This window comes from Heloderma suspectum, chromosome 5 (genome assembly GCF_057233095.1).
Source record: "Heloderma suspectum isolate Gila_16-S chromosome 5, 16-S_ref, whole genome shotgun sequence".
Taxonomy (NCBI): Eukaryota; Metazoa; Chordata; class Lepidosauria; order Squamata; family Helodermatidae; genus Heloderma; species Heloderma suspectum.
The window spans coordinates 108,811,395-108,955,573 of NC_139462.1; the positions used below are offsets into that span (position 1 = coordinate 108,811,395).

General features: G+C 46.3%; 1 protein-coding gene across 2 annotated transcripts; it reads left to right on the forward strand.

Moving 5' to 3' along the window:
* Positions 1 to 9,060: 9,060 nt before the first annotated feature.
* LOC146344252 (uncharacterized) lies at positions 9,061 to 93,957 on the forward strand. 2 transcript variants are annotated; one of them, XM_084860340.1, is made up of 7 exons: positions 9,061 to 9,987; positions 11,741 to 11,925; positions 54,592 to 54,688; positions 57,062 to 57,231; positions 62,539 to 62,597; positions 82,314 to 82,404; positions 93,226 to 93,402. In XM_084860340.1, exons 2-7 carry the CDS (start codon positions 11,890 to 11,892, stop codon positions 93,253 to 93,255), a joined length of 483 nt encoding a protein of 160 aa, XP_084716466.1. In that variant the 5' UTR covers positions 9,061 to 9,987; positions 11,741 to 11,889; the 3' UTR covers positions 93,256 to 93,402. The 2 variants fall into 2 exon arrangements, 1 of the variants encoding a protein (XP_084716466.1); XR_014792599.1 differs by lacking the exons at positions 9,061 to 9,987; positions 11,741 to 11,925; positions 54,592 to 54,688; positions 57,062 to 57,231 and adding exons at positions 33,407 to 33,550; positions 71,279 to 71,423 and having other exon boundaries at positions 93,229 to 93,957.
* Positions 93,958 to 144,179: the final 50,222 nt, after the last annotated feature.

Sequence of the window (144,179 nt, forward strand, 5' to 3'; positions counted from 1 at the left end):
AGAAGATATTTTTTTCAGAAAAATCTGGAGATTTTTCTTTTCTTATCCCCTATTAATAAAAGGGAACTTCGTGGAATTTTCCCAAAATTTTATTCCCCCCCTTGGGGGGGGGGTGCCTTCACTCTCCCCCTCCTCCACAATGCCCAAGCATGATGCTAGGTATGGGGCATTGTGTGGGATGCAAAACAGGGGCTAGGCTGCCAACACAGTTGCTGCGGTCATCAATTGTGGTGGCAGCACAGAAAGAAAAAAACCCTTAGGAAAAGAAAGAAGCTGAGCTACAACCTGGGCCGATGGTGAGCCCTACCTGTGAGAAACTGTTGGAAAATTTATCCTCACACTGGAGAAATTCAGTGAAATTGTCACCCCAAATTTCTCTGCCCACAAATAGGGTGGAAAATTTCAAGTGGCCATATGTGTACAGCACTAATTAAAAACAGTGCCGGAGAGAGCTGGTTTCCAGTCTCCCTCCTTCGTATGTATCTGACAGGATGGCAGAAATCCATGTAACTGGAAACTGAGCTTTCCAACCAGGGCACACATTGCACCAGTTACTATTACACTTTCAGTAGAAAGACAAAACCTTTAAAGATTAGAGAACAAAAGTTCTAGTGGCACTAATGCCACCCCCGTCCCTCTCTTGCCTGGTTGCCATGGTCTACCATAAACAAGAATAATGAACCCTCCAGTTCTCACTCTCCAGTGCTCTGAAGCCTCGTGGCCAAGGAATCTGTGTTTTATAACAACCCTGTCCTCTCTCTAACCACCCCTGGAGGAGAGGAGAATTGATTCACGCCTCCTATCATACTGGCTGAGTCTGAGTGAAGGCCAGCCAGCCAGCCAGCCAGCATTTTCCTCCTTGGTGGTCTGCTCAGCTTTTCCCTTCAACTCCTCCTCTAGCATTTTCCCCTTTCTGCCTCCCTAGTCTTCTCCTCCTCCAATTGACCTTGGTTCCCCACCCCTCAGGTTTTTTTTTCTCTTTTTGTCTGCCCACCTGGGGTTGCATGTACAGCTGCTACTCCCCTCGCAACATGAACATTAGGTCACTTGCAGTGACACAACCCTGATGCTACATGGTCAGAGAGACAGCCCCCCACCCAGGCCAGCCCTCACAGTACTGCGAGCAACCCAGGAGGAGCACAGAGGCTCACCTTGGGGCGGGGAGGCAGCACGGCAACACTGCTTGCTTCACGAGTAGGCGAGTGAGTGACTAAGGGGGCTGGGAACAGGCTGGTGGGAGCCCAACAAAATGGGAAACCCCACAAAGGATGCCAAAAACAAGGGGATAAGCAAAGGAGGTGTTTTATTTCCCGAAGAAGAACCTACCCAAACATTTGGGAACCAGGATTCCAGTTCTATGTATGGCCCTGTCCCACAGAGGCATATCAGATTGCTAGTGAGCCCATAAAGGCACCCTTTGTGTGAACTGACACCTCCATGTGAGGACTGTATATGTTCTTTCTGTCATTTGTGTGATTGGGTTAGCTTGAAAAAGGGCAGCTGTCATTATCTGGAGCTACATGCTTTTGCTAAAGTTAAGGAGGTCCTTCATGTCCTGAAGGACCTCCTTAACTTTAGTTAACTCCTTAACTTCATGAACCCCGCCCCCTAGAAAGCTCTGCTTTGCTCAGTCTCTCTGAAACTTTCTTTTTAGGCATGCATCAGTCTGCCTGGCCATTTAGTTTAGCTCTATTAGCTCAAACCCTTCATTCTAAGGTATTTTATTTGCTGGCTCTGTGTCACTATTAAAAAATTATTACTAATTAATTATGGAACTTTCAAATCATATTTTAATGTTCTGTTGTGAGCTACATTGAACTAAATACACACACACACATATGTATATACACACACACAGTATATGTGTGTGTGTGTATATACACAAAAAAACACACACACACACAGATCACACCTCTGTGGTAAAAGTCTGCCAACCACTGCCTCCCTTCTTGTGCAATGTAAGAATAGAAAATGCAGAATTGGGACAAAAGAGCCAATCAAAATATTGGGGTTTCTGGAGAATGACATATACATGTATTGTGAGCTGAATCATAACCAATACCCAATAAGTGGACGCAAACCCTTCAATCCTGTTACTCAAGACTGGAAGACAAACTAATCCAAAGTTGCTCTAATGTTTTATTGCATAGAATGACAAGCAATGATTATTATCTACAGGTTACAGGATGAATCGCAGCAGACCCAAATTACTAATACACCACTGGGAAATTATTATGAAGCCAAAAGGCATATTTTAATAACAGACGTTTTCTCCCACCCCAGAGGTAATTTATGGAAAGACAGCATAACCTTTTTGAAGCGTAGAACTCATACACTTTTAAAGTGAATTCAGGTGTGTTTTTCTATGCTCATTTGATGCTCTGATGCGTTTCTGCTTCTTGAGCTTTAAAAGTGACCCAAGGATTGACTGAATTTTACTACCTGCATTACTATATCCCTGTATACAATAATTTCAGTGCAAGAATAAAACAATACTCTGTAAAATACAGACTGCATTTAATCCAATTGGACGATGGAACAAAATGCTGAGGTGAGGAAAAATGGATACACCTTGGAAAAGGGTGACAGGAGCAGAAGAACTAGAAGCCACTCTACACCATTGGAAGCAGTGGAACTGGGGAACCGTTTCCTGGCACTTGCAGATGAGAATGGAGGACAGCCTGCAGAGGAAGAATTACAGGGGAACCTTCATGAGAGCAAGCAAGAGGCTGAAGGTCAGTCAAGGAGAGGTGATGAAACCAAGGCCTACAACAAGAAGAGAAGAGTAGTAGTAGGAGGAGGCTCCTTGCTGTGTGGAATTGATACCCAAGTATGTCACGAAGACCCGTGGACTCGCTAGGTATGCTGTCTCCTGGGAGGATGGATTAGAGACATGACTAAAGGGTTGCCTGTACTCATAAAGCCCACTGACAGGTATCCCTTTCTTCTAATCTAAGTATGAACAAATGATACCACCAAGTGGAGCTACGAAGAAATCACATCAGACTTTGAAGCTTTGGGAAGGAAACTCAAGAATGTCGGGGCCCAGGTAGTTTTCTCATCCATCCTTCCAGTAGTTAGAAGATGGATAGAAAGTGACAGAAAAATACTCCGGGTGAATGACTGGCTACGAAGGTGGTGCCGACAAGAGAGATTTGGATTCTGAAATTCTGGCCGGGGGGGGGGGGTGCCCCGTCCCTCTGGCCGTGAATCCTCCTTGCTGGCCGGGACGCAAATGATGGCTGCCATAGCTGTGAAATCCTTACGTAGCCTATCACGGCTGACTTTGGGGGGGGAAGTGTGTACTCAAATAGCGTTGCCCTTATTTTCGCCGTAGTCTGCGTAAATGTTTACATAGACTACACGTGCCCAAATAAGGAATGCAAATGGCGGCGCCCATGGGCGCCGCCATTTGCATATGCACTTTTTTTTTCCCCCCCTGAAGTCAGCCGTGATAGGCTACGTGAGGATTTACGTAGCCTATCACTGTGTTTTTTGAAAATCTAGCCATGATAGGCTACGTAAATCTTTACGTAGCCTATCACGTTTGCTGGTGTGTTGTTTTTTTTTTACTTGGAAATGGCGGCAGCGGCAGCCGGTCGGAAGACCGGCCGCCGCTGCACCGCTGCCACACCGCCACTGGGAGCCACCAGCGCCAGGGACATTCGCCAAAAGTAAGTCCCATCCTGGGGGGGGGTGACGGGGGGGTGGCGGACCATTTCTCCACTAATTTCGGGGGGCCGAATGCGTTGGCATTCGGCCTCCCAGAGATTCGTGGAGAAATTCTCTGCCATCCCTAGTTGCACCTCACAAAGGCTGGGAAGAATGTGTTTGGCCATAGCATGAAGAACTTCATCAGGCGGGCTTTAAACCGAATTCTACAGGGGAGGGAGATGTAAAGCTGGGGGTAACAATGGATGAAGGCTCATGCACCGCAACGGAGAGAACAGCTCTAATAGTGCCCAATAATAGTCTTCACAAACATGTCATAGGAAGAAAGACAGACATGGTCTTCAATGTCTATATACTAATGCCCAGAGTATGGGAAACAAACAGAACGAACTTGAACTCTTAATACAGGAGGGAAATTATGACTAGACAGGTGTAACTAAAACTTGGTGGGATGACTCCCATGAGTGGAATACAGCAATTGAAGGATATAACTTGTTCAAAAATAATAGGAGTAACAGAAAGGGAGGTGGAGTTGTGCTATATGTTAAAAAATACTTATCTCTGCACAGAAATACAGGAGGATGAGCTTGGTAGCCCCATTGGGAGCATCTGGGTTAAAATAAATGGAGCAAGGAATCAAAGGAATCTGGTCGTCAGAGTCTACTACCGGCCACCCAATCAAGGAGAAGACAAGGATGACTCTTTTGAAAAGCAAATAGCCAAGGTTTCAAGGAAGCATAATGTAGGAGTAATGGGGGACTTCAATTTCCCCAATATTTGTTGGGAGACAAATTCTGCAAAACATGGCCCCTCCAAGAGATTCCTGACTGGTGTGGTGGATAACTTCCTCCTACAGAAAGTAGAGGAAGGAACTAGAGGATTGGCTATACTTGACTTGATTCTAACCAACAGGGATGACTTAGTGGATAAAGTAGCAGTTACAGGAACTCTGGGGGAAAGCGACCATGCTATACTTGAGTTCTTGGTTTCAAGAGAAGCAAAACCCGAGTGTAGTCAAATGAGTGTAGCCCTGGATTTTAGGAAAGCTGATTTTAATAAACTCAGAACAATGATCAGTAAGGTTCCATGGCAAGTGACTCTAAGGAGAAAAGGAGTCCAAGATGGGTGGGAGTTTTTTAAAAAGGGAATTCTAAAGGCACAATTACAAACAATTCCAACAAGAAATAAAGGCAGACAACAACAGAAGAAGCCAATGTGGCTTCACAGAAAGCTTAGAGATGACCTGAATACAAAAAAGCACACATACAGGAAGTGGAAAGAAGGCCAAGCTACAAAGGAAGAGTGCAGGCAGGTAGCACAGAATTGCAGGGATGGCATCAGGAAGACTAAAGCTGAGAACGAGCTGAGAACGAGCTGAGGTTAGTGAGGGATGCTAAAAGCAACAGAAAGGCTTTCTTCAGATATGTGCATAGTAAAAGACAGAGGAAAGAAATGGTTGTTCAGCTATTAAATACGGATGGCAAAATGATAATAGATGACAAGCAAAGGCAGAGGTGCTCAATTCCTACTTTGTCTCAATTTCCTCCTGAAAGAGGGTCTATGACCCCCCTGGCAAAGGCGAAGTACAGGCTGAAGGGGCAGGAATGCAGCTTGAGATTGATAGGCATATGGTCAAGGAACACCTCATTACTTTGAATGAGTTCAAATCTCCAGGGCCAGATGAATTGCATCCTAGAGTAATAAAGGACCTGGTAGAAGAACTCTCAGAACCGCTGTCTATACTCTTTGAGAAATCATGGAGGACAGGTGAAGTGCCAGATGACTGGAGGAAGGCTAATGTTGTCCGTATCTTCAAAAAGGGCAAAAAGGAGGAACCTGGGAACTACAGACCAGTCAGTCTGACATCAATCCCTGGGGAAATTCTGAAGCAGATTATCAAGCAATCCATCTGTAAGCACCTTGAAAATAATGCTGTGATTACTCAAAACCAACATGAATTTGTCAAGAACAAATCCTACCAGACAAATCTGATCTGATTTTTTGATCAAGTAACCTCCCTTGTGGACTGTAGGAATGCTGTAGACATATTATACCTCAACTTAAGCAAAGCTTTCGACAAAGTGCCCCATGATATCCTGATGAGCAAACTAGCTAAAAGTGGGTTAGATGAAACAACTATCAGGTGGATCCACAGTTGGCTACAGAATTGGACTCAAAGGGTGCTTATCAATGGGATCTTCTCAAACTGGGGAGAGGTAGTGAGCGGGGTACTGCAAGGCTCAGTGCTGGGCCCAGCACTCTTCAACATTTTCATTAATGACTTGGATGACGAGGTGCAGGGAATGCTGATCAAATTTGCAGATGACACAAAATTGGGCGGGATAGGGAATACCCTGGAAGACAGAAACAAAATTCAAAGTGATCTCGATAGGCTGGAGAGCTGGGCAGAAAACAACAGAATGACATTTAATAGGATAAATGCCAAGTTCTGCACCTAGGAAAAAGAAACCAAATGCACAGTTACAAGATTGGCGATACTTGCCTCAACAATACTACAAGCGAGAAGGATCTTGGAATTGTTGTCGATCACAAGCTGAATATGAGCCAGCAATATGATGTGGCTGCATAAGAGGCAAATGCTATTTTGGTCTACATTAATAGAAGTATAGCTTCCAAATAACGGGAAGTACTAGTTCCCTTCTACTCAGCACTGGTTAGGCCTCATCTTGAGTACTGTGTCCAGTTCTGGGTGCCACACTTTAAGAAGGATGAAGACAAACTGGAGAGGGTTCAAAGGAGAGCAAAGAAGATGATCAGGGGACTGGAAACAAAGCCCTATGAAGACAGACTGAAAGAACTGGGCATGTTTAGCCTTGAGAAGAGAAGACTGGGGGGAGATATGATAGCACTCCTCAAGTACTTGAAAGGTTGTCACAGAGAGGAAGGCCAGGATCTCTTCTCCATCATCCCAGAATGCAGGACATGAAATAATGGGCTCAAGTTACAGGAAGCCAGATGCTGGCTGAACATCAGGAAAAGCTTCCTGACTGTTAGAGAAATACGATGATGGAACCAATGACCTAGGGAGGTAGTGGGCTGTCCCATACTGGAGGCATTCAAGATGAGGCTGGACAGCCATCCGTCAGGGATGCTTTGACCTGGATGCCAGCACTGAGCAGGGGGTTGGACCTGATGGTCTTATAAGCCCCTTCCAACCCTGCTATTCTATGATTCTAAGGTGCTTGACAATCTGCGATACACAGATAGAGTGGATTTTACACAGTCCGTACATCCCTAGCTGCACAGGGAGGTGATCTGGATTGGGGCTGAGTCTGGGGGTAGCAGGCTTTTAAGATCCATATCAGGCTCCCTCTGCTTACTCTAGATGAAAAATGAAAAAATGGAGCTGCTAGATATGTATTTAAATTAATATTTTGGCCCTAGCTTCTTCAGATTTGTGAAATGCTTAAAAATGCATTTTGTAAAAGCATTTTCTTCAGATCCCAAGAAGCTAGATATGTTATGTACTTTCTACATAACATCAGAAAATAGTTCAGTAATCTTTAGAACAGTGTATGGCTTTGATTGCTACAAGACAGGAACAAGGAAACAAGCAGCACTGAAACAGACAGAGCTACAAAAGCAGAATTTTTGCTGTGGAGAACACATTTAAACAATTACCCTCCTGACTCCAGCTCTTCCCATCTTTCTTTATCCTCAGGAGACAGATTGTACATCTTTATGGTCAATAGAACCAGATAAATTATTCATTATGAAAATCATTGATTGGATTTACATCAGTGTACGGTTTCTGTTTTACTGAATGTTTATGAGGAGGCACCAATAAAAAGAAAATGCCCCATTCACATTTACTTTATTAACTTTTTTTGTTTGTTCTGCACTCATACCAATCTATGTGGTTGGATTGGGTATGTTTCCCGGCCATCATTTGGGATTTCAAATGAGAAACCTGAGTGCCCTGGTTTCCATGCCAAATCGGAAGTTATTGTTTGAGTGTCTTGATTGCTCTTGTTCTGTAGCCAGGATATGGGCAGGCCAGCCATTAACTGAATCTGGCAGCCTATCAGGGATGCAGGTTGCTGTGGATCAGCCACCCAGTACACTGCATTTGGAAAGCTGATTCTGTTCCGAGAAAAAGGTGCCACTCGGGTTATTACAGTCAACTGAGCTTCATATTGCCCTGGATTATAATAAATCTGAAAGCTAGAAGAAAACTCTCAGTGCAATGTTGTTGATCTCTTGAATGCAAGAGCAATCTCGAGCTTCAGATGCTTTTGTGTAAGTAGGCATAGTTTGCATGATTTGTAGTATATAGCCTTTAAGGCAGGAGTGGGGACCCTCTGGCCTGCAGGACAAAACTAGCCCTCCTGGGGTCCCAGTCTGGCCCTCTGGGGTTCCCAAGAAGGCCATGCTCCATTCCCCTTGACCGACCCCCTTTCACCACCACCCCACATTGTTTAATGGTTTGGTTTCCCAGCTTTTGTGCAGATTTGTCCCATTCTAAAACATTGAAATGCCTCTCCTAAGGCTTAGTTACTGGCAGAAAGTGATTTAAGCTAAAATAAGCTGGTATTTTGGTATTTTAGCTCCTACCCCTTTTACCTTTGGCTCCTCCCTTTTGTCTTTGGCCCTGCCCACCACTGGAATGAGGCCCCTCAGAACTTCTGTAAAATAGAATTTTGCACTTAGCCTGAAAGTGGTTCCCCACCCCTCTTTAGGGCTGCTTCCAGGGTAAGGTTGAAAACTGAGCAGGTGCTCTGGTGGAACCAAAGTAGGAACATAAGAAAAGTCATGATGGATCACACCAAGGATCCATCCAGTCTGGCATTCTGTTCACACAGTGGCTAACCAGCCCACAAGCAGGACATGAGAGCATCCTGTCCATGTTTTCCAGCAACTGGTTTACATAGGCATAGTGTCTCTGATTATGGAGGTAGCATAAGGCCATCTGGACTAGAAGCCATTGATGGCATTATCCTCCATGAATCTGTCTTATCCCTTTAAAGCCACCCTCCACAAGATAGGAACAAGACTTCCTTTTCCAGGCAGTAACATTAGTGTTGATGAGGCCTGCACAATATGAACCCTGGGGAGCATTCCACTACTAGTCTGTCAGACTGTGCCCATTATTGTTTGCAGCCATTTCCCACTGTTTTGTAGGAGTATCTAAGGCATCCTTCCTCAACCTGGTGGCCTACAGATGTTTTGGACATCAAATCCCACAAGCCTCAGCCAGCATGGCCAATGGTCAAGAATCCTGGGAATTGTAGTCTAGAACATCTGGAGGACCTTTCTCAGGCCTCCACAGAGCTGCTAACAGGATGAAGATGTAAAGAATGTTGCTCCTCTCCTCCTAATACAGAGGGACTCGGAGTTGTTGATGCCACTTTTTCCATTTCATTTCAGCCAGCCAGCCACACTGCATGGCCCACCTGCATCTGAGCCTGTGAACCGCTGGGAGAGTGAAAATCTTGTGTGCTCTGACTATGGACTTCATCAAGGAGGAGTAGAGATAAGAGTGGGGGAGAAACAGAACAAAAAAGAAAGAGCAGGAAGAAAGAACGCTAACAGATTTGAGATGGATAGATGCTTTTGTCTTTTTCCTGTTTGTGTCAACTTTGCATGTGTTCATTCATGAAGCTGCCTATAAGACCCCTTCCTGTGTACACACACACACACACACACACACTCATACAGAATAGGATAGGATAGAGATTTCAGCAAGTGTAGCTTGCATGACAAGCTATGCTTGCTGAAGTTTCTGCTACCTGATACATACATTTAGCATGTGAAGACTTTCTCATCATATCTGCTACATGTCTTCATATGAGACACTGCTAAAGGCATATAAGCCTCACCCCTGAAAAAGGTTGGCACCCTTTCCCCAGAGTTTCTTCCTTCCATTACATTATGCCTTGCCCAGGAGTTGCTACCCTTTCTTCTTCTTCTTAATGACATTCCATTGGATGTTGTTTTAAATGAAAAGGCAAGGTGGGAATGCTCCTCTCTTCATGCATTCATACAACACAGTAGGTAGAATGCCTGAATAGAGCTTAGAATGACTGGATTTTTAAATAGGGTTGTCTTTCAAAAGATAGTAGCAAGTCTATTTGTTACCCTTAGCCCTGGCCACCCTCACTTTTAATAATATGGATGCTAATCCTATTGATTTCCATGGAACTTTCTACTGAAACTTTGCTTAGCTTCACAGCCTTAGATAGATATTTTAGCACTATTGAAAACAGATAGACATACACTTACAAACACTTCTGCTCTGAGAAAGCTATGCGTAACCAAGTCCGGGATAAGGATCTTGTTTCAGCTTTGCAGATGGTAAGCATTTATCGATGTTTTTAAGTTAGTGTTAAGCTTATTGACCTGGGGTTTTAATATTTACAGTATTTTGCCAGAATCAATGCTGTGACCTTAAGGTAAAGAAAAGAAAAACGTTTGAGTCAACAAAAATCACTTTTAGTTGATGCCAAGGGTTCCTTATAATCCTTCAAGACTTGTTGTCACTTTCTTTCTCATAACCCTATCTGGAAAAGTAAGAGGCACAACACGTTTGCACAAAATCTCCTGGGTTGTGCCAGTACATGCACCACATATACTTATAAAGTACAATTGTGCAGCCAGATGTCAAGGAGGAGAGGGCTCCTTTTGGGTAGAGGAGATAATTTGGCTTGGTGGAACTTTCTTTGATTTGCTACATTTATATCCCACCTTTCCTCCATCATGAAACTGGAGGTGTTATATAAAAGTAAAACCAGAATTTCCAGGCAGTCTCTCATCCAGCCAGTCACAGAACAGACCCAGACCTGCTTAGCTTCATCATGCCTGCAGCATCAGACCCCCAACCATGCACTTTGCTTAGCTGTGCATGGCAAGCTACTATATCTACAGTCAGAACATCTGCATAAGAACAGGCTAATCTGTTGTTGTTGTTGTTGCTGTTGTTACTTCCAATCATCTTATTATTCTACATATCCCAATAGGATGGGGAGTTTCAAAACTGACACTGTTTCTTTTTGCAAAGACTGAGCTCACCATCTAGCCCAACCCAGGATTCTGTTCCATAGCCATGGTGTAAAAATACAACAACAACAACCCCACACCAGATCCTCCCTGTTAGAAGCTGAAGCAGACCTCCATTCTCCACATTTCCTCCACAAAATGCCCCTGGAATTATGTTAAATAAGCCAGTTATTTAGCATCATTCCAGGGGTACTTTGCGGAAGAAATCTGGAGACCAGAGCTCCACTTCGGCTTCTAACAGAGAGGAAGGATTTTAAACCTTTTAATAAAAGCATGGAAAAAAGGCCTCTGTCATGGTAACTGGCCCTCCATCCAAAACTGTTTCAGATGTCCTAAATCATCTGAAACATTTGAATTCTCCACCCAAATAATCACTGCAATGGCAAATGGGGTGGTGATTTGGGTGGCGAATTCAGGATTTTCACTTCAGCCTCAGCATATATGTGATCATTACAGTATAATTTATGGATTTGTGAACCAACTTGTATTTCCTTTTGTGGGGATGGGGGTGGGGTGGGGGCTAGGATCAAATTCCAGGATGGATGGATGGATGCATTGACTGATGCAAGGGACTCTTGCTCTCATCTACAGAAATTATTTGAGACCTATACTGTGGAGAAACCACAGGGCATTTGATGATGCACTATTCTGCAATGCAGTTAGTTCAAAAGCAGATGAATGATAATAGGTAGAGCTGTGCCTGAATGACCTCTCAAAATTCTCAAGCCTATTGTGGGCAGAGAAATTGGGTGGACAATTTCACCAAATTTCTCCTAGGGGAGGAGAGAGTCTCCAACAGTTTCTCGCCAATAGGGCTCACTATTGGCAGGGGTTGTAGCCCAGGTTCATTCTTTATTTCCCAAGGGTTGTTGGTTTATTGCACTGCTTCTGTAGGTGGCAACACCATCAACTGTAGGGAGGCTTCCACTTTTCTGAGGCAGAATTTTGAATTTATTTTGGTGGCATTTTTGAGCTTACCTAATCACCATGAGGTGGCCGAGGGCGCTGTGTGTTTCCTTTCTCTATTACACATATTGCCATTCCTCTGCAGCTTCCCAGGCCACCTGCAGTTCCTGGACTGAAAAAGCCCCATGCGAGGAATTACCTCATGATGCCTTCCTCGTGGTGGCTTTAACTGAAGTGCGGGAAGCTGAGGAGGCTACAGGCTGCCACAGAGATTATTGTACGACGACAGACAGGATGCTCATGCACACTCCTCTGCCACCTCTAAATGAGGTAAGTACATGAGCCCCAAACTTAACCCATGAGAATTTCTCCGAAATTTCTCCTCCTTCGAATGTCTTTTCGAAAGCTATTTCATTTCTATCAAATTGAATGAGAATGGTAAAAAAAAAAATTGTGGGAGAAATCTTTGGCAAAGCACTAATAATAAGGCTTTATTGTAGCTTATTTTGCCTCAGTTTAAGAAACCCAGCTTCATTGCCAGTCATCCCTAATATTCCAAGAATTGGAGCTTTCTTCAAGGCAGTAGCTCATATATTATGATGACTGCCTGATGGAGATTACTCTGTATCTTAGATCTGCCACAGAATTGGAGATGAGACAACCATGGCTTCTCCCACATGATCTTCTTTCACTCCTCTTGTCTGGACTCTCAGCCACCCACTGTGTAGCACCACTGAAGTTCTGCTCATTAAACAGGTGGAGGAAATGGTGGATATGAAGACAGGGGCAGGGCAGGCAGAGGAAGGGGATCTATTCAGGAAAGCCATGACTGCTTCACCAGCCAATGTGGTAGTGGATCCAAAGGTGCAGATGGCTTTTCTGGGTTGCCACCTGGCAATCATATATTATATCCATCTCAGAAAAGCAGACCTGGCTTCAACTATAAGGAGAGAGTTGCATGTTCTCTATCACCAGAAGAAATAAAACTTCCCAACAGTCCAATTAAAAGTATTGTGGAGACAGAGATCCACTTCTATTTCGGTTTTACTATGTGCCTGATATGGACATATAAGAAATTCATTTTAGTTTTATTTTTACCAGAATTTGCCCAGTTTGTACCCCCCCCCCATAATCAAATCTGGACCTAAAAGCCATCTGAAGTCAAAGTCCATGGATTTCTGCCTTGAGAAGGTTTTACCCTCAAAGGCAGACTAAAAATAATTTTAAATACAAATAAAATAAGCTTTCCAAGACTGCAGAGTTATTTGTGCCACAAAAACAAATACATTTGAAAAATGCATACATCTGAAAAATGTGCATAAAATGTGTATATTTCAAAAATGCTGACAAGTGTTGCATACATCTGAGTAGGGATGTATGGATTTTGTTAAATCATTTCTGTCAGCGTTTCACAGATTGCCTGGCATCTTTCATTTCCTCATCTGTTCATTGATGGAATTGGATTTTTTTAGGGATGTACCAGAATGTTATTCCACTTATCCTAATGTGTACTTTCACTAATTTACACTTGCACTAAAGCATACTTGTGCTAATGTGCATTAGTATAAGTGCACGTTGGCACAAGTGTGTATTTGCACAAATCCCTCCCAAAGTTGTTTTTTAAAATTTATTTAAACAGTCCACAAATCTGCAGAATCCAAGCAAAAGCCACTCCATTGCAAAACTTGCAGGTTGGATTCATAGAAATCCAAACTCATTTGAATCCACTGCAGATTTCCCTGACATCCCTCATTTGGGATTATGTGCATGAAAATATGCATAACAATTAATCTGAAAAACAAAACAAAGCTCACAGTCTGATATGGACAGCAGTCAGGCCAAGTTTTGAAATGGAACTCGGAGAACCTTGATGCGTTCAAGTTTTCTGATTTGTACATCCCTCGATGGTATTCTGGGATGATAAGGGAATAAAATGATCTGGAGGAAGTGGTGCTTATTTATTCTGAATAAAAATGGGAAAACAGAGGAAGGAGAAAGCAGCTTCAGCAGACCCCAGTGCACGGGCTGTTGCTGAGCTACTGGCTACATTATAAGAACAAGGCATTTGCTGTGTTTTAGTGTACAAAAAATAGGGTATACAGCAAAAGGATATTCTTTCTTTTTTGTCTCTGAAGAAGCAGTGCTGCATTCAAAGTGTACAGGCCAACCCATAAATCTAAGTTGACCAGCTTGACTTTGGGCCTGAGTTAATAGAGGACTCAGCCTGGTATCTACCTCGGAAGCCAACAGAGCTGCAACTCCCCAGTCTGATTTTCCCCAACAGCTGTTGCCTTTTGGCCACTAGGTGGCAACAAACATTAGAATGATTACTGCTGACTGTTGAAGAGTAACTGAGAAGAGCGAAAGGTCATTAAGTTGCTTTCATTTTCTATCTAAGGTGTTGTCCATTTGTTTGTTCATTTGTTCTTCTGAGGAATACCTGGGGAACTCTGGTGTTCCTAGTCAGAAGCCTATCTGGAGTTCCCCAGTGAGAAGATGAATATTAGGAACAAACAAAATTCGCTGAAGGATAGTTGGCCTACGGCTGCTGATTTTCCTACACACCAGCATCTGCGGAAAGGCATTAGGTACATTGTCACTCTATGTTCATACAGGGTGATGTGGAGCCAAGAGTCCTGGCCAGCTTCCTGTAGGAAATGAGCACAGTATGAGTGGGATCTGTAGCAGGGCACAGGCAGTATGGCCATGTGTTTTTCTTTACAGAGGACAGTCCTCTATTTGAAGGGCTGTCAGAGTCCCATCTTTATTTGAGGGTGTCGTGTCCTCCATTTGAAAGGCTGTTCAGTCCAACAACCATAAGAAGGGAGAGCAGGGGCCTTCAAGTTGCCCATCAACAGTAAGCACCTGATCAGAAGACTGAGCAGGCACACAGCTCACCTCTCACTGTCCTTACATACTAATTATTTCTAAATTTAGAATTATCTCTAAATTCTATTTAAATTATAGACACCTGCCTGCTCACCCTGAAAAGGAACTGAGGTCTTCAAAGTTTCCATTCAAACACCTGAAAACCCTGGAGGGATGGTGTGTTTTTTTGGGGTGGTGGTGGTCTGAAGACCACTTGAGGGCCTCAGTCCTGTTCACTACCTGCTACCTCATCTCTTCCTCAAGGGAAAAATGCATTGGGGGCCAGTAGGGGATAGCAGGTGTTGAGAGCTCCTTCAAAGATGAGAGAAACCTGCTAGGCCTCTCTCATTCTTTTACCAGGGATGTTTCTGAAATGAAACACAATGCTGGTGGTGCTGTGGGGGTGCTGCTGGAGATCATGGAGACTACAGCCTCCATGATACCCAGCCAAAAATGTCGCAATCAGAAAAAGATGCCAGCAGCATCACTATGCTAGCAGCATCTCCTTCATTTTACAAAGCCAAGAGGGAAGGAGGAGAGCTGGTGGGCCTCTGCAATCTTCAAAAGTTCCACCCCACCTCCTGCTACCTTGTCCTGGTCCCCAAGGTAAACTTTTCCCTTGGGAAAGTGGCAGGGTAGCAGGCAGCAGGTGGGTGGGGAAGTGTCAACAGAAGTGAAGCAGGGGTCAAGAAATTCATTTTCTGTTTGTGTTCTAGCTAGGGATGTCAGAGAATTCCGCCACGAATCTTGGGGAGGCCGAATGCCAGTGCATTCGGCCGCCAGAAATTGGTGGTGGAACGGTCTGAACCCCGCCCCCTCGGGACGGGACTTACCTTGGGCGGATCTTCCTGGCGGTGGCGGCTCCGGTGGCGGTTTGGTGGCGGTTTGGCGGCAGCGGCGGCTGGTCTTCCGACCAGCTGCCGCCACCATTTCCAGTTAAAACAAAACAAAACAAAAAAACATGATAGGCTACGTAAAGATTTACGTAGCCTATCATGGCTAGATTTTTAAAAAACACCATGATAGGCTATGTAAATGTTTACGTAGCCTATCACTGCTGATTTAAAAGGAAAAAAAATGTGCATACGCAAATGGCGGCGCCCATGGGCGCCACCATTTGCATTCCTTATTTTGGCATGTCTTAGTCTATGTAAACATTTACGTAGACTAAGATGGCGAAAATAAGGGGAACGCAAATAGCGCAGATGCTACGCTATTTGCGTTCCCCTTATTTTCGCCGTCTTAGTCTACATAAATGTTTATGTAGACTAAGACGTGCCAAAATAAGGAACACAAATGGCAGCGCCCACTGGGCACCGCCATTTGCATACGCGCGTGTTTTTTTAAAAAAATTAGCCGTGATAGGCTACGTAAACATTTACGTAGCCTATCACGGCTGACTGCAGGGACGCAAACGGCGGCGGCTATGCCCGCCGCCATTTGCGGAGCCAGCCGGCCAGGATTCGGGGGGGAGGGACGGAGCGCCTCCCCCCCAGCCAGAATTTCAGGGGAGAGGGACGGAGCGCCTCCTCCCCAGCCAGAATTTCGGGGGGAGGGACGGAGTGCCTCCCCCCCACTACGAATGTCACCCTTCGAAAAGGTAAGTGACTTTCATACATCCCTCGTTCTAGCTGTCTGTAGAAACCCCATTTCATCAAGATGAGCCTGTGCACATTTGTTAAACCACCTGCATGTGTTATCTTGAGCTATTCTGGCTTCAAGGTTTTCAAGTCTGGAGCAGGACTCTGGTCAATTAGACTGAATGTTTTCAGCTGGGCTTCTGTGAGAATTTCTACCCCTCCTTCCCCCAAGGCCTAGGGAAACTTTTCAGCCAGCAAATGATTGGCTAATGAGACTCACATTTTGTCAAAGGCTCTTGAGTATAAACTCAGGGGGGCTACTGTTGCCCTTTGTCTTTGTTTGGTTTTGTCTGTTTTTGTTTCTGTCCTGGTTTTGGCTTGTGACTCTCAGTGCCACAGTTTGGGTCCTGTTCTATGTGAAGACCCATACTTAGGTATGTATTGGACAGTTGTAGGTAGTTTTTGTTATTTTCTCCCTGAAGTATTGTTTCTACATGTTACTCTGGTTCTTGTATGCCTTTTATTCCCCTCCCTGCCCTTCCCAATGTAAATAAACTTAACACCTGTATGTGTGCTTCCTTCCAAGTAAGTCTTAGTACTAAATCCAGAGCCGTCTGTTTTGTTATTGCTACTGTTTAAGGTTTCAGGTTCAAGACTTTGAGATAGAGGGTGCTGGCTTGGGTCCTTATTTCTAAGCCCTGGAGGTGATCTGTAAGGTCTGAGAGTCCCCTGTCTCAGGCTGAGGTGGACCTAAGAGGCGGTGGCAGCCTGTTTTAGTAATGCGCTGTCCCTGCTTACGCTGCCAGGAGCTGGAGCAAACCTTCCCTTCCTTCAGAGTACATGGCAGTAGGCCCGTCTTGACTCTGCTTGCAAGATTTTGAGCATGGGAACTTACTGTATCTTTCTTCACTATATCTTTACTGATACCTTACTGTATCATTTCTTACTTTCTTCAGCAAAGGGGATCGTTACCTTGTCGTGGTGCTGGAGCTTGAGCACCTCAATGACATCATGAGCTAAACCGTGAAGGGACACCTAAGATGGGAAGGTCATGGCAGAGAGGTCAGACTAAATATGATCCCTGGAGAAGGAAATGGCAACCCACCCCAGTATTCTTGCCATGAAAACTAAATGGATCAGTACAACCAGAGATATGTTGGTATACTATCGGAAGATGGGACTCCCAGGTCGGAAGATGGTCAAAATGCTACTGGGGAGGAACAGAGGATAAGTTCAAGTAGCCCCAGATTTGATGACACAGCTAGCTCAAAGCCGAAAGGACGGCTAGCAGCCAATGGTGCTGGTGGTGAACAACGAATTCGATGTTCTAAAGATCAACACACTATAGGAACCTGGAATGTAAGATCTATGAGCCAGGGCAAATTGGATGTGGTTATTGGGGAGATGTCAAGATTAAATATAGACATTTTGGGTGTCAGTGAACTGAAATGGACTGGAATGGGCCACTTCACATCAAATGACCACCAGATCTACTACTGTGGACAAGAGGACCACAGAAGAAATGGAGTAGCCTTCATAATTAATAATAAAGTGGCTAAAGCAGTGCTTGGATACAATCCAAAAAATGACAGAATGATCTCAATTTGAATTCAGGGTAAGCCATTTAACATCACAGTGATCCAAATATACGCCCCAACCACAGATGCTGAAGAAGCAGAAGTAGATCAGTTCTATGAGGATCTGCAGCACCTACTGGATAGTATGCCCAAAAAAGATGTTATTTTCATTACAGGAGACTGGAATGCTAAGGTGGATAGTCAAACGACACCTGGAATTACAGGCAAGCATGGTCTGGGAGAACAAAATGAAGCAGGACATAGGCTGATAGAATTTTGCCAAAACAACTCACTGTGCATAACAAACACTCTCTTCCAACAACCTAAGAGACGACTTTATACATGGACCTTACCAGATGGTCGACACCGAAATCAGATTGACTGCATCCTTTGTAGCCAAAGGTGGTGGACATCTATGCAGTTGGTAAAAACAAGACCTGGAGCTGATTGTAGTTCAGATCACGAACTTCTTATTGCACAATTTAGAATCAGACTCAAGAGAATAGGGAAGACCCACAGATCAGTTAGATATGAGCTCCCTAATATTCCTCATGAATATGCAGTGGAGGTGAAGAATAGATTTAAGGGACTAGATTTAGTAGATAGGGTCGCGGAGGAACTATGGACAGAAGTATGCAACATTGTTCAGGAGGTGGCAACAAAAAAACGTCCCAAAGAAAAAGAAAACCAAGAAGGCAAGATGGCTGTCTGCTGAGACACTGGAAGCAGCCCAAGAATGAAGGCAAGCAAAAGGCAACAGTGAAAGGGGGAGATATGCCCAATTAAATGCAACATTCCAGAGGTTAGCCAGAAGAGATAAGGAATTATTTTTAAACAAGCGATGTGTGGAAGTGGAAGAAGTTAATACAATAGGAAGGACAAGAGACCTCTTCCAGAAAATTAGAAACATCGGAGGTAAATTCCAGGCAAAAATGGGTATGATCAAAAACAAAGATGGCAAGGTCCTAACAGAAGCAGAAGAGATCAAGAAAAGGTGGCAAGAATATACAGAAAGTCTGTATAGGTAGGATAACAACATCGGGGATACATTTGACGGTGTGGTCAGTGAGCTAGAGCCAGACATCCTGAAGACTGAGGTTGAATGGGCCTTAAGAAGCATTGCTAATAACAAGGCAGCAGGAGATGATGGTATCCCATCTGATCTGTTTAAAATCTTGCAAGATGATGCGGTCAAGGTGATGCATGCCATATGCCAGCAAATTTGGAAAACACAAGAATGGCCAACAGATTGGAAAAGATCAACCTATATCCCCATACCAAAAAAGGGAAACACCAAAGAATGTTGAAACTATCAAACAGTGGCACTTATTTTACATGCCAGTAAGGTGATACTCAAGATTTTGCAAGGTAGACTCCAGCAATTCATGGAATGAGAATTGCCAGATGTACAAGCTGGGTTTAGAAAAGGCAGAGGAACTAGATACCAAATTGCCAATATCCACTGGGTAATGGAGAAAGCCAGAGAGTTTCAGAAAAACATCTATTTCTGTTTTATTGACTATTCTAAAGCCTTTGACTGTGTGGATCATAACAAATTACAGCAAGTTCTTGGTGGTATGGGGATACCAAGTCATCTTGTCTGCCTGAGAAATCTGTATAACAACCAAGTAGCAACGGTAAGAACACACCACGGAACAACAGACTGGTTTAAGATTGGGAAAGGAGTATGGCAGGGTTGTATACTCTCACCCTACCTATTCAACCTGTACACAGAACACATCATACGATGTGCTGGACTTGATGAAGCCGAGGCTGGAGTTAAAATCACTGGAAGAAACATTAACAATCTCAGATATGCAGATGATACTAGGGATGTACGAAAGTCACTTACCTTTTCGCAGCTTGGCTTCGCGGTGGGGGGGAGGTGCTTCACTTCTCCCCCTGAAGTTCAGGCCGGGGGGGGAGGCGCCCCGCCTCGCCCGGCTGAAATTCAGGCCGGGGGGAGAAGCGCCCCGTCTCCCCGGCTGCGAAACAAAAAGTGAAAAAAAACACCCTGTGATAGGCTACGTAACGATTAATGTAGCCTATCACGACTAGATTTCCAAAGTCAGCCGTGATAGGCTACGTAAATCGTCACATAGCCTATCACGGGTGACTTTGGGGGAAAAAAAGCGCATACGCAAATGGCGGCGGCCCATGGGGACCGCCATTTGCGTTCCTTATTTTGGCACGTCTAGTCTACGTAAAGATTTACATAGACTACGGCGAAAATAATTGAACGCTATTTGCATTGCCCTTATTTTCGCCGTAGTCTACGTAAATCTTTACGTAGACTAGACGTGCCAAAATAAGGAACGCAAATGGCAGCGCCCATGGGCCGCCGCCATTTGCGTACGTGCTTTTTTTCCCCCCCAAAGTCACCCGTGATAGGCTACGTGATGATTTACGTAGCCTATCATGGCTGACTTTGGAAATCTAGCCGTGATAGGCTACGTAAATCGTCACGTAGCCTATCACGGGTGTGTGTGTGTGTGTGGTTTTTTTACTTACTTTTTTATTTTGTAATGGCGGTGGCAGCAGCCGGTCGGGAGACCGGCCGCCGCCCCCGCCCCCCACGAAACGTCGCCGCACAGCCACTGGGACCCGCCGCCGAGAGGGAAATTTGCTGAAGGTAAGTCCCATCCCGGGGGGGATTGGGGCTGGCGGAGAATTTCCCCAACACTTTCAGGGGCCGAATGCCTCGGCACTCAGCCTCCCGAAGATTCGGGGAGAAATTCTCCACCATCCCTAGATGATACCACTTTGATGGCTGAAAGCGTGAAGGAACTGAAGAACCTCATGACGAAGGTTAAAGAAGAAAGTGCAAAAGCTGAGTTGCACTTAAACTTCAAAAAGACCAAGATTATGGCAACCAGCTTGACTGGTAACTGGCAAATAGAAGGAGAAAACATGGAGGCAGTGACAGACTTTGTCTTTCTAGGCACAAAGATTACTGCAGACGCTGACTGCAGCCAGGAAATCAGAAGACGTTTACTTCTTGGGAGGGCACTAATGACAAATCTTGATAAAATAGTGAAGAGCAGAGAGACCTCACACTGACAACAAAGGTCCACATAGTTAAAGCAATGGTATTCCCCGTAGTAACCTATGGCTGCGAGAGCTGGACCATAAGGAAGGCTGAGCAAAGGAAGATAGATGCTTTTGAACTGTGGTGCTGGAGGAAAATTCTGAGAGTGCCTTGGACTGCAAGAAGATCAAACCAGTCCATACTCCAAGAAAGAAAGCCAGACTGCTCACTTGAGGGAATGATATTAAAGGCAAAACTGAAGTACTTTGGTCACATCATGAGAAGACAGGATACCCTGGAGAAGTTGCTGATGCAAGGGAAAGTGGAAGGCAAAAGGAAGAGGGGCCGCCCAAGGGCAAGGTGGATGGATGATATTCTGGAGGTGATGGACTCGACCTTGGGGGAGCTGGGAGTGGCGACGGCTGACAGGAAGGTCTGGCATGGGCTGGTCCATGAAGTCACGAAGAGTCAGAAGCGACTGACCGAATAAACAACAAAACTTACTGTATGCCCACTCAAATTCTCAAGACATCCCTAGAAAAGCTCTCTCTTGGCTGTCGATGCCTGGATGGTCTTTGTCACCTCCACCTTTGTAGCTTGTTGTCTGATCACCATCTACTGTCCACCATGCTGCTTTTCTGCTGTTTCCCTCCACCCTCTCTTTCCCCCACAAGGGAGTGGCTTAAATGTGTAGTGTGTGCTGGGACCTCTTTAGTTTGGTAGTGCCATGTCTCTCTGAACGTAGCTTTTTAAGTATGTGGGGTGGTTATGTTGTAGAGCTGCAAGGAGTTCATTAGCACTGTGACTCCTAACAAAGTCTAGGCTATCAATGGCTGCTAGTCCTAATGGCTATATGCCACCTCCAGCATCAGAGGCAGTATGCACAGATATAGGCCTGTGCACTGCTTTGGTCTGAATCCCAAAGCAGATAGGGGTGATTTGGTCCAAATCCAAAGTGGGTCCGGAGCGGTCTGAAGCAGGTCGGAGAGATCTGAACTGCTTAGGATTGCTTCAGACTGTTCTGAAACCAAGACAGCCTGTCTGAGCAAATGTAAAAACTTGCCAGATAAAGGAGGGGGAGAGGAGGAGTTGGGGGGGGGGGTAACTGAGCCTCAGAAAGTGACATCTCCAGGTGCTAATACGGCTGAACTTCTAACCCAGCAGTTTGTTTTCTTGCCTTGTATTGCTTGTTCTTTGGCTCCCCCCAACCTTTTCAGTTACTATCCCTTACCTTCCATATTTCAAATCTCTATGTTCTTATAAAAAACCCAAAAGAATACCAAAAAAACAACAACCCCCGCACACCCTTTTCTCTTCCGTTAAGCTTTAGTGTTAAGCTCACCCCTTAGCTTGTAGGTAGTTTCTTTCTTTCTTTCTTTCTTTTGTCTGCATCAGCTTTTCTTTTGGTCTTGTGTGTGTCTGTCTGTGTGCTGTGTGACTACACCACTTATTGTACACGAACAAAAAGTGTGTGGCCAAAGCAGTACACTAATACACAGTCCAATATATACTGTGGGACAAAGCACTGCACAACACATAATATAAAGCATCAGCACTTTTGCTGATTTTTCAAGACACTTTGCCTGTTGCTTGTTTTCCCTTGTGTACATCAAACGACTATAAGAAGGATACGATCAGGCTAGGATATATGTATTTTTTTAATGTTTGCTTCATCTTACCCTTCCTGGGGAAAAGGGCTGCCAAAATAAGAAGGGGGCTGGAACAACTCCTCTATAAAAGGCTTCAATGTTTGGGCTAGTTAATTTAGAAGAAAGGCAAATAAAGTAAGAGGTTTATAAAATTATATGGAGTAGAGAGAGTACAGCAATGCAATTAATAAATAAAGCCCAGTGAGTTCAGTCAGTGTGACTTTTCCAGGTAATGTGTTTTGCAATTTGCAGCCAAAGAGAAGTTTCACTTTTCTTTCTTCCCTTAATGAGAGCCTCAAGTCAGTGGCAGATTCAGGGCAGATCAAAGGAGAGTACTTTTGCCCTTCAAAAAAAATAAAAGAAACCCCTACACCAGACATTAGGAATACTGACCTCCCTAACTATTACCTTAATGCCTTCTTCAGATCTCTAATCCCCTGTGTGTCTGACAGTTTTTTAGTTTCTTTTGTTTCAGTTTCTGAGAAAAGGCAAATTTACGCATGGGTAGCGCAAAAACTACTGGACCAAACTGTCTGAAATTTGGCTGGTTCAGTTACCTCCATTGGGGGAGCCAGGTGCCCAGTTTTATGCACATCTTTGGAAGCACTGAAGAATTATAGGTCTTTGCTTTGAGAGATTTCCCTGAAAAAAGCAACTTTTATGTGCGCCTAGCACAAAAACTGCAGGGCCAAACTCTATGCAATTTGGCTGGTTCAGTCACCACCATTGTGGCTACCCAAATTTAATGTATTTCTCATAAAAATGGGAAAATGTATGGTCATTTCTGTCTTCCAATGCAAGTCAATGGGAAAATGTAAACTCTGAATAATTTCGATATCCGAATCTTGATTTGGATCTGAAACTGAAGCGAATCGGGTCCAAATCGGTCTGAAGTGAATCAGGGCTGATTCAGAAGTCCTGAATCTGCCTCTGGAGTGATTGGGGGTGGGGGTGTCTGTGCACAGCTCTACGTATATACACTAGTTGCTGGGAAATGCAACTGGGAAGATGCTATTGCACTCATGTCCTACTTGTGGGTTTCCCACAGGCAGCTGGTTGGCCACTGTGTGCACAGATTGCTGGACTAGATGGATCCTTCAGCATGGTTCTCCTTATGTTCTTAAAGTCAGATACATTTAGGGTTGGCGGAGAATTTCTCCCCGAAAATTCGGGGGGCCGAGCGCCAACGTGTTCGGCCCCCCGAACAAGTTTTGGGGAGAAATTCTCTGCACCCCCCCGCCCCCCGCACCACCCCCCGGGACGGGACTTACCTTTGCCGAATGTCCCTCCCGGCGGCAGGTCCCGGCGGCGGTTCGTCGGGTCTTCGTCAGGGGCGGGGGCGGCAGCCGATCTTTCGACCGGCTGCCGCCGCCGCCATTCCAATAAAACTAAAAAAACAACAACGCCCCCGTGATAGGCTACGTGATGATTAACGTAGCCTATCACGGCTAGATTTGCAAAGTCAGCAAATTACGTAGGACTATTACGTAAGATTACGTAGACTACGGCAAAAATAAGGGCAACGCTTTTTGTGTTGCCCTTATTTTCGCCGTAGTCTACATAAAGATTTACATAGATTACAGCGACCAAATAAGGAACGCAAATGGCGGCTCCCTATGGGGGCCGCCATTTGCGTACGTGCTTTTTTTTTTTTTTTAAGTCACCCGTGATAGGCTATGTGACGATTGACGTAGCCTATCACGGCTGACTTTGCAGATCTAGCCGTGATAGGCTACGTTAATCGTCACGTAGCCTATCACAGGGGCTTTTTTTTAAAAAAAACTTTTGAGTTTGCGGCCGGGCGAGGCGAGGCGCCTCCTCCCCGGCCTGAATTTCGGCTGGGCGAGGCGGGAAGCCTCCCCCCCTGGCCTGAATTTCGGCCAGGCAAGGCGGGAAGCCTCCCCCCCCCCGGCCTGAACTTCGCGGGGAGAGCAGCGAAGCGCCTCCCCCCCACCGCGAAAAGCTGCGAGACCAGGTAAGTGACTTTCGTGCACCCCTAGATACATTATTATTATCAGAGACAGTAGGACTTTAATACCAATTGCTGGAGAAGATGGCTGGGAGAATACTATTTCTCTCATGTCCTGCTTGTGGGCTTCTCATAGAAATCTGGTTGGCCATTGTGGGAATGGAATCCTGGACCAGATCCAGCACAGCTCTTCTTATTTCTTATATTCAAAGTTCCCAAAAGTTAAGTGGGAAATTTGTTACAAAGCTAGTTTTATCTAATGGCTAACATTTCTTCATTATGGGCCCCATACATTTTCAAACCATTGTGCCAAACACCTGGTCTGCCTTTTCCCTTAAACATGCTTGGGCTAATTTTGTCAGCAAGATTGTCCCCCATTCAGTTGTTCATGTAGGCTTTTCTGTATTGCCATTTAGATTAAAGAGGACAGATAATGATTGTGATTTATCTAATATCATTTCATTTCTAATATTTCTCCACATTGTTTTACAATAGGGTCTCATCCCAGGACACAATAAGTGTGTGCTTTATAGAAGAAGAAAAGAATGAAAAACAAAATGAATGAGCCCCATTTGTTTCATTCATTTTAGTTATTTAAAAAGGACTGGAATTCAAACAAATGCGTTCTGAAAGAAACCTCCATTTGTTTCTCATTTCATTTGTTTCATTCTTTTCTCATTCATTTCTATTGGAATGTACACACATTCAGAAAAGTTACAGAGACAGCCCTGTTAGGCTGTGTTTGTGTGCCTCTTAAAGTTTCCTATCTACCTTAAAATATGGCAGATCAGATCCTCTGGGCAGGTCGTAGAATGCTTGAAAACGTCATGCCAACTGGACATAAAACAGATAAGTTACAAACAGCAGAAGAGTATCCCAATTGCTGAGTCTCCCATTAAAAGCAATAAGAAGCATATATAATGTGCACCTTTTAAAATTGTCTGTAGAATGGATACCCTTTCCTGAACCATCTGAAATATGGAAAATGAGACACTTTGACAGAGGAGAAGGATGGTAGAAAATATTTTAATCGGATGAAAAACACAGAAGTTACAGGCAGCAAGAGACTGTCTCGGTCTCCCACTGAAAGAAAAAGGAAATAAAAACAAATGGGAATAATGAAAACGAATGGAGTAACTCTGAATCAATTATGAAAATGGATGGAAAGCAAGTGAATTAATATTAAAAAAAGGAAAAGAATGACTTTTGTGGGTTGCATTCAATGTTAGTCTTACTTAAAGAAGACCCACTGAAATTAATGGGACTTAAGTTAGACCAGCATTGGATAAAACCAATTGGATACATCTCTTAATAAGGAAGATGAGTGGAGTATCTAAGAACATCTTTTTCCCTTGCAGAGCACTACAAGAGATCTATATCTAAAGCTCTCTTTAGTGTGCAGAACCAGTTGTGTGGTACGTGGGATCCAAGCCTCAGTATGGTTTAATTTATCATTTTCAGCTTTTCATCTATCCACTTTATGCAGCTTATTCTACTAATATAATTGGATGTCATGCACCATAGTGATATTTTGCAACTGATGGATGACTTTAAAGGTAGGCTTTTATAAAGAACATGCTAATTAAAAATCAGCTTACAACCCAAGCCATTTCTACTTACTTATACCATAATATGTTCAGAAAATGCATCCAAACAGTCTCTCAAAAATATTTGCTGCTTAGGTTTTTGTTTGACTCATTTGCCACTTTTTGACATCCTGAAATTGGTACACCCATATGCCTCTAACTGGGTGTGTTTTCATTAAAATAGAAACCAGCAACCCATGTCACATTCATGTTCAAATAACGTTAAAGTTTTGACCTGGGGGAAGAAAATACGCTAAAAAATAATGTAAATAATGTAGTAATACTATAATAGAAAGGAAGTTATTGGACTTTCCCCTTGTATTTTGTCTGGTACGGCAACAAAATGTAAAAGATATTTCAACTTTCTGTGGTTAAACTAGGAAATTCTGTTGCATGAAGGAATTCTAGTAGGTCAGGAAGACATGACAGCACTCAAATTTAGTATAGGTTTTTAAGGGATGTACAGATCCTCCTTGAGAAATGCTGGTACTTTTATTGAAATTAAGGCTGAGCTGAAATGACTTGTCTCATTTCATTTTCATTTTTGTGAGTGTTGAAAAAAGTACAGAAGGGCTAATCTGCATTTCTGGTCTGTGCTTTTCTTTCATGCTTCCACCCATAATTCCTTTCCATTCTGTTTCTGGTCTACTCTGCATTACAAAACCCCCTTCAAATATATAATTAAAAGTGTATTTTTCTCCCAGTATTTGTATTTAAATGCTTACGTTGATTAATTTAAACCACTGAGAACTCTGTTGCAACATCCAGAGAAGTTTGATATCCCTTGGACAGCCAAGTTCCAATCCATGCATTAGTCTGAGAGATGCAGATCAGGTTATTTTGTACAGGAATTCACAAAGAGTGAAAGCCTCAAACATCCTTTTTCAAAAGTACCTCCTCTTTTTGGCAGATATATCATAGAATAGCAGGGTTGGAAGGGGCCTATAAGACCATTGAGTCTAACCCCCTGTGTTTGAACATAAATGGGCTCTTTTCATGCTGTTCTTTAATCTCCAGCACTTTCCTCTCTCTCCTTTGCCTTCAATGTCCTTGGCCTCGTTTGCCATCACTGCCATTTAATCCTGTCAGCTGTGGCAATCCACATGATGTTATCACTGGTATCAAATTGTTACAAATGATGATGTCAGGGACCCTCATCAACAAAATCACATGAGTTGCCACAGCCAACTGAATTAAATGCCAGCTGGTAGGACAAAAATCTGAGAACAGTAAAGAAGGGGAAGAATAGACATGAAAATGCAGCAACCAAGGAAAATAAAAGCTGTTGAGTGTCTACTTGAATAGACCAAAATATCACAGATATTCTTTCCTCAAGATCTCTGTATTTCTTATTTCCCTACCTGAGAGAGAAGTGGTTTCTTTGGAAACCTTTAACTAGCCTACAGGCCTGTTCATCCTAGAGAAATAATCCACAATTGCATAGCAAATGAAGATGTAAAAACAAAACAAAACCCTCTTGGATTTAGGCTTGTGGTAGCTGAGAATGTCATGTCATATTTAAATGATGATCTAAATATTTAAAGAACCAAGTTTGTCCAGTATTGTCAAGACAATGGAGACAATACCTATTCAGCATAGATAATACTACTTTACAGAAGTATGTGAAACTTCCTAGTTTGTTTACATCCTACTCTTTGTCAAGGGGAACTAGAAAAACAATTTCCAAATATATAATTCAACACAATGCCATAATCTAAAAGATGGAGACTATATACAATCACATTTGTATATAGACCATTTGTACTGCTTCCTGTAACTAAATAATTATTTCCTAGCACCTTTTTGAGGCTTAACTCTGTTTGTTGCTCATAGGGATGTACGAAACCACTTACCTGTTTCGTAAGTGGCATCTGCGGTGGGGGAGGGGAGGCGCTCCATCCCTCTCACCGGAATCCTTGCCGGCTGGCTCCGCTCCGTGGCGACACCTGCGGTGCAGCTCTGCGGATGCAAATGGCGGCTGGCGTAGTGGCTGCCATTTGCATCCCTTCACTGAGCCATGATAGGCTACGTAAATATTTACATAGCCTATCACGGCAAAGAGTGGGGACGCAAATGGCATCCGCTGCGCCATTTGCGTCCCTGCTTTTGCCGTGATAGGCATGTAAATATTTTTTACAGTGGAGCCACCACCGGAGCCACTGCCGCTACCGGAGCCATCGCTGAAGGAGCCGCAGCCAGGTAGGCTTCGTTCCGGGAGGCTTCCGCGGGGTGGTGGGGCGGGTTGCTCCATTCCGCCACAGATTCTGGGGGGCTGAATTCACTGGAATTCGGCCTCCCTGGGATTTGTGGTGGAATTCTCTGACATCCCTAGGCCCAGGAGTAAAAAAAAAAAAGAAGCCCCCTTATATGGAGGGAAGCAATCACATGCTATTTTGGATCCAAAGTTTGGAAGATATTATTGTACTCTAATTTAAAGAGCCAATAAACTCAAACCATCAGAAAATAATAATAATAATATATATTTGTTGAAATAAACTTTAAAATGCTAAATACCATAGTATCTTCTGCTGCTCTATAGCATTAAAAGTGTGGGTGTGTGCACATGCACATGTGCATGCAAATGCACGTGTGCATGTCTTCAGAGGCTATTCCACATGCAGAACAAAAAACAACTGGACTGGTAGTTAATCTTACTTCAGCAATGGCAATAGGACAGCATCCTCTACCATACCTGATGGCAGCAGGCTAGTTTATGAGGTGCAGCTCTGTCTTCCATTGCCTCCCCACCACTCCCCGCCCACCAGTATCTGCTATCTGAGCATCCACCTCACTCTGCCTAATGATAGGGCTGGCCCTGTGTCTTCATCACTTCATTATATTGTAATGCTGCTAAGAACAAGCACCAACCCAGGATGTGAGTTTTCTCCATCAATTAAGATAACAAATGCAGAGATGTTTGCAAATGTCAAATTACGTTTCAGAGGGTTAATTTGGGGTGGGGTGCAAAGGATTTCTTTAGTAACCTTTTAACCTCTCTGTGCTCAAGCACGACCTTTACGGGATTAAAATTTGGAATGTCGAAAGGCTGCAGAGGCCCAAACATTGTGATGCACAACGTAATGAGACAGTAAGGTTTCAGCTGGTATCAATGGCAGAATTTTCACACACCGAGTGAGAAACCTCACACAGGAATGTTAAATCAATGAAATAACAAAGGCACCATAAAAAGCAGGATATGCCACAATATTTCCACAAACAAGCTATATTTATTAGAGCAGACTGCAGCCAACGTTGTTAATATTCTAGGAAAACAGACAAATTGCTGCAATTTGTTTGTCCTCTTGCAAATTTGAAAGTAATGATGGCTGAGAAGGTTTGTAATGTTGTATTTCTTGATTTAGCATAGATAGTGCAATAACTCTCACTATTAGAAATAATGGAGTTGATGACCTCCCTTTTGAAACTGACATGGACCCAAATTCACTGCTGAATTATTTTCATACCTCAGTCACAAATCATGCTCCCAACTGGAACCAATTCTATGTTTTTTATGTTTTTTGGGGGGTTGTTGTTGTTATTGTTATGAATAGGAAGAAGCAACTTACAAACTGAATAAATCAAGAATATCACACAAATTTTTCACATCTGCTTTTAGAGTTCCCTTTCATAGTGCCTATTCCACAATAGCGGTTCTCTGGCTATTGTTATTGGTATTATCTATAACACTTTTCATTATACAAAATTATTTACTATTCTTATTTCTTCTACTTTCACAACAACTTGTAGACGACAATGAGTCAAGAGAACAGGGTTCCCAACTCCCAAAAGACATAAAGGGGGCAATATTACAAAACATATGTTCATCTAAGGTGTACAGCCATTTCATGTGCATTCCAGTTCCCTGCTGCCAAGTAATACATTCACACATGATACCAGCCAATACCATCCATAAGCAATACAGGTGCCAACAGTTTGTAAACACAAATTGAGAATTAAAACTGCATAACTGAAGCTAGTGAGCCCAAACACATACATATGCAGGGTATTATGAAGCATTTAGGAGTAGGGCTGTGTAGGGACCCCTCAATCTGATGTGGAAGCCACTTTGTGGCTTCAGAAGCAGGCCCGATTTGGCTCAGGCTGATTCGCCCACCCCAACCTGACTTGGACCCAAACTTGAAGCAGGATTTGGATGGCCAAATCCTGCTTCAGGCCCCCACATGAACCCCAGATCCTTACCTTGCCTCTGCCTTCTCCTCCTCTGCCTCCGCCTTCTCCTCTGCCACCTCCTCCTCCACCACTGCTGCCACCTCCTCCTCCATTACCACCACTGCCTGCACCAGCTCATGAGGCCTGGATGCACACTGGCTCTTATTGCAGGGAGTCACCATTTTTAAAATGGCAACTTCCTGAGTTGTCATTTTAAAAATGGCAATTCCCTGCGATAAGAACCGGTGCATGTCCAGGCCTCAGGATCTGGTGGTGGCGATGACAGCTCCGGCAATGGCAGCAGCATGGCAGTGGAGGCAACGACAGTGATGACGCTGGTGGAGACAGCAGCAATGGAGGCCATGAAGGTGGTGGCAATGGTGGTGGCAGTTATGGTTGGCTCTCAGGTAAGGACCTGGAGGCACCAGTGCAGCTGGGCTGGAGGTGCCCAAGCTGCGAAGCACACCAAGGCTCTTTGGAGAGCCCCCGACTTGCTTCAGGTCACTTCAGGCCCCCTCCACTCCACCTCAGAAGGGGCTTAAAGTGACCCAAAGCAGCCCACTTCGACTCAGGCTTTGGACCTTGGGGCAAAGCAGTGCACAGCCCTATTTAGAAGACACTCAAGAAGACATCTACTCATTTTATAGATGGAGGAACAGTAAAGTGGGGAGTTTCAAGGCAGAAAGAGAGTAAGTGATTCTGCGGCAGAGAACTTGAAACCCATCCCAGAGTAAGTCAGCTAAGCCATGGCTTCAGATCAAGTGAATCCATGGCCAAGAATTAAAACAAATAATTCTTAAATAATAATTAAAATAAAACAGGGAAAGCAGGTCTCTGGTAGTGAACCACTTTAGCCACATACTACAGATTAAGCAAAAAAAGTATGTGTTAAGGTTTTGAACATACATTTATTCATCCATCTCTCTCTCCCTCTCTCTCCCTCACTCTTTCTCTCTCTCTCTCTCTCTCTCTCTCCAGCAATCTCTCCTTCTCATTATGGTGACTCGCCCAAGACCATCCAGTGAGTTTCATTGCTGGGTGGGAATATGAACTTAGAACTTCATTACATTCCAATGAATGTATCTGGGTCCTCAGTTTATGTCTCATTCAGCCCCAAACTATGATCACCAAAGAAATCTTTCCAGCCAACAATTGCTGGGAAGGAAATGTGGATTTATCTTTGTGTTTGACCTTGCTGTCATTACAAAGACATACATTTCTGGCATTAATGCATTTTCTGAATGCTTCTGTAAACATATTTTCAAAATGTAAGCAAGGAAATGCAATGCCCAAAGCAGCTAGCATCCCAGGGGCATTCTTGTTCCATGGCCTACATTCTAAAAAAGCACTGTGACAGAGGGAAATTTACCCATCACCCACTGGGCTGTGATTTATTAACATCTACCTGCTTCCTATTTTCTACTCCAGTTTCTTTAATGCTGAAGCAATTTTGAGGCTGATGGACAATTTGACTGCCCGGTTTTCTCCAAAATCCTGGTTTGAAATGAAGAAAGGGAGGAGAATGATGCCTTTTTGAGCGATATAGTATGTGGAGTGGTTTTGATGTATGGATTATGCTACTTTATTATGATTTGAAGCCTTAAGCAACAGTCCTAGTCATGAGAGCCACTCATTGGGGGGCATAGGATTCAGCAGAAACCCTGCTGTGCCCGTGGAACACCTGGTATGCCACCACTATGACAGATACACTGGCAGAACATGTGTCAGGTGCAGATACACCAGAGAAATATCTGAAATGGTATAGAGTTATGGCCAGGACCTGGGCAGCAAGGGAGATGAGCATGTGTACACTTTATCCTATGTGCCTTTAAACCAGGGATGTCGCAGGGGTCCAGCTGGGGCTCGAGGCCTGGTGAGAAATTGCCAGCTCAGCCCCCTAGATGCCGGTCTGCAGATCCCCAAAGCTTGCCTGGCTTGGGCAAGATGCAAAATGGCAGCCTGGCCCATTTCATAAAGGCTGATTTTGTGCAATTGGCAGCCATAAAGCAGCCACTTACACAAGATTACAGGTGTAATCTTGCATAAATGGCCGCTTTACAGCAGCCATCCATGTAAAATTGGCCTTTACAAAAAAGGTCGAGCTGACATTTTTATACAAAATGGTGGCTTGGTGAGGGATTAGGTCACTGCTTGCCACTTGCTGGGTGCTCATGGACCACCGGGCAACTTGCTATGCATGGCAAGCAGGGGTGGCCAGCTGGTGGGGGTCCAGCAAACACCATGCGACCCAGATCATGGTGCGTTCACCCATCCCTACTTCAAACCATGGCCTACCCCCATTAATGATGCAACTTTATACCAGCCGTTGATGACAGCACAAAGAATTTCCCTCCCACTGACTTTGATGGGAGGTGGGAAATTGTTGCCCCCACATCAACAACTGCCCTGGCTGCATTGTCATGACAGAGCATAGGATATGGTATAACTCCCATCCAGTCACAGCACATCATCTTCAGGATATCAACCCCACACAGGGAAACCGCAACTCAAATGATAGGGTGCATGGTGAGGCTATCTCTCTCTGACCTTGTTTTATGAATGCTGAGAGCTCACAAGGGGGGACCGTGGTGTTGGGAAACCAGGAGGAAGGAGACTTTGCATAAAACACCCTGGCCTCACAACTCATATGGGAACACATTGCTAATGCTTCTCAGCCTAGAACTCTAACCAATACCTAACCTTGGGGTTTCAAACACAAACACCCAAAGGCCAAGCCTTCCACTCCATCAGCACTCTTGCATCAGCCACAGTTCAGTAATTCAGAAAACAGCCAAATTCATCTTGGACTAGTTCAGAGACTGCCTACTTTGACTCAGGTCCAAATCTGAATCTTGATTCAGAAATCCAAATCTTCATACTCCCCATTGACTATCATTGGAAATCAACAAATGGTGAAACTTTTTTCTCTCTTAGACCTGGATAAGATTTGCAGGCAAAATAGCTCTTTATGAGGGGAATAACCCTGCAAAATCTCAGATGAATATATGCAGATGGATTTTGTGCTATGTGACTTTAAAGTATTATTATTATTATTATTATTATTATTATTGTTGTTGTTGTTATTTTAAGAGAAGTGCTGGTAACTTTTATTCCTTGGCAGAACTGGGTAAAATTTGACCTTGCTTCTGGCACTACACCTGCCTTAGTCTACTCCACAGTATTTGCCACTGGCTTTGCCTGAAAACCCTGCTTTTTCTGGGCTGCCTCGATTCCCGAGTCCTGACTAGTATCATTAATCTCCAGGACTTGGCCACCCTGCGATCTGGTGTCATAGTTTCCCCTTGACTTTGGGCTAGGGGCCAAGTTCAGACTTGGCCCAGGCAGAACAAACAGGAATAAGAAGTGCTGCAGCCAGAGAAAGCTGCTCAAGAGGTCCTGGTATAGCGAGCCTGTCAGGAAGTCCTTGACTGGAGTGGGCCACACTCCACTTGGAGCCCCGGTGTATCATACTGCCTATCTCTGGATGGGGGTTTAGCAGAAGCGGATGATGAGGTTTCCTGCCTTAAGGTAATATGAATCTGACTGTTGTCCTTTCCCTCCTCAGAGGAATAATGACAGACAAAGAGAGAACAAGAGTAGTCTAATAAACTAAGCATGATTCCAATAATATGAATAGTAAGCAGACAACCATGAATACACCTGCCAGTACTTGTGGAACAAAAGTCTACTTGCCTGTTGATCTTGTACTGTGTTTTATTGTCCAGAGGATAATAAAACAAGGTAAAAGAACACAAGGGAACATGCAGATCTGGTCCTTGCAATAATTTCATCTCTCAACCCAGAAAGGAATGTCTGAATGAAGTTGTTTCTTAAGGCAAGGGTGGGCAGAAAGTAGATCTCCAGACATTTTGGACTTCAATTCCCAGGATTCTTGACCATTGCCTATGCTGCCCAGGGCTTCTGTGAGTTGAAATCCAAAATGTCTAGAGATCTACCTTCTCTCCATCCCTGTTGTAAGGTATGTTGAGCCCAGGCCATCTTAGCCTTTACAGAGGTTAAAGATGATGTCACCAAGACTTACATCACTGAACTTAGAAAAGACAACCACTGTGAGCTAATGCTTGCCTCAGATAAGAGGCAAATATTTACAACCCCTGAACTCTTGTCTGGCTTGGATTCTACAGAAGTTATTTCTTTAAATATCCTTGCCATTCCTGTTTTAAATGCAGGGACAGGTGCTTAGCTGGAGACAGGAAATATAAATAAATCACACAGTTTCATGACTTTCTGCTTGCTTAACCATAACAATAAACTTGATGCCATTCACTAATTACAATAAATCCCAAAGAAAGACAGTCTACTGCAGCTCTACCTGTGCTGAACGAACTGTCGAAGCCATGTCTGCCTGAGTAGAAATTTTAAAGGAAAGAAAGACAAGGGAATGCTCGGAGTGTCCTTAGAACTCCAAAACAAAATAAAGGGTCTCTGCTAACATTTTTTTCCAGTGGAATCCGCAATTTCAAATCACTCATTCGAATACATTAACTGGCAAATTGCACCATCTTGGAAATGCACTCATCATTTAATTGTGTAGCATGATTACTATTCATCACCATTACACTATCCCACAAAGTGCATGGATGCCTAGAGAGGAGGGGCCCACTTCTCACAAAAGTGGTAAGCTTGTGTCAGGGTGGTACCACTTTAGCCTCCAGATGGGGGCACAGGTGACAAAATGCTTTTTCATACAATGCCACCTGAACAAAAGAAATTAACAACTGAAGGAAAAAGGTTCCAGCTTAGTCTTTCCTGACATTTGGGGCCAAATTATGCATGGGCTAATTGTCACAATTGTTTGTTTATTTGTTTAAAATGCAAATATCAGGTGTGGGTGGTGGGTGGGATCAAGATAGTTTCCAGAGCAGGTAGAGATGGAGCTTTGACCCTCTCCTTCCATGCTGTGTTTCTGATGAAAAACTCCCCATCTATCAAGGGAAGAGCCATAGTTCATTGGTTTTGCACATATTTTGCATACAGAGTTAGGGATGGGAGAACCAGTGATTTTTCCTGGAGAAGATGCTGATGCTAAGGAAAGTGGAATGCAAAAGGAAGAGGGGCTGACCAAGGGCAAGATGGATGGATGATATTCTGGAGGTGACGGACTCGACCTTGGGGGAGCTGGGGGTGGTGACTGCCGACAGGAAGCTCTGGCGTGGGCTGGTCCATGAAGTCACGAAGAGTCGGAAGCGACTGACCGAATAAACAACACAAATTCTCCAAAAAATCATTTTGAAGCTCATTTTGGCTCACTCCCATTTTTTCATTTGAATAGAAAAAATCTGTACTTTGAATGGAAAAAATGCACATTTCTGTGCATTTTTTTTCAAAATTGTGTCCTTTTCCCCACTGACTAAAGCATGAAAATGCATATTTTTGAAAGCAAAACGTGTGTGCGTTTCTAAAAATGAATGCATTTTTTTTCACACAATCGCAAATTTGAGAATTTGGGGACATTTTTGGAAAAAAAGGGCTTCTGCTTTGCATTTGGAATTGCAAACATGACATGTTCACATGCTTTGCAAACAGAAACAAAATTCTCATACATCGCTATGCAAACGTTCCCAGGTTCAATTGCCAGGCATCTTCAGGTAGGAGTGGGAAGAACTCTCTAAAACCTTGGAAAGTTACTACCACTCAAGATAGACCAGTCGTAGGCACATAGTGCCCTCCAGATGTTTCGGACTATAACTTCTATCAGCCCTAGCCAGCATGGCTAATGGTAACAGATTATCTGAATCATAGTTCAAAACTTCTAAAAGGTACCAGGTTGCCTTCTGAGTGTCAACGACACTGAGGCAGATGGATGCCTGCTATGTCACAGTGCAATACAGCTGCCAAAGTTCCTACCCTAAGCATCCTTAGATGTAGCAATGTATGAGAAATATTTTTCGGTTCAGTTTTGATCAGGATTTACCTAGTTTGCACTTTCCAAGCTGATCATGAACTCGAATGCAATCCTTGATCAAAGTCCGTATGAGCTAGCAATATGATTTGTGCCCCAAAATAAGGTGTTCAACAGCATGCATACATTCGAAAAATGTGTATGAAAAAATGTGTATTTTTGAGAAATGTGCACAAACATGCGCCAGTCAATGGGAGAAGAATGCATAAATTTCCAAGATGCACACAATTGATACACACATTTGGGAAAATATGCATGAATTTTCATGAGAAAATCTGATATGGACATGGGATGGAACAAGTTTAGAAGTGGAAGTTGGAGAACTCTGATGAACTCAAGTTTTGCTTGTATGCACATCCCTACTTACATGAACATTAACATCATCACAATCAATTGGATTTTTGTCAGCGAAAGAGTGTATAGGATGGGAGTGTTAATGTGAAATACACTCCTATTTCTCTTTGAGAAGTCTGATCAAGATGAGTATGTTAAAAAAGGGGAACATTCAGATATTTGATGCCCCACATGCAGTGTGAAGTGATATAGTCCAGCAACAGACACATCATGTGAGACTGCTCATCATGTGTGTTAGCTTTTAAGTGTGATTACATAACTTATCTGCATTTGAAACAACAACCATATGCAACCACACCACAATCCACCATTCTTACCACATCTGGATGAACATCTCCACCTGCATCATAATGGTCATTCAGGTCCAACTGAGCTGTTTGGATGCATCTTTTGATATTCATGAGGCCACTAATCATTACACGTAACTAGTTGCTTTTGTTTACAGTTGGACTGATTTTATGTTTTCCTTATGGGAATGTGTGAAAGAGAGTAGAAGAAAGTGGTGGTATACACCTAGGATGTTTTAGATGTATGTCCCTCCCTCCCCCAGTCTGTATTTGGATACACATGTATCATACAGGAACAGTCTTATTTTTTATTTTTTTTATTTTTTTATTTCATTTCTATACCGCCCAATAGCCAAAGCCCCCTGGGCAGTTCACAAAAATTAAAACCAAAAAGTGCAGGATAAATCAATATAAAATATAAAGCATTAAAACCACAATATAACAATATAACCAGAATAAAACCAGAATAAAACCTAGCAGCAATGCAGAGATTTAAAATACAGTTTTAAAACACCAAAGCTAAAAGACTAGGAAGCTAAAATGCTTGTGAGAATAAAAAGGTCTTCACCTGACACCAGAAGGAATACACCATAGGTGCCAGGTGAACCTCTCTAGGGAGCTCATTCCACAGCCGGGGTGCCACAGCAGAAAAGGCCCTCTTCCTGGTAGCCACCCGCCTCACTTCCTTTGGCAGGGGTTCATGGAGAAGGACCACTGTGGATGATCTTAGGGTCTGGGCAGGCACATATGGGAGAAGGCGATATTTCAGATAACCTGGCCCCAAGCTGTTAAGGGCTTTGAATGTTAAGGGCTTTGGATGGGGTTGCCTATGGGTCCAATGAGTATACACTGTGGCAAGCTTCAGTTTGCTGCTGTGTGATATGTGAAAAGGTCCCAAATCTCATGAATCTCATTGAATAAAATGGAGTCATAATGAAGCAATGCAGAGGAGGTAAAGGAGGGAAGCAGGAGTCATAGATTGAGCTGCCTGGCCCAAGAAGCCCAAGGCAGGTGGCAATGCTGGTGGAATATGCCAGGACACCAGCTGTTGACATTGGCTGTGCTAAATACCATGTCAGTTGGTGAGTTATGTTTTAGCAGCCTTTCTCTTTATCCCTGGGTTCAAAGTGCATCCCCACTCCTGCTTAGTACTGGGCATCTTGTGTTGATAAAATGCTTTCTTCTTATACATAAAACTACACGAAAGCCCCTCATTCCATGTGGCAAGTCAATGAGAATATTTCCTATGACTTCAACTGAAAGACTTGAGTCTCAGTTATTCTTGACTTGACCTGGCTGTGTTTAGTCTTTATCTTTAGGTCCCAAACCTACATTGAATAATAAAAGCAAAGTCATTAACGAGTTGCAAATGCTGGAGATATATATCCCCCCCTTCCATTATGCTTCACAATGGAGGAACCAAGGATATACTGAGGGTGGTTTTAGCTTAGAATCTTTCCTGTTTGATCATAAGAGAGAAAAATGCCTTCAGGTGATGGAGGTATGGTGAAAGCAGGCAGGAGTTAATGATGTTGTTAGTACACTGATGGATATTTGCCCTCTAAGGAACTTGAATGACAGGTTATACAATAGGCTTAGCTATTCCTGAGGTACTTCAGGGCTGTCTGTAGGAAGCAAAAGCCACTTAGGCAGCAAGCCAGAGCTCTGGCGTACCTCATCATTACCCTTTCCTGCAGATGAAGCTCAGAGGAACTGACAAAAGGAGCATGTTTCGAGTTGAACAATGGGTTATTATTCAACCCCTGAATGACTGCTAGGTGTGTGTGTGTGTGTCTCGTGTGTGTTTTCTCCCAAAGACACTGTAGCAGCAACCATCTTCTTCAATACATTTCAAGTTCTCAGCAATTGTTCTTGATCTTCAGCTACCCCATAACATGGGAACAACCTCCTCCCTTCCCTCCTGTGCTTCTGTCTGTTTCTGTATGGCGTGGAAAGAGATAACGCCGTTTTGACTCATCTTTCAATGCAGAGGTTGGATCCATTAAGACATTTCAGAAATGCTTTCTCATGCATGCCTTCAAACCATTAGGAAGAGCAGATTCTTCCTGCGAAGTGAAGCTTTATCAATGCATCCAGTGGAACAAACTGAGGAAGAATTAGAAAATTCTGGGGTCTTGCCCTCACACCTGAAAAAGATATGGCCAAACGGGGAGAGGTTAAGGGTTCTACCCTTAAAGGCAGCCTAAAACATAATTTAAAATAAATAAATGAATACATAAGCAAGCAAGCAGTCACACCTGATTCAGGGCCCAGGCTGGCTTGCCCTAACTTAAGACAAGAATGGTTGCAAAGTGGTGTCTGCATGATAGTCCCACACAGTCAAAATCCATTGCACATCTCTGTTATGTTAATCTTATGATTAGGACTGTGCATGGACCCCCCAATCTGACTTGAAGGCCGCTTCGGGGCTTCCGAGATGGGCCCAATTCAGCTTGGGCTGATTCCCCCCCCCCGGACTCACTTCGGCCTACAAGGCCAAAGCGGGATTTGGACAGCAGAATCCCGCTTCCTCCCCCCATCACGTGCCCAGCCCCCAGCTCCTTACTTGGGCCCTTGTTCCATGGAGGGGGAGCCGCTGCTCCTGCTGCTGCCAGTGTTGCCAAGGGAGCTCTCCCTGTGCTGCTGGGGAGCGGCTGGTGGTACTGCCAGGGGGAGCCACCACTGCCAATGCTGCCACCAGGGGAACCACTGCCAGCACTTCTGGGGGAGCCACTGGTGTCCCTGGGGAGCCGCTGCTGTTGCCAGTTCCTAGGCCCTCTGGAAGCATGCTGGCAGCCATCTTGTTGTTCACAATTAGTCCACAACTAGGGATGTGTGAACCAACCCCAGCTCAGGTTCTCCGGGCACCTGCTGAAGCACCACACCCGCTCGCCCCCCTGGACCCATGCTCGAGCCCCCATGAGCTCCACAAGTCACCGGCACTCACCCCGGGCCCATCCGGTGAGCACCCACCATTTTGCTGCCTTTTTCTTTTATAGAAAAAGGAAGCTTAAAAATGTGCACATTTAAATATGCATAGTTTGGGGCTGGGAAAGCACAATGGGTGCAATATTAGAGGCATAATCATGCATATTAAGCTTTCCCAGCCCTGAACTGTGCTTATTTTAATATGCATAGTTTTGAAGCTCCCTTTTTTCTGTAAAAAAAAAAAAAAGCAGCAAAATGATGGGTGGTTGCTGGATGGGTCGTGGGGAGGCCTTGGAGGGCGTGAGCAAGCGTGAGCGAGGACAAGGGCTCAGTGGTTGTGGCCTGGGGATTGTAGTTGGGCAACTGCGACATCCCTAAGAACAAGATGGCTGACAGCACACATCCATAGGACCCAGGTAAGGAGCTGGAGACCAGGCAGCAGCAGTGGTGGTGGTGTGGTGACTGGGCTTCTGGATTGCTCCTAAGGGCAGCGAAGCGCTTCAGAGAGACCCACTTCACCTTGGGCAGTTTTGTGCCTCCTCTGCTTCACCTCAGAGGCAGCCAAAAGAACCCTGCCTCAACTCAGAGCTTGGGCTTCGGGCTGAAGTGGTACACAGCCCTACTTATTATAAGGTTGTGGCCCTAGTTAACCCAATGACAAGTGTCTCACTCTCATCTCTTTATTCTGAATGTGGCCACAGAGAGGTTTTTCGCCACTATCAAAATCCTTTGCAAAAGATGAATCATTTTATTGCAGCCCCAGCTGTAAGTAAACTAGGTTTATGTTTTTTTGTTTTTTCCTTTGAACTTCAATATTACAATATTCTTCAACAAAGAGTGTATCCCAGATCTGGTTTAGGGCCTTGCTTCAAATAGCACATGGCCAACAAATCATGCCATCTTAGCTAGACACAGCCTGACAACTTTTAAGACTGAACATGGTTCAGGTCTTTTGAATGGTAATACCAGAACTCAAAAAGTCATTTATCTATGGATTTCTTAACACACTCTGACATTTTCTATTTCTCAATGTCTCTTTATAAGATTTCAGTTGAAACTGTGAGTTCACTGCTGTTTTACAGAGTAAAGAATTCTTGTAACATTTGTACAAACCAAAGAGCTTGTGGGCAACAAAGAGTTCATAAACCAATAAATATAGTAGAAGTATGCTCGTATAAAGAATTCAGTGGGAGCTAGCTAAGCAAAATATAAATCAGTAACTTGTGAAAATACATAAAAAGATATTTTCCAGACAAACAGTGGTACAATGTTTTTCCCCCTTTTCCTCCAAACCTCCTGCTATAATAATACCATTCCCAGTTAGGGGTTAACATATAAATAATAGGGCTGTGCATGGACCCCTCAGTTTGCTTCAGAGGCTGATTCAGATCTTCTGAACCAGCCCCAATTTGCTTCATACTGATTCAGACCTGATCCGAATTGAGATTTGAAGATCTGAATTATTCAGGTTTTATGTTTTCCCATTGACTTGCATTGCAAAACATACAGTCAGGGCCAGAAATATTGGAACAAAGATAACTGTTTTGGCAGTTGGCCTCTGCACACCACCGCATTGAAGTTGAAAGGAAACACACCCAGATGGGAGCGAAGTCAGGACTTTCAGCTGTAATTCAAGGGGTTTGACAAAAGTGGGGCACTAAACATTCAGGAAGGACAGCCAGTGGCATACACCCCCCCCCCATCATTGGTGGCTAATAAGTAATGGATCAAACCAACATCATTTCAAACTTAAGTGTTGCCTTTAATACCTGGATGAAAATCCTTTGCAGTCAGTGACTGCCTGAAGTCTGGAACCCATGGACATGACCCAATGCTGAGTTTCCTCCCTTGAGATGCTTTGCAGGCCTTTACTGCAGCTGCCTTCAGCTGCTGCTTGTTCGTGGGTCTTTCTGCCTTCAGTCTTGTCTCCAGTAAGTGAAAAACATGCTCTATTGGGTTGAGATCAGGTGACTGACTTGGCCATTGAAAAACATCCCACTTCTTTGCCTTGAGAAACTCTTGGGTAGCTTTTGCAGTATGTTTTGGGTCATTATCCATCTGCAATATGAAGTGGCATCCTATCAGTTTGGCAGCATTTGGCTGAATCTGAGCAGAAAGTATAGCCCTATACACTTCAGAATTCATCCTGCTGCTTTCATCAGCAGTCAGGTCATCAATAAACACCAGTGACCTGCTTCCATTGGCAGCCATACATGCCCATGCCATAACACTGCCTCCTCCACCATGTTTGACAGATGATGTGGTATGCTTTGGATCATGAGCTGTTCCTTTTCTTCTCCATACTTTTCTCTTCCCATCATTCTGGTACAAGTTACTCTTGGTTTCATCAGTCCAAAGAATCTTATTCCAGCACTGGGCAGGCTTTTTTAGGTGTTTGCTGGCAAAGGCTAATCTGGCCTGTCTGTTCTTGAGCATTACCAGTGGTTTGCACCTTGTTGTGAAGCCTCTGTATTTGCATTCATAAAGCCATCTCTTGACTGTAGATGTTGACAATGACATGCCTACCTCTGCAAGGGCATTCTTAACCTGGCTAGATGTTGTGAAAGGGTTCCTCTTCACCATGAGCAGAATTCTGCGGTCATCCACTTCCGTGTTGTTAGATAAAAAGTTCTTGCTTCTGGTTGAAAGAAAGGATGCCAGGCAGGCAGCAGTGGATCCAACACTATTTTATTATTCATTTTGCAAAACAGGTGCAGAGCAGTCTGGACCCCAAGCTAAGCATGCACAAATCTTTTATACCCCCCCCCTTTACAATTTTCTGTTAGCCACAAGACATGTCAACTGAACTGACTGAGCTGTTAGCTGACTCATTAGAGCACGACTGTGTCAACATGTTTATTTCTGATTATGCTTATATGACTGTCTCGCTAGACTTCCCCTTTTTCTAACAATTCCCTCCTTTAAGTCTTTACTCATGTCTTAAAGCGGAGTTTCTTTGTGCAGTAAAGCAAAAGCATTTGTTTTGACAGGGCAGTTTCCATTAACTGCTGGGATTTATAAACAAGAGGCGACTGTGGCTCCTGGATGGCTTCTTCGCCTGGCTTCCGGGGGGGTGCCAGGGAGCAGAGGACAGTTGCCCGTGTCCTCCTGTTCTTTCCGGGTGACAGGAGTAGGCAGGGGTCGTCTAAATGGCTTTAACCGGCTGCAATGTGTCTATTTGCTAGAACCTACAAGTTTCATACATGAATGGCTGGTTGGTCCCACCAGGTAGGCCCTTCTCACCCTTCTTTTAGAGCTTCTTTATTCCACTTTTTCAACAACACTTTGTCTCTCGGCTGGAAGAGATGGATGGGTGTATCTAGCGGCAACCTCTGGAATGGGATGGAGTAAGCTCATAGCTGTGAAAGAACGGACTGTAGAGAAGTCAACTGGCCCCTCAACATCTGATCCCCCATTTCCCACTTGACTTCTTCCCTCCTTCCGCAGTGTACCAGGGGCGGGAATCTAAACATTAGCTCAAAGGGGGACAACTTTATGTCTTTTCTTGGCATTCTTTGAAGCTTTGTTAGAGCTATTGGCAAAGCCTCAATCCAAGTAAGCTTTACCCCTTGCTGGAGCTTGGTTAGGGTCTCCTTGAGACTCCGATTAGTTCTTTTAACCTGTCTACTGGCCTGGGGTGTCCAAGGGCAATGTAAGTGCCACTCTACCCCCAGAGCTCGTGCCAGTCTTTGCGTAACAGCTGAAGTGAAATGTGAGCCCTGATCGGACTCTACAACCTCAGGCAGGGAGAACCGGGGCACCACCTCCTGTAACAACTTAGCAACTACAGTTTTTCCTTGACAGTTTCTGCATGGGAATGCTTCTACCCACCCAATCATTTGACACACTATTACAAGCAGATATCTGTAACCCCTACACGGTGGCATTTCAGCAAAATCAATCTGCACCCTCTGGAAGGGATAATATGCCCATGGTCGCCCTCCCTTTGGTGGAGGGGGTGCCCTGGGGGAATTAATTTTCTGGCAAACCTCACAGGTTGCAGCTAGTCGATGGGCGCATACAGTTAGGCCAGGAGAGACAAACAGCCTCTTGCAATAGTCAATCATGGCTGATGCCCCAGGGTGTCTAAGAGAATGATGCACTTGCTCTAAGATAGCTCCCTGCAGGGTCTGTGGTAGGAGCAGCCTCCCATCTGTCATCTGGATCCATCCGTCGCCGCGGGGACTTACTCTGTGTTTTTGCGCCATCTGTAACTTGGAAGGGGAGTATGTGGGGCGCTCTTCCCTTCTGGGTAAGACGAGAAATGTCCTTGGATTCCTTCCTTCGCTGCCCTCTTTGTGGCCTTATTTGCCCTTAAGCAACTCGGCCAGCCTCTTGCCACGACATCAAGGACCTTGGAGTAATATCCCACCAGCCTCCAAGAGGGGCCCTTTCACTGGCAAAGTACTCCCAAGGCTATGCCTTTATTCTCATGCACATAGAGTCTAAATGGTCGACTGGGATTTGGTATGGCTAGGGCAGGTGGCAACACAAGGGCAGCTTTGAGACTGAGGAAAGACTTATTCATTTCTTTAGTCCATTTCCATTTATCTAATTTATCTTTTTGCAGCACCTCATACAGTGGTCACGCCTTCTCCCCATCCATGTAGACAAGAGGGTGGGCAGCTGGCTGGGGTTGAGGCACATGGAGATCCACCCAGGAGGAGATTTTACATCCCACAGAGTTGCGTCAGGGCAGGGCCCCTAGAGGTCTTCATCACCAATGCCCTCAAAGGCGTAGTTGCCATGGAAGTCGTTGGCCCCAATGTCAGCAAAACAGCTGGAATGGCTGATGGCACACAGACTGACGGAGCCCAGTTTGCTCGAGACCTTTGCAATAGACTCCCTGCTTGCATCAGGAGAATCCAAAAGAGGGGGAGCCGTACTTCTATCCTTCCATCAGAAGTGAAAGCAATCTCAATTTGGAGCTTAGTCAGTAAGTCCCTTCTTAACAATGCGACCGGACAGGAGGGGGTACAGACAAACATGTGTTCTAGGTGTGTTTTCCCAACCTTGGTGAGCAAGGGACAAGAAAGGGGCACTCGGGTTGCCCTTCCCTCAACCCCCATTATGGTGGTAGATCCCCCACTTCCCGTTGGTGGTTGGCTAAGGGGGGAGGATGGACAGGGCAGCCCCTGTATCTACAAGGGCATTGTAGGAGCGGCCCCCAACTTTAATTTTGACTATGGGGTCCCATCTTGCCTCAGAGATGGCTAAGAGGGGGCTGGGCCCTGGTCTGTCTTAGTCTCTTTCTTGTTTATGCAAAATCCTTTCTCCCCCCCCCCGCACCCTCCTCTCTCTCTTTTTGCTTCAAGGCTTCATAGTCACGCTTCTAGGGCCTGATTTTCTTACAGAAGGCACACTGGTCTCTTCTCAGGGAGGACCCCTTCCTCCCTCCTTTTCTTCTCTTTTTAGCTCCTCCTTTGTCGGGTCTGAGAACCACAGCGAGGAGCTTTGCTTGCCTCTTGTCTTTCATAAACTTTCTGAGCTACCTCTACTAAAACACCTAGGTCAGCCACCAATCCTCTCTCAACTTTCTGCAACTTCTTTCTGATGTCTTGGCAACTATTTCCCACGAACTGAGTCATGAGAATCTTTAAATTATTTGGGTCATTCAAGTCAATATCAGTATACTTGGCGAAGGCTTCCCTTAGCCTTTGGAGGAACACGGCAGGAGGTTCGTTTTTGTCTTGTTTTAAAATCAGGACTTTTTGCAAATTGTAGCTAGGCCCCCCTTTTGTCTCCCTGCCCTTTTCGGGGGCCCTTTCCTGTGACGAGGGTCCCCATGTGTCCTCTAGTATTTCCAACTTTTTTCAAGGGAATCCAGACGAACTTGCAAAGTGTCCTGGAACTCAACTAGAGGGACGGGGTCCTCTGGCACCACTTCATGAGAGGTGTCCTCCTCGGGGGCATTTGGCCACCGAGTGGGCTCCTCAGGAGATGGTGGTGCATGTAATGTGTGCGGTCATCTGGTGACGGCCGTCCCATAGGGAGGAGGAAGCAGTGGGTCCTCCGGTGCCGTGGCCATGACCCTAGGTGGCCCTTTCTTTGTTGGTTTCTTATTGACCACCATGGGAAGGGCTAGAGACATGCATTTGACAACCCACGGAGCGGGCTTGCCGCCAAGGGGTATGCAGGTCGCCCATGAATCGATATAGGAGAACTGGTCTCAACTTCCCCTTTGTGTTACTATTATATGCACAGCAGATACCAGGGTTGGGTCAAACGACCCCTCGAGTGGCCATTTGTGTTCTAATACCAGCCATTCCCGGGCACAAAGAAGGACAAGGCGATCCTTTGTCATTTTAGTTCCATAATCTTGCTTAAAATGTAACCAGTTGCGCAAACAACACTCCAGGGGCGTATGAGACTCTCCTGTAGGCCTGGATTGGGACCCGCCTATGACGGTGGGGATTTCAATCAACAATTCTCGCGCTTCGCCCTCCTCTGACCCAGCCCGTCGCTGGGGTAGGGAAATGCAGATTGGGGCTCCTCACTCACTTCGCCCGTAGGCGTCTCACACAATCACAAACACACCACCATCCCACGTTTATCCCCTAATGTAAGCTGTTTCACTTACCCCAAAAGCCTCTTCTGTCCTGCCCGCAGCTGCGTCCAGCTGCTTTATTGATCCACTGCCAGTGCCTAAAAGGAGTGATCACGTCTCCCTCTTTCTCTGGCGTTGGTCCCCAAGCGCTTTCGCCGCCACCGACGTGAGGAGAAGGCAGTATAAAACAACCGCCTGTGGCCACTCCTCCTCTGCGGCCCCTTGGCTCAGTGCGAAGGGGACACACCCTGAAGCAGGATCCGAGTCATGGCACCAAATTGTTAGATAAAAAGTTCTTGCTTCTGGTTGAAAGAAAGGATGCCAGGCAGGCAGCAGTGGATCCAACACTATTTTATTAGTCGTTTTGCAAAACGGGTGCAGAGCAGTCTGGACCCCGAGCTAAGCATGCACAAATCTTTTATACTACCCCCCTTTACAATTTTCTGTTAGCCACAAGACATGTCAACTGACTGAGCTGTTAGCTGACTCATTAGAGCACGACTGTGTCAACATGTTCATTTCTGATTATGCTTATGTGACTGTCTCGCTAGACTTCCCCTTTTTCTAACAGTGTCTTCTGTGGTCTTCCAGGCCTTTTGCTGTTGCTGAGCTTGCCAATTAATTCTTTCTTTTTCAGGATGTTCCAAACTGTTGTATTGGCCACTCCCAATGTTTTTGCTATCTCTCTGATGGGTTTATGTTGTTTCCTCAGCCTACTGATGGCCTCCTTCACTCGCATGGACACTCCTTTGGACCTCATGTTGGGGGTTCCAGTGAACAGCTACCAAATGCAAGTGTATCACTCAGAACCACCTCCAGGCCTTTTATCTGCTTGATTGGTCATGGGGTACCCAGGAAACAGGCCACACCTGGCCATGCAGCTGCTTGTCAGGATGGGTGTGTGTGTGTATGGCACTGGCTGTAGTTCCTGAATGGTTGGTGACTCACTTTTGTCAACCCCCCTGAATTACAGCTGACAGTCCTGACTTCACTCCCATCTGGGTGTGTTTCCTTTCAACTTCAATGTGGTGGTGTACAGAGGCCAACTGCCAAAACTGTTATCCTTGTTCCAATATTTCTGGCCCTGACTGTAAATGACCATAACCTTTTCCATTTTTATGATAAATTCATGAAATTTGGGAACCCGACAGCCCCGAAAGACCTGACTGAACCTGCCAAATCTCACAGTTTGGCCCAGTAGTTTTTGTGCTACCCATGCATAAATTTGCCTTTTCTCAGAAACTGAAACAAAAGGTAAAAAAAAAAGTCTCAGTCACACAGGGGATTAAAAATCCTAAGGTCTTTAAGGTGACAATTAGGAGGTCAGTATCCCTAATATCTGCTGTAGGTTTTACTCTCATTTTTTTGACGGGCAAAAGTTCTCTCCTTTTATCAGTCCTGAATCTGCCACTGACCTGAGGCTCTGATTAAGAGAAGAAAGAAAAGTGAAACACTGTTTGGCTGCAAACTGCAGTACTCATTACCTGGAAAAGACACACTGACTGAACTCAGTGGGGCCTGTTTATTAATTGCACTGCTGCACTTTCTCTACTCCATATAATTTTTAGGGATGTCAGAGAATTCTGCCACGGATCTCAGTGAGGCCGAATGCCAGTGCATTTGGCCCCCCGAAATCCATGGTGGAACGAAGCCCCTGCCCCCCATCCCACGAAATGCACACGAAACGGAGCACTTACCTGCTGACATCCACACTGACTTGCGAATAGCGGCCGTGCTGCAGCCGCCATTCGCTTCCTTATCATAGCTGTGATAGGCTACGTAAATAATTATGTAGTCTGTCATGGCTAACGCAGGGACTCCATTTGCATCCCTGCGGAGGCCGTGATAGGCTATGTAAGTATTTACGTAGCCTATCATGGCAAGCTAAAAAAACCAAGCATAGTAGGCGCTATTTGCATTCCTTTTTTTTCGCCGTAGTAGGTTATGTAAATATTTACGTAGGCTAAAACGGTGGGAAAAAAAGGAACGCAAATGGCGCCCAATACGATATTTGCGTTCCCCTTTTTTTTCGCCATAATAGCTTACGTAAATATTTACATAGGCTAAAACTGCGAAAAAAAGGGAACGCAAATGGCGGCCGCTGTAGCCGCCGCCATTTGCATAGGCTGTTTTTTTGGGGGGGCTGCAGTCTGCTCAGTGGCCAGATGTCTGGCTGCGGGTGGCCCCAGCCAGCGGCTCTGCGGAATCTCTGTGGAATCTCTGCGGAGCGGAGCCAGCCGGGTTAGGATTTCGGAGGGAGGTGTGGAGCGCTTCCCCCCCCACCGCGAATCACCCCGTCAAAAAGGTAAGTGACTTTTTGTAAGTACATCCCTAATAATTTTAGAATCCTCCTCCTTTGTTTGTCTTTCTTCTAAATTATCTAGCCCAAACACTGAAGCCTTTTATATAGAGGAGTTGTTCCAGCCCCCTGCTCATTTTGGCAGCCCTTTTCCCCAGGAAGGGTAAGATGAAGCAAACATTAAAAAAAATACATATGGCCTAGCCTGATCATACCCTTCTTTTAGTCATCTGATGTACAATATACAAGGAAAAACAAGCAACAGGCGAAGTGTCTTGGAAAATCAGCAAAAGTGCTAATGCTTTATATTATGTGTTGTGTAGTGCTTTGTCCCACAGTATATATTGGACTGTGTATTACTGTACTGCTTTGACTGCACACTGTTTGCTTATGCATAATCATATATGTAGTGCACTCACACAACACACACGCACATACACAAGACCTCTCCCCCTGAACAGGGCTTGGACTGCACCATGGTTCAATCCGCAGTTACGAGCTCTGAAACAGGAGGTGAGATGGCTAGAACGCCGGTGGCGGAAGTCTCGCTCCAAAGACGATCAGACACGGGCTAGAGCTATATCTTCAGCCTATCACGTGGCAGTGAAGGCAGCAAAAAAGGAATATTATGCTGCCTCCATAGCGTCTGCAGAGTGCTGCCCCAGGAGGCTGTTCCAAGTGGTCCGGAGCCTGGTCGGTCCTGTGGCTCCGGAACCACTGAAGCATTCTAAGGCCTCCTGTGAGGCTTTGGCACGGCACTTTGCAGATAAAATTGATCAGATTAGGTGTGTTACTCTGTACACTGTGGATACAGTTAGTGAGCAAGAGGCGGCCTGTGGCAAATCAGTTTTGTGGGATCAGTTCCGGCTTCTTCCTCCTGATGAAGTGGACAAGGTGCTTTCATCTGTAAGGCCGACCACCTGCTTACTTGATCCTTGCCCATCTTGGCTCATTATGAGCTGCAGAGAGAGACTGGGTGAAGGGATCAGGGTGGTGGTGAACGCCTCCCTTGAGGAGGGAGTGATGACATCAGCCCTCAAGGAGGCAGTGATAAGACCGCTCTTAAAGAAGCCCTCCTTGGATCCTCAAGTTCTGAACAACTTTCGCCCAGTCTCAAATCTGCCATTTTTGGGCAAGGTGATTGAGCGGGTGGTGGCAGTGCAGTTGAAGGCACACTTGGAAGAAACTGATTATCTAGACCCATTTCAGTCGGGCTTCAGGCCTGGGCATGGGACAGAAACGGCCTTGGTCGCCTTGGTGGATGATATGAGGAGGGCTCTGGATAGGGGTGAATGCTCCTTCCTTGTTCTCCTCGACCTCTCAGCGGCTTTTGATACCGTTGACCACGGTATCCTCCTGGACCGCCTGGAGGGGTTGGGCATTGGAGACACTGTATTGTGGTGGTTCCGGTCCTTCCTCTCCGGCAGGTACCAGAGGGTAGCACTGGGAGAGGAGGTTTCGGACCCGTGGCCACTTACTTGTGGGGTGCCACAGGGTTCCATCCTCTCCCCAATGCTATTTAACATCTATGTGAAGCCACTGGGGGCTATCATCAGGAGGTTTGGGGTGCAGTGTCATCAATATGCGGATGACACGCAGCTCTACCTCTCATTCAAATCTTCACCAAGGTTGGCCGTAGAATCCCTGTCCAAATGTCTGGAGACGGTGAGTGGCTGGATGGGGAGGAATAAGCTGAAGCTGAACCCTGACAAGACCGAGGTACTTTTGGTGGGAGACAAGAGGAGGCTGGGGGATGTTGAATGGGGTACGGCTACCCTTGAAAGACCAGGTCCGCAGCCTGGGGGTCATTTTGGACTCCCAGCTGTCCATGGAGGCTCAGGTGTCAGCTGTGAGCCGGACAGTGCTGTATCAACTCCATCTGATACGGTGGCTGCGCCCCTTCCTTCCCGACCATCTGCTCCCATCGGTAGTACATGCCCTGGTCTCCTCTCGTTTAGACTACTGTAATGCGCTCTACGTGGGGTTACCCTTGAAGACGGTTCAGAAGCTGCAGCTGGTACAGAGCGCGGCGGCTCGCCTGATTAAAGGCAGCCGCCGGCGAGATCACATCACTCCAGTGTTGAAGGAGTTGCACTGGTTACCAGTTGTTTTCCGGGCGAAATTCAAGGTGTTGGTTTTGACCTTTAAAACCCTATATGGTTCCGGCCCAGCCTATCTTAAGGAGCGCCTCCAGCAACACCAGACAGGCCGCTTAACAAGATCAGCCTCAGATGGCCTTCTCTCTGTCCCATCAGCCAGGACAGCTAGACTGGTGGGGACGAGGGAGAGGGCCTTCTCTGTGGTGGCCCCCACTCTGTGGAACTCCCTCCCTAGGGAACTCCGTCATGCCCCCTCTTTAATGAGCTCCTGTCGTGCATTAAAAACGTGGTTGTTCAGGCAGGCATTTGGGGTGGGTTAGGGTATTTAAAAATATATATATATATGGTAAAATTTTATTGTTTTAAATTGTTTTATGGGGGTTGTACATTGCCCAGAGTGGCTGGGTGACCAGTCAGATGGGCGATTAATAAATTTAATAAATTAATAAATGAATGAATGAAAAAAAGCAGATGCGGGGGGGGGGGAACTACCTATAACCTAAGGGGTGAGGAGAAGGGAAATAACACATAAAAGCCTAACAGAACACATAAAGGGTGGGGTTGGGGTTTTTCTTGGGGGGGGGATCTTTTTTTTTTTATAAGAATATGGAGAGTTGACATGTGGGAAGGGAAGGGATAGTAACTGAAAGGCAGGGGGGGGGGAGCCAAAGAACAAACAGTACAAACCAAGGAAACAAACTGCTGGGTTAAAAGTTTAGCCCTATTAGCACCTAGAAATATCCCTTTTCAAGGCTCAGTTCCCCCCTCCCAACTCATCCTCTCCTGCTCCCTTCTCTGGCAAGTTGCTACATTTGCTCAGACAGGCTGTCTGGGCTTCAGAGAATTCTCCAACACCTTGCAAAATGCTTCAGATTGCTCTGACCTTCTTCAGACTGCTCCAGACCCAGTTCGGAGTTGGACCGAAGTGGTCTGAATCACCCTGATCTGCTTTGGAATTCAGGATTTGCACTGAAGCGGTTCACAGCCCTAATAAATAACTACACACACACACTGGAATTCCATCTTTGTCACATTTTGCCGCACTGAAATGTGACCAAGAAATGGAATAATGAAGTCTTGATTATTTCCTTCCTAGCACTGCCTCCACCTTTAAGGAAAGTGCTCTTTCACTGGGCAAACCCACTTATGGTGTTCTTATTTTTTTAGAAAAAGTTTATATTTCAGGGCCAAAGGAACTCCCTGCCCCTATAACTCAAGTGTTCCACAAGCTTACACTTTTCTGCTACCACCAATTCTTTTAGAATACTTTAAAACCTTCTAGCAGCTGGTCTAAGAGGCTTAGATGAGATGGGCACTGACACCAGAGACAAGATGAACTATTAAACAAGTTAATTTATTAAAGGGATAGTTTGTACATAAGGGAATATTAATATTTGATTTGGCCTTTCGAAAGAATGCTTGCTGACACTTTTTAGGTACTCAAGAGACACTGTTGCTATTACAAGCATCGTAATGATTTATTTTTTGTTGTTCAGTCGTTCATAGGGGTGCACGAAAGTCAGTTACCTGGTCTCGCAGCTTTTCGTGGTGGGGGGGAGGCGCTTCGCTGCTCTCCCCCCGAAATTCAGGCCACGGGGGAGGCTTCCCGCCTCACCCGGCCAAAATTCAGGCCGGGGGGGAGGCTTCCCGCCTTGCCCGGCCAAAATTCAGGCCGGGGAGGAAGCGCCTCGCCTCACCCGGCTGCGAAATTAAAAGTTAAAAAAAAAACACACGCCACCGTGATAGGCTACGTGACGATTAACGTAGCCTATCACGGCTAGATCTGCAAAGTCAGCTGTGATAGGCTACATAAATCGTCACGTAGCCTATCACAGGTGACTTAAAAAAAAAAAGCGCGTACGCAAATGACGGCCCCCATAGGGAGCCGCCATTTGCGTTCCTTAATTGGTCGCTGTAGTCTACGTAAAGCTTTACGTAGACTACGGCGAAAATAAGGGCAACGCAAATAGCATTGTCCTTATTTTCGCCGTAGTCTACGTAATCTTTATGTAGACTACAGCGACCAAATAAGGAACGTGAATGGCGGCTCCCTATGGGGGCCGCCGTTATCCGTATACACTTTTTTTTTTTTTTAAGTCTCCCGTGATAGGCTACGTGACGATTTACGTAGCCTATCATGGCTGACTTTGCAAATCTAGCCATGATAGGCTATGTTAATCATCACGTAGCCTATCACGGGGGTGTTTTTTTTTTCTTTGATTGGAATGGTGGCGGCGGCAGCCGGTCAAAAGACCGGCTGCCACTCCCGCCCCGGACAAAGACCTGACGAACCGCCGGCCGGACCCGCCGCTGGGAGGGACATTCGGGAAAGGTAAGTCCCGTCCCGGGGGGCATTGTGGGGGGCGGGGGGGTGCGGAGAATTTCTCCCTGAAACTTGTTCGGGGGGCTGAACACGTTGGTGCTCGGCCCCCCGAAGTTTCGGGGAGAAATTCTCCGCCATTCCTCGTCGTTCAGTCGTGTCCAACTCTTCGTGACCCCATGGAGCATACAGTCACAACCAGGTCCAGCTCTTAGGTACAGGCTTCCTCTGACTCCCAAAGTTCCTCTTGTTGTATTTCTGGCAGCTTGGACAGTCTCTCTCTCTCTCTCTCTCTCTCTCTCTCTCTCTCTCTCTCTCTGTTTCGGTCTGTGTGTGTGTGTGTGTGTGTGTGTGTGAACTGCTTGCTTGTGTAACCACATAAGCAAGCAGTTCACACACAGGGTTCCATTCTCTCCCCGATGCTATTTAACATCTATGTGAAGCTGCTGGGGGCTATCATCAGGAGGTTTGGGGTGCGGTGTCATCAATATGTGGATGACATGCAGCTCTACCTCTCATTCAAATCTTCACCAAGGTTGGCCGTAGAATCCCTGTCCAAATGTCTGGAGATGGTGAGTGGCTGGATGGGGAGGAGGAATAAGCTGAAGCTGAACCCTGACAAGACCGAGGTACTATTGGTGGGAGAAGAGAGGAGGCTGGGGGATGTTGTTCTGGTGTTGAATGGGGTACAGCTACCCTTGAAAGACCAGGACCACAGCCTGGGGGTCATTTTGGACTCCCAGCTGTCCATGGAGGCTCAGGTGTCAGCTGTGAGCTGGACAGCCCTGTACCAACTCCATCTGATACGGCGGCTGCACCCCTTCCTTCCCAACCATCTGCTCCCATCGGTAGTACATGCCCTGGTCTCCTCTCGTTTAGACTACTGTAATGCGCAGTATGTGGGGTTACCCTTGAAGATGGTTTGGAAGCTTCAGCTGGTACAGAATGCAGCGGCTCGCCTGATAAAAGGCAGCCGCCGGCGAGATCACATCACTCCAGTGCTGAAGGAATTGCACTGCTTACCAGTTGTTTTCCGGGCCAAATCCAAGGTGTTGGTTTTGACCTTTAAAACCCTATATGGTTCCGGCCCAGCCTGTCTCAAGGAGCACCTCCAGCAACACCAGACAGGCCGCTTAACAAGATCAGCCTCAGATGGCCTTCTCTCTGTCCCATCAGGCAGGACAGCTAGACTGATGGGGACGAGGGAGAGGGCCTTTTCTGTGGTGGCCCCCACTCTGTGGAACTCCCTCCCTAGGGAACTCCGCCATGCCCCCTCTTTAATGAGCTTCCATCGTGCATTAAAAACGTGGTTGTTCAGGCAGGCATTTGGGGTGGGTTAGGGTATTTTAGAAAATGTTTTTACTGTAGAATTTTATTGTTTTAAACTGTTTTATTGTATGCTGTATATCGCCTAGAGTGGCTGAGTGACCAGCCAGATGGGCGATTAATAAATTTAATAATAAATAAATAATAAATAATAAATAAACCTTCTCCTAGCAAGATCTTAGGGGAGCCTCCTGGCATAACTCAGCTACCTGCTCCCTACACCTGATCTTCACCAGCCACATACTGTATGATTATCCCACACGGAAAGAATAGTTTAATATTCAGTGTTAGCTATTCACTTTCTCCTCAGTTTTCTCGTAGTCTTTCTATAACACCACACAGCAATCACCAGACCTCCCCCTTCTCTTCACACACTGCCTCTATCATCAGCTGTCATTCCCCAGCCAATTAGAATCAAATTTGCCTGATCCAAGTAGATCCCCATCTAACAGTATTCAAAGTGATTCTCTCTCTCTCTTCCTTCAGAAAAGCACCAAACAACGACTACATAGGCTTTTGAGAGTAACAAAGCAAGGCCTCAAACCTACTGAGATACATTACAGCCTCTCAGAGGCCATACAAAGTAAGCATTACAGAACAATAACAATTCTATACATGGCATTTCTTCACATGAAGTATGCAAATGAAGGGGTCCAGGCTATGCAGATATGATATCCTTGAGATTTGCTTGAAGCAGCTGGCCACTGAGTGCAGCTGTGTGTTGTCATCATGTAATAGGAAGCTTTTTCAGACAGAAAGCTGACTATCACTAACATTTCAACAAATAATATAACAAAAGATGGATAGCCCACAGCTGTTCTGAAGCAGTTATAATAATAAATACCATTTCCAAAATGTTAATGTAATTCCAAATGAAAATGTTCTATGCAGTTACTGAATGCATACCTCCTCCTTTTAAAAATTCCTAACTCTTATATGCCTACCTATTGGTGTGAATCCATATGGAAATGTGGCCATTAACCTGGGGTGTGCATGAGTTGGTGAGTGTATGCTCTAACTTGCCTTTCCATATGGTTTTGCCCCACAGTTCATTCACCTGCCCCCTGATTACTGCCTTTTTCTTTCCCTTGGGACCACTCACCACCACCTCTGTCCTTCCTGAAGTCCATGCACTGTCCCTCAACTTGTCTTTCCAGACAGTAGCTCTGCTCAGCTGTTTGTTGCTCAACTGTATATACCCACATTTGTTCCTGATCCTTTCCCGACTGATCATGTATGGTAGACTGTGGATATGGTGTGTGCTTCATCTGAGATGAGGATGGGGATCAGGCCAGATATCATAGGCTAGCACTTTCAGGCACTTTCTGATGCCCCAAGCCCTTTGGAGGCCCCACTGTCCTGCCACAATTCCTCCTGTTGTTGTTCAGTCGTTCAGTCGTGTCCGACTCTTCGTGACCCCATGGACCATAGCACGCCAGGCCTTCCTGTCCTGTGCTCCCTCCCGGAGCGTGCTCAAGTTCATATTCATTGCATCCGTGATGCTATCTAGCCATCTCATCCTCTGCCGTCCCCTTCTCCTTTTGCCTTCAGTCTTTCCCAGCATCAGGGTCTTTTCCACAGGCCATTTGCCAAGTGTGGGCAAGGGGTGAGCAGGGACAGGGGCTCTGTAAGCAGGGCTCAGGGGTGCTGGCGTGGGTGGTTCCGCCAGATTCCCGCACTGAATCGGGCACCCGCGCCATCCCTAACTGCCTCACTTAGTGTCTTTCTCAGCCCAGCCCATCAGTAAATCACTGACTACTCTGCTGCCACTGTTGTCTGGGGGGGGCGGGGGCTGGCACTACCACCACCACCACCCATGGGCTCTGCTACCAAGAGCTCACCTCAGAACAAACCTGGCTTCTGCCCTTGTGGGGATTGAAGTATTAGCTGGTGATGTCACAAATGCACTGATCCTTCCCTAAAGCAAAGGGGAGTTCCCTGTTCCACAGTGTAGTTCTTAGATGTACATTTGTGTGTGTGTGTGTGTGTGTGTGTGTGTGTGTGTAAGTTCTTTCACAGATGAGGTTGGCAGGATCCCCAAACTTAAATATTTACCTACCCATCCCTCTAATCCAGGGATAGGTAACATTTGTGGCCCCATGGGCACATTTGGAAATTTGACAAACTGTCCTAGCTACAAAATGGCTGCCATGGGAAGTGTGGCTAGTCACAAAGGCTAATCACTGGGTAGTCCAGATACATTCCTAGGGAATGAAAATGGCAGCTGCTGGAGGTCCTCACTTTGCTTTGAAGTGATCCCGGGTGCCAGTAGGAACATAAGTTACTTTTTTGAAGGGGGGGGGGATGAGAGACATAAGACACCTTGGCAGGTGTCAAGAAAAGTGTCCAGGGGTGCATTAGTGCCTGTGGTCATCATGTTGCCTGCCCCTGATCAAATCTTCCTGACAGTACCACTCCTGCCTAGGGATGTCAGAGAATTTCTCCACAAATCTCCAGGAGGCCGAATGCCAACGCATTCAGCCCCCCGAAATTGGTGGGGAAATTCTCCGACACCCCCCGCCCCCCCGGGATGGGACTTACCTCGTGTGAATGTCCCTCTCGGCGGCGGGTCCTGGCAGCGGTTCGGCGGCAGTTCGGCGGCAGCGGTGGCCGGTCTTCCGACTGGCTGCTGCCACCACCATTTCCAAGTAAAGTGTAAAAAAAAAAAAAGTGTTAGGTTACGTAACGATTTACGTAGCCTATCACGGCTAGATTTTCAAAGTCAGCTGTAATAGGCTACATAAATCTTTACGTAGCCTATCACGGCTGACTTTGGAAAAAGAAAAAAAGTTATGTAAAAAAAAAAGTGGTAGGCTACGTAATGATTTACATAGCCTATCATGGCTGACTTTGAAAGAAAAAAAAAGCGCATACGCAAATGGTGGCGCCCATGGGCGCCGCCATTTGTGTACATTATTTTCTTTTGCGGCCGGAAAAAAACTTTTTTCTTTTGCAGCCGGAGAGGCGGGGCGCTCCCCCCCAGCCAGCATTTCGGCGAGGAGGGATGGGGCGCCTCCCCCCAGCCAGAATTTCAGCTGGGAGGGGTGGGGCGCCTCCCCACCCGCCAAGAATTTCGGGGGGAGAAACAGAGTGCCTCCCCCCCACCGAAAACAGCTGCGGGACCAGGTAAGGGACTTTCGTCCATCCCTACTCCTGCCCAACAACCAAAGCAGTTCAGGAGAAGAAGACAGCCAGGTAGATTTGTACATGTGTAGGACATGATTATATAAAACAAGATACTTGTGAATTGCATCCCTCGTAATGGATGGGCAGCTGGATATTACTTCTGCTGGATACATTCAACACTGATTTATCTCATCTCTTGCTGATGTCTTATTTTCACCAGCTGTTTCTGCCATTTGCCCCAGACCTTTGGAGCCACTACCACGGTTGACATTTTCTATGGGGATTTTTGTAAGCTTCCTCAATCCTGTCCTGCCAATGGGAGCTGGTACGGCTGGTTCTTGTGGAGATAGGGATACTTGCGGGAACAAAACATCTCCCCTCCAGTTACAGAAAAGAAAATACAGAAGGGCCATGCAATATTGTCAAAGCATCCATATCTCCAGTAAAACAGATCTTGAATAAAGAGACTTACAGCAGGACCACAGTAAACTCTGACCCCCAGTTTCCAAAGACATGATTGAAAAGCCTTCTTATCTCCTCTGTTTGTAGAATGAGGAACATGAGGAGGTTTGAAGATCCAGGATTTCCAGTCGTGCCAGGCATAAGCAGAAGGAGAATGTGAAAAGAAGGGTAGAATGGCACAATGGCTATTCTTGCAGGCTTTACATGGACAAGGCACCCAAAGACTTAAAAAATAACTCATCCAGCCTCCTAGGCTACATCTACACTAGTACTTTTTATTGGCACTGAAGTGCACTGATAACTCCCTGTACCACTTTTGTAGCATTATTTCTAGGGATGTACGAAAGTCACTTACCATTTCGCGGATCTGCTTTGCGGTGGGGGGGAGGCACTCCGTCCCTCCCCCTGGAGTCCTGCCCTGCTGGCTCTGCTCCACGGGGATTCCGCAGAGCCACCGGCCAGCTCCGCCCGCAGCTGGACATCCGGCCGCTGGGCAGCAGGGACGCAAATGGCGGCAGCCGTAGCCACCACTGTTTGCGTCCCTGTACTTAACCGTGATAGGCTACGTAAACATTTACATAGCCTATCATGGCAAATAAAAAAAAATGCATATGCAAATGGCGGCTGCTACAGTGGTCACCATTTGCGTTTGCGATTTTTCGCCGTTCTAGCCTATGTAAATATTTACATAGGCTAGAATGGCAAAAAATAGAGAATGCAAATGGTGGCTGCCGTAGCCGCCGCCATTTGCGTACACTGTGCCCAGCCGCGGCCAGCCAGGAGACCAGCTGCTGCCGCCACTGCCACACCTGCTGCTGCACCTGCCGCCACCGCCGCTGCCACACCCGCCGCTGCCGAATCCGCTGCATCTGCCCCAGCTAAGTGCTGTCCCGGGGGATTCCATGGGGGGGCGGGGGGCAGGAGGCCGTTCCGCCATGTATTCTGGGGGGCTGGATTTCTGTAGAATCTGGCCTCACTGGAATCCGTGGCAGAATTCTCCTCCATCCCTAGTTATTTCCCACTTCTTATTCCGTATTATCCAAACTATCACAACAGCTGTAATTGTGTGTGCTACGAGGTATAGATGTGCAAGGGGGATATAGCATTACCATGATGGGATTGTATTGGCATGACACAAGGTATAGATCTGGCCCTTGTGTTTTGGAAGTCAGATAACTTGGCTCACATTATTCAGTATAATCCTTCCAGCCCACCGTAAGATGGTAGACAGCTGATGGGCAACCTTGGGTTTTTCCCCCATTGGTCTCATTTGAACTAGGAATGGACAAATCAATCTATATCCAGTCTGTGTCAGTTTTGCATATATTCAGTCGTAAGTCTCTTCCATTCAATTTTTGCATCACTGTTTTTAACTTGCAAAATTTTGCATCATTTTGTGAGTTAAAAACTACAACAACACACACAGATTGCATTTGTGTACACCTTTCCCTGATATACACATGTTTTTATGCAACTTTTCCCAACATACACATTTTTGTATGCAAAGAGCTAACTGATGGTTGTGTTGGGGGGGGCGTTAGGAACAACTTGTAACATGGACCCCTAGCAGCTGGCATGTAAAGAACTGTGCTGGCTGCCTTCCGAGGTTGGAAAATTGACCTTGGAGAGGGGAAAAGGGGGTGTTCTGGTAGACAGGGAGGAGACAAGACTGGAGAAGCCTGAGTGATCCTGAGGCCTCTCCAGCCTCCATTCCTCCCCCTCTGAGTCCCCCTGCATCTCATGGTAATAGGTTTGTAGGTCAGACTGCCTTCCCCAGAACATGTGAACCTGAGTAAGCATACCCCTCCCACTGCCTCTACTCTCTGCACTGGCTGCCAATGGCAGCCGGGCATAGAAGTGAAAAGTCAGTCATGTAATTTTCCTTTCATCAGCCACATAAAGACTCCTTATTCAGCAAAATCTAAAACTTTACAATACCAACGACTGGACAGTTTTTAGACCATTAAGATGTTTGTTTGTTTTTAATTTAGTCATCTGCCTTATACTATAATCTAAGAGCATCATAACCCAATTGCAATTTTATTTCTCAATTTTAAGAATGGCAAAAGTAGTTGCCAATGATTGCACTTTAAAAAAACATTTGTTGTAAATGCATCCTAAAAGAAATTTATATTGTTGTGAATATTTAATGTTTATACAGTATTAAAATTAGTAATTAATATTTCCCAGTATTAATAAAAAAGTATCTAAAAACAGACATAAAACATTACTGCACAGAAATATCACAGAGACCCACTTCCTAAGTTATATGTTGGTGCTAAAGAGGCAATTCGTAGAAGCCCCCTTCAGACACCTTCTCCCTGTCCTGTGTTAGGGCCAAATGTTAGGAATGGACATCTGCAGGAGGAAAGGCCCTCTGCTAGGGATGGTGGAGAATTTCTCCCCGAAACTTCGGGGGGCCGAGCACCAACGTGTTCGGCCCCCCGAACAAGTTTTGGGGATAAATCCTCCGCACCCCCCGGCCCCCGCCCTCCCCCGGGACGGGACTTACCTTTGCCGAATGTCCCTCCCGGTGGCTGGTCCAGCCGGCGGTTCGGCGGGTGTTTGAGCGAGGCGGGAGCGGCAGCCGGTCTTTCGACCGGCTGCTGCCGCCGCCATTGCAATGAAAGAAAAAAAAAAAAAAAAACTTCCCCTGATAGGCCACGTGACGATTCACGTAGCCTATCATGGCTAGATTTGCAAAGTCAGCCATGATAGGCTACGTGAATCGTCACGTAGCCTATCACGGGTGACTTAAAAAAAAAAAAAAAAAAGCGTACGGATAATGTCGGCCCCAATAGGGCTATTTGCGTTGCCCTTATTTTCGCCATAGTCTACGTAAAGATTTACGTAGACTACAGCGACTAAATAAGGAACGCGAATGGCGGCTCCCTATGGGGGCCGCCATTCGCGTACGCGCTTTTATTTTTTTTTTAAGTCACCCGTAATAGGCTACGTGACGATTCACGTAGCCTATCATGGCTGACTTTGCAGATCTAGCCGTGATAGGCTACGTGAATCGTCACGTAGCCTATCAGGGGAAGTGTTTTTTTTTTTTTTTTTTTTTACTTTCGCGTTCGCGGCTGGGCGAGGCGAGGCGCCTCCTCCCCAGCCTGAATTTCGGCCGGGCGAGGCGGGAAGCCTCCCCCCCGGCCTGAATTTCAGCCGGGCGAGGCGGGAAGCCTCCCCCCCCCGGCCTGAACTTCGCGGGGGGAGCAGCGAAGCGCCTCCCCCCCACCGCGAACGGCCTTCGATGACAGGTAAGTGACTTTCGTCCACCCCTACCCTCTGCATATATCTCTTTGTGCTTAGGCTTCTGTGGCATCTGAAACCTTGAATGAACAGGGTTCTGGGCCCCAAGGAAACCTATGCACGTATAGGTCCATATATGTAGGTTTTCTCTGTGCAAATAGGGATGTGCGAACACACACCTGTCCAGGATCTCTGGGTGCCCTCCCAGCCCCTGCCCCTGCTTGCTGGCCCCTAGACCACGCTTGACCCCCTCCTGTGCTCAGCGAACAGTCCGCACTCACCCTGAAGGCGTCTTTGAGCTCTGCAGTTGCCATCTTTTGAAAAATAAAATGGCAATTGCAAAAATGCACATATTTGCACATGCATGAAAATGTGCATCTTTGTGCATGCACATATTTGTGTGTCCGTGGAAATGCGCACTGTTGCAAAAATGTGTATTTCACGCATATGCAAATGTGTGCATTTTTGTGACTGTCATTTTATTTTTCAAAAAATGATGACTGTGGAGCTCGATGAGGCCACTGGGGTGATTGCAGGCTGCTCACCAGTCATGAGTGGGGACAGGGGCTTGGTGAGTGGGGCTCGGTGGTGCTGGGGGGTGGGGTTCCGCTGGATTTCCAAATGGAATCTGGTGCCCATGCCATCCCTACCTGCAAATGTCTATGCCCAACACATGGACACCAGGTGCAGGACTGGAGGAAGCTGCAGTACGGATGTATGGAATTTTGATTTTGCTCACAAAACATTGCAGCATGCCTTGTTCAAAGCCCCAAGTGTGAGCACAAGGATGTGCCTGCAGAAAATATTCACAAATTATCGAACACATGCTCACATTTGTCTTGTTCCCAGTTCCCGATTGCACAAATTTCCTAACTTCAGAATTAAACAAGTGACCACCAGTAGCACATACAGTAAACATATAAATGTATAGATTTAAAAACTATATATAATATATATATATATATATATATATATATATATATATATATAATGTTTAAATCTATACATTTACACACTTTATATATTTATAAATTGATGCACTACTGGTGGTCATTTGGGTTTTTTTTAGAGTGCTGTATCATGTACATTGACTCACCAGCATAGTGGTTGATTCAAATTTCATACCTTGAACAAATTTCCTCCTTTGTCTATGAAGGAAATTTGTGAAATTTGGGGAGATGCAATTACAGAAAGCACGTGAATGTGGAACACAGGAGGTTCATTCAGACCTGGAAATCTTGCACAGTGCAGTGTTGTAGGAGACTAATCTAGAGATCCATCCATTTGAGAAGGAAGATTCCTGTTCTAAGGGGCTAGGATAAAGGGGGCAAGAGGACAAGCTAAGGACTGGCTTCCCAGTGATTCAAATCTTCTCCCAGCATACCTGGACAGTGGAGGCTGGTGGTTCCAATGTCAGTGGGGTGGTGAATCCGCTCCAGGTTTCAGTCAGAACCAGTGAGAACTGCAAAGGAGCAGAGCCTCACTACACTGACTGGCTCAGATGGAAGCACCTTGGATAGCTCCATTAGTGTTCTGACTGAAACCCGGAGCAGATTCACCAACCCACTGATTTGATTTGTTTGATTTGCACAGGTTTCCCATTCGTGCAGAGTGAGCAGTGATTGCAAATGCAAACAGGAATCAAGCACAAGGTGAGTGGAGAGACAATGGTCAGAGAATCATGGTGATCCTGAACATAGCTTGTTCACCTCCCTTCCTCCATGCTGGGAGACTCTGGGGGAGGGAGAACTGTGCAGCTCTGCTGCCCATTGATCATGTGACCAACAAATATAGGGGGCTACAGGCATGCTCCCCATCATCCCCCATCAGGGAAAACAGGTTTCAGAAACTCTGGAGAAACAGCAAAGAGCCAGTTCACACAAACGTCCTTCACACAGCTTCTCCCTGCCCTGTTGAGAGGGAGAAACTAGTTCATTTGCTAGTCATTTTTGCAGTATGACTAGGGATGTATGAAAGTCACTTACCTTTTTGAAGGGTCACATTTGTGGTGGTGGGGAGGCACTCTGTCCCTCCCCCTGAAATTCTCCCCAGTCAGCTCCACTCTGAGGTGACTCCATGGAGCTGCCAGCCAGGGCCACCCGCAGCCGGACATCCGGCTGCTGGGCAGCCTGCACAGGGACGCAAATGGCAGCTGCTGTAGCTGGCGCCATTTGCATTCCCTTTTTTGGCCATGATAGGCTACGTAAATATTTATGTAGCCTATTACAGCAAAAGACAGGGGCGCAAATGGCATAGTGGCTGCCATTTGCGTTCCCTTTTTTTTTTCTGTAATAGGCTACCTAAATATTTACGTAGCCTATCACGGCAAAAAAAAAAAAAGGGAACACAAATGGCGGCCACTGTAGCCGCCACCATTTGCATTCCTTTTTTTTTTTTCTGTGATAGGCTATGTAAATACTTACATAGCCTATCACGGCCTCTGTAGGGACACAAATGGCATCCCTACATTAGCCGTGATAGGCTACGTAAGTATTTATGTAGCCTATCATGGCTATAATGAAGAAGCGAATGGCGGCCGCAGACATGGCCGCCATTCACAAAGCAGCGCGAACGGCAGCAGGTAAGTGCTCCGTTTCACGTGCCTTTCAGGGGGTGGGGGGGCGGGGGGCTTCGTTCCACCATGGATTTCAGGGGGCCAAATGCACTGGCATTCGGCCTCACCGAGATCTGTGGTGGAATTCTCTGACATCCCTAAATATGACTAGCAAAATTTCTCAGGAGGGTATCGCACATCTCTGGGCTGAAGAATTAAACAAAAAGGGGGGATAGGAATCACAGCTGCATGGCCAAACTGGAATATAATCTATACACAAGCAGAATTTAGACTGAACGTATGAATGTAAAAAGTCAATTTTACAGCCTTAGGTCTTAGTCAGAATTCATAAGTAGCCTGGAACGAGACATAAACAAAAATAGCAGGTGCTTAAGGCTGAGCTGTCAGATACACGAGATCATTGTCTGTGACTGGAAAGATGGTTTCTTACACAGCTGTGTGGAGACCCCACCTTCATTTATTCATTTTGGACATGGAAATGAAGAATGTAAATGGATGAGGCAAAACGTGTGGACTGGTGAAATGGGAGAATGTTACCTGTGCCTGTCAAATTCTAGCACCTTTGCACAATTAAAATGGCTCCATTTTCCCTGTGTCAGGATAAGGAACTACTGACCACTCCCCTCAACTGGTGAACCACATAACTGTAGGCTTTCCATGAAGAACCTTCCAGCTCTGGACTTCCCTAGCTGGCCACTGGCTCCTTCTGGACAGGAAGGAGTATAAATAGGCTTCCTCTTTCAGTGCTGCTTTGCTTAACAACACGGTCTACCTCAGCAATGCCGCATCTCTATATTCCTGGCTTTTCCTTTGGTCCTGACTCCTGGCTTGCTCTCCAGTCATCACTTCAGTTTGCCTTGTGATCCTGTTTGCTCTTTAGTCCCAACTTGCCATCTGGTCCCATCCTTTGGTTTGCCCTCTTCTCCCTCCCCCGGTGCCATATACACTACCAGCTCTGCATCTGACATCTGCATCTTTAGCGCCACATTTGAAGGGGGAGCCAATGTGCATTAAGCTGTAGGTATACAGGCTCTCCATGCAATCAGAAACCTCAATCATGCAGGGTTCTTGTTGGGATGGAGAGCTTCTACACATACTGCTGTATGTACATACACACCCCTTTCAAACATCAAACTGAATGTGTGGATATTGGGAGAGAGGCTGGCAGGCACTGTCCTGCTGCGGCCTCCATGCATTGTGTCAATGCATGGGGACTCACTTGAACATTCTTAGACAGCAGGTTACAGAGTAGCTCCTCATAAGAATGACAGCCCTCTCCTTCCCCTCCATACCATGGCCAACTTGTGTGAACCCCTGCCCTAACTGCCATGCTTCATAGTCTCCAGGCAATCTACCCCAAAGGTCCTTCGGTCCTCAGAAAATTAGCAGTCCTCTCCCCAACCCTTCTGAAATAAATTTTCAAAAGAAGTAGTATTTCAGCTTCATACGTGGCTAGGGATGTAAGAAAGTTCCGCCACGGATCTCAGGGAGGCCGAATGCCAGCGCATTCGTCCCTCGAAATCAGTGGCGGAACGGCCTGCCACCCCCCTGCCACCACACCGGGACGGGACTTACCTGGGGCGGATCTTCCTGGCGGCGGCGGCTCTGGCGGCGGCTCCGGCAGCGGTGCGGCGGCGGCGGCCAGTCTTCCGACCAGCTGCCACCACCGCCATTTCCAAGGGTTTTTTTTTAAAAAAAATGTTGATAGGCTACGTAAATGTTTACGTAGCCTATCACGGCCGATTAAAACAACAACAACAACAATGCGCATACGCAAATGGCGGCGCCTATAGGAATTTGCGTTCCTTATTGTGGCACATCTTAGTCTACGTAAACATTTATGTAGACTAAGACGGCAAAAATAAGGGGAACGCAAGTAGATGCTACGCTATTTGCGTTCCCCTTATTTTCGCTGTCTTAGTCTATGTAAATGTTTACGTAGACTAAGAAGTGCCAAAATAAGGAACGCAAATGGCGGCGCCCGTGGGCGCCGCCATTTGCATACACGCGGTTTTTTTTTTAAATCGGCCGTGATAGGCTATGTAAACATTTACGTAGCCTATCACAGCTGACTGCAGGGACGCAAACAGCAGCGGCAACGGCCGCCGCCATTTGCGTCCCTGCTAGCCAGCGGCTGGATGTCCGGCTGCTGGCGGAGCTGGCCGGTGGCTCCGCAGAATCGCTGCGGAGCACAGCCGGCCGGCCAGGATCCCGGGGGGGGGGGGAGGAACGGATCACCTCCCCCCTGACCAGGATTCCAGGGGGAGGGACAGAACGCCTCCCCCCCACCATCAACATAATCCGCGGAAAGGTAAGTCACTTTCGTACGTCCCTGTACGTGGCATTTGGAGGAGTGACACTATCTCCCATGGAACAAACTAAAATGGCAGCAGCCTATCCAGAGCAACCCCAGAATGGAGCAGGGGGAGGAGGAGGAGAGGGTTCACAGTCCCATAGAGATGTGAAGGCCTAGGATAAAACTGAGGAAAAACCAGAACATTGGGGGGGGGGAATCAACTCTCCGCCTCCAGGACAAAATGGTCCCTAGGAAACAATGGTGCTTGTTTCTTCTTTTGTTCTGGACTTTCTCTGCCCCCCCCATTTTTTTTCTGGTTTCTTGGGGTGTGTGTGTCACATTTCTAGGCCAAATTTCTATGCATTGGAGGCGGCTTGACTGATATTAACAGGATTATGCAGCAATTGTCAGTGGTGGCACTAGAAAATTTCTATTTCGTGCTAGGTCACAAAATGAAAAGAAAAAAGATGGCAGACCATTCATCCCGCCAGAATTGTATATATTTTCTACTTGCAATCTTGGAGAACTTTTTTTTTTTTAATGGCTGTTATTCCAAGCAGACTGTTATGACTGGAGAAAATAATCTGAGCGCTGGTCACACAAAGCTGTGTGATCAGATAAAGGAGAAAGAAAGCAATTTCTGACAGATAAGATAAGTGATTACATTTTAAGTAGTGTAATGTGTTGCTATCTTGTCTCTTGGGCAAAATATCCATGTTGTAATTGATGCTGCTGTTTCTAATTCTCTGGCCACATTGAACTTTCTTTCACGCTGAGGCTTGTGCAATAACATTAGGACATACAAATATAATTTTGAGCAGCTTTGAAAAGATTGAAATTAGCAAAGTGCTAACCTTTGAGCTATGGACTGCCTCCAGACCACACAATCGAGCCATGGCCCTCTTGTTATGGTTATGGTATAGCAGGCCATTGAATAGCCACAGCCATTGAACCTCAGGCAGGTATGCCAAATTCAGTCCTCCTGAGGTCTCAGCCTGGCTCTCTATTTGGGAATGGCCATGCCCCTCTCCCCTCACCACTGAACATTGGGTGGTTTCCTGGCTTTTGTGCATTTTGAAAGGTTGAACTGTATCCCCTAAAGCATAGGTGCTGGCAGTAACAGCCTGAAGCTTAAACGTGCTCATCTTTTTGGCCACACCCATTTTGTCTTTGGCCCTGCCCACTACTGAAAAGCAGCCTCCAAGAGCTTCTCCAAAATTGAATTTGGCTCTCAGGCTGAAAAAGGTTCAACACCCTGTGCTAAAGGCCCTCTCTGTCCTAGACATACAATGTGGTCTTCCATTACATGCTCTCTGTCTACCAGAGGGGGTTGTGAAAGAGCTGATTCAACCACATGACACCACAGACCTCTCCCCTTCTATCATTCCTGAATCTCTGCATCTCTGTCCCATGTCTCAGTTCTCATCATTGTTGCAAATTCAACAAGTCCAAGAGTGAACTATTTCTCTTTCCCCTCAAGCATTCCTCTCCATGACCACTCTGTCACGATTCCCTTTGCCCCCTCTTTCCTTGTCACTCACAAACACACAAAACGAGAGGCTTCAGTCTCACACCTTTAATTAATTATCCACAGGTTCATTAGAGATGCAAATCCTCAAAGACTCTCTGGCTGCAAAGGAATGTCTCCAGGGGATTCAGATGGGATCACCAAAAGGTGCCCGCAGTTTGAAAGGGCAGCTGTCTGGCTAGGCTTAGGGATGTACGAAACTCCCCTTACCTGGCTCCGCCGGGTTCTGCTGGGGAGGGAGGTGCTCCATCCCTCCTCCCAGAATCCTCGCTGGGGGAGAGGTGCTCTGCGCCTCCCCCCCGGAATCCTGGCCGGCCGGCTCTGCTCCGCGGGGATTCCGCGGAGCCACCAGCCAGCTCCGCCAGCAGCCGGACATCTGGCCGCTGGAAGGGATGCAAATGGTTCCCTATGGGGGCCGCCATTATCCGTACGCTTTTTTTTTTTTTTTAAGTCACCCGTGATAGGCTACGTGACGATTTACGTAGCCTATCATGGCTGACTTTGCAAATCTAGCCATGATAGGCTACGTTAATCGTCATGTAGCCTATCACGGGGGCATTTTTTTTTCTTTTATTGCAATGGCGGCGGCGGCAGCCGGTTGAAAGACCGGCTGCCGCTCCTGCCCCTGACGAAGACCCGACGAACCGCCGGCTGGACCCGCCACTGGGAGGGACATTTGGGAAAGGTAAGTCCCGTCCCAGGGGGGGTGCGGGGGGCGGGGGGGTGCGGAGAATTTCTCCCCGAAACTTGTTCGGGGGGCCGAACACGTTGGCTCTCGGCCCCCCAAAGTTTCAGGGAGAAATTTTCCGCCATCCCTAGTCCCTCCCCCTGGAATCCTCGATGGGGGGGATGCAATCCGGTCCTCCCACCTGGAATCCTGCCTGTCCAGCTCTGTTCTGCGGTGGCTTAGCAGAGCAATTGGCCAGGGCTGTCCGCAGCCAGATTTCTGGCCATGGACTTGCTGGTGTGGACGCAAATGGCGGCCACCATAGCATCCGCCATTTGCGTCCAGCCAGGCAGCCAGGATAGGCTACGTAAGTCTTTAGCCTATTACAGCTGGGAAAAAAAACACAAAAGGGCGTATGCAAATGGCGGCGGCTACGTCGGCTGCCATTTGTGTTCCTTATTTTTCACCGTTTTAGTCTACATAAATATTTACGTAGACTATTATGGCGAAAAAAAAGGGGAACACAAATAGCATAGTGGGCAAAAAAAACCCACAAATAGCGCCCACTATGTGATTTGCATTCCCCTTTTTTTTTGCCGCAACAGTCTATGTAAATATTTACGTAGACCAAAATGGCAAAAAATAAGGAACGCAAATGGTGGCCACCATAGCCGCCGCCATTTCCGTACACCAGTTCTTTTTGGGGGGGATGGCTTGCCGTGATAGGCTACGTAAAGACTTACGTAGCCTATCACAGCAAAGACCAGGATGTAAATGGTGGCCACGGCAGCCGGTCGAAAGACCAGCCGCTGCCGCCACCGCCAGAGCCGCTGCCAGAGCCGCTGCTGTCCAGAACATCTGCCCCAGGTAAACCTCGTTCCGGGGGGAATCTGCGAGGGAGTGGGGGGGCAGGCTGTTCTGCTACGGATTTCGGGGGCTGAATGCCAGTGCATTCGGCCTCACTGAAATCCGTGGCGGAATTCTCTGCCATCCCTACAAGTCACATCACTTCTCCCTGCTAATCATAGCAAAACCCCACCCCTTCCTCTCTGACCCCTCAGCTAACATTTTTATTCATATTTGGGTCATCTTCCACCTTGACTTCTGCAATATTTTTCTCTCTAATCTTCCTCAGTCACATCACAGTTGTCTCAACTCTCTTGTTACTCAGACCATGTGATGCTCCTCCTGAAATCCTTCAGTGACTTCCTTCCCCTTCCATACCCAATGCATACCTTCCCTTTAATGATCTTCATTTCCTAAACTCTGCCACCCAGTAGTCTCTTGCACCTCCACCCAATTCATGAAGTGCTAACTGTCTATGTGCAAGGAGTTTGCTTGGTTTTTTGTTTAGTTTTTAAATGGGAGAGGAACAACATTTATGGGTAATGTGTAAATGGGGTCCAAAGGTCCACCTATTTAAGCATTCTCATTCCAACAGGAGATAGCCAGATGCCTGTGGATAGTCACAAGCAGGGCACGAAACTAGGGATCATTTCATATTCCAGGCATCCAGTTATCAGAGGTTACCACCTTTCAATCAAAATGTATGATTTGTCCAGTGTTCTAGAATCCAGATTGGTTATTATGAAGTTAGGTCTAGTCTACACATGCTGGTCCATGTATACATTGCCAGATTCATCTTTACTTAACTATACAGTACATTTGATGACTGCTACTTGACTGCTGGAATTGCTCCAGCTGAAAATCAAAGCACTGTGTTGATTTGGTGTTGCATCTGCGATGCCCATTTCCACAAGCAAGTCAACTCTTGATGTTGTAGTCATCATGGGCTACTTCAAACACATATTCATACCACTTGATTACTTAGTACTGGATGATTCCCAGCTGATTGCTGTCATATCAGGAAATAAAGAGGCAAGATATGGGTAGGGATGTCAGAGAATTCCGCCACGGATCTCGGTGAGGCCGAACGCCAGTGCATTTGGCCCCCCAAAATCCGTGGTGGAACGAAGCCCCCGCCCCCCAACCCACGAAAGGTGCGCAACATGGAGCACTTACCTGCTGCCGTCCACACTGACTTGTGAATGGCAGCCGCCCTGAGGCTGCCATTCACTTCTTCATCATAGCCGTGATAGGCTATGTAAATACTTACGTAGCCTATCACGGCTAACGCAGGGACGTCGTTCGCGTCCCTGCGGAGGTCGTGATAGGCTACTAAGTATTTACATAGCCTATCACAGCAAGCCAACCCCCCTGCAAGAAAAAACAACGTATGCAAATGGCATTGGCTATGGCGGCCGCCATTTGCGTTCCCTTTTTTCGCTGTTTTAGCCTACGTAAATATTTACGTAGGCTAAAATGGCAAAAAAAAAAAGGAATGCAAATAGGGATGTCAGAGAATTCCATGATGGATCTCGGTGAGGCAGAATGCCAGTGCATTCGCCCCCCCCAAATCCATCACAGAATGAATCCCCTGCCCCCCCCTCCACGAAAGGTGCATGGGACGAAGTCCCCACCGCCCCCACCCCACGAAAGGTGCGCAAAACGAAGCACTTACCTGCTCACGTCCACACTGCTTTGTGAATGGCGGCTGTCCTGCGGCCGCCATTCGCTTCCTCCTCTTCAAGCTGAGATAAGCTATGTAAATACTTACGTAGCCTATCACGGCTAACACAGGGACGCCATTTGCATCCCTGCAGAGGCTGTAATAGGCTACATAAGTATTTACGTAGCCTATCACGACGGGGGGGGGGGAAACCCCAGCGTACACAAATGGCGGTATCCGCCACCATTTGCGTACGCAGGGGTTTTTCCCCCTGCCATGATAGGCTACGTAAGTATTTACGTAGCCTATCATGGCTCAATACAGGGATGCAAATGGTGGCAGCTTCGACAGCCACCATTTATGTCCTTGCAGGGCTGCCCAGCGGCCGGATGTTCGGCTGCGGGCGGCCGGAGCCGCCTGGCAGCTCTGGGGCTTGGCTGCGGAGCAAAGCCAGCCAGGCAGGATTCCGTGGGGAGGGACGGAGCGCCTCCCCCCCATCGAGGATTCTGGGGGGAGGGACGGAGCACCTCCCCCCCCACCGTGGATGCCCCTCAGCGGACCAAAGTAAGGGATTCGTACATCCCTAAACGCAAATGGTGCCCACTATGCTATTTGCATTCCCCCTTTTTTTCACTGTAATAGCTTACGTAAATAATTATGTAGGCTAAAACAGTGAAAAAAAGGGAACGCAAATGGCAGCCACCATAGCCGCCACCATTTGCGTATGCTGTTTTGTTTTTTGTTTTCTTTGCGTGCAGGCTGCCCAGCGGCCAGATGTCCGGCTGCGGGCGACCCTGGGCGGTGGCTCCGCAGAATCTCCGTTGAGCGGAGCCGGCCGGATTAGGATTTCGGGGGGGAGGTGAGGAGCGCCTCCCCGCCACCGTGAATCACCCCATCAAAAAAGTAAGTGACTTTCGTACATCCCTAGATATGGGTAAATGGGTTGAGCTCGGGACACATTTATTTAAGATAATGAGATCTGCAGAGTTGACTGGCTGTGCGGGAATCAAACTTCTTCAGGGTCCTACAGGCAATTACCTGTGAGTTACTTGGGCAATAGGGAGAGTAGTGGTACTTGTCCCTTTCCTGTAAGCCACACCAATGCAGGTGTGTAGTGGGGCTTCCTGACTCCCCCACCCCTCCGGAGGGGTGGGGAGACACAATATTTTGTCCATGTTCTCAGAACAAGTCTTGGGAATTGCCAGTCATCTTATAGATGCCTTCGTGTGCTCATCAAACCTCATTCCTACCTGATAACTTCACACCAGATGTGACCAAATTGCCTTCATTAACCAGCCAACTGCACAACTAAAAACCTTTCCCCTCATGATCAGTGAGGAGTAGGTGAAAACCCCACCTGCTAGCCCAATTTGCAGACAGGTTAAAAAGAAAATCCTACTTGCCCCTCTGAAAAAGCAACCAGCTAATCCTGCACTGAACTAAGGGACGGTGGGCAGGTGCTGCAAAAAATTAAGAGAACTCTGGAGTGGGGGGTGGGGAGCTTAAATAACCCTCAATCTCCAGCCCTATAATATCAATGCAGTACATCACCACATTTTGACATTGTCACGTGCCTTGCCTTCTTCTCAGCCACCTTCAAATGTAGGGATGTACGAATTCCCTTACCTGGGCTCCGCAGGGGGGTCTGTGGGGGGGGGAGGCAATCTATTTCTCCCCCCCCAAATCCTCGCTGGCCAGCTCTGCTCCGCAGTGAGTCCGCGGAGCCACTGGCCAGCTCAGTTCCTCAAGCGATATGACTGCCATTGCCGTGCCGTATAGCTGCAGATGAGAAACAGGAAGTGATCCAGATGAAAATGGTGTCTGCCACACCATTTGCATCTGGATCACTTCCTGTTTCTCATCCACATCAATATGGATGGCAACGGCGGCCATATCGCTTGTGGAATGGAGCCGCCGGCAAGGAGGATTCGGCTCCGCGACGATCCGGCGGGAGGCAGAGGTGAGTGGGAACGTTCCGCCACGGACTCCAGAGGCTGAATTCCCTAGAATTTGGCCTATTGAAGTCTGTGGTGGAATTCTCCGCCATCCCTACAAACGTGTCCCTTTCCCAAAGGCTTGGAGGTCTACTGTAGGAACAGCCACATGTGAACTGACTTCATTGGGAAGCATTGTAACTGAGGCCATATGAAAGCTCCGTTGTGAATTTCGGCTGTGGGTCACATGTATATATGCAAATCATCACTTGCTGCTGCTGTCATCAATTGATGAAGATGCACAGGGGAACAAGTCCTAAGGGTGAGCCAGCTTTTGTGTTTATTGTATGTGTATTTACTCGTTCAGAAAATGTATACCCCATCCTTCTCAATGTGTACCCAGTTAAACGTCTCAGTTCTCAAACCCTTCTTGAAAAGTGTCTGAACACCTTTTTTGGACATAGACTAGAGTTCATTGACAGAGAGGCCTTGTTCGGAAATTCTGCTCACAGGTAGTTAATGTCTATAATCACTCTTTGTGCAAGAATTCACAATATTATGACTATTTGGATTCTCTTCCCTACTGCTTTTGCATTTTTGGTGCACTTCCTGATGAGAAACCTGCAGAATTGAAATTTCAGTTTGGTCTGGTGAGGTGTTCAGTCTGTTAGATAAATGAGTCATATTCCCCAAAGTGGCAGTCTCTGTGGAGCTACTACAAAACACCAACCTAAGCAAAAGGTTCCAGCTCATTATGACTCCATTTATTATAAATGTCCAGGAAAGCAAAATGCTATGCAATGCCTGTTTACATTCACTTGTCTGTTACTGTTCATTCATGCTGAACCATGTTGATACTACCAGATGGCACATCTTCTTCTCTGCAGGAAATACTACATTGTTTTAAAAATAAAGCCCTTTTTTTCTCAATATATTTTCTCATTGGTGTGGGCGGGGAGGTGGGGGGGGAATCAAGCAAACAGCAATATCCTATTTATAAAACTAAGGGTGCAACCCTATTGGGTTGCCCCCTACTAGTAGGGATGTCCATCACTGGGAAATCCAGCCCTGTTGGGGTTGCTGGATTTCCATGGTGCCCCCAACTCAGTTTGCATCTGCAAGCTGAGCCACAGGTTGGCTTCCCTTGACATCCTTCATGTGTTTAGCTAAAGACAAACTTTCATATGCTGTTCTTTCAAAACCTCATAAGTTCACATGAATCCCCCCACATGTGTTGAAAGAATACATGAGGGGGGGGCTGCTAGCCTCCCCGCTGCTGCTGCCGTGTGCCACCCAGAATGGAAATACTTTATTAATACATTAATTTGGATGGCATGGGAGAGGATTCTCCCTGCATATTTTTTCCATGTGAGGAGGTACCTTGGGACAGAGTCCCTTCTCACATGATGAAGTTCTATGTAGGGATGTTGCGGGAGTCCAAGAAGGGGGTGGATTCAAATGGACTGCCCCCCACCTGGCCTCCTGGACCCCATTCGCTGAGCTGCCACCACTTACTGGACCCGAGTTCCTGCACAGTCCATGAGTGCCTGGCAGCCACCCATCCCCTTAGCAAGCTGCCATTTTGCATAAAAATGGTGGCTCACAGCTCAGGGCTTTCCAGATATGTAGGGTTAAATAAAAGGTGGCCATAAAGGGGCCATTTATGCAACATTACAGGCAGGTGGCTGTAAATGCCCAGAGCAGAAATGGCTGCTGGAGGTGTGACCCTGGTATGCAGCTATGGTGAGGGGCAGGGCTAACCCATGTCTCCCCCCCCATGCATTCTTTCAATGTATGAGCTGGTTTTTTGTGACCAAGTTGCACAAGCACCTTGGCTGGCAACTGCTATATGTATTGATGCCCCTATAAGATGCAGAAGGCCTGTCAGACGGCTGTTCGCGCACAGAGAATGCTATGGAGATTAGCTTTCTGCCTCAAAAAGCCCCAGAGCAGCAATTGTTAATTTAATTAAAGGGAGTTGTTCCAAAAGATAAATAAAAGCTATTTTTTCATATGGTTATGGCAGTTCCCCTTCTTTATTCCAAATACTGGAAAATGGAGGAAATGCTTTGAATAAGAGAATGGTATATTAAAATTGGAGAATTAATGACTTTGACTAAGATTGCATGGGTCTTATGGGGCTAAAACCAAGAAGATATAAGGAAAACATATATAAGGATGCAAGGAACCTTTTATATTCTTATATAAAATTCTGGAATGAGAAGGAATTTAATAAGAGGCAGCCCATTTCCTCTGTTATAAATTAGAGGGGGATAGTATTGCTATTTCAAGAAGACCAATTTTAGATTTAGATTTAAAACTTAGAGTACTTGAGTTGTAATGCTAAGATTTTTTTATGTTTAATGTTTGGACTTTTTTGTATTATGTTGTATGGTTTGGGGTGGTGCATTTTAAGGTTTTCTATAAATGTTTGTATTGGTTTTGTATAAATCTTAAGTATGTTTTCCAAAGTTTGTACTGAACTTTAATGTCTTTTAGGGAGCAATCCTACTGGGATAGGCAGCTGCCTCCAAACTCGGAGGGGACCACCTATCCAATGCAGGGCAGGAGAAGCACAGAGGGGACCGTCCCCTCTGTGCTTCAGCTACCCTGCATTTGCAGCTAGACAGTCGATTTCTGCTGTCTAGCTGCAGGAAGTCGCAGTGGGGGAAGCGGCTGCTGGATGACACATTGGATGTGTTGTACTGGATTTCCGAATTCCCCGCCCCAGCACACCCCCAGGAATGCCCCATTTTCACTGCCCCATGCTCCTCCTCTGAGTGTAGGGCTGTTCCGTGCTGACTATGAGGCAGTGTGGGAGGGGCTGAAGGTTAGTTCTTAGGGAACCTACCTATCCTATGGCCATCTAGCCGCTGACTAGTGGCCATAGGATTGCACCCTTAGTGTGTGTGTGTGTGTGTGTGTGTGTGTGAAAGTTTGAGGCCTACAGTGGCAAAGAGAACAAAAGTCAGGCTTAGTTTTCTGTTGGGAGAGGGTAACCCTGAGAAGAGTAGTTTCATTTCTCTGGTTAAGTTTCTGTTTCAGTTCCCCAGTTAAGTTTCATTTCTTCAAGGTTGAAATAGTAATTTCAGTTTTGGGGGAGGAGGGTATAAAAAGGGAGAGTCAGAAAGACCAGAGCAGCGAAAGGAGAGTTGGAAGACCAGAGCAGGAAGGAGCAGCCAAGAGAAGTCTAAGGACAGCTACGGTAATGGAACTTGCGTTTTGCAACTTTTATTTTCTTTTAAGGTCTTTTGTATCACTCAGCTCTATTGTTTCAATAGCTTTAGTTGTGATCTCTTTGTTTTACTTTACTAGTAAACTGTTGTGGTTAAACCCTGTGTCTAGGGTATCAATCACCCCATGACTACAGCCTAAACTCCACGTTACTGGAAAGGGGAAGGTAAAAGAAGGAAGGTGGGACTCTTAAGGAAGCAAGAAATCCTTAAGGAGTTGCTCAGGGGGTCCAGGTCATAAGGGGAACCCTCACAGTGTGTATGAGACTAATGTGTCAATTCTGATTATAAAGAACAATTAAATGAAAAGGCCCACAGCAATGTTCACACCCAGGGTGGTCGGGTTATGCAATTCTAACTTACCACACTCTTATCCACCTGAAGCTATTCATGCCATGCAATGAATGTGCTCCTCAAAATTCTCCTCAAAACATCCCCAATTTTTGGTGCTGAATATGTTCTAGAGATATTCTGACATCTGAACACATAATCATTTGCTGTTTGATATGCACATTTGACATCCTATGGTATTTTGTTTCACTATTTAATGTTTGGCAGTTGACACTGGGCATAATTTTATAATTGGCATGTAACAGCATTTCATACTGATTGATTAATTTGATTTGTACTCCCGCCTTTCCCCCAAGGAAATGGCACTCAAAGAGTCAAGGTGGCTAACAGTGATTGGAACCAAAATTTTAAAAATAGAAACTTGGTTAAAACAATATAAAGTGAGTACATCAAAAACACTAAAAACGCACAACAATAATAGGCTATAAACAGCACCCAACCCAACAAACCAGCTTACGTGCCCAAAGCCTGCTTCAGTGGCCGTATTTGCCTGCTAGTAGAAGGACAGCAGAGGGGTCACCAACCTAGCCTTCCTCAGTGTGGAGCTACACAGTCTGGAAACAACCACCAAGAAGATCCTCTCTCACATTGCCACCAAACACATGTCTGGTGGCAGTGCCACTGAGAGACGGACCTCTCCTGATGATCTTAAAACTCAGGCATGCTCATATGGGAGAAGGTGGTCTTTCAGGTAGCCCAGTCCCAAGCAGGATAGGGCTTTATAGGTCATAATCAACACTTTGAATTAACACCAGAAACAGATCAGTAACCTGTGAAGCTGCTGTAACAAGGGAGTAGCGTGCTCCCTGTAAATGTGTTACAATATTTGATAGATATCATGCAATGGTATTTCATAACAGACAGTTTTTGACATTATATAAGGCATGCATTTCATTTCTATGATTGATGACATACAACACTTATACAATATTTATATTTATACATACAGTCTCTACCAGACAACATTTTGTGAGATTTATAGCGCAATTCAATGCAGCTCTACTCAGAACCAAGTCCTGCTGTGTTCAATAGGATTTACTCCCAGGAAAGTGTGCAAAGGATTTCAACCTTAAAGTGAAATCCTCCAATATATGTCTACTCAGATGTAAGCCCCACTGAGTTTAATGGGCATTACTCCCATGTAAATTTGTATAGGATTATAGCCTTAATATATACCTCTCAAAAACTTTCAAGGCATATGATCAAGTCTAAAATACCCCCCATGAGCTAAATTTTAATTTTTAAATTTACAATTGCAATTTAATTTAATTTGCATTTCATATGCAAAATCTGAGTTGCAAAATTGGAAGTATCACTTAATTGTGAATATTTGCAAATATTCATTTTTTTAAAAGTTCCAGTTGGGGCAAGTTTAAATAATTCATTCAGTGTAGACATTAAATACTTTCCTTTTTAAAAGACCAAACTCTATTCATTTCTTTTAAAGTTGCACCATATAGTCCTGTCCTGGACAAGAATATACCTTGAGAAAATATGGAAGAATGTACTTATTATCTGAAATTGAAAGAGTCTATCCCATGAGCTACTTTGCTTCTTGAGCTTCTGTGACATTTGCAATTCACACAACAATGCCAAGGTAATATTTTTACAGCCTGCTGCTAATGCAATATTTTGTCTCAGCACTCATCCTAATTGAAACAAATAATTAGAAAGACCAAGGGAGGTAACAGTTAGGAAATTCATTTAGCAGGACATATTTCAGCAGGCTGACAGTAGTTACAATAAAGACACTTCTCTCCATTCTGAAATAATGCATCAGCAGAAAAAAAAAATCAATACTACTCTTAGGCATTAAATAACACTTGTATACTGCATGTGGTCTGTGGTGGTAAATGCGGCTGATTTTGGTTCCTAAGGTTGTGTGCAACCCCTGTTACCCCTGTAAGCTATTTGGGACACTCTGTCACAAGTCTGCATAGGTTTTGGCCTCACCAAGGTAAATATAGCCCACCAATCATGTATGGCAGGGGTAAGCAACATGGCACCCATGGGCACCAATGTGCCCCCAGACATTCTGGGTGTCCACCAAGGTGCCCTACCCCCCCACATTCATTTTAAAATTAACACATTTTCTTACTGGCAGCTGGGATCACTGTGAAATAGGTTTCTGTTAGTGCTGAGAACGATGGGTTAAAAATGAGTTGTTTAGTGTATTGGGCCTCAGACCCAAACTCTGCCTTGTACTCAGTCTTTTGGACAGGTTACTTGTCCCTTGCCATACCTCCAATTGTGAGGTGGTGCCCAGTACAGTTTCCCAAATTGTCAAATGTGCCCACAGCCCGCCAAAGGTTGCCTCCTGCTGATGTATGGTAACTAGGGGTGTACGAAACTCAAAATACCTGGCTCCACTGGGGTCCGCAGGTGGGGGGAGGTGATCCGTTCCTCCCCCTGGAATCCTCGATGGGGGGGGAGGCGATCCGTTCCTCTACCCAGAATCCTGCCTGGCTGGCTCTGCTCCGTGGCCAGGCCGCAGAGCTGCCGGCCGGGCCAACCCGCAGTGGGGCCTCCAGCAGCTGCCGGGCTGCTGCGGACGCAAATGGCGTCCTGCGTAGGGGACGCCATTTGCATCCCTACGCTAGCCCATGATAGGCTACGTAAATATTTACGTAGCCTATCATGGCTAAAGGAGGGATACAAATGGCTTTAGCCATGATAGGCTACATAAATATTTACATAGCCTATCATGGCTAAAGCGGGAAGGCAAATGGCGTAGGGGAGGTAGCCTATCACGGGTATTGCTGCGACCATTTGCAGCCGCAGCAGCCTGGCAGCGGCCGGAGCCGCCACGGCCACCGCTTCATCCACCGCTGGAGCCGCCGCCACATCCGCCACCAGGTAGGTCCGTCCTGGAGGGATTCTATGGGGTGGCAGGGGAGGGGAGGCCATGCCGCCACGGACTGTAGGGGGTGGATTCGAAAGAATCTGGCCTCACTGGAGTCCGTGGTGGAATTCTCTGCCATCCCTAATGGTAACTAAAAATCCTCAGTGAAGTTAAATGAGGTCAGATTCCTAAGAATTCAATCTCTGAAATCCTGAGTGGACTGGCTCTCCCTGCCAGTGTCAGTACCAGCAGGGAGGGCAAATGGGCTGCATGCTGCTTGCAGATTTTGTCTACATTTTCCCCTTTAAAAACAGCAAGATACATAAATTGCATAAGCAATTTGCATATCTTGGGCAAATTATGGCCATAGTTAGTGTATTTTGCGCAAATTGCAGGCTTAAAGTGCTCAGTTATATGTAAATTGTGGCTGCATTTATGCATAACTAAGCACGTGCAGGTGCAATTTTTGTAAAATATGCTCATTACAGCTGTAATTTGCCCCAAATATGCAAATTACTTATGCAATTTAAGTATCCTCTCATTTTTAAAGGGAAAATATTAGATAAAATCTGCAAGCTGAGCCAGGGGCTCCAGGGAAATCTGTCAAGCCCCACAAGAGCCAGATTTCCCTACGCTGGACATCCCTAATTGTTGCAAGCGGAATTGAGGCAGACGTGGCCTGCTATGAGGAAGCCTGTGCCTCAGTTCTGCTCACATTCCCCTGTCTGGGAGGCCTCTAGCCTGTCTCCTTTCCCCATAGGGATGTCAGAGAATTCTGCCATGGACTCCATTGAAGCCGGATTCTTTTGAATCCAGCCTCCGGAGTCCGTGGTGGGATGGGTCCACCTACCTCTGCCTCCTGCCAGACCCGTGTGGAGCCAGATCTTCCTTGCCGGCCAGCTCCATATATAAAGTGATATGGCCATCAATGTCGTGCCATATCGCTGAGCACTCACTGCAGGAAGGGATCTGGATGCAAATGGTGCCTGCTACGCCATTTGTGTCCCTGTTTTTTCACACAATAGGCTACGCATTTGTATTTATGTAGATATTTGCATAGCCTATCGCGTGAAAAAACAGGGACGCAAATGGCATAGTGGATGACATTTGCATCCAGATCCCTTCCTGCAGTGAGTGCTCAGCGATATGGCATGACAATGGTAGCCGTATCGTTTGCTGTACGGAGACGGCTGGTGGCTCTGCGGAGTCGCCGTGGAATGGAGCAGGCCGGCGAGGATTCCAGGGGGAGGAATGGATCACCCCCCTGTGGACGCCCCCTGGATTGGCAGGTAGGGGATTCATACATCCCTACTTCCCCAAGGCCAAAAATGTTCCACCTGATCTTGTGGATTTGAACACGGTAGCAGCCAATCAAGGGCTCCAATGTAGATTTGTAAGCTGCCTGTACAGCAGAAATGTCACGCATAGCTTCTTCTCTCACTGGGGGATTATGGACTAGACTACAAGCCCCATGATTCCCTGACTGAAAAAGATGTGCTGCACGGTATTTCTGGCCAACTGGGGTCTTTGTTGGGGCCCATCATTGGTTCCTTCCCTATCCTCCTCCTCCTCCAAAGTGAGAGGTTTCTTGGCCCCTCAGGGGATTTGTCAAGCTCACACTGACTCAGGTTGTCAGATTTTCATTTCATTTTATTTATTAAATTTCTTAATAGTCCATCTGGCTGGTCACCCAGCCATTCTGGGCAACGTACAGCAGTACAATTTAAAACAGTAAGATTATACATCAAAACATTATCTAAAAATAGCCTAACCCACCCCAAATGCATGCCTGAATAACCAAGTTTTCAGTGTGTGGTGGAAGCTTATTAAAAAGGGGGCATGGCAGAGTTCCACAGAGTGGGGGCCACCACAGAGAGGCCCTCTCTCTCATCCTCACCAGCCTAGCTGTCCTGGCTGATGAGTCAGAGAGAAGGACATCTGAGTCTGATCTGGTTAAGTGGCCTGTCTGGTGTTGCTGGAGGTGCTCTTTGAGATAGGCTGGGCCAGAACCATATAGGGTTTTAAAGGTCAAAACCAACACCTTGAATTTGGCTCAGAAAACAACTGGTAGCCAGTGCAGCTCCTTCAGCACTGGAGTGATGTGATTTTGCTGGTGGCTGCCTTTAATAAGGTGAGCCATCGTGTTCTGCACCAGCTGCAGCTTCCGAACTGTCTGGTAACCCCATGTAGAGTGCATTACAGTAGTCTAAACGAGAGGAGACCAGGGCATGTACTATTGATGGGAGCAGATTGTCAGGAAGGTAGGGGCACAGCTGCTGTATCAGATGGAGCTGGTACAATGCTGTCCGGCTCACAGCTGACACCTGAGCCTCCATGGACAGCTGGGAGTCTAAAATCACCCCCAGGCTGTGGACCTGGTCTTTCAAGGGTAGCCGTACCCCATTCAACACCAGGTCAACATCCCCAACCTCATCTTGTCTCCCACCAAAAGTACCTCAGTCTTGTCAAGGTTCAGCTTCAGCTGGATGTCTCCCCATCCAGCCACTCACCATCTCCAGACATTTGTACAGGGATTCTACAGCAACCTTGGTGAAGATTTGAATGAGTCAGCTTCAGCTTATTCCTCCCTGATCCCCAGCCCTCAGCTGCTGTGCATACAAAAATCTGGCTGGGCACATGGCCATGAGAGTTGGAGCAATGGCCTCAGCCAGCCAGGTCTCCATAATTAGGGATGTACGAAAGTCACTTACCTTTTGCGGATTATGTTGATGGTGGGCGGGGAGGCGTTCTGTCCCTCCCCCCAGAATCCTCGACAGGGGGGAGGCGTTCCGTTCCTCCCCCCGGAATCCTCCGCGGCCGGCTGTGCTCTGCGGCAGCTCCGCAGAGCAGCCTGCCAGGCCCAGCCAGGCCAGAGCCGTCTGCAGCCGGATTTTCAGCCGTCGATGGCTCTGGGTAAACAAACAAACAAAAAAAAAAGCATATGCAAATGGCGGCGGCTACGGATGCTGCCATTTGTGTTCTTTATTTTTGCCGTCTTAATCTACGTACATATTTACGTAGACTATGATGGCGAAAATAAAGGGGAAGCAAATAGTGTAGCAGGCGCTATTTGCGTCCCTTTTTGATTCACCGTTTTAGCCTACGTAAATATTTACATGGGCTAAAACGTCGAATCAAAAAGGGATGCTTTTTCAAAAAGGGACGCTATTTGCATTCCCCTTTAGTTTTGCCGTCATAGTCTACGTAAATATTTACATAGACTATGACGGCCAAAAATAAGGAACGCAAATGGCGGCGGTCGTAGCCGCCGCCATTTGCATACGCGTTTTTTTTTTTTAAAACCCACCCAACCATGATAGGCTATGTAAGGTTTTACGTAGCCTATCACGTCGTTTTTTTTTTTTAACCTAGCCATGATAGGCTACGTAAATCTTTACGTAGCCTATCACATCTTTTTTTTTTTTTTTACAAGCCTGGAAATGGCAGCGGCAGCAGCCAGTCGGAAGACCAGCTGCCACAGCCGCCACTGCTGGAGCCACCGCTGCCCGGAAGATCCGACACAGGTAAGTCTTGTCCCGGGGGGGATCCGCGGGGGGGCAGGGGGGCAGGCCATTCCGCCACAGAGTTCGAGGGTCCAAATGCACTGGCATTCGGCCTCACCGAGATCTGGGGCGGAATTCTCTGACATCCCTATCCATAATACATGCTGGGTCTGCACCCTCATCCAGGATCATATCACGGATCAGGGAGATTTTCTGGGTAACAGACCTGGCATTGCAGAGCAGCAAACAAAGGCCAGACGGTGGAGTCACGCTTCCCCCAGCCATCCTTTGGCTCTGGACAGGCCCAGAACAGGGGACAAATATTACACATATCTCCCTTGTTCCCCTTACCTGGCATGGCCTGCCCCTAGCACTCCGCCAGCATTTGCTACCCAGCCTCGGTATGTTCTGGCCCCTAACATTCCCCCCACTGCCTCCGTCAGGTGGACACATGTCCCCTTGCTTCCACCTATCAGGCAGGCTACCCACCCCTAAAAACACAACAACCTCCCCCCAACAGTTAATCAAAAATCAAAAGAAAGCAACCCCTTTACCAGTACTGGCTCTCCCAAGAGAGCCAGTTTTTCCTTATGTATGCCTTCCTTTGTGCATTTTAAAATGTACACATTTTTCAGTTGCTTCCCATTCTTGTCATGCAATGTTGTGTGCACACAAGATGAGCAAAATATTAGCTAACTGTAGTGCATCATTCAGGAAACTAAATTACAATGCAAGTACCTTTTGACATTTAGCAATAGAAATTGCTATTGGAAACCAAATAGAATTCCACATTGCTCTTTTTTTCCATTGTTGTATTCATGTCTATCTCTACCAAAATAGATGCAATCCTACTCTCCATTAGTTATGTTATGTACTCTTAAACCTCATCAGATTAATGTTTCTATCTGCCTTTTCTTTTGGCATTGGACTATTTATGTTTTATGTTTTCTTCCTGTAGCGCACATATTTTCTTTTTTCATGTAGCCCACAAATGCCTAATTGCAGAAGGGAAAAAAAGGCCTGGGGTTAAGAGGTGACTCAAATATTCTTGCTAAAAATACACACTAGTACCAATTAATGCAGTTAATGGCATACGGATGAACAATTTAATGCAGCTCTATGGCAACACAAGTTTCCTCTTCAAGAGTCAACTAGAGATGTATATAACTCCTCTCTTTAGCAGTCATATCAAAGGACAGAAATTCACAAGGAAAATATTTGTTTGCACTCACTATGGGGGAGGAAACCTGGAGAAAGTGGGCCTAGTTCACACCCCAGGCCGATCTACATTGTGCCCGCCATTGCAATGAATTTGGTGTCCCATCGGGTTAAACACTGTTGCATTAAAATGTGATTATCCACACTCACCCGTTTTCCCCATTGAGGTGCTTCATTGAATGCGCGAGCTCGGTTCACACTTGAGCGCTGTGCTGTTTTCCTATTTTCCTGCACGCGCTTGTCTGATCTCGGAAGCTAAGCAGGGTCGGCCCCAGTCAGTAGTTGGATGGGCAACTGCCTGGGAATCAAGCTTCCTGCACTGAGCAGGGGGTTGTTCTATCCCTTCAAATGAGACTAAGTTTTACCCCCTCCTATCCCCCGCTCTGGATTTTTTTTTTAAATTAAGGCATTATCTTCAAAGAATCATGGCTTCTCTGTGATTATTTTTTTCCTAATTCAGGCATGATCTTCAAAGATTTGAAGATGTGAAGCTTCACAACTTCGAAGCTTTGAAGATCACGCCTGAATTAGAAAAAAAAAAAATCTCGGAGAAGCCACGATTCTGCGAGGATAACACCTTAATTAAAAAAAATAAACTTCTGGAGTGGGGGATAGGAGTAGGTAAAACTTAATCTCATTTGAAGGGATAGAATAACCCCCTGTTCAGTGCAGGAAGTCTGATTCCCAGGCGGTTTCCCATCCAACTACTGACTGGGGCCGATCCTGCTTAGCTTCCGAGATCAGACAAGCATGCGCACATCCAGTCCTTTGCTTGTTGCTGAGGAAACGAGGGCGGCTGAGGAAGCTATGCGATCAGTAGATGGAAGAAGACATGGGGCTGTCGAGAGCTGTGATTGGACAGGAGGGAAATACAAACACCACTGTATATGGACAGGTGGGGGAGGGGACTACGACCAGATATGGTAGCGAAGGTGGAAAATTGGAGCACATTAAGGGGAAATACCAAGGTATTAGGGTATTGAAAGTGGGAGCGCGGAAGTGGGAAATTCCAGTTCCAATTCGAGGTGGCTACTGCGTAGTGTGAAAGATGAGCGGTGAAACCTCATTGGAAGCAAAAAACCCAGTAAGTGTAGATTGGCCCCCCATGTATATCAGGGGTGCTGAACCTCAGGTCAATGGGCCAAATTTGGCCCTCCTGGAGTTCCACTCCAGAACTCTAGGTTTCTCTAGATTCCATGCCCCCTTTTCCCTGAACACATATCCTTTTGTGGTTTCCTGGCTTTTGTGCAGTTTTCTCCCCATCCTAAAAGATTGAAATGCCTCATGTAAAGCATGGATACTGACCTTAAGCACTTTAAGCTAAAATATGCAGGAACTTTTGGACATTTTTGGCCCCATCCTTTCTGTGTTTAGCCTCACTGACTACTGGAATGTAGCACACAAGAGTTTCTACAAAATGATGCAAGGTGTGGAGAATGTGGATAGGGAGACATTTTTCTCCCTCTCTCAAAATCCTAGAACCTGGGGTCATCCCATGAAGCTGATTGGTGGGAGATTCAGGACAGATTCAGGGAGGACTTCTTCACACAGTGCATAGTTCTACTATGGAATTCGCTACCACAGGCTGTAGTGATGGCCACCAATTTGGATGGCTTTAAAAGGGGGTTGGACAAATTCCTGGAGGAAAGGGATATCAGTGGCTACTAGTCTTGATAGTTATGTGCTACAGTGCTACCTCCAGTACCAGAGGCAGTGAGCATAAGGGATGGCGGAGAATTTCTCCACGAATCTCGGGGAGGCCGAATGCCAACGCATTCGGCCCCCCGAAATTGGCGGTGAAATTCTCCACTCCCCCACCCCCCCCGGGTTGGGACTTACCTCCTGCGAATGTCCCTCTCAGTGGTGGGTTCCGGCGGCGGTTCGGCGGCGGTTCAGCTGGGGCGGGGGCGGCGGCCGGTGTTCTGACCGGCTGCTGCCACCGCCATTACAAAGTTAAGGTAAAAAACAAACAAACACACACATGTGATAGGCTACGTAATGATTTACGTAGCCTATCATGGCTAGATTTCCAAAGTCAGCCGTCATAGGCTATGTAAATCGTTACGTAGCCTATCACGGGTGACTTTGAAAAAAAAAAGCGCGTACGCAAATGGCGGCGCCCATGGGCACCGCCATTTGCATTCCTTATTTGGGCCCGGGTAGTCTACGTAAAGATTTATGTAGACTACGGCGAAAATAATGGCAACGCTATTTGCGTTGCCCTTATTTTCGTCGTAGTCTACGTAAAGATTTATGTAGACTACGGTGAAAATAATGGCAACGCTATTTGCGTTGCCCTTATTTTCGCCGTAGTCTTCGTAAATCTTTAAATCTTTACGTAGACTACTCGGGCCCAAATAAGGAATGCAAATGGCGGCACCCATGGGCGCCGCCATTTGCGTACGCACTTTTTTTTTTCTCAAAGTCACCCGTGATAGGCTACGTAACGATTTACGTAGCCTATCACGGCTAGATTTCCAAAGTCACCTGTGACAGGCTACATAACGATTTACGTAGCCTATCACGGCTGACTTTAGAAATCTAGCCATGATAGGCTATGTAAATCGTTATGTAGCCTATCACCTGTGTGTGTGTGTGTGTGTTTTACATTTACTTTTTTATTTCACGGCCAGGGAGATGGGGCGCTTCTCCCCAGCCTGAATTTTGGCCAGGTGAGGCGGGGTGTCTCCCCCCTGGCCTGAACTTCGGGGGGAGAACCGAAGCACCTCCCCCCCTCCGCGAAGCAAGCTGCGGGACCAGGTAAGGGACTTTTGTCCATCCTTAGTGAGCCTATGTACACCAGTTGCTGGGCAACATGGGTGGAAGCATGCAGTTGTGCTCACACACTGCTTGTGTGTTCCTGGTCAACAGCTGGTTGGCCACTATGTGAACAGGATGCTGGACTAGATGAACCCTTGGTCTGATCCAGCAGGGCTCTTCTTATATTCTTGGAAATGGAATTTGTTCCTCAGGCTGAAGGAACTTCAATAATAGTAATAATTTGTTGCTGTTGTTATTGTTACTGAGCTCTATGCCAGAGCACATTGCAATTAACCCAATTTATTTATTTATTTATTTATCGTGTGGCACATTTACATCGCATTACAATAAAAACATACAGCAAAATAAATATGAAATGTAAAATATAAAATATAGACAGGAAAATTACAAACATATGTCTAGGTTACAGATATAGTTTTTTGCTTCTGTTGTCACAGCCAGGAAATCAGGAAAGTCTCCATTGTAGGCTCAGTTTTGACACTCTGTCACTATATGTTGGATAGTTTGTTTTTCAGCCCCACAGTCACAATCTGATGATGTTGTTTTGCCCCATTTCTAAAGGGCATCTGCACATCTACCATGACTCGTGCGAATTCGGTTCAAGGTTGCCCATATCGCACGGGGCTGGTCAAATCCAGGTGGTTTTTCCAAGATGCAGGGCAAGCTTTGGCATTGTGGAGGGCAATTTCCTAGCCAATGTTGTTTCCACGTGTTGTGGATATTGAAATCATCTTCTAGAAGAGCTTTAGCAGTAGAAATGGCTGGATTTCTCTATCTTAACCTGTTTTACTCCAAGTAGGTTATATCATTTAATATTGGTAGCTGGAGATTGTCAATAATCATCCGGTATTCTTGAAGAAAGGCACTCTTTTGTCTTGCATCCGGAGGTGGTATATGGCTCAAAACAGGCAGCCAGTGTGTGGGAGTAGATCGTATCATCCCACTAACAATACGCATTGAGTCATGCAGTTGTGTATCGATCTTTCTCGTGTGTGGACTATTAAGCCACACGGGGCACAGTAGTCTGCTGCTAAGTAAACCAGACTGAGTGCGGTCATTCTTAGCGTATCCGTTGTCGAGTCCCAGCTAGTGCCACTAGGGATGGCAGAGAATTCTGCCACGGATCTCAGGGAGGCCGAATACCAGTGCATTCGCCCCCCCCAAATCTGTGGTGGAATGGCCTGCCCCCCCACCCTCTGCGGATCCCCCCAGGACAAGACTTACCTGTGGCGGATCTTCCAGGCAGCGGCGGCTCCGGCGGCGGCTTCGGCAGTGGTGGCTGCGGCGGCTGGTCTTCCGACCGGCTGCCGCCATTTGCAGGTTTTGGGGTTTTTTTTACACTGATGTGATAGGCTATGTAAGTTTTTACATAGCCTAAAACATCTGGGTAAAAAAAAAAAAGTATATGCAAATGGCGGCAGCTACAGCCGCCACCATTTGCGTATGCCTTTTTTTTTTTTTACCCAGACATTTTAGGCTACGTAAAAACTTACTTAGCCTAAAACAACTGGGTAAAAAAAAAAGGCATACGCAAATGGCGGTGGCTACGGCCGCCGCCATTTGCATTCCTTATTTTGGGCCCTCTTAGTCTACATAAATAATTACATAGACTAAGACGGCGAAAATAAGGGGAACACAAATAGCGTCCACTACGCTATTTGCGTTCCCCTTATTTTCGCTGTCTTAGTCTATGTAAATATTTACGTAGATTAAGACATCAAAAATAAGGAACGCAAATGGCAGCGGCTGTAGCCACCGCCATTTGCGTATGCGGTTCCCCCCCCCCCCGAGCCCTCTGTGGCCAGAATCTGGCTGCGGATGGCTCTGGCCTGGCTGGGCCTGGCCGGCTTCTCTGTAGAGCCGCCACGGAGTACAGCTGGCCAAGGAGGATTCTGGGGGGGGGGAACAGAGCACCTCCCCCCCCACCATCAGCATAATCTGCGAACAGGTAAGTGATTTTCGTACATCCCTAAGTGCCGCATAGTTTGTGTAGAATGTTATTTCTGCTTCTCAGTTTGGCAGCAGTCTTCATCAAGGGTTCTTTATAGGGAAGTGTTCTAACCAGTGTGACCCCAAGATATTTGGGATGCATGTTGTGATTGAGCCGGTTTCCCTTAAATTGAACGCTGAGCTCTCTGTCTGCTGATCTATTATGAAGGTGCAAGCATGTTACTTCCGTCTTTGTTGGATTGGGCTGTAACCTCCACTTACAGAAATATTTATCCAGTACATCTAGATCGGAAGTGAGGACATCTTCAGTTGTCTCAAAGGATTTATGTTGTGTGGCCCAATCATCCACGTAGCCAAACATCCTCGACTTTGTGTGTGGTATGTCAGCTATGTATAGATTGAAAAGGAGAGGTGCAAGAACCGAGCCTTGTGGTAGTCCATTGTTTAAAATTTTAGGGACGCTAGTATCCTGTCCTATAGTCACAGAGAAAGTTCTTCCAGCAAGCATATTATCAATAAGTTGGGTAGTTTTTTGGCATGAGGTTACTTGTATTAATTTATAAAGTAGTCCATGTCTCCACACTGTATCATATGCTGCACTTAAATCTATAAAAGCAACTGATGTGTTTTGCTTCGCCTGATACCTTGCTTCTGTATAGGTTGTTAGTGAAAGCACTTGGTCAGCGCAGCTTCATGTGGGGCAAAATCCAGCTTGTTCCACTGGAATTATCTGGAGTATCTTCTGGCTGATTCTATCATGCAGAAGCCTTTCGAGAAGCTTATAGAGAGTGCTTAGCAGTGCAATTGGTTGATAGTTCTTTGGTTGGTCATTTGTTTTTCCCGGTTTGAGTATTGCGATGATTTTTGCTTGCTTCATCTTGTGTGGTATTATACCTGTTTCCATGATATCCGGAAAGAATTCTGCCAACCATCTTTTTCCATGTATTCCACAATGCAGGAGGAATTCAGGATGTATACCATCATGACCAGGTGCCTTGCCAGCTTTTATATCCTTGAGTGCATTTGTAATTTCAAGGGGGGGGGAGGGCATGAATATTCAGATTGTTCAGGACAAGTAGTTTTGAGAGCACTAAGTTTTTGTCTAATTTGTCTTGTATGGACTTTGTCCCTTGTAGCTCTAGATGTAGACAATATGTGTGCCGCAATCTTATTGGCTGAAATGTGTGTCTTATCATTTATTTTCTTCTTACTTCCCCCTAATTTCCGTAGCAAAGACCATGCTTCTCTACTAGACGTTTTAAAATTGACCGATTCTATGGTCTCCATCCATTTCTCTCGCCGTTAGGGATGTACGAAAGGGACTTACCTTGTCCCGCAGCTTTTTTCGTGGGTGGGGGAGGCGCTTCGCTTCTCCCCCTGAAGTTCATGCGAGGGGGGGGTGTCTTCCCGCCTCGCCCGGCCAAAATTCAGGCCAGGGGGGAGGCTTCTCGCCTCGCCTGGCTGAAATTCAGGCTGGGGAGAAGCGCCCTGTCTCCCCGGCCGCGAACTTCAAAAGAAAAGTAAAAAAAAAAAAAAAGCCCCGTGATAGGCTACGTAATGATTTATGTAGCCTATCATGGCTAGATCTGCAAAGTCGGCCATGATAGGCTACGTTAATCGTCACGTAGCCTATCACGGGTGACTTTGAAAAAAAAAAAGCGCGTACGCTAATGGCGGCCCCCATAGGGAGCCACCATTCGCATTCCTTATTTGGTCCCTGTAGTCTACGTAAAGATTTAAAGATTTACGTAGACTACGGCGAAATTAAGGGCAACTCTATTTGCTATTTGCGTTGCCCTTATTTTCGCCGTAGTCTACGTAAATCTTTACGTAGACTACAGGAACCAAATAAGGAACGCGAATGGTGGCTCCCTATGGGGGCCGCCATTAGCGTATGCGCTTTTTTTTTTTCAAAGTCACCTGTGATAGGCTACATGACGATTAACGTAGCATATCACGGCTGACTTTGCAAATCTAGCCGTGATAGGCTACGTTAATCATTATGTAGCCTATCACAGGGGCGTTTTTTTTTTTTTTTACTTTTCCTGTAATGGCGGCGGCGGCAGCTGGTCGAAAGATGGGCTGCCGCCCCCGCCCCTGACGAAGACCTGCCGAACCGCCGCTGGGACCCGCCGCCGGGAGCGATATTCGTAAAAGGTAAGTCCCATCCCGGGGGGGGGGGAGAATTTCTCCCCGAACCTTCGGAGGACCGAATGCGTTGGCACTCGGCCCCCCGAAGTTTCGGGGAGAAATTCTCCCCCATCCCTACTCACCGTGCTATATCGATAACATGGTCTTCATTTTTAAAAAATTCTTGTTACAGGTTCTTGCAGGTATCATTCCACCCCAGAATATATTGCTTGCAGTATCCTCTAGGAATAGCCTTTCTTGCTGCACATATAAATGCACCTGTAAGTCTCTCATAATTGTTAGATTTAGGGGAGATCCAGCCCAAGCATTTGTCTAGATTTTCAGTAAAGACATCCCATTTCACCTTCTTGAAATTCCACATTGGGCAGGGAAAGGATGACATCAGAGGTATACTTGTGCCAATTTCAATCAGAATTGGGCAGTGCTGGCTATGGGGGAAGTCTGCTAGTACCAGTCGAGAGGTTTTCACTGGCAGTTTTTCCTCATTGGTGGTCACAAAACACAAATCAGGGTTGTATTCCTTTCTCCAAGCTGTTGACTTATATGTTCCTCTGTCCTTTCCATCAAATATAGGGGTGCACGAAAGCCACTTACCTGGTCTCGCAGCTTTTCGCGGTGGGGGGGAGGTGCTTCGCTGCTCTCCCCCCGAAGTTCAGGCCGGGGGGGAGGCTTCCCGCCTTGCCCGGCCGAAATTCAGGCCAGGGGGGAGGCTTCCCGCCTCACCCGGCCGCGAAATAAAAAGGTTTTTTTTAAAAAAAAACACGCCCCCGTGATAGGCTACGTGACGATTAACGTAGCCTATCGCGGCTAGATCTGCAAAGTCAGCCATGATAGGCTACGTAAATCGTCACATAGCCTATCACGGGTGACTTAAAAAAAAAAAAGCGCGTACGCAAATAGCGGCCCCCATAGGGAGCTGCCATTCGCGTTCCTTATTTGGTCGCTGTAGTCTACGTAAAGATTTACGTAGACTACGGCGAAAATAAGGGCAACGCAAATAGCGTTGCCCTTATTTTCGCCGTAGTCTACGTAATCTTTACGTAGACTACAGCGACCAAATAAGGAATGGGAATGGCGGCTCCCTATGGGGGCTGCCATTAGCAGTACGCACTTTTTTTTTTTTTAAGTCACCCATGATAGGCTATGTGACGATTTACGTAGCCTATCATGGCTGACTTTGCAAATCTAGCCGTGATAGGCTACATTAATCATCACGTAGCCTATCACGGGGGCCTTTATTTTTTTTAGTTTTATTGGAATGGCGGCGGCGGCAGCCGGTCGAAAGATCGGCTGCCGCCCCCACCCCTGACGAAGACCCGACGAACTGCCACCGGGACCCGCCGCCGGGAGGGACATTCGGGAAAGGTAAGTCCCGTCCCAGGGGGGTGCGGGGGGTGGGGGGAGTGCGGAGAATTTCTCCCCAAAACTTGTTCGGGGGGCCGAACATGTTGGCGCTCGTCCCCCCAAAGTTTTAAGGGAAATTCTCCGCCAACCCTAATCAAATATCAAATACAAGCTGTTATCTTCTGCCCAGTTTTCAAGTGCCTCACCATTTTCGTCAGTTTCACTGTACTTCCACTGAGTATGATGACTATTAAAATCTCCAAAGTAAATAGCTGGATGTGGAGACAGAGGTATAACTTGTAGGGGCCAATTAATAGCCAAGGGTTTATATATGTTAGTTATTGTTAATTCCCCTATTCTTACAGTTACCTCATGGATATTGTTGAGATTAGAGGCTTAGCACAGTTGGGCATTTTCAGTTGATGACCTCACATATGTTGCCACTCCATAAGCATGGTGGTATTTTGCTCCCAGCAAGTCATAGCCAGGGATCCTGCCTCTCTGTCTGATTTGGTCCTCATTTTCAGCATGAGTTTCCTGGACTGCAACTTTGTCGATGTCCGTTGTAGGACTTGGCACTTAGACCTACTTATTCCCTGTATACTGATCTGGCAAATCTTGGTAACAGGACCAAGATTCTTTGTTGTGGGGTCCTGAGAAGGACCATTTATGTTCATGCCTCGAGGCATAATTTGATGTGATGTAATATAGCCAGGAGATCACTAGGATTGACTGGCTGCCGTAACTTCGAAGCTTCATATGTTTGCTTCAAAGTGACTGTTCTTTAGCACCACCCAGGAGACATGTGTGGCTTAAGGAATGTCACAGACACCAACAGTCATTGTCCCTCAATTAACCCCAAAACATACAACACAGTAATATAGACAAAGTAAATAACTACACATTAAATAAACTACTAATCCAAATTTTAACTACTTACAGCCAATCAATAAAAAAACTGACCAATCTGAAACCCAATTACAAACCGATTGTTCCTCACTCCATATATCAATGCCTATGGCTCTGACTCGAACAAATAAGTTTTCAAGCCTCATTTAAATTTGTCCGACTCTGGTTCCATACAGAGATATAAAGGGAGAGAATTCCACAATCGTGGGGCAAGATGAGAAAATGCCTAGAGCCTAGCATTTGCCACCTTAGTCCAAGAAACCACCAAGAGTTGGGAATCTGTGGACTGAGTTCGCCTAAGAGTAGCGTGCCTCACAACCAACTCTGCCAAATAACTGGGAAGGGAAAGACACAGGGAAGGGAAAGATTAAAAGTCAATGCCCATGATGTACATCATCCTTGAGCTCTTATTACTCAACACTTAAAAACATTCAGCTGAATGTGTAGCTGTAACTTTCTCCATTCAAAAGTTTTATGTTTATTTGTCAGCAGATAAACCAGAACTCCTACTTGTGCTGATTCATTTGGGAAGGCTCATCTATATTTAAGAGGTGTCACCTGGTGCTGCAGTAGGTGAATGATGAACATGGAAGTACATAAACAGGCCTTTAGATTGTCTAAAGTGCTTTGATCAACTCAATAAATACCACATTTTAGACAAGATGTAAAGAAGAAGAAGGAGGAGGAGGAGGAGGAGGAGGAGGAGGAAGAAAGATGAGCAAAGCTCCTCAGTTCAACTCTGGAAAGTCTTTGTCAAGCTAGGAATGAAGTCAGTCTGCTCTGTTGGAGAATCCAGAAATTGACACCTGGCATGGGCTGAAAGGCCTAGTGACCTCATCTACTCCTTGATCTGCAGAAGTCCTCATGGCATGTAAAGTGGGTTTACTGCAGCCCAGATATGTCCTCAGATGGTGTTCTATGACTTCCTTGAGATATTTCTGAAATGAGCTCAGAATCCATTAAAAATTTCAGAGCCTTTCTGGAAATGCTTCCATCCAATTAGAACCCAGTTCCAATTTGGGCAAAACTCTTTCCCATTGTTGTGTACTAGCCAACTGAAATATAACTGCCAAAGAAATTTGCATATGATCACAGTTCTGAGCAGTATAGCTGTTTCTATTATAGTATAGAGATTTGGTTGACCTTCTTCCATCAGGATAATAGTTTAAAGCCTGTTCACAAAACTCAATCTATGAACATGCAAATGTAAAGTTTCATATCAAAAGATGGCATTTTGTTTCATTTCTTCGCATTTATTATCTACTAACCTGAAGGTGCTGATATCATAAATGTCTTTACTGTTAGCTAATCCAAGTTGGTGCCTAACATCCAATTAGAACAGATGCATTGTTGGACGTAGCCAGTAGACTGGAAAAGGTCAGTTTACATTCCAATTCCAAAGAAGGGCAACGCCAAAGAGTGTTCAAACTACCGCACAATTGCGCTCATTTCACATGCCAGCAAGGTGATGCTCAAAATCCTACAAGCTAGGCTTCAGCAGTATGCAAACCGAGAGCTACCGGAAGTACAAGCTGGGTTTCGATGAGGCAGAGGAACTAGAGATCAAATCGCCAACATTCGCTGCATCATGGAGAAAGCAAGAGAATTCCAGAAAAACGTCTATTTCTGCTTCATTGACTACGCTAAAGCCTTTGATTGTGTGGATCACAACAAACTGTGGCAAATTCTGAAAGTGATGGGAGTACCAGACCACCTTACCTGTCTCCTGAGAAACCTGTACGAAGGTCAAGAAGCAACAGTAAGAACCAGACATAGAACAACCGATTGGTTCAAAATTGGGAAAGGAGTACGACAAGGCTGCATATTGTCACCCTGCTTATTTAACTTATATGCAGAGTACATCATGAGAAATGCCGGGTTGGATGAATCAGAGGTCGGAATTAAGATTGCTGGGAGAATTATCAACAACCTCCGATATGCAGACGATACCACCCTAATGGCAGAAAGCGAAGAGGATCTCAAGAGCCTCTTGTTGAGGGTGAAAGAGGAGAGTGCAAAAGCTGGTTTGAAACTCAACATTAAAAAAACTAAGATCATGGCATCTGGCCCCATCACTTCCTGGCATATAGAAGGGGAAGAAATGGAAGCAGTGACAGATTTTACTTTCTTGGGCTCCAAGATCACCGCAGACGGTGACTGTAGCCATGAAATTAAAAGACGCTTGCTCCTTGGGAGGAAAGCTATGGCCAACCTAGACAGCATAGTAAGAAGCAGAGACATCACCTTGCCGACAAAGGTCCGTCTAATCAAAGCTATGGTTTTCCCAGTAGTAATGTATGGCTGTGAGAGCTGGACTATAAGGAAGGCTGAGCGCCGAAGAATTGATGCTTTCGAACTGTGGTGCTGGAGAAGACTCTTACGAGTGCCCTGGACTGCAAGGAGGTCAAATCAGTCCATCCTAAAGGAAATCAACCCTGAGTGCTCATTGGAAGGACAGATAATGAAGCTGAAGCTCCAATATTTTGGCCACCTAATGCGAAGAGAAAACTCCCTGGAAAAGACCCTGATGCTGGGAAAGACTGAAGGCAAAAGGAGAAGGGGACGGCAGAGGATGAGATGGCTAGATAGCATCACGGATGCAATGAATATGAACTTGAGCACGCTCCGGGAGAGAGCGCAGGACAGGAAGGCCTGGCGTGCTATGGTCCATGGGGTCACGAAGAGTCGGACACGACTGAACGACTGAACAACAACAACAACAACAACAATCCAAGTTGGTGCCTAACATCCAATTAGAACAGATGCATTGTTGGACGTAGCCAGTAGACTCCAGTGATGTTCACTTCCTTACATTTGTCACTTCATACTTGGAAATCTTATTGAAATTCAAGTATAAGAGATCAGCTATGCTGACTCACATGAACAAAAGGTAAGGATTATACCTTTAAAGTCAGCCTAAAAATAAGTTGAAATGAATAAAATAATAAATATGGAAAGTATTAAATAACTAATTGGAACCCCTTATTCTTAAGAACAGATTTTTAAAAAGACATTTAAAAAAGATTTCTTCTTATAAATTCCAAAACACACACACACACACACACCTCCCTCCCTCCCTCCCTCCCTGGAATCACAGCACCTAAAATATGTCAGGTATAAGACAAAGGATTAAATTGCTAGCAAAACTCACTATTACATTTTACATGTTTCTTTTGTTGAGCTTGTGAACACAGCACTAGCCCCAGATCTCTAGTTACTTTTGTCTATAGCAGCAACTATGCAACTGGATAGCTATAATATCAATTGTTTTGCTTTGTACACACACCCCTCTTTTAAAAAGGCTCTGCATTTCAGTTGCAGTGACAGGTTTGTTTCAAATCTTTAATTTGTCCCAGTAACATCCTGAGAGGTGTCTGCCCCATTAGAAATGAAAATACAATTGTGGTGGGTTTTTCCCAAATGTGACAGATTACTAAACAACCTCTGAAGCAAGAAGACACCCTAAGTCTGTGATTGTTTCAACTAATTAAAATGTTGGCAAATGCCTTTCTTAATGTGTAAAAACTATAACAGTTTTTGCACATTATTAACTTCTCAGAACAGCATATTGTGCTGGAGCCATATTTTCCACTGTACATAGGCTACAGTGATCTAATTGCCAATTCTGGCAAAAAGACGTGTGGTTTCTTTTCCTCATTAAATCCCTATATGATCAGGCAAGCTAAGGTGTATTCCTCCTCATAGATTCTAAGCCATGTACTGCTTATATGTTTGGATCTCTGGCACATGTGAGACTGAGGCCTAACTCCAGACCTTATCACAGGTTTCAGTGCTGGGTACACCATTAACGTACAGCAGTATTAAGGGCGGGATGGACACATCTGTCCATTTTGGTTTCTTATTTTTTTCCCAGTCTTAAGTTCAACTTGTCCTGAACTTTGAGAATATTTTGTTACAAAAGCATACATGAAAATGTGTATGCATTTTTGTGCACATTTCTTCTAATACATTCATTTCTATATGCACTTTTGCCTAATATATGCATTTGCCTGCAAGTTTTCTAATACAATGCATTTTTGACATTATTTTCATAAATATACATGTTTGTGTGCACTTACCCTGTAATACATGCATTTTTGTACACATTTTTTTGCTGGAGAATGCCATTGCAACATTCAGCGAAGTGCAAATTTTAAAGGATAGCTGAGTTTCGGTTTGTGCAGGGGCAGCTGGTGGCTCCTATTTCAGTGGGGTTAAAATCTGCTCTGGGCTTCAGTCAGAACTCTAAAGGAGCTATTTAAGGTGCTGAACCCAATCCCCCAAATAGGTTCAGCACCTTGAATGGCTCCTTTAGAGTTCTGACTGCCCTACTGACATAGGAGGTGCTGATCTCTGCTGGACTTGCATATCAGTTCAGAAGTGTGAAATTAATTAAATGTGTGCTAAAATGCAAACCAGACCAATTTCTCCCCTCTCCCTATACTCAGTGTTCCTCCTGCTGTGGATGCGAACCTGTTGTCTACTTCCACCAACCCAAAGTGTCTGGATGCTGTGGGAAGTGTAGTTCACATGATGCCTAAACCTCCCTAACTGCATGTATGCAGTAACAATCATGGCCTCACTGCACCCCAAACCCTTCTTGGCATGGACTGCATCTATTCTGCCCGCTCCCACAAAACACATCTCTGGTAGATAGCACAAAGTGGGGGGCAGCCGTGAAAGCATCCTCCATCCCATGAAGTGCACTTGGTGTGAGAAGGCCTTTTTGCATCCCCTCATCCTGGTGTGTTTTATCCAGTCACAATCCTGTTCTGCCTGATCATTTTTCAGGGAGAAACCTGTCTCTAGAGCTTTTCTTACATCCAGTGTTCAGTCTCACATTTGAAGAGCACATTCAAGCTTTTACAATCTGCTAAAACAAGACATGAGAAGAGAAGATAGAAAAGTTATTCACAATATATAAAACAACATCCCATTCTAGCTTACATGATGTTAGCAACAAAATAAATAAATTGGAAGATTTATAATAAGAGAAAATGGATGCTTCATACTCTAATGGATGCTTCAACATTTAAGATCAATGCTCTTATTTATTTTCACTTTGCAATCTTTACAAAAGAAGCTGCCCACACAAACATTTCCTTGAAAATTAAATTAAAAAGAAAGAAGAGAGTTATAAATATTTTGATGATGATGGCCCATGGAAACAACATTTAGTAAATTACCATAAGATCACAGAACAGAACAACTTGTATCTTCAAAATGCATCGGGAATGACAGTTTAGCAGCCATTCTAAAACCATTCACAAAATGTAATGTACAAATCATTTATGAATATCACTGCAATGTGTTAAAGACCTTTTTATGCGTGGCATTCAGAATAAGATTTCTGCCCATGGTTCTTATTAGAGCATTTCTATGTATTAATTAACTCCAAATGGTTACCAGTTGTCCCTGTTTTTCTATGTTGATTTGTCCATCTAATTTCTCTTTCTACCAAGGCACACCGATAACAGAGCCAGAGTGAATAAGCTGTGCCAACAATGAGCCAGTGATGGCTCACTAAAAAAGACCAGCTTCTCAAGGACCTGTGCTCATTAATCAAGTAGAATTTCTAATTCTTATTTTTCAGGATGCAGCTGTATGAAGGCATAAGATCAGCCCTACTAGTTCCATAGCCTATTTCTAACAGTGGCCAGCCAGGAGGCTAATAAGCAGGAAATGGAGGCAACAGACCACTCCCTATTGTTTAGGCCCTGCCCCAGGGCCAGCCATTCCATGAGCCAATTTGAGCTGCTTACCTCAGGTGGCAGATTGGCATGCTGTCAGATTGCATGCCTCTGAGCTCCTGTCCCTACCGCTGTTGCCAGCTGCCTGCCTGCCGGGTTCCCCACTGCTGCCCACAGACCCATCCACCCTCCTACCCTGCAACCCCAGTGCTGTTCTCTGAGGAATAGTCCTCCATCAGAGAGAGTCATTGTAGGGAGTCATAGGAACACTCTCTTGGGACACCTAATCCTACAATGCCTGCTCTTGAGGAAGGAGAACTGTTCCTCAGAGCAAAGCATTAGGTTCTCATAAGGGTAAATTATTAAATTTCATATAGAATTTTCCAACACAGCAAAGTGGTGGCGTAAGTGGTGGCAATGCTCCTACTGGGGTCTCTGAGGCCATTCACCCTGCTTACCCCTGTCTCACTCTGAGGAAGGAGAAGGACCCTATATCACAATATGGCATCCTTCATCAGAGCAAGGCATTATGGGTAATGTGACCATAGAGAATGCTTAAGCCACTGCCATTTTTCCAGGATGCAAATACTGTTTAAAGTTTTAACAGTAAACTCATAAATGTAAGCATTTTCTGCCTCAGCAAAGTGGTGGCAGTGGCATCTCTGAGGCCATTTCACACCATTACCTCAGTGCCTTATTCTGAGGAAGGAACCTATGTAGCATAGGGTCCTTCCTCAGAGTGAGGCATTGCAGAGCAAGAAGATCATGGCCCCAGAGAGCATGTAGGAGTGTCAGGTAGGGATGTATGGATTCAATAAAATCCGCTCTGGCTGTGTTTCATGGATTGTCAGGCGCCTTTCATTCCATTGTCTGCCCATCAGTGGAATTGGATAACTTTTGTTTCCAAATTTGTGCAAATGCACATTTGCACAAATGGACAATTTCATGCGCAAATTCCCCCAAATTTGCATTTTCATGCTTTAGCCTGTGGGGCAAATGTGCATTTTTGGCATGTGTGTGTGTATGTGTTTCTTAATGTGCATATTTTTCTATGATGAAATTGCACAAATTTGGGAAAGTTAGAAAATCATCTGCAAGTCCACATAATCCACCTGACACGGGAAAAACCAGTCCACTGCAGATCTGTGAGTCAGATTCATGGAAATGGAAATCCAAATTTCATTTGGTTCCATTCTGGATGTGTCTGACATTCCTAGTGTCTGTTATGGGGTTTACCACTGCAACAAAACCTGGAAGAAGAGGAGGAGCAGGTCAGGGCACCATCTATGTGGGGAATGAGTAGCAGGAGGTTGGCATTTCCTGGTCCTGCTCAGGTCATGGGAAGTTTGAGGCCAGCACTGTGATTGATATTCAGAGGTATATTGTCTCTTTGTTTATTTGTGTTTTTCCCATACTGCTTTTGAAGTTAATGGTTCCATTTCACTGCCATGGGGCCGTTATCAAATCTATCCTGTGTTAGCAATTTTTGAACAGAAATATTTTCTTTTGTCAGTCATGAATCTACTGTCAATAACTTTTATTGAGTAACCTTCACGTCCAGCCTAATGAAAGGGGGGGGGGGACATTTATCTTTGCAACTGCATCTAAGCACAGCAAGTGCTACAGTCTGTGGTCTGCCTCACATATTAAATATTTTAGGTGAAGATTTTGTATACATATGCATAAATACGTCATGTGTGAATGTGACAATTGATGTTTGCCAGCATGTGCTTCGTACAAGTTAGGGATGTCAGAGAAATCTGCCATGGATCTCAGTGAGGCTGAATGCCAGTGCATTCGGCCTCCGGAAGAAAGCCCCCTGCCCCACCACCCTGCGAAAGGCGCGTGAAATGGAGCACTTACCTGGTGCTGTTCACACTGCTTTGCAAATGGCGGCTATGTCTGTGGCATTCACTTCCCCATTTAGGCCGTGATAGGCTACGTAAATATTTACGTAGCCTATCACGGCAAAAAAGGGAATGTAAATGGCTGCCGCTGTAGCCGCCACCGTTTGCATTTCTGTTTTTTTGCCGTGATAGGCTACATAAATATTTAGGTAGCCTATCACGGCCAAAAACATGAATGCAAATGGCGGCCGCCGTAGCAGACGCCATTTGCATCCACAGGCTCCACACCTGGCTGGTGGCTCCGCGGAGTTGCTGCAGAGCAGAGCCGGCCAGGTTAGAATTTCGGAGGGAGGTGCAGAGCACCTCCCTCCCACCACGAATCACCCCTGCGAAAAGGTAAGTGACTTTTGTACATCCCTAGTACAAGTACACTCAATGTAGATTCAGTTTAGGCTTTAAGTACAGTTTATGAACGAGTGTCAGTTTAGGTCTCAGTTCAGTATTGAAAGTATAGTTCTCAAGTCAGTTTTAAAAACTAAAATGAACATTTAGAAAAGTGTATATTGAGGCAGGCTTATAGCAAGTTAGACCCTTGCATTCCCAGAGGGGCTCACACTGCACACATTTCATTTCATTTATTATATGCCTATAGCACCCCATAGCCAAAGCTCTCCAGGAGGTTCACAAAGATTAAAAACCACTAAAATACATTATATAAAGCACAAAACCATTTACATAAAAGCATATAAACAAACAGTGCACACAAACAACAGATACCTCAAAAAACTTTTTAAACAAATCATGATGGCTATATTTAATTTTTCAACCTCCAGGATTAAAGGCAGCTTGCCTCTGAATACCATTTGCTGGGGGATAAACACAGGAGAAGGTTATTCTCTTCATGTCCTGCTTGTGGGCTTCCCATGGGCAACTGGTTAGCCATGCTGGAAAACAGGACACTGGACTAGATAGGCCTTTGGTCTGATCCAGCACAGCTCTTCTTATGTTCTCACACATCAGAGAGGTAGCTCCCTGTTGTGTGTAGATTAGATGGCAAATCTGGCTTTGCTCTCATACGATGTGTGAGATGGGCTTGTGGTGTAGGACTGAGGTGCTGTTTGCCAAATTAACACTCCAGTCAGGATAATAAGTGCCAAGAGCTCACCCTGCCAAGAAAATAAGTGTCTAGTTCCCACCAAAATGTTCTAAAACTGGAACAATAAGTACCATGTGTCCATTAATTTGTTCCCAAGCCAAGAAAAGCGATGACTACTCTGTGAGCCAGGCAAATAATATAGCCATTGTCAATTGGAGTGAAATGACAACTATAGTTGACAAGAAGGGGAATTACAGGAATCCCACTACCCTGAAAGACAGGAGTAGGATTACTTCTTACTCATCACTTGGGTGGAACACTAACTGTATGTTTTTTACTATATAGTTCTGAATGTACAAAAGGTAGAAAAAATACCCTTGGGGAAAAAAAGAAATGAAGGCTGCAGCTTACTTGTTTATTTCAAATGTATACCACCTGGAATTTCAGAGTTTTAGTTTCCTTCCCGCAGTCTCCAGGAGATGGACCAAAATCTAGTGATACTGGCAAAATTTGCATTTACTTGCATTAGAAACATGAACTTGTCCGTTTTTGTAATGCTACATTATAAATCAATTACCATTTTCCTGAAAATTTCTTCTCTGGCTTGGATTATTAACTAAGTCTCTGCTCCTCCCTCACCCCTTCTCTGTATCCTCAAGTACTACAGTGGCAGTGTTCCAAATTTTCCCAAGGTCCTCAAGTCCTTAGTATGGACAGCAGGCACTCTAGACACTACATGTCCCAGGGATCTTTCCTATCATTCCAGATGCCATTGCAGCATTCCAAGTCACTGGGCAGTGGGAGTGGGGGAGAGGAAGGCATCACAAAGAGGCCTCTACCAAGGCATCCCTGTTCTGGTTCCCTCACTGCCAAATATGTGGAAGGAAAGAGGGCAGCAGCCCAGTGATCAGGAGGTCCCAAGGGGGTTGGAAGGAGGTATTCTGAGTAGGGTTGGCGGAGAATTTCTCCCCAAAACTTTGGGGGGCCGAGCGCCAATGTGTTCGGCCCCCCGAACAAGTTTCGGGGAGAAATCCTCTGAACCCCCCCGCCCCCCGCACCCCCCCCGGGACGGGACTTACCTTTGCCGAATGTCCCTCCCGGCGGCGGGTCTGGCCGGTGGTTTGGTGGGTGTTAGAGCGGGGCGGGAGCGGCAGCCGGTCTTTCGACCGGCTGCCGCCGCCGCCATTGCAATAAAAGAAAAAATAAACGCCCCCTGATAGGCTACGTGACGATTCACGTAGCCTATCACGGCTAGATTTGCAAAGTCAGCTGTGATAGGCTATGTCAATCGTCACGTAGCCTATCACGGGTGACTTAAAAAAAAAAAAAAAGTGTGTACGGATAATGGCAGCCCCCATAGGGAGCCACCATTCCCGTTCCTTATTTGGTCGCTGTAGTCTACGTAAATGTTTACGTAGACTACGGCGAAAATAAGGGCAACGCTATTTGCGTTGCCCTTATTTTCGCCGTAGTCTACGTAAACATTTATGTAGACTACAGCGACTAAATAAGGAACGCGAATGGCGGCTCCCTATGGGGCCGCCATTCGCGTACGCGGTTTTTTTTTTTTTTTTAAAGTCACCCGTGATAGGCTACGTGATGATTGACGTAGCCTATCACGGCTGACTTTGCAGATCTAGCCATGATAGGCTATGTGAATCGTCACGTAGCCTATCAAGGGGCATTTTTGTTTTTTTTTAACTTTCGCGTTCGCGGCCGGGCGAGGCGGGAAGCCTCCTCCCCGGCCTGAATTTCGGCCGGGCCGAGGCGGGAAGCCTCCCCCCCGGCCTGAATTTTGGCCGGGCCAAGGCGGGAAGCCTCCCCCCCGGACGGAACTTCACGGGGGGACCAGCGAAGCGCCTCCCCCCCACCACGAACGTCCTTCGAGGTCAGGTAAGTGACTTTCGTCCACCCCTAATTCTGACCCTGTCACAAAGTGCTGGCTCCAGGTTTTGGGGGGACCTTGGACAAGACATTGTCAATGGGCACCCTCCCTCAGAGTGCTGACCATCTCACTGCCATTTTCACAAGGTGCTATTGTATTTATTTTATTATTTTATTTATTTCATTTCTATACTGCCCAATAGCCGAAGCACTCTGGGCGGTTCACAAAAATTGAAACCAAACAACACACAATAAAACAATTTAAAATATATAGAACATTAAAACCACAATATAACAATACAACCACAATAAAACCAAGCAGCAGTGCAGGAGTTTAAAATACAGATTTAAAATAGCAAAGATAAAAATTTAGAAAGCTAAAATGTTAAAATGCCTGGGAAAATAAAAAGGTCTTCACCTGGCGCCGAAAGGAATACAATGTAGGGGTGGACGAAAATCACTTACCTTTCCTCGAAGGATGTTCACGGTGGGGGGGAGGCGCTTCGCTGGTCCCCCCGCGAAGTTCCGTCCGGGGGGGGAGGCTTCCTCCTCGGCCCGGCCGAAATTCAGGCCGGGGAGGAGGCTTCCCGCCTCGCCCAGCCGCGAACGCGAAAGTTAAAACAAAAACAAAAACGCCCCTTGATAGGCTATGTGACGATTCATGTAGCCTATCACAGCTAGATCTGCAAATTCAGCCGTGATAGGCTACGTCAATCGTCACGTAGCCTATCATGGGTGACTTAAAAAAAAAAAAAAAGCGCGTACGCGAATGGCAGCCCCCATAGGGAGCCGCCATTTGCGTTCCTTATTTAGTCGCTGTAGTCTACGTAAATGTTTACGTAGACTACGGCGAAAATAAGGGCAACGCTATTTGCGTTGCCCTTATTTTCGCCGTAGTCTACGTAAACATTTATGTAGACTACAGCGACCAAATAAGGAACGGGAATGGCGGCTCCCTATGGGGGCCGCCATTATCCGTACACACTTTTTTTTTAAAGTCACCCGTGATAGGCTACGTGACGATTGACGTAGCCTATCACGGCTGACTTTGCAGATCTAGCTGTGATAGGCTACATGAATCGTCACGTAGCCTATCAGGGGGCGTTTTTTTTTTCTTTCATTGTAATGGCGGCGGCGGCAGCCGGTCAAAAGACCGGCTGCCGCTCCCGCCTCGCTCGAACACCCGCCGAACCGCCGGCCGGACCAGCCACCGGGAGGGACATTCGGTGAAGGTAAGTCCCGTCCCGGGGGGGGTGCGGAGGGCGGGGGGGCTTCGGAGGATTTCTCCCTGAAACTTGTTCGGGGGGCCGAACACGTTGGAGCTCGGCCCCCCGAAGTTTCGGGGAGAAATTCTCCGCCAACCCTAATACAATGTAGATGCCAGGCAAACCTCACTAGGGAGCTCATTCCAGAGCCCGGATGCCACAGCAGAAAAAGCCCTCCTCCTCGTAGCCACCCGCCTCACTTCCTTTGGCAGGGGCTCACGGAGAAGGGCTGCTGACGATGATCTTAAGGTCCGGGCAGGCACATATGGGCGGAGGCGATCCTTCAGGTAACCTGGCTCCAAGCCGTTAAGGGCTTTGAATGTTAACACCAGCACTTTGAATCGGGCCCGGAAATGTACTGGCATCCAGTGCAGCTGGAAAAGTACTGGCATAATATGAGCTCACAGGCCAGTCCCTGTTAACAATCTTGCTGCCGTATTTTGGACCAGCTGAAGTTTCCAGACTGTTTTCAAAGGCAGCCCCACGTATTTCTCCTCTTCCTCTTTCTTATCATTGCTGCTTGATGGTTGCTTGATAGGCAAAGAGCTGGTGAGCAAGGAGGAAATGGCATCTGTGGCTTCTCTTTCTCACCACGCACTTTTCTTTGGACCAGAGTGCCAGGCAGTTGAACTAGCAGGTTACATTAATGAATAGGGATGACGCAGATGCCCGATTCTGTTGAGGAATCTGGTGGAACCTCCCCTGCCTGCATCCCCGAGCCCCACTTGTCTAGACCCTGCCCCCACTGGCCCCCTGTCCATGCTCAGCAAGTGGTTCACACTCACCCCAGAAGCCTCGTCATGCTCCACGGTCACCATTTTTTAAAAATAAAATGGTGATCGCAAATATGCACAGATTTGTGAATGCACAAAAATTAGGGATGGGAGAGAATTTCTCCCCGAAACTTTGGGGGACCGAGTGCCAACGCATTCGGCCCGAAATTGGTGGTGAAATTCTCCGCCACCCCACCACCCCCCGGGATGGGACTTACCTTTGACTAATGTCCCTCCCAGCAGCGGGTCCCGGTGGCGGTTCAGCGGGTTTTCGTCAGGGGCGGGGGCGGCAGCCGGTCTTTTGACCGGCTGCCGCCGCCGCCATTACAAGTGAAGTAAAAAACAACAACAACCCCGTGATAGGCTACATAACGAGTAACGTAGCCTATCACGGCTAGATCTCCAAAGTCAGCCGTGATAGGCTACGTTAATCGTTACGTAGCCTATCATGGGTGACTTTGAAAAAAAAAAAGCGCGTACGCAAATGGCGGTGCCCATGGGGCGCCGCCCTTTGTGTTCCTTATTTGTTCCCTGTAGTCTACGTAAAGATTTACGTAGACTATGGAGTAAATAAAGTCAACGTTATTTGCGTTGCCCTTATTTTCGCCGTAGTCTACGTAAATCTTTACGTAGACTACAGGGACCAAATAAGGAACGCAAATGCGTACACGCTTTTTTTTTTCAAAGTCACCCGTGATAGGCTACGTGATGATTTACGTAGCCTATCATGGCTGACTTTGGAAATCTAGCCGTGATAGGCTACATAAATCGTTACGTAGCCTATCATGGGGGGTGTTGTTGATTTTTTTACTTTTTTTCATGGCTGGGTAGACGGGGGGCTTCTACCCGGCCTGAATTTCGGCCAGGCGAGGTGGAGCACCTCCCTCCCCTCGCCTGAACTTTGGGGGGAGAACTGAAGCGCCTCCCCCCCACCGTGAAGCAAGCTTCGAGGACAGGTAAGGGACTTTCGCCCATCCCTAACAAAAACTATGCATTTTGTGAATGCCTGCATTTGCGTATGCACAAAAATTTACGTTTTGCAAATGCACATTTGTGTAGGGGTGAACGAAAGTCACTTACCTTTTCTCGCAGCTTTTTCGCGGTGGGGGGGAGCGCTTCGCTGCTCCCCCCGCGAAGTTCAGGCCGGGGGGGGAGGCTTCCCGCCTCACCCGGCCGAAATTCAGGCCGGGGAGGAGGCTTCCCGCCTCGCCCGGCCGCGAACACGAAAGTAAAAAAAAAACGAAAAAAAACGTCCCCTGATAGGCTACGTGACGATTCACGTAGCCTATCACGGCTAGATCTGGAAAGTCAGCCATGATAGGCTACGTGAATCGTCACGTAGCCTATCACGGGTGACTTTAAAAAAAAAAAGCGCGTACGCGAATGGCGGCCCCCATAGGGAGCCGCCATTCGCGTTCCTTATTTAGTTGCTGTAGTCTACGTCAATGTTTACGTAGACTACGGTGAAAATAAGGGCAACGCAAATAGCGTTGCCGTTATTTTCGCCATAGTCTACGTAAACATTGACGTAGACTACAGCGACCAAATAAGGAATGCGAATGGCGGCTCCCTATGGGGGCCGCCATTATCCGTACACACTTTTTTTTTTTTAAAGTCACCTGTGATAGGCTACGTGACGATTCACGTAGCCTATCACGGCTGACTTTGCAAATCTTGCCGTGATAGGCTACGTGAATCGTCACGTAGCCTATCAGGGGACGTTTTTTTTTTCTTTCATTGCAATGGCGGGGGCGGCAGCCGGTCGAAAGACCGGCTGCCGCTCCCGCCCCGCTTGAACACCGGACGAACCGCCAGCCGGACCCGCCGCCGGGAGGGACATTCAGGGAAGGTAAGTCCCGTCCCAGGGGGGGTGGGGGGCGGGGGGGGTGGAGGATTTCTCCCCGAAACTTGTTCGGGGGGCCGAACACGTTGGCGCTCGGCCCCCCGAAGTTTCGGGGAGAAATTCTCCGCCATCCCTACATTTGTGCGTATGAGGAAATGCACATTTTTGCAAAAATGCATTTTGCGCATGCACAACTGTGCACATTCGCAAAATGCGCATTTCCACACATATGCAAGTACACAAATTTTGCGATTGACATTTTATTTCTCGAAAAATGGCAACCAAGGAGCTCAACGAGGCTGACAGGGTGAGAGCAGACTGGTCACTGAACCCAGGAGGGGCTCACAGTCCAGGGACTGGTGAATGGGGGCAGGGGCTGGCGGGTGCCCAGAGAACCTGGACAGAGTGGGTTTGCATATCCCTAAGATGAAGACGAGGAACAAGAACTCTTGTCAGTGTGACCCTGCTGGGATGTGGCCTCCGGCAGGTGCCAACTATGCCTTCTCCTGACATTGACCCTGGTATCTCACTCCGAATGTTGTAACTCAGCTAAAAGAACCTGAGATTTTTTACTTATTATTTGGGGCTTGCTGAACCCAATTCAAGTTCAAGATGAGGCAGTTAAATCTCACAGTGAGTGGCCAGACCCAAGGTGTTACTGAGAGGTTCAGCTTCATTGCCATTTTTTAGCATGAGCTAAAAAAGAAAAGTAAAGAAGACATCTAGCAGATCAGAGTGGGGTATGGTAGGATGGGGATGCATTGGGTCAGAAGGAAGAGCCAGGCTATACCTAGTAGATCAGGAATGGAACTAATATGAAAAGCCCTCATGAAGCCAAGCTGAAATTAGCCTAGGACTTTTGTTACCACATGTCATCATGTACACGTGTCTTAATCATGCATATATATCCACACAACATACTGTACCACAGCCATCTCTAGGGCAGCTCTATGGGGCGGGGGAAAGCAATACACAATAAGCCAGAGTTTAGAATAATAAAAAATGCAATTTATTACAAAATGGAAAGATTAGTTTCATTAACAGTATACTGACTGGACTAGCAATTATTTGGTTAAATCTAAAGAGGCATTACTGTTCACCACCTGGAAATTTATTTATTTATTTGATGTAGATCAGTCTATAAATATTGTAGATAAATAAATAAACCACTGGTACATGTGGTGATACTTCACAGTGTGTAAAGTGGTACATGGCAGGCGTGTTGGGGGGTATTTTGTAGGGATGTTAGAGAATTCCGCCATGGATCCCAGGGAAGCCAAATTTCAGTAAATTTGGCCCCCCAGAATCCGTGGCGGAATGGAGCAACCCACCGCACCACCCCGCAAAAGCCCTGCGAAACAGAGCCTACCTGGCTGCAGCTCCGGCAGCAGCGGCGGTGGCTTTGGCGGCAGCTCCGGTGGCGGATGAAGCAGCGGTGGCAGCGATGGTGGTAGCTCCAGCCGCTGCCAGGCTGCTGCAGCCTCAAATGGCGGCTGTCGTAGCGGCCGCCATTTGTGTCCCTACGCCAGCCCGTGATAGGCTACATATATATTTACATAGCCTATCACGGCTGAAGCAGGGATGCCATTTGCATCCGCAGCAGCCTGGCAGTGGATGGAGGCCCCGCTGCCGGTTGGCCCAGCCGGCGGCTCTGCAGACTAGCCGTGGAGCAGAGCCGGCCGGGCAGGTTTCCATGGGGGAGGAACAGATTGCCTCCCCCCCATAAGGATTCTGGGAGGAGGAATGGATCACCTCCCCCCACCTGCGGACCCCAGCAGAGCCAGGTAAGTTGGGTTTTGTACACCCCTAGTATTTTGGCAATTTCTTGAGGGGACAAAAGTGTGGGATACTTCCCACAGGCAATGCCAGCAGTGCTTTTTCTGGCAGTCATCATTGTTCAGTACCTAGGGATGGGTGGATTCCCTACCTGCTTCTCCTCTGGGGAATCTGTCCTTGAGGGGAGGTGATCTGTCCCTCCCCCCGGAATTCTTGCTGGCCTGCTCCGCTCTGCAGAGATTTTGCTGAGCTGCCGGCTGGCTCCAGAGCATCAACAATACAGCCACCACTGGCATGCCATATGGCTGGCTGAGGCTGACTCCAGATGCAAATAGCATAGCAGACACCATTTGCGGCTGTACAGCTCTTAGTTTAAGCTAAATGCAGCCATTTATGGCTGCATTTAGCTTAATCTAAGAGCTGTACAGCCACAAATGTCATAGTGGATGCCATTTGTGTCCGGAGTCAGCCTCAGCCAGCGATACAGCATGGCAATGGTGGCTGTATCACTGGTGCTCCGGAGCTGCTGGCAGGGAGGATCCGGCCAGGGAGGATTCCACAGGGAGGCGGGTGTAAGGGATCCTTTCTACCATGGACTCCAGAGGCCAGATTCAATAGAATCCGGCACCATTGGGGTCCGTGGCAGATTTCTATGACATCCCTAGCAATGGTGTCATTCCACAATCTCAAATAGTGCTAGCAGAGCTCTGCTGTATCTTTTTGTTGTGCAACTGGTTGCCCATTACACTTGAGCAATCATTGTGCAAGCAGTCACACAACTAATTGCAGAATGCACAATGGGTTGCACAATGGGTTGCACAAGCAGAATGAGCAACAAGTTGCACAACAGACTGCATAACGGGAGGCACAGCCACTTGTGCAACTACACTTGTGCAAAAGTATTTTTAGATGGATTCTTTTCTTGTCTGCTAATGCAATGTCATTTGCACTAATGGAATGACACAGTTGGATACCGCCCATTGTTCCTCCAGAATGATACTGTTATTTCAAAGGAAATTTGGGGGAAGCGTTTTGGATGGCAACTAGCAGAAGGAGCAATACATTGCTGTCGCTAAATTGGACAGCAGTTGCAAAATATAAGCCCCCCCCCCCAATTTTGCTGTCACCCAGACTTTGGCTGAACATTTTCATGAGAGAACTTTCAACCCAGGCTTAGGTTTTTATTAGGGATGTACGAAAGTCACTTACTGTTTCATGGATCTGCTTCGCGGTGAGGGGGGAGGCACTCTGTCCCTCCCCCTGGAGTCCTGCCCATAACCACCGCTGTTTGCATCCCTGTACTTAACCATGATAGCCTACGTAAAGATTTATGTAGCCTATCACGGCAAAGTAAAAAAGACGCGTACACAAATGACGGCGGCTATGGCGGCCACCATTTGCGTTCGCTATTTTTCGCCATTCTAGCCTATATGAATATTTACGTAGGCTAGAGCGGTGAAAAATAGCGAACGCAAATGGCGGCCGCTGTAGCCGCTGCCATTTGCGTACACTGTGCCTGGCCGCAGCCAGCCAGAAGACCAGCCACCACTGTCACCACCGCACCCGCCGCCGCACCCTCCACTCCACCACACCCGCCGCCGCCCCGCCACACCCGCCGCCGCTACTGCACCTGCCAACCCTGCCACACCTGCCTCTGCCCTGCCGCCACCACCCCCGCCGCACCTGCCACGGCCAAATCCGCCGCCGCACCTGCTGCTGCCACTGCATCTGCATCGGCCCCAGGTAAGTGCCATCCCGGGGAATTCCACGGGGGGCGTGGGAGGCAGTAGGCCGTTCCGCCATGGATCCTGGGAGGCTGGATTCTACAGAATCCGGCCTCACTGGAATCCGTGGCGGAATTCTCTGCCATCCCTAGATTTTATAGCACTACTGAGACTATAGTGGAAGCGGTTTGTGCACCATAGATGACAATACTTGTTAACATCCCACCTTCAATTCCAAGACACAAAGTTACATTTCAAGTTCAAACAGCAACATAGTCCTGCTTTCATTTTCAAGGATGCCAGCAAAAGACATAAATCACATTGTAATGCAACTTCTCCCTTGAGCACTGAGATATTGGAAAGATTTTGAAGGTCAGAGAAGGAACGCTGGAAAATTCACTGTAGTCTGATGTAGGGATATACGGACTGTGTAAAAACTGCTCCATCTGTATTTCACGGATTGTCAGGCACCTTTTGTTCCATTGTCCGCTCACAGATGGATGCAAATTATTTTCCGCCATGCAGAAAAATATGCAAATAATTCCTTAAGAGGTTTTGTAACAATTTACATAATTTACCGTAGTGTGTGTGTTGTTCCCATTCCATTCAACTTTTCCTCGGCAGAAACTTGCATATTACCCTACGAATAAATATGCATGAATTTCTGGAAAGTTTTTTTAAAAAAACCCTTTCAAAAGTCCACAGGCTCCACACAGCCTGAGGAGATTGGTCCACAGTGGATTCCGCAGGTTGGCTTTTTAGAAATCTGAGCTCATTTGAGTAGGGATGGACGAAAGTCCCTTACCTGTTCTCGAAGCTTGCTTCGCGGTGGGGGGGAGGCGCTTCGGTTCTCCCCCCAAAGTTCAGGCGAGGGGGGGAGGCGCCCCGCCTTGCCCGGCCAAAATTCAGGCCGGGGGGGAGGCGCCCCATCCCTCGCCGGCGAAATTCAGGGCGGGTAGAAGCGTCCTGTCTACCCGGCCGTGAAAAAAAAGTAAAAAAACAAAACAAAAAACACCACTGTGATAGGCTACATATAGAGGTGGACGAAAGTCACTTACCTGTCCTCAAAGGACGTTCGCGGTGGGGGGGAGACGCTTCGCTGGTCCCCCCGTGAAGTTCAGGCCAGGGGGGGAGGCTTCCCGCCTCGGCCCGGCTGAAATTCAGGCTGGGGTGGAGGCTTCCCGCCTCGGCCCGGCTGAAATGCAGGCTGGGGTGGAGGCTTCCCGCCTCGCCCGGCCGCGAACGCGAAAGTTTAAAAAAAAAAAAAAACGCCCCTTGATAGGCTACGTGACAATTCACGTAGCCTATCACGGCTAGATCTGCAAAGTCAGCCGTGATAGGCTACGTCAATCGTCACGTAGCCTATCACGGGTGACTTTAACAAAAAAAGCGCGTACGCTAATGGCAGCCCCCATAGGGAGCCGCCATTCGCGTTCCTTATTTAGTCGCTGTAGTCTACGTAAATCTTTACGTAGACTACAGCAACCAAATAAGGAACGCGAATGGCGGCTCCCTATGGGGGCCGCCATTATCCGTACACACTTTTTTTTTTTTTTAAAGTCACCCGTGATAGGCTACGTGACGATTGATGTAGCCTATCACGGCTGACTTTGCAAATCTAGCCGTGATAGGCTACGTGAATCGTCATGTAGCCTATCAGGGGGCGTTTTTTTTTTTCTTTCATTGCAATGGCGGCGGCGGCAGTTACATAGTGACTATGTAAATCATCACATAGCCTATCACAGGTGACTTTGAAAAAAAAAAAAGCACGTACGCAAATGGTGGCCCCCATAGGGCGCCACCATTTGCGTTCCTTATTTGGTCCCTGCAGTCTACGTAAAGATTTACGTAGACTACGGCGAAAATAAGGGCAACGCAAATAGCCGCCATTTGCGTACGCGCTTTTTTTTTTCAAAGTCACCCGTGATAGGCTACGTAACGATTAACGTATCCTATCATGGCTGACTTTAGAGATCTAGCCGTGATAGGCTACGTTAATTGTTACGTAGCCTATGATGGGGTTTTTTGTTTTTTTTTACTTTCCTTGTAATGGCGGCGGTGGCAGCCGGTCGAAAGACCGGCTGCTGCCCTCGCCCCTGACGAAGACCCGATGAACTGCCGCTGGGACCCACCACCAGGAGGTACATTCGTGAAAGGTAAGTCCCATCCCGGGGGGGGGGCGGGGGGGCGGAGAATTTCACCGCCGATTTCGGGGGGCCGAATGCGTTGGCACTTGGCCTCCCAAAGTTTCGGGGAGAAATTCTCCCCCATCCCTACATTTGAGTCCATCTTGAATTTCTCCAGCATCCCTAGTCTGAAGTGAGGACCCTTGAACTTTGGGATTTCACTAGTAACCTAACTCACATACCATAATCTCAGATATTCCAAGTAGTGTTGCAAGCAGCAAGACTGGAAAAAGCAAGCAAAAGTGTATTTCCAAACTTCCCCTTTGTAAACCAATGTAAACTACACAGCCTCGATCATGAAAAGAGATATTGAAAACATTAATATGCAAGAGCTGAATGAGGCCAAGGCCAGAGTTAGCTATTAATGGCACGTAATGCAGGGTGCACCTGTTGTGCCATCTATTCCTGTGTGCAAGACCAAGGAACAGTTCTATTAGTGCTTTCAACCTAAAAAAGAAAATCTGAAATAAGCTAGCAGCCAGGATTGATACTCTAGGGAGATGTGCTCGCCCAATACTAAGAGGAGTGACTCTGAAACTCAATGATGGCAAGTATCTAAAATATAGAGGAGGAATGTGAATCAGGCTACTTAGTAAGAAAAAAATAATGATGAATCCATGTCTGAATCACTTATATTTCCATTCCCCTTTAGACTATAAGATAATAAAAAATGTTGTGGCCTCATTACCTCAACCCAAGATTGACTTCAAATGCATGAATTTAAGTGCCTAGTAGAAAAGGCTAAAGGATGCAATGACATAATATATGAAAACCATCACTTCAAAAGGATTGATTCCAACACTAAAATAAAAGGTTCCTGAATTAGACTGAGATTTCTATACAGCTTCTGCCAATGGTAAAATGAGTCCATGGACATCATTTCCATTTGTGTACATATTTTCATAAACTGTTCAGTGTCTGTGGGCACAATCCAGCCAAAGTTAAATGTACAGAAACGGGGATCCCAACCAAAACTGAACCAAAACCTGTGTGTGTGTGTGTTCCTCTCACCACCCTGAAATGGAATGAAACCTAACATTTTGTTTGGAAGATTTTGTTGAACCAGAATTGGAAGCAAATCAGGTTATGTGTTCAGTCAGTTCTGCATTAAGGTTTATAAATAAATAGACATATATATATTGCCCTTTATCGAATTTGGACTTCAAGGTGATGTGTAGAGCATAAAACACAAAATAAAATCCTTAAAATGCAGACCAAGGTCTGCACAAATTAAAATGCCTGGTTAATTTTTTTTTTTCCTGGTGCCAAAAACATTTTGGTGTTGGGACCAGGAGAATCTCTCCTCAAGAGGTTATTCTAGAACTGGGGTGCCAGTGCTGAGAAAGCCTTCTTCCTTGAAGCTGAATCATTTGTCTCCAGTAGAGGGGGGCAAATGGCAAAGGGCCTCCACAGATCTTGAAACATGGGCACATTGGTATGGGAGTAGGTGCCTTTTCAGGAATTTGAATCTGAAGTAGGGATGGCACGGGCGCCCAATTCAGTCCAGGAATCTGTCAAACCTCCTCCTGCCTGCACATCCAAGCCCCGCTCACCGAGCCCTTGCCCCTGCTCCCCCCTACCCAATGGCCTTCACTCATCCTGGCAGACTTGTAAAGCATTGCGGACACCATTTTCTAGGGATGGCGGAGAATTCTACCATGGATTTCAGTGAGGCTGAATGCACTGGCATTCAGCCCCCTGAAATCCATGGTGGAATGGCCTGCCCCCCCGCCACCCTGCGGATTCCCCCTGGGACAAAGCTTACCTGGGGTGGATGTTCTGGACGGCGTCAGCTCCGGCAGCGGCTCCGGCAGCTGGTCTTCCGACTGGCTGCCGCAGCCACCATTTGCATCCTGGTCTTTGCCGTGATAGGCTACGTAAGTATTTACGTAGCCTATCATGGCAAGCCCAGCAAAAAACCCACAAAAAATGGCATATGCAAATGGCGGCGGTTACGGCGGCTGCCATTTGCATTCCCTAGTTTTCGTAGGGATGTCAGAGAATTCCATGACAGATCTCGGTGAGGCCGAATGCCAGTGCATTCAGCCCCCCGAAATCCATTGTGGAACGAAGCTCCCGCCCCCCCACCCCATGAAAGGTGTGCGGGATGAAGTCCCCGCTGGCCCCACCCCACAAAAGGCGTGCAAAACGGAGCACTTACCTGCTCCCGTCCGCACTGCTTTGCGAATGGCGGCTGTCCTGCAGCCGCCATTCACTTCCTCCTCTTCCTAGCCATGATAGGCTATGTAAATACTTATATAGCCTATCACGGCAGGGGGGAAAAAAACTCCAGCATACACAAATGGAGGTAGCTGCCGCCATTTGCGTATGCTGGGGTTTTCTCCCCTGCCGTAATAGGCTATGTAAATATTTACATAGCCTATCATGGCTCAATACAGGGACGCAAATGGCGGCAGCTACGACAGCCGCCACTTCCATCCCTGCAGGGCTGCCCAGCGGCCGGATGTCTGTAGGGATGTACGAAAGTGACTTACCTTTCAGCGGATTATGTTGATGCTGGGGGGGAGGCGCTCCGTTCCTCCCCCCTGGAATCCTGGCCGGCCGGCTCCACAGGAATTCTGCGGAATTCACAGGAATTCCGCCGCCGTTTGCGTCCCTGCAGTCAGCTGTGATAGGCTATGTAAATGTTTACATAGCCTATCATGGCTGATTTAAAAAAAAACAAAAACGCACGTATGCAAATGGCGCCATTTGCATTCTTTATTTTGGCACGTCTTAGTCTACGTAAACATTTACGTAGACTAAGACGGCGAAAATAAGGGGAACGCAAATAGCATAGCGTCTACACTATTTGCGTTCCCCTTATTTTCGCCGTCTTAGTCTACGTAAATGTTTACGTAGACTAAGATGAGCCAAAATAAGGAAAGCAAATGGTGGCGGCCATGGCCGCCGCCATTTGAGTACGCGCGTTGTTGTTGTTGTTGTTTTAAGTCCACCGTGAAAGGCTACATAAACATTTACGTAGCCTATCACGGTTTTTTTTTAAATCTACCCGTGATAGGCTACATAAATCTTTACGTAGGCTATGACCTTTTTTTGTTTTGTTTTGTTTTTAACTGGAAATGCTGGCGGCCACAGCCAGTCGGAAGACCGGCCACCGCTGCCGGAGCCGTTGCCGGAGCCTCTGCCGCCACCACGAAGATCCGCCCAAGGTAAGTCCCATCCCGGGGGTTGGCGGGGGGGTGGTGGGCCGTTCCACCACCGATTTTGGGGGGCCAAATGCACTGGCATTCGGCCTCCCTGAGATCCATGGCGGAACTTTCGTACATCCCTAGATGTCTGGCTGCGGGTGGCCGGAGCCGGCCAGTGGCTCCGCGGCTTGGCCGTGGAGCAGAGCCAGCTGGACAAGATTCCGGGGGGAGGGATGGAGCACCTTCTCCCCATCGGGGATTCCGGGGGGAGGGACAGAGCGCCTCCCCCCCACCGCGGATGCCACTCAGCGGAGCAAGGTAAGGGATTCGTACATCCCTAATTTTTCTCTGTTTTATCCTACGTAAATATTTACGTAGGCTATTATGGAAAAAAAAAGGGGAATGCAGTGTAGTGGGTGATATTTGCATTCCTTTTGTTTCTGCCGTTTTAGCCTATGTAAATACTAAGTAAGCTATTACAGCAAAAAAAAAAGGGACACAAATAGCGCCCACTACGCTATTTGCTTCCCCCCTTTTTTTTGTCATAATAGCCTACGTAAATATTTACGTAAGATAAAATGGTGAAAAAAAGGAAACGCAAATGGCGGCTTCTGTAGCCGCCGCCATTTGCATACACTTTTGTTGTTGTTTTTTCCCAGCCATGATAGGCTATGTAAATACTTACGTAGCCTATTACGGCAGCCTGGCTGGATGCAAATGGCGGCCGCTATGGTGGCCGCCATTTGCATCCGCAGCAGCCTGTCGGTGTCCGGAAATCCGGCTGCGGACAGCCCTGGCTGGCTGCTCTGCAGAGCTGCAGCGGAGTGGAGCCGGCTGGGCAGGATCCTCGGGGGGAGGACCAGTTCACCTCCCCCGCACCATGAATCAATTCAACGAAAAGGTAAGTGACTTTCGTACATCCCTACCATTTTCTGAGAAATAAAATGGCGATCGCAAAAATGTGCAAATTTGCGTGCACGCAAAATGTGCATTTTTGCGAATGCACATATTCGCATGTGTGAAAATGCTCATTCTACAAATGCACATATTCCCCTATGCACGAAATGCATATTTTATGAAAAATGCACATTTTTGTACACGCACTGTTTGCCGTCACAAAAATGTGCATTTCACATATGATATGCCCATTTGCAAAATGCACATTTTTGCGCATTCAAAAACATCTGCATTTTTGTGATTGCCTTTTTTTTTTAAGAAATGATGACTGCGGAGCTTGACAAGGCCACGGGGGTGAGTGTGGGCAGCTCGCTGAGTGTGGGAGGGGCTCAAATGCAGTCCAGGGACTGGCGAGTGGGGACAGGGGCTGGGTAGGAGTCCAGAGAGCCCAGACAGGGGTGAGTTCACACATCCCTAATCTGAAGCCTTTTAAGGCTTTAAAGCAGGGGTGATGAACTTTTGCAGCCCAGGAGCTCAATTCCATTTTGGAGAATTGCCAGTGGTGGATGGGACCAAGTCCTGCCCCCCCCAATCCAATTGTTACCAATTTATAGTAGAGAGCATGTCTATTCAGAAGTAAGCAGGACTGAATTATCCAGCAGCACTTTCATATAGCATCCCAAATACCAAGCCTATGCATGTCTACACAGGAGTAAACACAAACAGCATGTCTTCTGACAAGTAAGCCAGACAAGCTCTGTACAGGTGTTTCAAGCCCCTAGTGCACTGGAGGGGAGGGGAGAAGCATTTGGAAATGTTTGCCTGGGGCATTCAGTGAGGAAATGGTGTGAGCTGGAGTACCCCAAACCCATGATTGCTGAGCACAGGTCCTTGCCGGGTTGCTGCCCCTGGGCTCAGCAAGCAGTCCAGGAGTGCGCTGCAGCCACCCACTATGAGCCACCACTTTTACACAAGATGGGGAATCCATCATTTCCATATATTTAATGTTGCGCATTATGGCGACTGTACAGAGCCATTTCCATGACATTAGAGGCTTAAAGGGCCCCTTTACACCTTGAATGTTGCAGAAATGGCCCTGTATGGCCGCCATTGTGCGCCAAATTAAATATATGGAAATTATAAAGCCCCCATCTTGCATAAAAACTGCAGTTCACAGCAAGGAGTGGGAAGCTGCAGGTCGCCCCCTGATCGCATAGCACTGGGGCATGCGCATGAGCACCCTGAGGCTTAGCGATTAGGGAGCAGGAGGCTGGGTGCAGGGGAGTCCGCTGGACTCCCAGACACAGTCAGGTGCTCATGACATTACCATCCAAGGCTTTTAAAGCCATCCATACTCTAGCTTGTGGTAGCAAATTCCATAGGTTTAAATGTGTTCTGTGTGAAGTAGTACTTCCATTTCATAGAATCATAGAATAGTAGGGTTGGAAGGGGCCTACAAGGCCATCGAGTCCAACCTACTGCTCAGTGCAGGAATCCAGGTCAAAGCATCCCTGACAGATGGCTGTCCAGCTTCACCTTGAAGGCCTCCAGTGTGGGAGACCCCACCACCTCCCCAGGTAATTGGTTCCATTGTCATATTGCTCTAACAGTCAGGACATTTTTCCTGATGTTCAGCCGGAATCTGGCTTCCTGTAACTTGAGCCCACTATTCCATGTCCTGCACTCTGTGGTGATCGAGAAGAGATGCTGGCCTTCCTATCTGTGACAACCTTTCAAGTACTTGAAGAGTGCTATCATATCTCCCCTCAGTCTTCTCTTCTCAAGGCTAAACATGCCCAGTTCTTTCAGTCTCTCTTCATAGGGCTTCGTTTCCAGTCCCCTGATAATCTTTGTTGCCCTCCTCCGAACCCTCTCCAGTTTGTCTGCATCCTTCTTAAAGTGTGGTGCCCAGAACTGGACACAGTACTCCAGATGAGGCCTAACCAGTGCTGAGTAAAGGGGAACTAGTACTTCCCAGGATTTGGAAGCTCTGTTTCTATTAATGCAGCCCAAAATAGCATTTGCCTTTTTTGCGGCCACATCACATTGTTGGCGCATATTCAGCTTGTGATTGACAACAATTCCAAGATCCGTCTTGCTTGTAGTGTTGTTGAGCCATGTATCCCCCATCTTGTAACTGTGCATTTGGTTTCTTTTACCTAGGTGCAGAACTTGGCATTTATCCCTATTAAATGTCATTCTGTTGTTTTTTGCCCAGCACTCCAGTCTATCAAGATCCATTTGAATTTTGATTCTGTCTTCCAAAGTATTAGCTATCCCGCCCAATTTTGTGTCATCTGCAAATCTGATCAGCATTCCCTGCACCTCCTCCTCCAAGTCATTAATAAAAATGTGGAAGAGCACTGGGCCCAGGAGTGAGCCCTGCAGTACCCCACTCGTTACCTCTCCCCAGTTTGAGAAGGTCCCATTGATAAGCACTCTTTGAGTATGATTCTGTAGCCAACTGTGGATCCACCGGATCGTTGTTTCATCTAGCCCACTTTGAGCTAGTTTGCTCATCAGGATATCATGGGGCACTTTGCCGAAAGCGTTGCTTACGTTGAGGTATATTATGTCTACAGCATTCCCACAGTCCACAAGGGAGGTTACTTGATCAAAAAATGAGATCAGATTCATCTGGCAGGATTTGTTCTTGACAAATCCATGTTGGCTTCAAGTAATCACTGCATTGTTTTCCAGGTGCTTACAGATGGATTGCTTTATCAACTGCTCCAGAATTTTCCCAGGAATTGATGTCAGACTGACTGGTCTGTAGTTCCCAGGTTCCTCCTTTCTTCCCTATCTTCAGAAGAATATAATGTTGATATTATAACATTAGCCCTCCTCCAGTCATCTGGCACTTCACCTGTCCTCTATGATTTCTCAAAGAGAATAGACAGTGGTTCTGATAGTTCTTCTGCCAGTTCCTTTATTACTCTAGGATGCAGTTCATCTAGCCCTGGAGGTGTGAACTCATTCAAAGTAATTAGGTGTTCCTTGTAGGGATGTCAGAGAATTCCGCCACGGATCTCGGTGAGGATGAATGCCAGTGCATTTAGCCCCCCGAAATCTATGGCAGAACAAAGCCCCCCCCCAACCCACGAAAGGCACGCGAAACAGAGCACTTATCTGCTGCCGTCTGTGCCTTTTGCGTCCCTGCGGAGGCCGTGATAGGCTACGTAAGTATTTACGTAGCCTGTCACGGCAAGCCAAAAAAAAACAAAAAACAAACCAGCTTACGCAAATGGCAGTGGCTACGATGGCCGCTATTTGCGTTCCCTATTTTTAGCTGTTTTAGCCTATGTAAATATTTACGTAGGCTATTACGGCGAAAAACAAGAGGAATGAAATAGCATAGTGGGTGCTATTTGCGTTCCATTTTTTTGCCATAATAGCTTATGTAAATATTTACGTAGGCTAAACTGGGGGGGAAGGAATGCAAATGGCGCCCACTACGCTATTTGTGTTCCCCTTGTTTTTGCCATAATAGCCTTTGTAAATATTTACGTAGGCTAAAACGGCTAAAAATAGGGAACGCAAATGGCGGCCGCCATAGCCGCCACCATTTGCGTACGCTGCTTTTTGGGGGGGGGCTTGCCATGATAGGCTACATAAATACTTACATAGCCTATCACGGCAGCTTCGCAGGACGCAAATGGCAGCTGCTACAGCAGCCGCCATTTGCGTCCGCAGCAGCCCATCCCCGGCCAGAATTCCAGCTGCAGACAGCCCTGGCCGGTGGCTCCGCGGAGCCACCGTGGAGCGGAGCTGGCCCAGGGAGGATTCTGGGGGGAGGGACGGAGCACCTCCCCCCCACCACAAATCCAAGCTCCGCAAAGGTAAGTGCCTTTTGTACATCCTAGTTCCTTGAATATGCCTATCGATCTCAAGCTGCAATCCTGCTCCTTCAGCCTGTACTTTGCCTTTGCCAGGGGGGTCATAGACCCTCTTTTGGGAGAAGACTGAGCCAAAGTAGGAATTGAGCACCTCTGCCTTTTCTTTGTCCTCTGTTATCATTTTGCCATCCTTCTTTATTAGATGAACCACCATTTCTTTCCTTTGTCTTTTACTATACACGTAGCTGAAGAAAGCTTTTTGTTGCTTTTAGCATCCCTTGCTAACCTCAGCTCGTTCTCAGCTTTAGCCTTCCTGACGCTATCCCTGCAATTCTGTGCTACCTGCCTGTACTCTTTCTTTGTTGCTTGGCCTTCTTTCCACTTCCTGTGTGTGTCCTTTTTTGATTTCAGGTAATCTCTAAGCTTTTTGTGAAGCCACATTGGCTTCTTCTGTTGTCTTCCACCTTTTCTTCTTGTTGGAATTGTTTGTAATTGTGCCTTTAGAACTTCCTTTTTAAAAAGCTCCCACCCATCTTGGACTCCTTTTCTCGTTAGAGTCGCTTGCCATGGGACCTTACTGATCATTGTTCTGAGTTTATTAAAATCAGCTTTCCTAAAATCCAGGGTGCGCATTTGACTACACTCGGCTTTTGCTTCCCTTAGAACCAAGAACTCAAGTATAACATGGTCGCTTTCCCCCAGAGTTCCTGTAACTGCTACTTTATCCACTAAGTCATCCCTGTTGGTTAGGATCAAGTCAAGGATAGCCAATCCTCTAGTTCCTTCCTCTACTTTCTGAAGGAGGAAGTTATCTGCCACACAAGTCAGAAATTTCCTGGAGGGGCCATGTTTTGCAGAATTTGTCACCCTAGAATTTTGTCTAGCCTGAAGCTCTCACTGGATGATTGTGGATTCTAGTATTATGGAAGAGGGAGAAAAACATCCACCTATCTACTTTCTCCACACTATTCTAGGGATGTTAGAGAATTCCACCACAGATCTTGGTGAGGCCGAATGCCAGTGCATTTGGCCCTCCAAAATCCATGGCGGAATGAAGCCCCCCAGCCCCCCCACCCCACGAAATGGGCCCGGAATGGAGCACCTACCTGCTGCCATCCACGCTGACTTGTGAATGGCGTCTGTCTCTGCGGCCACTATTCGCTTCCTCCATATAGCCGTGACAGGCTACGTAAATACTTACATAGCCTATCACGGCTTAACTAAAGGAATGCAAATGGTGGCGGCTATGGCGGCAGCCATTTGCGTTCCCTTTTTTTTGCCGTTTTAGCCTATGTAAATATTTACGTAGGCTATTACGGCAAAAAAAAAGGGAAAGCAAATGGTGGCTGCCATAGCCGCTGCCATTTGCGTTCACTTTTTTGTTGTTGTCGTGATAGGCTATGTAAATATTTACATAGCCTATCATGGCAAAATAGAGGGACGCAAATCATTTGCATCCCTGCAGGCTGCCCAGTGGCCGGATGTCTGGCTGCGGGTGGCCCCAGCTGGTGGCTCCGCGGAATCTCCGTGGAGCAGAGCCAGCCAGAGAGAATTTCGGGGGGAGGGACAGAGCTCCTCCCCCCCCACCGTGAATGTCACCCTTCGAAATGGTAAGTGCCTTTCATACATCCTTACACTATTCCTAATTTTGTGCAACTCTTACTTACCTTTTGCTAAGCTAAAGAGGCCCAAATGTTGTTGTAAATAGGGAAGTGTGAATCAGCAAAACCTCAAGGTCACTGAAGTTCTCTGAAATTCTGTCTTGAAGCTTGTTCCAACTCAAATTCATATCAGATTTTGAGCATGGTTTTTTTTCTGTACTTTCATTTATATTTTTCCAAATGTACACATCAATTGTGTGCACCTTTGAAATGTGTGCATTCTTCTCCCATTGGCAAAAGTGTATTTGTGCACATTTTTCAGAAGTCCTCATTTTTTTTCATGCACATTTTTCAAAAGTACACATGGTGTTGTACAGATTTTTTTGGGAGGGGTTTCTGCAAATCACACTGCAAGCTCAGAAATGTAGAAACTTCAACCTCAGATTGCATCTGAGTCTGTGTTCAGTCCAAAAGATGTAAACTGGGTAAATCCTAGGGATGGCGGAGAATTCCGCCACGGATTTCAGTGAGGCCGAACGCACTGGCATTCGGCCCTCCAAAATCTGTGGCGGAATGGCCTGCCACCCCCCCACCCCATGGATCCCCCCCAGGATGAGACCTGGGGCAGATGTTCCGGATGGCGGCAGCTCCAGCGGCGGCTTCGGCAGCAGCAGGTGGTCTTCCGACCAGCTTCTGCCACCACCATTTGCAGTCTGGTCTTTTTTTTTTTTCTTTTTCTTTACCCAGACATGATAGGCTACATAAAGACTTTATTACATAAAGAGTAAAACCTACGTAAATATTTACATAGGCTAAAATGGCGAATCAAAAAGGAACGCAAATAGCGCCCACTACACTATTTGCATTCCCCTTTATTTTTGCCGTAATAGTCTACATAAACATTTACGTAGACTAAAACTGCGAAAAATAAGGAACGCAAATGGCGGCCGCCGTAGCCACCATTTGCATACGTAATTTGTTTGGTTTTTTTTACCCAGAAGTGATAGGCTACGTAAGTCTTTACATAGCCTATCACAGTTAAATACAGGGACGCAAATGGCGGCGGCTACGGCAGCCGCCATTTGCATCCCTGCTGCCCAGCAGCCAGATGTCCAGCTGTGGGCAGAGCTGGCTGGTGGCTCTGCAGAATCCCCGCAGAGTGAAGCCGGCGGGGCAGGACTTCGGGAGGAGGGACAGAGCACCTTCCCCCCCACACTGCAAAGCAGATCTGCGAAACGGTAAGTGACTTTCCTGCATCCCTTGTAAATCCTGATAAAAATGAACTGAAACAATTTTCACATATAACCCTAGTTTTAACCTTCCCTCACAGAAGAGTTGCTCCAGCCCCTTGATAGTTTTGGTAGGATTTTCTGCACCTTTTCCAGCTCTACAATGTCCTTTTGTGACCACAATTGTAATGGTGTTCCACATGTGTTCTCTAGAACCAAACCAGGGCATCTTTAATCTCACCTGAACCCACACTGGAGCTAAATAAAATGTCTAAGAGAGCAACCTCATGGCCAGCTAGACACTGTCTATTGGGTCATAGGGTATGCTCACTTCCGGGAACCGACCTCGGAGCCTGTGCTCCAAAGTTGGAGCCCAGAAAACCAACTGTCCCCCCATCCACGCTGCCTCTGAGGCAGCGTGGAGAAGCCCCATCCTCCATGCACAGAAGACAAGCATGGAATGACTGAAAATGGGTGTGGCTGGGGGGCATTCTGGGGTGGGGAGACCAGAGCTGCCCTTATGACACATCCTATGTGTCATACAGCAGCTTCCTCTCCCGGTCGGTCCCCCCGCTGCTAGACAGCCAAAAATGTAGGGATGGCGGAGAATTCCGCCACGTATTTCAGTGAGGCCAAATGCACTGGCATTCAGCCCCCCGAAACCCGTGGTGGAACGGCCTCCCACCCCCCGCCACCCCACAGAATCCCCCTCGGGATGAAGATTATTTATTTATTTATTTATTTATTTATTTATTGCATTTATACCCCGCCTTTCTCCCTCTTGCAAGGAACTCAAGGCGGCTTACATTATCCTCCTCCTCACCGTTGTATCCTCACAACAACAACCCTGTGAGGTAGGTTGGGCTGAGAGTCTGTGACTGGCCCAAAGTCACCCAGTAAGCTTCCATGGCCAAGTGGGGACTAGAACCTGGATCTCCCGGCTCCCAGTCCGTCACTCTCACCACTACACTACACTGGCTCCAGTGTAGTTTTAGTCTACAGTGTAGTTTTAGTCTACGCAATTTTACTTGCGGCGGATGTTCCGGTGGTGGCGGCGGCGGCTCCAGCAGCAGCTCCGGCGGCAGCACCTGGTCTCATTTGTGTAGCTGCCTTTGCCGTGGTAGGTTACATAAATACTTGTGTAGCTGCCTTTGCCATGATACAGCTATGTAAATGCTGTAGGCTAAAACGGCAAAAAAAGGGAACGCAAATGGCGGCCTTCCCACCCCCCTGTAATAGCTTACGTAAATATTTACGTAGGCTAAAATGGCAAGGAAAAAAGGAATGCAAATGGTGCCCACTACGCTATTTGCGTTCCCCTTTTTTTCACCCTAATAGCTTACGTAAATATTTACGTAGGCTAAAACAGTGAAAAAAAGGGAATGCAAATGGCAGCCGCCATAGCCACCACCATTTGAGTACACGTTTTTTTTCCCGGAAGGCTGCCCAGCGGCCGGATGCCCAGCTCCGCAGTGCCGCCGCAGAGCAGAGCTGGCCAGGGAGGATTCCGGGGGGAGGGATGGAGCGCCTCCCCCCCCCACAGCGGAAGCCCCACAATGGAACAAGGTAAGGGATTCGTACATGCCTACAAAAATGGCTGTCTAGCGAAAAAGAGCAAGGCAGGAGATGCAAGGAGGGAACAATCCCACCCGTGCCTCTCCTGCCTTGCTTTGGATAGGTGGTCGCCTCCAAGGTCGGAGGCAGCTGCCTATCTAGTTAGGATTGCACCGTAATTCTCTGACTCCTTAACTTGAAATTCCATTGAATTTACTGGGACAGATTTAACCAGCTTCATAACTGACCTGTGGAAATTGAGCCCAAGCTTCCTTGGAATAGATTTGAAAGCTGTAAAATGAACACACACATGTGAGAAATGCTGATTATCGGAGGGTTTGCAGCCCCTTAACTAGAAATGAAATACTGAAGCTTGAGGTAACCGTGCTAGAAGTATGGATCACTAAAGAAGTGGTTACAGCTCTTATCTAGATTCAAACTATCTTGAACTAGTACTTCTTGTTGGAAATTTACCAGAGGATAAAATTCAATAGAGGAAAATGCAGATACAATATTAGTTACAAAAATCCTTTTGGCTTGCTCTTGAAGTTATCAGAGGAAATAATGTTGGGGGGAAATGCAAATTTGCTTGAGATAGGGATGTGTGAAAATCTACTTTGATATCATAAAAAGCAAATAGTGAACTATTAATGGCAAGAGAATTGTATTTCCACTTGACTTGCCTCTGTCCCTTCCCTATTATAGTCTGTTCTGCAAGCAAATTCCATATACACGTATATATGCAGAGTATTAAAACCTAAAGGGAAATAAAACATATTATATACCTGTCATACCTGATAACAAAAATCTAAGGATCAAAATATGATGGAACTGAACACACTGCATATTAACATCATAAAAATTTGCAGTAACCACACATCAAGAGACTGTAACAGAACAAGCAATATAAACAGGAAGCAGAGGTAGTAGATTGTCTTGAAAATGTTGAACAACACTGTTCTTCAGTTACATATAAGTAGAGATGCTTCCAGACATTATGTATAACAAAAATCTAAGCAATTTTGGGTGTTGATTGAGTGAGACATCTGCAAGAACGTCTGCAATGATAACATGGATCTAGTAATATAATTTTTCAGGATGGTTTCACACTTTTGTAGGTACTACTGAATTTCACAGAGAACAAAATTTTGCCTGAAGTGATATTTGAAGCAAATTTGGGAGCTCCTCCTAGGGAAAATATCCAACAGATTTCAGGCGCAATCCTTTCGGGATAGGCAGCCACCTCCAAACTCAGAGGTGGCTGCCTATCCAATGCAGCCCCTCCGCACTGCAGCTGCCTTGCATTCATGCCTAGACAGCTGATGTCAGCTGCCTAGCCATGGGAAGTCGGAGCGGCGGGGGAGATGCTGGACGACACATAGGATGCATCGGAATGGCACTTCCGCCCTCCCCGCCCCAGCGTGCACCCAGGAATGCCCCATTTTCACCGCTCCATGCTCCTCTTCTGAGCGTAGAGCACGGGGCCATTCCAATAGGGATGGACAGAACACTTACCTTCCATTCTGTTCTGTTTCCACTGGGGGGGGGAGATGTTCCATTCCTCCCCCCAGAATTCTCAATGGGGGGGAGGCGATCCGGTCCTCCCCCCTGGAATCCTGCCCGGCTGGCTCCTCTCTGCGGCCAAGCCGCGGAGCTGCCAGCTGGCTCTGGCCACCTGCAGCCGGACATCTGGCCTCTGGTCAGCCCTGCAGGGACGCAAATGGTGGCTGTCGTAGCTGCTGCCATTTGCATCCCTGTATTTAGCCGTGATAGGCTATGTAAATATTTACATAGCCTATCACGGCCGGGGGAAAAAAACCCAGCGTACGCAAATGGCGGTAGCCGCCGTCATTTGCGTACTCTGGGTTTTTTTCCCCCTGCCATGATAGGCTAAGTAAATACTTAGGTAGCCTATCACGGCCTCCACAGGGACACAAATGGCATCCCTGCGTTAGCCGTGATAGGCTATGCAAGTATTTACGTAGCCTATCACGGCTATGAAGAGGAGCAAATGGCGGCTGCAGGACAGCCACCATTCGCAAAGCAGTGTGGAAGGGAGCACGTGAGTGCTCCATTTCATGTGCCTTTTGTGGGTTGGGGGTGGCGGGTAGGGATGGACAAAAGTGACTTACCTTCTGCGGATTATGTTGATGGTGGGGGGGAGGTGTTCCATCCCTCCCCCCGAAATCCTCAAACGGCCGGCTGTGCTCCACAGCAGCTCTGCGGAGCAGCTGGCCAGGCCCGGCCCAGCCAGGCCAGAGCCATCCGCAGCCAGATTGCCAGCTGAGGAGGGCTCTGGGTAAAAACAACAACAACCACCACCACCACGAACGCATTTGCGTTCCTTCTTTTTGGCCGTCTTAATATACGTAAATATTTATGTAGACTATGATGGCAAAGATAAAGGGGGATGCAAAAAGCATAGCAGGTGCTATTTGCGTCCCTTTTTCATTCACCATTTTAGCCTACGTAAATTTTTACGTAGGCTAAAATGGAGAATCAAAAGGGGACGCAAATAGCGCCCGCTACACTATTTGTGTTCCCCTTGATTTTCGCCGTCATAGTCTACGTAAATATTTACGTAGATTAAGACAGTAAAAAGAAGGAACACAAATGGCGGCGGCCATAGCCGCTGCCATTTGAGTACGCGTTTTTTTTTTAACCCACCCCCAACCATGATAGGCTACGTAAAGATTTAAGTAGCCTATCACATCTTTTTTTCCTGTTTTTTACAACCTAGCCATGATAGGCTACGTAAATAGGGATGGCGGAGAATTTCTCCCCGAAACTTTGGGGGGCCGAACACCAACGTGTTTGGCCCCCTAAACAAGAAATCCTCCGAACCCCCCCACCCCCCGCACCCCCCGGGATGGGACTTACCTTCGCCGAATGTCCCTCCTGGCAGCGGGTCCGGCCGGTGGTTCGGCGGGTGTTCAAGTGGGGCGGGAGCGGCAGCCGGTCTTTCGACCGGCTGCTGCCGCCGCCATTGCAATAAAAGAAAAAAAAAATGCCCCCTGATAGGCTACATGACGATTCACGTAGCCTATCACAGCTAGATTTGCAAAGTCAGCCGTGATAGGCTACGTCAATCGTCACGTAGCCTATCGTGGGTGACTTAAAAAAAAAAAAAAGTGCGTACGGATAATGGCGGCCCCCATAGGGAGCCGCCATTCCCGTTCCTTATTTGGTCGCTGTAGTCTACATAAAGATTTACATAGACTACAGCGAAAATAAGGGCCACGCTATTTGCGTTGTCCTTATTTTTGCCGTAGTCTACGTAAACATTTACGTAGACTACAGCGACCAAATAAGGAACGCGAATGGCGGCTCCCTATGGGGGCCGCCATTAGCGTACACGCTTTTTTTTTTTTAAAGTCACCCATGATAGGCTACGTGACGATTGACGTAGCCTATCACGGCTGACTTTGCAGATCTAGCCGTGATAGGCTACGTGAATCGTCACGTAGCCTATCAGGAGGCGTTTTTTTTTTTTTTTTTAAACTTTCACATTCGTGGCCGGGCGAGGCAGGAAGCCTCCTCCCCGGCCTGAATTTCGGCCGGGGCGAGGCGGGAAACCTCCCCCCCAGCCTGAATTTCGGCCGGGGCGAGGTGGGAAGCCTCCCCCATGGCCTGAACTTTGCGGGGGGAGCAGCGAAGTGCCTCCCCCCCACTGCGAACGTCCTTCGACGAAAGGTAAGGGACTTTCGTCCACCCCTATACGTAAATCTTTATGTAGCCTGTCACGTCTTTTTTTCCCCCCCACAAGCCTGGAAATGGTGGTGGCGGCAGCCAGTCGGAAGACCGCCCACCAACGCCACCACCCGGAAGATCCACCCCAGGTAAGTCTCGTCCCAGGGGGTATCCGCGGGGGGGTGGGGGGTGGCAGGCCGTTCCACCACAGATTTCGGGGGGCTGAATGCACTGGCATTTGGCCTCACCGAGATCCGTGGTGGAATTCTCTGACATCCCTAGCGGCAGGGACTTCATCCCATGCGCCTTTTGTGGGTTGGGGGGCGGGGGCTTCATTCCGCAATGGATTTCGGGGGGCTGAATGCACTGGCATTTGGCCTCACTGAGATCCACCACAGAATTCTCTAACATCCCTACATTCCACACTGCCTGCGGGAGGGGTTGGAGGTCGGTTCTCAGGAAATTACCTCAGAGCGCAGGCTATGAGGTCGCTTCCTGGGAACCGACCTATCCTACAGCTGTCTTGCTGCTGACTAGTGGACATACAATTGCTCCCGTCGATGGCAAAGTAAAGCATTGCAGAGAGACTCAGGGCATGTGATTCCTTTGAAAGGGAAATGTCTGAAAATTTTGAGGGAAGCAAGCCAGAAGTGTTTCAATAAAATTTCTCAGAAATGTTTTGCACATCCCTAATCAGTATGCACTTGAGGGAAGTGTGCTCCCCCACACAACCTGGCACGGTTTGGAGGACAGGCAGCATTTTGTCTGGGCTGGGGAGGAGGCAGTGCTTGTAGAGATGTGACATGTAGATGCTCAACCACATAGGTGCTGGAGAGGGGATCACGAAGGTTATATAAACCCAAATGACACACCTGGTCCAAGTCCTCTTTGATTCTTCCTGGTGCCCACCCACCCATGGAACACAGTGTAGGTTCAGCTGGCAGTGTATGGGCTGAGTAGGAACCTTTTTGCCTGACAAATAGATTGGCTCAAATTAGCAAATTTTAACCTACCCTGAACAGTGAACATGCAGGTCAGGAGAGTCGCAATTAGTGCAGTGGCATTGCAAATTAAATAGGAAGCAGATTGGTCACAATAGCAGGGCTGTGCAGGAAAAGTAGGCAAGAATATAGGTGAGCATTCAGAGGCACATATAAGATGATTGGGGATTCCTAAGACCTGCCACTCAGGGCACACCTGTCTTATCCACCCACAGTTGTGGGAGCCAGGAAGCAGGGGAATGACTCAGGAGGGCTTCGGTCGACACCTGAAGATGTGAAAATGAGAATATGTACAGTCTTGATAATTAAGCTTCAATTCTATACACATTTACAGTTGACTGAGTCTTGTTGAGGCCAATGGGCCGTATGTCTGAGGGGACATGAATAGGACTGGACCATTCATGTGCAATTATTAGCCATTCATATTGTTTTAATGTTTTTGTGTTAAAAAATTTTTTTGACTGTTTTTATCATGTTGTATTCTTTGTACCTTGAACCTCTCCATTTGTGTCTCAATGAGTTTCCAGTTGTCTATTAGCTGCCTTTTGTCCTTAATCTCATTGGATGCAACCCAGTTCTTGATCTGGTCCCTCAATCTCTGGAGTTTTTTAATGTCCTATTTTCAGATTGGCTTCATATCTCTCCTTCTGGTTGGCGTTAGCTACATTGTGGAGCTATAGCATAGAGAGAGAGTGGGAGTGAGGGGAGAGGGAGAGAGAGAGAGAGAGAGAGAAGAGAAAAACTGGGTGTGCAAAAGACTGGGGCCCCAGATGTCACAAGGGGGTGGGGAGTGGGAAGAACAAACTGGGGTAGTAAAAGCCAGGAGCCAAAAGGATTCCAAGAAGCGGGGAGGGGAGAGGAGGAACAATAACCTCTGTGGATGTAGAAAGGACAATGAACACCAGATGATTTAACAACCCAAGGGGCTGGTTTGAGGTGGAAGGTAGGAGGAAAGAAGGCAGCAGCCCCTCACCTTCTGCCAGATATCTTCCATATTCTTTGTAACGTTAATGTATTGTTTTAATGAATTTTTGTCAACTGCCCAGAGAGCTCTGGCTATAGGGTGGTATAGAAATGAAATAAATGTATGAATAAGTCAATAATATCATCACCATCATCATCATTATTCTGCCACTGCTGCTTGGCATATGATAAAAACAAGAGAGGAGCACATGGTTTTAATTTGCCCAGGGCAGCAAAATCATCTTCATCACCTTCATCATCTTCATCATAATCCTGGGGCAGAGCCTGGATGGGCAAACCCCTCTGAGAAATTTTACAAGTCATCCTTGAAACTTCTCGGCTGATTTGGCTGAGCAATAATCCACCAAAACTGCTTTATATTTCGCTTTGGATGAAATGTTACTTTCATAGATTCCTCCTTGCTGAAAGCACCACAACAAGCCACTACAAACAAAACATCAGGACAAGCCACTGCAATTCATGTATTCCCACCCTGCCTTAAAATTCCATCACTTCCTACAGCATTATGGTGAAAGTGAACCTCCAAGGTCCACCAGCGTCCACCAGGGTCCTCTTTCTCTCACCAAAGTAAAAGCCAGTTCAAACTTTTTGAACCAGTACAATTCTGGCAGTTATTAATAAATTAGTAATCAAATTCTTAATAGATTTTTCTATAAATTCCAGTAAATAGTTCAGTAATATAGACAATACATGGAATGTTATATTAACTCCTGTTATATATATATTTGACCAACTGACCCCCAATATTCTTGCACCTCTGGACAATTCCACAGTACATGAATCAATTTTGCATCCACCCTCCCACACTTCCCCAAACCAGATCTATTTGTCCTATATATTCTGTTCATTTTTTCTGGAGTTATGTACCACTTATGTAAAATTTTATACCGGGCTTCTTTCAAAGAAGTACCAACTGAAAAGTGTTTAAGGATTTCTAACCACACTATAGATCCTCCAATATCTCTCTCCCATCTCTTCTTAGACAAGACCTCAACTTTTCTTAAAGGTGATAATAAGCTGATATAAATGTGATTAAGGATGGCAGAGAATTCCGCCACGGATCTCGGGGAGGCCGAATGGCAGTGCATTCAGCCCCCCTGAAATCTGTGGTGGAATGGCCTGCCCCCCCACGGATCCCCCCAGGACGAGACTTACCTGTGGCGGATCTTCCGGGCGGCGGCGGCTGGTCTTCCGACTGGCTGCTGCTGCCACCGCCATTTGCAGGTTTGTTTGTGTTTTTTTACACCCACGTGATAGGCTACGTAAGTTTTTACGTAGCCTAAAACGTCTGGGTAAAAAAAAAAAAGGGCGTACGCAAATAGCGGCGGCTACAGCCGCTGCCATTTGTGTTCCTTATTTTGGGCCGTCTTAGTCTATGTAAATATTTACGTAGACTAAGACGTCAAAAATAAGGAACGCAAATGGCGGCAGCTGTAGCCGCCGCCATTTGCGTACGCGGGTTTTTTTTTCCCCTGAGCCCTCCGTGGCCAGAAATGCGGCTGCAGTCGGCTCTGGCCTGGCTGGGCCTGGCCGGCTGCTCCGCGGAGCTGCCGCGGAGCACAGCTGGCCAAGGAGGATTCCGGGGGGGAGGAACAGAGTGCCTCCCATCCCATCCAGGATTCCAGGGGGAGGGACGGAACGCTTCCCCCCCACCATAAACATAATCTGCAAACAGGTAAGTGATTTTCGTACATCCCTAAATGTGATATAGTATTTGTTTCTTTCCTACTTCCACTGCAATAATGTTCTCCAATACTGTTCTCTGTCTCAGATGCATTATTTTTAGATCATATAAAATGAATTCCTGATTTGGGGGGGGGGGAACCATGGAGGTGTCCATCCAGCCGTATGTCCAGGCACCATGTCTCTGGGATTAACTCCTGCATCATCTACCAGGTCTTGTAACACACAACAATCATGTATTTACCATTGTTGAAAATTCCCTCCTGTATTGACAAACTTTTTAGATCTAACAACTGACATGGAAGGTGAAAACTCTGGGCTCAGTCTACTTCTATATTTAAACCAAGTAGCCAATATAAGTCTAAGGATGACTTTATCTTGAAGAATATTTCCCACTACATCCTTCACCATCCATGAGAGAGCATCTAAAGATGCATCCCTCTCTCATAATACTATGATAACCTCCTGTCTGGTTTACTGCAATGCATTATACGTGGGGCTGCCTTTGAAAATGGTCTGAAAACTTCAGCTAGTCCAAAATAGGGTAGCGGGATTGTTAACAGGGACTGGCCAACAAGATCACATTACACCAGCACTTTTCCAGCTGCATTGGCTGCCAGTCCTTCTCTGTGAGCCCCTGCCAAAGCAAATGAGGCAGGTGGCTGCTAGGAAGAGGGCCTTTTCTGCTGTGACACCCTGGCTGTGGAATGGGCTCCCTAGAGAGGTTTGCCTGGCGCCTATATTGTACTCCTTCAGGAGCCAGGTGAAGACCTTTTTATTCTCCCAATATTTTAGCTTCCTAGTGTTTTAGCTTTGGTGTTTTAAGTCTGTATTTAAAATCTCTGCATTGCTGCTAGGTTTTTTTTCTGGTTGTGCTGTTATATTGTGGTTTTAAGCTTTCATATTATATATTGTTTTATGCTCCACTTTGTGGTTTTAATTTTTGTGAACCACCCAGAGAGATTTGGCTATTAGGCAGTATAGAAACAAAATGAAACAAAATAAATACTAGAACCCCATGGGTCATTCCATGAAGCTGATGATGGGAGATTCAGGACAGATTCAGGGAGGACTTCTTCACACAGCACATAGTTAAACTATAGATTTGCTACCATAGGATGTAGTGATGGCCACCAACTTGGATGGCTTTAAAAGGGGGTTGGACAAATTCCTGGAGGAAAAGCCTGTCAATGGCTACTAGTCCTGATGGCCATGTGCTACCTCCAGTACCAGAGGCAGTGAGCCTATGTACACCAGTTACTGGGAAACATGGGTGGGAGGGTGCTGTTGCACTCACCCTGCTTGTGGGTTCCTGCTGGTCAACAGGTGGTTGGTTGTTGTGTGAGTGGAGTGCTGGACTGGATGGACCCTTGGTCTGAAACAACATGGCTTTTATGTCCTTATGAACTGGAATTCAAAAATAAAAATAAAAATTGACATCTCAGTCCAAATAACAACTTCATCCTTGTCAATTGGGCAGCCTCAAAATACTAACTCAAACAGGGAAAAGGAAGTCCACCTTCTCAAAAAGGTGCTTGTAATATGTGCATTTTCACCCTATAGTTGGTGTATTCTCCCATATACATTTCAATAAAAATGTGTCCGCATCTAGGATTTCTCTAAAGTCAATAAAAAGAGGTAGGGATGTATGGATTGTGTAACTTCTGCTCCATTTGTGTTTCGTGGATTGTCAGATGCCTTTTTTTCCCTCAGCCCCTTACAGATGGATTCAATTTTTTTTTCTGCAGAAAAATATGCAAATAATTCCGTAAGAGAATTCATAACAATTTACATAATTTGCCTTAGTACATAACATTTAGCATATCATCCCCCATTCAATTCAACTTTTCCCTACATATATTTATCAGTCTCAGCAGAAACTTGCCTATCTTCCTATGAATAAATATGTGTAAATTTTAGGGGTGTACAAAACCCCACTTACCTGGCTCTGCTGGGGTCTGAGGGGGGGGAGGTGATCCGGTCCTCCCCCCCAGAATCCTGCCTGGCCGGCTCTGCTCTGTGGCCAGTCTGCGGAGCCGCCAGCTGGGCCAATCTGCAGCAGCGCCTCCATCCACTGCCAGGCTCCTGCGGCCACAAATGGCAGCTGTCGTACGGGATGCCATTTGCATCCCTATGCTAGGCCATGATAGGCTACGCAAATATTTATGTAGCCTATCACGGCAAAAGACAGGGACGCAAATGGCGTAGTGGCCGCCATTTGCATCCCTGCTTTAGCCTTGATAGGCTACATAAATATTTATGTAGCCTATCATGGCTAAAGCAGGGACACAAATGGCGGCCGCTACGATGGCCACCATTTGTGGCCACAGCAGCCCAGAAGACGAACCAGAGCTGCTTAGGGATGGCGGAGAATTTCTCCCCGAAACTTCGGAGGGCCAAGCGCCAATGTGTTCGGCCCCCCAAACAAGTTTCAGAGAGAAATTCTCCTCACCCGCCCGCCCTCCGCACCCCCCCTGGGATGGGACTTACCTTTGCCGAATATCCCTCCCGGCGGCGGGTTCGGCCGGCAGTTCGGCAGGTGTTCGTGCGGGGCGGGAGTGGCAGCTGGTCTTTCGACCGGCTGCCGCCGCTGCCATTGCAATAAAAGAAAAAAAAAATGCCCCCGTGATAGGCTACGTGATGATTAACGTAGCCTATCACGGCTAGATCTGCAAAGTCAGCCGTGATAGGCTACATAAATCATCACGTAGCCTATCACAGGTGACTTTAAAAAAAAAAAGCACGTACGGATAATGGCGACCCCCATAGGGAGCCGCCATTCCCATTCCTTATTTGGTCGATGTAGTCTACGTAAATGTAAACATTTACGTAGACTACAGCGACCAAATAAGGAACGTGAATGGCGGCTCCCTATGGGGGCCGCCATTAGCGTACGCACTTTTTTCTTTTCTTTTTTAAGTCACCCGTGATAGGCTACGTGGCGATTAACGTAGCCTATCACGGCTGACTTTGCAGATCTAGCCGTGATAGGCTACGTTAATCATTACGTAACCTATCACGGGGGCGGTTTTTTTTTTTTTTTAAACTTTGGAGTTCGCGGCCGGGTGAGGCGGGAAGCCTCCCCCCCTGGGCTGAACTTCACGGGGGGAGCAACGAAGCGCCTCTCCCCCACCACGAACAAGCTTCGACGACAGGTAAGTGACTTTCGTCCACCCCTAGAGCTGCTGCCAGAGCTGCTGCTGGAGCCATTGCCAGATAGGTCTTTTCCAGGGATTTTGTGGGTTGGGGTGTAGTCCGTTCTGCCACAGACTCCAGGGGGCTGGATTCTAAAGAATCTGGCCTCACTGGAGTCCATGGCGGAATTCTCCAACATCCCTAGTAAATTTCAGGAAAGTAAAAAAAAGAAAAAAAGAACATGAACTCCATGGGTTCCACACAGCCTGAGAAGGCCAGTCCACAGCAGTTTCCGCAAGTTGGATTCTTAGAATTTTAGTCCATCTTGACTTTCTCCAGCATCCTTAAAAAGAGGTAATGTGGTAAACAAAAACAAGAATTTTGCTACAATGCCATGTGAATTTCAGTCACCCTTACAAACTATGATAGTTTTAAATTTGCCCACTGATAGGGATGCGTGAACCCCCCCATCTGGATTCTCCAGGTGCCTCTCCAGACCCTGCCCCCACTCACTGATCCCTGTACCACACTCGAGCCCCTCCTTGCTTAGTGAGCAGCCCACACACATCCTGGTGGCCTCATAAAGCTTCATAGTTGCCATTTTTAAAAAATAAAATGGTGATCACAGAAATGCACATATTTGCGTACGTGTGAAAATGTGCATTTTGTGAGCATGCATATTTGTGCCTGCACAAAAATGTACACTTTCACAAAAATTTGCATTTCGTGCATATGCGAATATGAGCATTCGTAGAAATGAATATTTTCACACATACATGAATATGCACATTTTTGCAACCGCCATTTTATTTTTCAAAAAATGGTGACCATGGAGCTTGAGGAGGCTGCCGGGGTGAGTGCAGACCACTTGCCAAGTGGGGGCAGGGGGTGAGCGGGGGTAGGGGCATGGGCAGGTGGGGTCCCACCAGATTCCCAGATGGAATCCAGTGCCCGCACCATCCCTACTCACTGATCTCTATAGTTATATCATCTGCAGGGCCTAGGGGTGCCAAAGAAATGCACAACAGATTCAGATGAATTCAGATTTCTATGAATCTGACCTGCAGACTTTGCATCAGACCATCTTTTTCTGAGTCATTTAGGCCATTTATGGTGACTGTGGAGCTTGATGAGACTGCCAGAGTGAGTGTGGGCTACTTGCCAAGTGCAGAAGCGGCTTGGATGCAGTCTGGGGACTGGCAAGCAGGGGCAGGAGCTGGGCGGGCACCTGGAGAACCCAGATGGGGGTACGGTTTGCACATCCTTATCCCCAATATACTCAATACCTGTCTCTTACCTTCAATGACAGCGTTTGATATAATTATTTCAGATTTATCTTTATTTTATATCCTGAAACTAAGCTATAACTATCCATCAAAGAGAGAAAAGACCTGGCTGAAGAGACTGGGTGTTCCAAAGACAGCATTATATTGTCTGCATATAATCTGATTTTTATAGCCCTATGCCCTGCTTTCAGTCCTTCAGTGTTGTTGCCAGCCCTTATACATACAGCCAGGGGCTCTATTGCCAGAGCAAACTACAAGGGTGAAAAGGAACACCAGTGTCTAGGTCTCATGATAAAGTAAATGGTTCTGTAAATTCGTTATTAATAATGTGTGTCTTGAGGTGGTTTAGTCCAATGAAGGCTGTGCCATTTGCTTTTATTGAGTCTTTGCATTTATTCTAATTACCTGGCCTGAGCACACAAATCAATGCCCACAGTATGATGGTTCCCCTGTATTTTTAAACAATGCACTCTGAGTGAAGGAAAAGGAAGGCACTGGTTAACCAAATCAGACTTTTACAGCTAGTTCATGGAACCAGAATCTAAAACATTAAAAGTAATATAACACAGCAGAACCTCCTTTCTACATTGCACGTACAACCCTCATAACACCGTTAGAAACATGGATTACATTCTCTCTGTTGCTGCTGGTTTTCTTTGTCTTGCGCACTCTACAGATTCTTCTGCTGTACTTGTTGATGAAAGCACTTCCTGCCGATGTTGCCTGCCTGCCCAGCTTATCTTCCGAGGTGTCCATCCCACAGCTCCATGGCTACCTACCAAGAAGGTAAAACAACTGGAACTCCATTCAGTGTTTTATTTCTGACTGCTAACATAAATAAAGTAATAATATTACTGAATGTTGACAACGCAACCAAAGCTGATGCTTTAGGGCCACACAGTAGCAAACATGTGTGTGCAGCAGGGAGCCATAACCACTGAGCTTAATTAATGCATCGCTTGTGGATGGGGATGTGTCCCCCAACTGGGTCCATGAGTGCATGTGATGAAATCTGACTAGACCTGGATCAAAGACAGTCCTCCTTTGCTCTCCCTCTCCCTCCCTCCCTCCCTCCTTCCCTCCCTCCGTGTGTGTTTCTCTCTCTCTCTCTCTCTCTCTCTCACACACACACACACACACAAAACACACATGCGCACACACAAGTTGCCATTTAAAAGAGATCTGAATTTCCCTACTTTCCAACCATATGCCAATGACTATTGACAAACTCATTCAGGCAGTTGACACCTCCGCCTAACTGACCTCACAATGCAACATGCAGCCCTGGGAAATATAATACTCCTCTAAGAGCTACAACAGTGCTGATGCACATTGTTCCCTTCCTTTTGACTAGTCACAATAGCTACTCCTGACTTCCTTGAAGGAGCTTTCAAGAGTACTGGGGAAGGGGGAAGGAAAGATACCTCCCTTCTTTCCTCCCACATCATGGTTTAGAGCACCAAAATGGGGCAAATGGAAGGAGGAAGACATTTGAGGGTGTTTGGGGAAGGCTGGGTGGGAGAGGTGTATGAGGGGAGTTAGTCTCCAGGTCAGGTTAAAACGTTTGAGAGAAACATTGTGATTCCCCCAAGACTGGGATTCCATGTGCAGAAACACTGACCCAGATCCAGTTCACATCACACTTAGTTCTATTAAAGGTCGCACAGATAAGGATGCACACTCACATGAGATGCATTCATCAAGTTCGATGTGAATCCATGCCATACATGTGTTTGTTTATTCATTCATTTCCTTGATAGATTTATATCCCACTTTCTCTTATCTGTATTCAAAGTGGTGAACAATCTGGATAAAAGTTCCATCATAACACATATAGTGTAGTGTACATAACTCTTTTGTGTCCAGGAAAATACCTACAGGAATTGGACCAGACATGCACTTTAGGCACTGTGATCTACTTCCACACTACTGATGGTCACTGCTTCTATGTTTCTTAGAGATTTCAAGGATGGCATTTATTCGATTTCCTATTTCCCTGACATGGTTTTCCATTTGAGTTTTCCATTGACTGGAAAACCCCAGGGCCAAACCAGACATTTAAATCTGTGTCTAGTAGCTACATCTCCCTATCCCACTCTTTATAACTATAGAGTAGACACAGGGCCACCTATTCAAATTGGGATCCCAATTAGGAGACTAAAGATCTGTATTGGGCCCCCATACTGGGGAGGTAGGAGAATTCCTTTTCTGCTCACAAAACATGCAAGCATGCCATGTTCACAACCCCAAATGCAAGCATGAATGTCTGCAGATTCTCAAACAAGTGCTCACATTCGAAAGTTGCACAATGATCTCCTCCCCCCAAAAAAAAACCAGAAAAAAAGAAAAAGAAAAAAAAGCATTTCACACATTGCACAACTTCAGAAATGCATCATTTCACACTTTAGTATATGGGGGAAATTTGTACAACTTTGGCCTTTTTCACACAACTTTCCAGTTCCACCTTGTTCATTTTGCGCAATTTTCCTCTTCATGCAAAACTAACAGCAATTGTAAATGAACATGAGAAATTAGGCGAGATTAGTATCGACTTGATGCTCATAGACTCTGGGCAAACACAAACATTGTTTGCTCACCCATCCCTACTCTGCATCTACTCTAGAATAAAAATGAACGAAAGGCATATGTGCTGGACACAGATATAAAGTAATGTGGTTTGGCCTTAAGGTTTCCCCTAGATGTAACCATCTTCCTTGGTTTCTCTAGGCTGCTTCACACAGGCATTTTTTTTTCCCTTGTGATTGTACATTTAGTGATGGCTTGTGTGTGTAATTTGGGCAGGAAAGATATGAAAACAAAGAACGAGCTTGCACATGGCCTGAACAAATGCTTTTTAGTGAAGTCAGATCACAACATTTTCTGCCAATCAGCCTGGTTCACATATATATGTGGACTGCAAACTACAGTTTACTATGCTCTTGGTGAATGGCAGTTGAATGTGTGAACTGATTCCATTGAAGTTCATTTGTGTTTGAAGTGATATGCAAGTTTATATATATTTGGGATGGCCCGATCTCACATGTATGCCAATCATTGCTTGATGTTTTAGTTGTCAAGTGAGGCACATGCATGTGTGAACAAGTTCCAAGCGTTCTTGGGTAGAAAAGTCAATTCTTCTGCTCTTTCTCATTAGAAAGACAAGAATGAGTTTTTCTTTCTTATCCTACATCACATGAAGGGTTGAAAAAAAATAAGGATGACCTTTTCACTTGGGACCTGTGATGGCAGAGATCAGCAAGATTAAAAACAAAAACGAAATTACAAAATTGTAAATTGGGCATACAAATGTTGCTTAGGCTGATAATCATCTAAAGTGCTGTGTTATTTAATGAGATTGAGAGACAGCATCTACGGCACCATTCCCAGGTTTCTTGAACCACTACTGTAATACTAAAATTAAAGGAAGATTTTGAAATAAGACATGAGAAAGTGAAATAATATGATAAATTTAGGTAACACGCAGCCCAGGCTTATGCATGCTTACTCAGAGGTAAATCCCACAGTGTTCAATGGGACTAATCTCCAAGGAAGTGTTCATAGGGTTTAGGGAAGTCACTGAGCTCCTATTTCAGGGTGGAAGGAGGGTGTGTGTGTCACAGTTCTCATCTCAAGTACAAGGTAAGTATTAGAAGCCGTAAATTCCCCTCCATCTCTGATTAACGTCTGAGCCAGAACTATTCCCCTCCAAATGTTCACATTTTATGCAGACACAAGGAAAGCAAGTTCAGAACTACAACTTTTAAAAGTGCATGCATAAACAAACCCTGAAAGCATTTTCTTTGTGTATGGCTTTTTAAGAAACTTCTTTTTAAGAAGTATACAATTTCTGTGCCTTTCAAGGCAAGCATACTCTTGCCAACTATAATTGAAAATACATTTTGTGTGGCTGGAAACAAGTGATAGTCTAAAGTGGGACTTAAGTGGAATTAAGCAGGCTTTAGGATTTGCAATGGCCTTCTGTGCAGGAGAGATTTACACCTTTAATTAGCCGTGTAAATCTGCATCAATGCATTGATCCAGCCATAATCAACAATCCCATGTGGTTTCTGGTTGCAAATGAGAGTTGCATTATTCAAGAAGGATGTCTGTCTTAAACATTTTAAGCAGTGTCATGTGTACGCATATACCAATATTGTGTAAACATTTTGCCCTGGCCAAAACATTAACATGAAGGATGGGTGAACCCGGCAGGCTTGATTTCAATCAGGTTTCCATTTTTCATATCTATGTTCATTTCATCTGAGGGATGTCATGGGTATCCAGCTGGGGCTCAAAGCCCAGCAAAGAATCACTGGCCTGGCCCCCTGGATGCCAGTCTGTGAATCCCCCCACTTGCCTGGCTTGGTGCACTCTGAGCTGGGCAAGTGTTTGGCATCCACTTCCTCACCAAGCTGCCATTTTGCGGAAAAATGACAGTTCTTCCTTGTTCATAAACATCCATTTGTGCAAATGGGGGCTGTAAAGGGGCCATTTATGCAAGATTACCTGTAATCTTGTGTAAACGGCCACTTTACTGCTGGTTATTGTGCAAATGGACATTTGTGAACAAGGACGAGCCATTATTTTTCTGCAAAATGACTACTTTGCAGAAAAAGTCAAAGCACAGGCACTCATGGACCACTTGGCAGCTCACGCAGCAAACAGGAGCAGATGGCTGGTGGGGATCTGGTGAGTGATGATGTGTGACCCAGGCTTCAGTGAGTTCACCCATCCCTATTCTATCCTGTTCTCACATTAGATTGTATTGTTTTAGTCTGCATGACCATTTTCTTAGTCTGCATGACCATTTTCATGTGCATTTTTCAAGATACCAAAACCAACATTATTGTACACACCCATACATCCAGACACCATCCCCCCCAACACACACACACACACACACACACACCCATCACACAAGGATAGGAAGGTTTCAACCTCCCCTCCTTGTGCATGGAGATCACTTTGCATCTTCCCTCCCTGAGCGAATCAGTTGAGCAGTGGGGGAAGGCACATTTTAAGTGCGGATGACCTTGCACAGGGATCAATCTGCCCATGTGGCTTCTTCTCCATTCAGAACACACTGCCATTTCACAGGCTGCCAGGGGTGCAGTTGCACTGGGCAAAATGGCATGCCAGGATGACTATCCTGGCATGGCAACTTCCCTGCAAAAAACATGGCAGAATGGCAGAAGCAACAGCAGCATAGAAAGGAGAAATTCAGGAGTGGGGCAGCAGGGGCAGCTTGGGCACCCAAGGTAGACCACACAGAAGGCTTCCAAGGGCTGTGGGTTGCCCTTAGGTACCCCACCTGATGTCCAGGTACAGTTTCATCTCATGATGAATTCTTCATCTAGAGAGCTTCAAGTGAAGGAGAAATAATATTTTATATCCAACACCAAATCCAGGATGTGATATTTACTCTCTCCAACATAAAGCACTAAAATATTTCACAATGTTTATTTCTACCCTACGCAAACAGGACCTTTCAAAGAAGGAACATTTCTTCATTTCGTCAACACACACACACACACACACACACACCTTGTGTGTGTCTTCGTTAATTTAGATTTGCTACCTGGGAAAGGAATGTGCTATCCACTTACTGCTTTTTGATGCTTAAACCTGCTTTCCCCAAAGCCCTTTTCTGCTTTTTCATCTCTAAAAGGATAACTTTGATATAATATCAAAAATGGCATCCTATGATGGTGCTAGGTAAATACTCCTTTGTCTTTCTCATTGTTTGGCCATGAAAGTCACCTTCAGTTCTGGTAAACAGCATACATTTGGGGGCATTCATCTAGTCTTGAAAGTGTCTCACGTCCTCATATCAGCTTTCACTAACACCATCCCTAGGGCTCTATTATATATATGCATGCCGAGTCATCTGTCTCAACATCTTACCTGCATAAGCCAGTGCTCCTTCAGGACCTAATTTGCTTGCATTCAGTCTCTTCTAATTACAGCCACTGACCCAGTGGAAGTTGATCACTGCTAATTAGTACATTATGAGGAAGTAACCTGTTACTTAGAAACAGTTTCCATATTGCTTCTAAAATGCACAATGTTAAATGGCAAAGCTGCTGGCATTTTAAATGTTCTGTACAATGCCACACATGCACATATAATCATCTGCAGTCATATAGCAAGCCAGGATTATAACAGGGGATTTGTGCACCTTTAATCATAGAAATACTCAAAGGAACAGAAAAAAAAAGCTCAACACCTTTGAGTTTGACTCTTATGCTTAAGTATCTTAAAGACAAACCTCAGAAGACTCCAGCAAGGACAAAACATACCGCTGTAGTCAAAACTCCTTGCTGTTCTGACATAGCAAAGAATTTTTTAAAAAAGAAAATTGTACTGCATTGCTGTAGAGCAGGGGTTTCCAACCTTCTTGGGTTGGTGGACACATTTGAAATTTTGAGCGAGTGTTGTGGGTGCTCTCAAAAAATGACTGCCAGTGGCCATTCATACAAGGGCTACTATGGTGGGTATGGCTGGTCACAAAACACTCATTTACCAGAGGGAAAACTGATGAGGCTAAAGGAAAAATAAGTTAACCAGAGCGCAAACACAAAGCACAGCTGGGGGTCTGAGCTCCAAAACACACAGCCACTCTTTTGAACCCAGATGAAGATGGTGCTGGAGGGCAACACTTCAATCTGCAGCATGCCATCCTCCCAATTAAAAAAAACACATACACACAAAATTAAGAAATGAAATAGGAGAGACAGGGAGCCTGGAGGGCACCAAGAGATGTCTGTGGGCACATGGTTGCCAGTGGACACATTGTTGCCACGTTGGACCACACGGGCAACTCCAGCTGTAAAGCAATGGCTCAGGGTTGGTGCCATGAGTCAAAGGGGCCTACTATGTCCTGCCTCTGTTCACCTGCTTGTTTTCCAGATTTCTACCAGCAGCAGGAAGGACACGCATCTCTCTGGATGTTGTCAAGCATGTGTGTTGCACACAGGCTACCCAGACCAGTTGCTTCAGAGTAACAACATCTGGGCCTGTGAGGGGGAAGTACCTCAAGTCCTGCCCATGGCCACCCAAATACTAGAATGCCACTCCTTTCCCTCAATTCTTTCAGGGTGGAGGGATGGCAGCATTGAGTCCTGCCTCAGAGGGATGTGGGGCACACAGACACTAGTGAGTGGCTGCATGCTGGCTCCTGGAATTGGTCAGCATGGAGGCAGTTGCCCTCTGGGCTATGTGAGCCCAGTACCATTTCCCCACCTGTCCTTCAGGTGGCAGTGCAACTGCACCTGGTTGTATAATGGACTGAGGAGGAATATTTTTGCTTAT

Bases quoted from the DNA above. Each gene is read 5' to 3' on its own strand.
- LOC146344252 (XM_084860340.1), top strand. From the start codon at position 11,890: ATGCTCATGCACACTCCTCTGCCACCTCTAAATGAG. The intron at 11,926-54,591 runs GTAAGTACATGA...CTCTTCCTTCAG, and splicing joins CTCTGCCACCTCTAAATGAG to AAAAGCACCAAACAACGACT. The intron at 57,232-62,538 runs GTAAGGGACTTT...TGATTTGCACAG, and splicing joins GAAAACAGCTGCGGGACCAG to GTTTCCCATTCGTGCAGAGT.